General features: G+C 44.7%; 4 protein-coding genes across 4 annotated transcripts; 2 read left to right on the plus strand and 2 right to left on the minus strand.

The window, feature by feature from the left end:
• Window positions 1-2,852: 2,852 nt before the first annotated feature.
• On the plus strand, window positions 2,853-8,880 carry xkr8.3 (XK, Kell blood group complex subunit-related family, member 8, tandem duplicate 3). The gene is made up of 3 exons (XM_038966750.1): window positions 2,853-3,175; window positions 4,432-4,619; window positions 8,023-8,880. Exons 1-3 carry the CDS (start codon window positions 2,853-2,855, stop codon window positions 8,769-8,771), a joined length of 1,260 nt encoding a protein of 419 aa, XP_038822678.1. The 3' UTR covers window positions 8,772-8,880.
• A 5,453-nt stretch (window positions 8,881-14,333) lies between these two features.
• LOC120022539 (XK-related protein 8-like) lies at window positions 14,334-31,758 on the plus strand. Its single transcript, XM_038966488.1, has 3 exons — window positions 14,334-14,767; window positions 28,231-28,421; window positions 30,409-31,758. Exons 1-3 carry the CDS (start codon window positions 14,448-14,450, stop codon window positions 31,137-31,139), a joined length of 1,242 nt encoding a protein of 413 aa, XP_038822416.1. The 5' UTR covers window positions 14,334-14,447; the 3' UTR covers window positions 31,140-31,758.
• A 1,844-nt stretch (window positions 31,759-33,602) lies between these two features.
• On the minus strand, window positions 33,603-63,472 carry LOC120022598 (eyes absent homolog 3-like). Its single transcript, XM_038966570.1, has 18 exons — window positions 63,378-63,472; window positions 52,285-52,377; window positions 51,348-51,397; window positions 49,881-49,975; window positions 49,072-49,138; window positions 48,318-48,514; window positions 46,140-46,286; window positions 45,793-45,863; window positions 44,642-44,828; window positions 43,648-43,817; window positions 43,329-43,412; window positions 41,873-41,962; window positions 41,566-41,624; window positions 41,202-41,353; window positions 39,317-39,431; window positions 39,049-39,170; window positions 38,580-38,680; window positions 33,603-37,248 (listed from the first exon to the last, which is right to left on the minus strand). The coding sequence occupies exons 2-18, from the start codon at window positions 52,342-52,344 to the stop codon at window positions 37,168-37,170; spliced, it is 1,848 nt and encodes a 615-aa protein (XP_038822498.1). The 5' UTR covers window positions 52,345-52,377; window positions 63,378-63,472; the 3' UTR covers window positions 33,603-37,167.
• Window positions 63,473-64,395: 923 nt separating this feature from the next.
• On the minus strand, window positions 64,396-79,926 carry LOC120022563 (serine/threonine-protein kinase Sgk1-like). The gene is made up of 9 exons (XM_038966523.1): window positions 79,857-79,926; window positions 77,909-77,984; window positions 71,448-71,523; window positions 71,011-71,196; window positions 70,595-70,839; window positions 67,553-67,772; window positions 67,060-67,215; window positions 66,620-66,709; window positions 64,396-66,393 (listed from the first exon to the last, which is right to left on the minus strand). The coding sequence occupies exons 1-9, from the start codon at window positions 79,924-79,926 to the stop codon at window positions 66,232-66,234; spliced, it is 1,281 nt and encodes a 426-aa protein (XP_038822451.1). The 3' UTR covers window positions 64,396-66,231.
• Window positions 79,927-144,179: the final 64,253 nt, after the last annotated feature.

Here is a 144,179-nt window from a genome sequence, read left to right on the forward strand (position 1 = left end):
ATCTTTATACTGCTGTTCAAATGTAGCAAGTTTGCAATTACAATTGGTTATGTTTTGTGTGTGCCCTGTTAGTTCATTCACTTTCCAATGTTCATTCCATATATAACAGCATTACATCTTTTTTTTATAGGCCAGATTGATTGCCATTGGGTCTTTTGTATGTCAATGGTCTCTACACGAATCCCAGTTTAATTCCAGAATGACCTTAAAATGTAAATGCAATAACTGTGTGAATAAACAAGGTGAAGTTGACTTGTCTACCTAGTAGTATCAATGATTTATATATAATTGAGTAGTATAGAAGATTATACAGTGGCTTGCAAAAGTATTAACCCTCTTGGCATTTTTCCTATTTTGTTGCCTTACAACCTGGAATATAAATGGATTTTGGGGGGTTTGTGTCATTTGATTTATACAACATGCCTACCACTTTGAAGATGCTAAATATTTTTTCTTGTGAAACAAATAAGACAAAAAAACAGAACTTGAGCGTGCAAAACTATTCATCCCCCAAAATCAATACTTTGGAGAGGCACCTTTTGCAGCAATTACAGCTGTAAGTCTCTTGGGGTATGTCTCTATGAACTTGGCACATCTAGCCACTGGGATTTTTCAAGGCAAAACTGCTCCAGCTCCTTCAAGTTGGTTGGGTTCCGCTGGTGTACAGCAATCTTTAAGTTATACCACAGATTCTCAATTGGATTGAGTTCTGGGCTTTTACTAGGCCATTCCAAGACATTTAAATGTTTCCCCTTAAACCCCTCGAGTGTTGCTTTAGCAGTATGCTTAGGGTCATTGTCCTGCTGGAAGGTGAACCTCCGTCCCAGTCTCAAATCTCTGGAAGACTGAATTTCCCTGTATTTAGCGCCATCCATCATTCCTTCAATTTTTACCAGTTTCCCAGTCCCTGCCGATGAAAAACATCCCCACAGCATGATGCTGCCACCACCATGCTTCACTGTGGGGATAGTGTTCTCGAGGTGTTGGGTTTGCGCCAGACATAGCGTTTTCCTTGATGGCCAAAAAGCACAATTTTAGTCTCATCTGATCATAGTACCTTCTTCCATATGTTTGGGGAGTCTCCCACATGCCTTTTGGCAAACACCAAACGTGTTTGCTTATTTTTTTCTTTAAGCAATGGCTTTTATCTGGCCTCTCTTCCATGAATCCCAGCTCTGTGGAGTGTACGGCTTAAAGTGGTCCTATGGAGAGATACTCCAATCTCCTCTATGGAGCTTTGCAGCTCCTTCAGGGTTATCTTTGGTCTCTTTGTTTCCTCTGATTAATGCCCTCCTTGCCTGGTCTGTGAGTTTTGGTGGGCGGCCCTCTCTTGGCAGGTTTGTTGTGGTGCCATATTCTTTCCATTTTTTTAATAATGGATTTAATGGTGCTCCGTGGGATGTTCAAAGTTTCTGATATTTTTTTATAACCCAACCCTGATCTGTACTTCTCCACAACTTTGTCCCTGACCTGTTTGGAGAGCTCCTTGGTTTTCATGGTGCCACTTGCTTGGTGGTGCCACTTGCTTGGTGGTGCCACTTGCTTGGTGGTGCCACTTGCTTGGTGGTGCCACTTGCTTGGTGGTGCCACTTGCTTGGTGGTGCCACTTGCTTGGTGGTGTTGCAGACTCTGGGGCCTTTCAGAACAGGTGTATATATATATATACTGAGATCATGTGACAGATCATGTCCACACAGGTGGACTTTATTTGACTAATTATGTGACTTCTGAAGGTAATTGGTTGCACCAGATCTTCTTTAGGGGCTTCATAGCAAAGGGGGTGAATACATATGTACGCACCACTTTTCTGTCAAATTTTTTGTTGTTGAATTTTTTGAAACAAGGTATTTTTTACATTTCACTTCACCAATTTGGACTATTTTGTGTATGTCCATTACATGAAATCCAAATAAAAATCCATTTAAATTACAGGTTGTAATGCAACAAAATAGGAAAAAGCCAAGGGGGATGAATACTTTTGCAAGGCACTGTATATGTTTGCTTAATGCATAGTTGTGTATGTATATTTGATCATAGCACATGGGAATAATCTGATATGGGATGGTCAATGCAAAGATGGTTTTCTTTCATTTGTACCCATAAAGTCATCCATCTTCTTTGACCACTAACTGGCCACCCGATTAGACTACAATCACCATTGTTGTCTAATCGGGTTGCACAGGCACTCCGGATGTTTCCTACGTGTTGTTGTGGGAGGGGCTTCTATACATTTGGATGCTGATCGTTGTGGGGACACACCACACTGTCGTCAATTCAAACTGGGCTGCGTTCAGTACGAACATTCAACATTCAATTAAACGGAAACGGTGCTGTTCAGAACGAACATTTCAAAAATGGGGAATGGCTGAATTGTGGGTTGGGGAACACTGTCAGCATGGCCGCTGCCCTTAAAATACGTCACGCTTTGCTTCAAGCCACACCTCGCCACACCCACCAACCGGAACAAACGTACCTCCAAGTCTGTTCAAGAACTTTGAACCTTTTGGGGAAATTTGTCGTTCAGTACAAACCGTTAAGCAACGTAGCAAACGTTCAATCCAACTGAACGCACCTCTTGAGATCAACTTTACAATGGAGATGTGATCGCTAGCTACAATGCCTGTCCTCGCTTTATTGTTGCATTCAAATGTAACTACAAGTTGTGTTCCATGTTTACTTTTCCTAACAGATGCATTGGACAACATGCGAGAGCTGTCATTATTCTTTAGACTTGTAAAATTCGATAGCTCATGATAGCGGATAGCTTTCGCTAAAGATGGTACAACAAATGCATGAAGCAGGACAGCTAACTGAAAAACTTTAGAGAGCGGCGGGACAGGGGGTATTTAGCTATGGATAGCCCAATGTTTTCCAAGTACTCATGGCTTGATTTTCTTTTCTCGGTAGTCGGTGTGTGTACCTTCTTGTTTGACGTGGGATCCGACATTTGGGTCGCTACGGAGTTCTACTCGCGTGGGGATTTCTTCTGGTTCGGAGTGTTGATCGGCCTTATGGTCCTGTCTTCGGTAGTGGTCCAGATGTTTAGCTGGTTCTGGTTCAAATACGACCGCGAACTGGAGGGCTTCGATGAGCAAACTGCCAAGAATGTCCTCTTTGGAGGCTGCGTCAAACTTTCATTCCTGCTACATGTACTTCAGCTCGGATTCTTTTGCAGGTACTGTAGCTAGCTTTTTAGTTTGACACTTGATTGCATGCACGTAATTCTCATGTGGACCATCTTTGTTAACTACACCTTGTTTTTCACAGTGTACTAGACACAGTAGTCTAAAAATACATAATCTACATAATCCACATATTTATTCTATGGCTACAGTGTAGTGCATAATTTTTTGGGCCCCATGAAACTATGCATTGTATAATATTTGTATTATTTGGTCATATAATAATTTGGTCATATTATAATAATATATATAATTTCCTCAGAAGTTTTTTAATGTAACTTAGCCTATGAAATTGATTTCCTAAGCCATCACTCCAAATAAGATAAATACTTGTCAGAGAGTCCACAGGAAGATATGATGTGCTGCAGGCTATTTGTGAAATGTATAATTTCCTTTGTCTTGTTAATACCGAGAGGTTCACAGAGCAGCTCATGTACAGCTAATAACATTAGATTTATGTAGAAACCATCAAGTTACCCAACTCACAGGTGTGTCAGCGAGAAAAGCCAGTCATTTGGGATGGACATACAATGTAATAAGTGCATAATAACACACATGATAGTTAATTGGGAATTCAAACTATTTGGGCAAAGTACAGGAATGATCCTACAGCTCACGATGCATATGTTTGTATACTTTTCTCATTGTGGTGTGAATACTGAGGCTCACAGAGCAGCTCATGCACAACTAATAACATGTGACTTGTGTAGAAACCAATCAAGTTACCACTCCGGTGTGTCAGGTATGTAACCATAGCCAGTAGGCTCTGTCTTGACAACCTCACTCCCCACCTACACAGATGTTAAGTTGCTAAGTGGAAGACATTGTTTTGAATGACATAAATAGGCCTATGTCTATTCACGTGCTTCTACACCTGCATTGCTTGCTGTTTGGGGTTTTAGGCTGGGTTTCTGTACAGCACTTCGAGATATTAGCTGATGTACGAAGGGCTATATAAAATAAACTTGATTTGATTTGATGTCTGCGTCCTGTTCTCTGACAATGATAGGTGTCTTCTGGTTTATTGCCGCTTAGTAACACACAAGATGGCAATTTAAACAATTTAGGTGGTATAAGGACCCTACAGCTCATGATGGTGCTCTGTTTTGTCAATTTACTCCCCACCTACACAGATGATAAGTTAGCTAAGTGGAAGACATTTTTAGAATGATGCCCATGTTCTATTGTCCCTGGCAGGTGTTTCTGTTGGTTGTTGCTGCTCATACTAACAGACAGTGTTTGTTCACAGACACATCTCAGCCATATGGCAGGGCTTCCGTGTGTGGTGGCGACAGGAGCAGGGCTCGGGGTACGCCGTGTACCTGACCCACGACCTGAGCATGCTACGCCTCATCGAGACCTTCTGTGAGAGCGCCCCGCAGCTCACCCTCATGACCCACATCATGCTGCACAACAACAAGGCCAGGACGGTACAGTGTGAGTCACCTCTACACAGTACACACTAGAGGTCGACCGATTATGATTTTTCAACACCGATACCGATTATTGGAGGACCAAAAAAAGCCGATACCGATTAATCGGCCGATTTGTAAAATGTATTTGTAATAATGACAATTACAACAATACTGAATGAACACTTATTTTAACTTAATATAATACATCAATAAAAATCAATTTAGCCTCAAATAAATAATGAAACATGTTCAATTTGGTTTAAATAATGCAAAAACAAAGTGTTGGAGAAGAAAGTAAAAGTGCAATATGTGTCATGTAAGAAAGCTAACGTTTAAGTTCCTTGCTCAGAACATGAGAACATATGAAAGCTGGTGGTTCCTTTTAACATGAGACTTCAATATTCCAAGGTGAGAGGTTTTAGGTTGTAGTTAATATAGTATTTATAGGACTATTTCTCTCTATACCATTTGTATCTCATTAACCTTTGACTATTGGATGTTCTTATAGGCACTTTAGTATTGCCAGTGTAACAGTATAGCTTCCGTCCCTCTCCTCGCCCCTACCTGGGCTCGAACCAGGAACACATCGACAACAGCCACCCTCGAAGCAGCGTTACCCATCGCTCCACAAAAGCCGCGGCCCTTGCAGAGCAAGGGGAACAACTACTCCAAGTCTCAGTGCGAGTGACGTTTGAAACGCTATTAGCGCGCACCCCGCTAACTAGCTAGCCATTTCACATCGGTTACACCAGCCTAATCTCGGGAGTTGATAGGCTTGAAGTCATAAACAGCGCAATGCTTGAAGCACAGCGACGAGCTGCTGGCAAAACGCACGAAAGTGCTGTTTGAATGAATGCTTACGAGCCTGCTGGTGCCTACCATCGCTCAGTCAGACTGCTCTATCAAATCATAGACTTAGTTATAACATAATAACACACAGAAATACGAGCCTTAGGTCATTAATATGGTCGAATCCGGAAACTGTCATCTCGAAAACAAGACGTTTATTCTTTCAGTGAATTACGGAACCGTTCCGTATTTTATCTAACGGGTGGCATCCATATGTCTAAATATTCCTGTTACATTGCACAACCTTCAATGTTATGTCATAATTACGTAAAATTCTGGCAACTTAGGCGGCCCAAACTGTTGCATATACACTGACTCTGCGTGTAATGAACGCAAGAGAAGTGACACAATTTCACCTGGTTAATATTGCCTGCTAACCTGGATTTCTTTTAGCAAAATATGCAGGTTTAAAAATATATACTTCTGTGTATTGATTTTAAGAAAGGCATTGATGTTTATGGTTAGGTACAGTTGTGCAACGATTGTGCTTTTTTCGCAAATGCACTTTTGTTAAATCATCCCCCGTTTGGCGAAGTTGGATGTCTTTGTTAGGAAGGAATAGTCTTCACAGAGTTCGCAACGAGCCAGGTTAGCAGGCAATTTTAACTATATATGCAAGTTTAAAAATATATACTTGTGTATTGATTTTAAGAAAGGCATTGATGTTTATGGTTAGGTACACATTGGAGCAAGACAGTCCTTTTTTGCGAATATGCACCGCATCGATTATATGCAACGCAGGACACGCTAAATAAACTAGTAATACCATCAACCATGTGTAGTTAACTAGTGATTATGATTGATTGATTGTTTTTATAAGATAAGTTTAATGCTAGCTAGCAACTTACCTTGGCTTCTTACCGCATTTGCGCAACAGGCAGTCTCCTCGTGGAGTGCAATGTAATCAGTTGGTTAGAGCGTTGGACTAGTTAACTGTAAGGTTGCAAGATTGAATCCCTGAGCTGACAAGGTAAAAATCTGTAATTCTGCCTCTGAACAAGGCAGTAACCCACCGTTCCTAGGCCGTCATTGAAAATAAGAATGTGTTCTTAATTAACTGACTTGCCTAGTTAAATAAAGGATAAATAAAGGTGTAAAAAAAGGTCTCCAAAAATACCGATTTCCGAATTTTATGAAGACTTGAAATCAGCCCTAATTAATCGGCCATTCCGATTAATCGGTCGACCTCTACTTCCTACAGATGGTTCTACATGGAACCCAAAAGGGTTCTACCTGGAACCAAATAGGATTCTCCTATGGCGACAACCAAAGAACCCTTTTGGAACCCTTTTTTCTAAGAGTGTATTCCATTATTGTGCACTACATTTGAGCAGGGCCCATAGAGCTCTGGTGGAAAGTAGTGGACTAAATAGGGAATAGCGTGCCATTTGGGATACATCCCTGTTATTCTGGACACCAGACTGGAGTAGAAATCACCACTGATGCTGTAGGTCAGGGGTCCCCAGTTACATTCAGCGGATGGTTGAAGGTCAGAAAATAGTTGTAATTAATTTGTACACAGCAAAATGACGACAAGAAGCCCAAACAGATAGGGAAATACAATCACACAGTATGGCATAATCACATACTACGCCTCTCTATGTATGTGTGGGAATACTTGGGAACATATTTCCTAAATTAAAATAACTTTAGATGATTATCTGGTGATTTTACAGTCTTTTATGCACCCCCCCCCCCAAATAATAATAATAATAACCTATTTGCTCAGAATTTTTTTTGTGTGTGGGGGGGGGGGGGGTTCGGCCAATAAAATCACCCGTGAGCCGAATTATGCACGCAGGTCACCTATTGGCTAACACTGCTGTAGGCTATTGAGAACAATCTGAATTCAAGGGCAACACGTAGGTTTGGGATTCTTTACTATACTGTAGTCCTACTGTATCAATCACTTAGATCATGTAGAGACACGGAGACTGAGAGAATAGAGAACCGCGATCGAGAGGGATAGAAAACTGTTGCTTCGTGAGCCTGAAAGTACATGATCTAAGTGATTGATATTTGGTATTCAGCAGTTATTATAGTATGCCTTATTTACTTTGAAGAACTACTAAAATAGTGATTTTGTCAGACAGCATAGGCAGCAGTTCTATAGAGATGAGATGATGACATGGAATGAAATAATAAAGTCATCAAATAAAACAAATATTTTATTAGTAAAGTTTTTATTTTTTTAAATTTAACCTTTATTTAACTAGGGAAGTCAGTTAAGAACAAATTCTTATTTACAATGACGGCCTACCAAAAGGCCTCCTGCGAGGACAAAGTATTGTGATTAAGTGATGGTTATTAAGCGATAAGTACTAAGGGGCATTCACTACCATCGTGGGACTTATATTAATTGTTTTATTCTGTGTTGTTACAGTGTTCAACCCACATAATGCATAGTGCATTTAATGTATTTAAAAATAATAAAAAATCTAAACCAAAATCGCATAACCGTGATTATTTTTGAATAATCAAATCAGTAACAAACCAAACTCAAAAAGCATCGCCCAGCACTACTATGTAGTAAACTTCCTCTTGTCATTTTTCTGATAGTTTTACATCTCTTGTAGGTGTGAGTGTCGTGGCGTCAACTACTTCCATAGCCTGGATGGTGGTGGACTACCACCGCTCCCTGCGTTCCTTCCTCCCAGACAAGGCCAAGCAGGGCTGGGGCTCCGCCTTGGTCTACTTCCTGTGGAACCTGCTTCTCATCGCACCGCGAGTGGCAGCGGTCGCCCTCTTCGCCACAATTCTGCCCTCCTACCTGGCTGCCCACTTCCTGCTTATCTGGCCAGTGCTGGTGTTCTGGGTATGGCGGCAGGAGACAGACTTCATGGACAGCGCAGGCGGAGAATGGCTCTACCGGGCCACCGTAGGTCTCATCTGGTACTTCAGCTGGTTCAACGTGGCGGAGGGAGGGACCAGAAGGAGGAGCATCATCTATCACTCCTTCATGGCTACGGACGGAGGGATTCTGCTAGTCTCATGGTGGTTCTACAGAGACCCGGTCCTGACACAGTCCTACGCCCCCATCCTGCTGGCCACTCTGCCCCTCACCTACCTGATGGGGGTCCTGTTTAAAACACTCTACTACTACTGTTTCCACCCAACGCTGTGGATGCCCCCCGTCAGGGAGACAGGGTTAGAAGAGGAGCTGCCTGATGGTCAGGAGATGGTGTTCAGATCCATCGCCCCCCAAACTGGTTCTCCCCGGCTCCGTAACAAGAGGATGGCAAGCCATGCCACTCACTTCTACTCCGAGGAGGAAGCCAGGAAGCCCATTAAGATAAACGGGCGCGAGGCCAACACTGTTGTCTGACTGGATGTGCTTGATCTAGACTCTTATTTACATGCAATGATGGAGTGATGATGGAATGTCTGGTGTCTTTTTCTAGAATATTCTGTTTTTCATGCTGTATTTTTGTATAAATAAGGTGCTGCACATCTTATTGTAAATTAGACTTTATGTTTAAATTAGCATATTCAGTGAAACAGTGATAAGGTCACTGAAGTTTCATCCCAAATGGCACCCTTGTATAGTGCTATATGGTGCACTACTTGTGGCCAGGGCCCATAGGGATATGGTCAAAAGTAGTGCACTATGTAGAGACTAGGGTGCCATTTGGGATACAGGCTGAGCAGGTTCCATTGATCAATATTGGAGTTGTAGGAGAGAGCTATTGGGTTATTCCAGGAAATTAGTCCTTTTTGGGTTCTGTAACTTAGTGAGAGAAAAAAACAATGTTTAATTTCACCTAATTGTAACATTCTGTCACAAAGAGCACATGTTCAACTTAGTAAAAAACATATTTTCCCATCTCAAAAAAACAACTATATTAAGTGGCAAATAAAGTAACATGGTTGACGACTTTATATTAAATCAGAGAGAATTCCCCTTGTGACAGGTGGAATGGAAGCTTGTGTGCAACAGGGAGAGGCAATTGAATGCAAGCTTCACAAAACAATTGAAAATGTAAACATTTCTAGCCTGTCTATCAACAGGGGTAACAGGGTTGACGTCTTATCCTCGAACCGCTCAGTTTTCCACCACAAAACACCAGAAAATGGCCAAAACAAGTAGATTCAGCTCACCTGCTCTTACACTATGATTTTTTACTCTTAGATGTTCAATGTAAAAAAAAAAATATATATATATATGTTTTCATCATATTAAAACGAGAGTTCAGATCACGTTACAGTATTAACCTTAAAATGAGGGACAGGGTGAATCTCTCACTAATTAACACCCATCTTCAGAAATTAATTTTTCAAGCACCAGAATAACTAAGGTTTTGCAATGATGGTGAAATGGTAGCCTTACGTCACAGAGGGAATGTCAAAATGCTTTGGTACTTTCACAAGTCTTCATTTATATTAAAGCTCAGAGTTGCTAGAATTTTCTATTTGGTCAATATTAAAGGGATACTTTGGGATATTGGCAATGAGGCCCTTTATCTACTTCCCCAGACTTAGATGTGTATACAATTTTTATGTCTCTACGTCCAGTATGAAGGAAGTTAGATGTAGTGTCGCCAACCAATGCTAACTAGCGTTAGTGCAATGAATGGAAGTCTATGGGTATCTTAGTTAGCATTTGCACTAGAGCTAGTTAGCAACTTCCTTTAAACTGCACACAGAGACAGAAAAATGGTATCCCACGAGTTCATCTGACTCTGGAGAAGTAGCTAAAGAGCCTCATTGCCAAAATCTTGAAGTATCCCTTTAAAGGACACTTAATGTAATATAACAGGCTTGTAAAATTCTATATTGGTGCACAGTTTCTACTTAAAATCTCAAAATAACTAATTGCGTGAAACGACCACGCCGTTCATGATGCCAAAGGTAATTAGAAGAATAAGTAATGGTACATTTTTATCCGTTTTTATTATTGTGTGAAAAGTTAGTATTTTTATCTGGGTGATTGTTACCCGTCTACAACGTTCTGAAAGTTATTTGACATTTTGTTTGCTATTTTTGGATGTACAATGAATGTACGATGAACTATCACGTTCCTCGCTTTGCTGTTGTAACTGTTGTGTTATTTTTAATTCTCTGTATCTATGCCGACAGTGCATCCACTAATGTCTGTGACGGTCACTCGTCCACCAGCTTCATTAGTCTTTTTTCTATATACAGCATCAAATCTATGTAGGCCACACCGTATGTACAGATGGATGGAACGTCAATACAGTTTGATTAAGAGTCCCAAATGGCACCCTATTCCTGCTATAGTGCACTACTTTTGACATTATGTTGTGGACAATGTTCTGGATGTTCCGGCTCCCGAGTGGCACAGCGGTTTAAGGCACTGCGTCTCAGTACTAGAGGCGTCACTACATACCCTGGTTCGATTCCAGGCTGTATCACAACCGGCCGTGATTGGGAATCCCATAGGGCGGCGAACAGTTGGCCCAGCGTCGTCCGGGTTAGGGTTTGGCCCGATGTAGACCGTCATTGTAAATAAGAATTTGTTCTTAACTGACATGCCTAGTTAAATAAAACATGTATAGCAATACCTGTGGCCTTGTGAAGGTATGTTCCTAGAATGTTAAGATTTCTGTGTGAAACATTATTGGATACTGCAGAATAGAACCAAATATTCCATATTTTAACTGTCATCTCATTCGTTCTGCACATGATTGTTATTACACAGTGTGTTTTGTGAACCTATTCCCCTGAAGGTCAACAATTCAACCTGTCTCTTACCTCATCATTTAAAGGGCATCTAATGCTGGGCTATTAAAATCATAAGACAATCACAAAGTTATGTAGTTTTATGCCTTTTCTTTTGTGTCGTTTATGTCTGTGGTTTCAATGTTCTTTTCTTAAAAGTTCCTCAAGTGTTCTTCCAAGGCTTCACCTATTGACATCGTCAATACATGAGTATAATATAATCTCATATGAGTAATGCTCACACATATCTGTCTTCAAACATGATATAAGTTGAAGTGTACTAGCTAGTATTGCATTGTTGTACTTTAACTTTTTCTACCTGACATCACCATAGTGATGTCAGTAACTTTTTCTACCTGAGGACCCATAGTGATGTCAGTAACTTTTTCTACCTGAGGACCCATAGTGATGTCAGTAACTTTTTATACCTGAGGACCCATAGTGATGTCAGTAACTTTTTCTACCTGAGGACCCATAGTGATGTCAGTACTTTTTATACCTGAGGACCCATAGTGATGTCAGTAACTTTTTCTACCTGAGGACCCATAGTGATGTCAGTAACTTTTTCTACCTGAGGACCCATAGTGATGTCAGTAACTTTTTCTACCTGAGGACCCATAGTGATGTCAGTACTTTTTATACCTGAGGACCCATAGTGATGTCAGTAACTTTTTCTACCTGAGGACCCATAGTGATGTCAGTAACTTTTTCTACCTGAGGACCCATAGTGATGTCAGTAACTTTTTCTACCTGACGACCCAGTGATGTCAGTAACTTTTTCTACCTGAGGACCCATAGTGATGTCAGTAACTTTTTCTACCTGAGGACCCATAGTGATGTCAGTAACTTTTTCTACCTGAGGACCCATAGTGATGTCAGTAACTTTTTCTACCTGAGGACCCATAGTGATGTCAGTACTTTTTATACCTGAGGACCCATAGTGATGTCAGTAACTTTTTCTACCTGAGGACCCATAGTGATGTCAGTAACTTTTTCTACCTGAGGACCCATAGTGATGTCAGTAACTTTTTCTACCTGACGACCCAGTGATGTCAGTAACTTTTTCTACCTGAGGACCCATAGTGATGTCAGTAACTTTTTCTACCTGAGGACCCATAGTGATGTCAGTAACTTTTTCTACCTGAGGACCCATAGTGATGTCAGTAACTTTTTCTACCTGAGGACCCATAGTGATGTCAGTACTTTTTCTACCTGAGGACCCATAGTGATGTTAGTAACTTTTTCTACCTGAGGACCCATAGTGATGTCAGTAACTTTTTCTACCTGAGGACCCAGTGATGTCAGTAACTTTTTCTACCTGACGACCCAGTGATGTCAGTAACTTTTTCTACCTGACGACCCAGTGATGTCAGTAACTTTTTCTACCTGAGGACCCAGTGATGTCAGTAACTTTTTCTACCTGAGGACCCATAGTGATCAAATTGTACTTGTCACATGCGCCGAATACAACAGTGAAACAGTGAACACCTTACAGTGAAATGCTTACTTACAAGCCCTTAGCCAACAATGCAGTTTTAAGAAAAATACATATTTTTATTTGTTTAACACTTTTTTAGTTAATACATGATTTCATATGTGTTATTTCATAGTTTTGATGTTTTCACTATTATTCTACAAAAATAAAGAAAAACCTTGAATGAGTAGGTATTCTAAACCGGTAGTGTGTGTGTGTGTATATATATATATATATACAGTGCCATGAAAAAGTATTTGCTTCCTTTTCTCTACTTTTGCATATTTGTGATACGTACTGTTATCAGATCTTCAACCGAAACCTTTAATTTGATAAAGGGAACCTGAATTAACAAATAACACAACAATGACATACTTATTTCCTTCATTTCATAAACTAAGTTATTCAACACCCACAATGCCCCTGTGTAAAAAGTTATTGCCCCCTTCCACTCAATAACTGGTTGAGTCACCTTTAGCTGCTTCAACTCAGCAACGTTTATAGGTTTTCAAGCATGAACTGCTCATTTCAAGTCCTGCCACAACATCTCAATTGGGATTAGGTCTGGATTTTGACTAGGCCATTACAAAACTTCAAATGTGTTGCTTTTTAACCATTTTCATGTAGACTTGATTGTGGGTTTTGGATCATTGTCTTGCTGCATAACCCAGCTGCTCTTCAGTTTCCACTCCCTGGCTTATGGCCTGACATTCTCCTGTAGGATTCTCTGATACAGAGCAGAAATGATGGTTCCTTCTATTGAGGCAAGTTGTCCAGGTCCCGAGGCAGCAAAGCATCCCCAATCCATCACTCTACCACCACCATGCTTAACCGTTGGTATAAGGTTCTTACTGTGGAACGCAGTGTTTGGTTTTAGCCAGTCATAATGGGTCCCATGTCATCCAAAAAGTTACACTTTCAAATCATCTATCCATAGAACATTATTCCAAGAGTCTTGATGATCATCCAGGTGCTTTTTGGAAAACTTGAGTTAACTTTTTGGATGACATTTGTCCCATTAAAGCCCAATTTGACTCCAATGCTTCCCAAAGTTGTATCAAGTTGGCTGGATGTCCTTCGGAGGGTGGACCATTCTTGATACACAGGGGAAACTGTTGAGCGTGAATAACCCAGCAGTGTTGCAGTTCTTGACACAAACCGGTGCGCCTGGCAACTACTACCCTAACCTGTTCAAAGGCACTTAAATCTGTTGTATTGTCTATTCACCCTCTGAATGGCACACATACACAATCCATGTCTCAATTGTCAAGGCCTAAAAATCCTTCTTTAACCTGTCTCCTCCTCTTCATCTACACTGATTTAAGTGGATTTAACAAGTGACATCAATAAGGGATCATAGCTTTCACCTGGATTCACCTGGTCAGTTTATGTCATGGAAAGAGCAGGTGTTCTTAATGTTTTGTATACTCAGTTTATAATGGTGTGTATAGACATTATGGACAGTTTAAGACTAGAAAAGGTGTGTACAGCAGTAGTTATATAGAAAGAGCCATGACTAGAATACAGTATAAAGTATACTATACATATAAAGTGTGTAAAACAGTATGTTAAAATTATTTTACTATCTCATCATGTTGCCTACAACTTGAAATACTCTGTTATATGCAAAAGTCATATTTCTCTTGGCCCTCCCCCAAAGCATTTTGGAGGCGGGAGGAATGAAAGCCTGCTGTACTTCTGCCTTTGCTTACTTTCAGTTTCACAGTACAAGGGTTTCTCCACAGTGAGGGGACGTCATAAGTAATGCATTCTTTCTCTCTCTCTCTTTCATTGAGTTGATAAGTGCTAGAAGAGCCAACGCAAACGTGTGCATTTTCAGTTTACACCATGGAGGAGGACGCGGGACAGTCTATCCCATTCAAGTACCCCGCCTCTGACTTCTTGTTGACTGTCGGAGGTATGTTTCTTTTCCTCCTGGATGTGGTGCTAGACGTGTGGGCGGTGGTGACGTTTTATCAACAAGAGGCTTACGTGTTCATGGGACTGCTGGTGTTCCTACTAATGGGCTCCTCAGCCCTGGTCCAGGCTTTCAGCTGGCTGTGGTACCACTATGACAAGGACGGGACTGAGACCAGGACAGAGAGCCTTGTGAAGAGCCTTCACTCACTCAAGATCCTTCATGTGTTCCAGATGGGCGTCTACCTCAGGTTCAGTTAAACTTTGTTGACTAAACTTGATGTTGAACTGGGAACAGAAACACGGACTGTGTTGATATCCTAAGGAACTTGTATCACCAGTGGTGGAAAAGATACCCAATTGTCATCCTTGAGTAAAAGTAAAGATACATTATTAATAGAAAATGACTAAAATGACTAAGTAAAAGTGAAAGTCACCCAGTAAAATACTACTTGAGTAAAAGTCTAAAAGTATTTGGTTTTATAGATACTTAAGTATCAAAAGTAAATGTAATTGCAAAATATACTTAAATATCAATAGTAAAAGTATAAGGACCATTCTGCCGAATCGGTGCCTTTTCTGTCCCCAGGACATTACATGCATGAAAAGTATCTGTATAATACATTACATTATCAAGCAAAGTGTCTTGCACTTTGTCCTAATTGCAATTTGAAGATACATCATGTAAAACCTTAATAAAAACCACCTAGAACACTGAAAAAAGTTGATTTTAGCCCGTCCCCACTCTATAACACTACACTTCACCATGAAATAAAGGATTAGAATCCTTCAGAAATCATTTTTTTTTAAAGGTATTATTGTGTGACTCTATTTCCAATTTAGGCATAAAATACATTTTCTCATCGGAAATTCATAATATGTTAGTTAAAATACACATTTTAGTTGTGTCCCCAGGATTTCAGTCAGTCCTGTTACCCTGACACATCCCCCCCCCCCTAAAAATTCTAAAAAAGTCACATGATCAACAGGAAGTAGCATAATTTGAGTCTCCTGAAGGCCATGGGGAGACCAATTCTGCGGTCCAAACACTTAAAAGACACACCCTATCCCCTCAGCCCTCAAATTAAGTGTGCACTTTTGATGACGTATCATCACGTCTGACAAGTATAAACTTGCAGGGCGAGGAAGGAATGATTTTTAAAATGGACCACCCTTGGCCGGAAATTCGTCACTCGTTCACCCCGCGATGATTGTGTTTTCAGCCACCGGTAGCTTGTGGTTGCTTTATATGCGCTTCAGTCAAATATGAGTATATATATATATATATATATATATCATTATTAATATATGCCTACTGTATGATAGCTAGCAAATTAATTAGCTAACTAACATTAGCCTGCCTAGCTGAAACTTCTGAAGAATATATTTTTTTCCTTCTACAATTTACAAAAGCTAACCAAATAAAATATTGACTTTTCATGAGACGTGTTTGTGCCGTCATGTGCATTAGTAGCACGTGTAACTTATTTCCATTCGTTTTTACTTCCACTTGTATTTTGACTTCTCCATTGATGTTGTTTAAGTTTTCGCTGACTTTTCTTAGCGGATGTACAATCGTCGCGAATTGAATTATGGGGGAGTTTCAGGTCTCTGAGGGAAAATAATTGTACACTCGCAAAGCCGACTAAAAACGAGGGCTGAGGGGCTTACGTTGCAAACTTCCTTTGTTACACGGAACCCAAACCGGCTGCACGCGTGCGCTATCATGCGCTATCGTGCATAAATGTATTTTGTCCCCCTACACCAAACGCGATCACGACACGCAGGTTAAAATGTCAAAACAAAATCTGAACCAATGACATTAATTTGGGGACAGGTCGAAAAGCATTAAACATGTATGGCAATTTCGCTAGCTAGCTTGCACTTGCTAGCTAACGTTAATTTGTCCTATTTAGCTAGCTTGCTGTTGCTAGCTAATTTGTCCTGGGATATAAACATTGAGATGTTATTTTACCTGAAATGCACAAAGACCTCTACTCCGACAATTAATCCACACATAAAACGGCCAACCGAATCGTTTCTAGTTATCTCTCCTCCTTCCAGGCTTTTTCACCTTTGAACTTATATGGTGATCACATCTAAACTTTCATACTATTACCACGACAACCGGCAACAAAGTTTGTCTTTCAATCACTCACGTGGGTATAACCAATGAGGAGATGGCACGTGGGTACCTGCTTCTATAAACCAATGAGGAGATGACTTTCAGCGCGATCTGCGTCAGAAATAGGAACGACTTCTATTTTAGCCCTTGGTGTTGCAGACGCTCGTTGGCGCGTGCGAGCAGTGTGGGTGCAATAATTGAATAACATGGATTTCAAAATTTATTTTGCGACGCTCGCGCACGCGACGTGTCTGGTCTGGTCAGCATGTTAGGCTAATCATTTGGACCACCTTCCAAGATGGCAACAGGGATTCCCCCAAGGGCATAAGGCGAGGGTAAGTGGATGAGGGTGTGTCTTAAGTGTTTGGACCGCATCCAAAAAAGTACATTCTCACTCTTTTCTGTATGACCAAGAAAGTCAATCTCAATGTACAGTCAGTCCTGTTACCTAAATTATTTCTTAGATGTTATTCTTGTTTTTTTTAAAGATAGTTTGGAAAAAAACACTTGAAGCTGCTAAGTGTTCTCATGCTATTAGCATTGATGCCATGTGGCTACATTTAACGTATTTGCTAATGCTAAGCTAAAAACTCAGTCCTGTTACTCATATGAAGGGTAACAGGACTGAATAAGAGTAACAGGAGTGAGAAGTTTGAATGAAATAGCCATTTTTAAATGTGTATGTAGGGTAACAGGACTGAATAAGAGTAACAGGAGTGAGAAGTTTGAATGAAATAGCCATTTTTAAATGTGTATGTAACCGGTTCTGTACCGGTACCTTTCTGCATTGTGTTCTGGTAAGGTGTAGGTGGAAGATAAGGCTCTGGACACAATTCTGCCGGTTGTCTCTCTTTTAATGACTGCATGGAATGGATACAAATACAAGGCAAAAGTTACTGCTGCCGTCTGGACTCCATGTGCCTCTCCTCATAACGCGCTGAGCAAACTCAGTAGTAAAAACATCAACAACAAAAAATACATTGTACAAATTGTACATGTTCCTATTTTCAAAAGACTCATTTCGTTTTATAAATGTTGTACACCAATACAATAATAATTTGCTAATAAGTGCTAAATATTTCTTAGAGTGTACTATTGTACCATTATACCGGAGGCATACTAATGAAGCAACAACGCCATTTTTTACATGCAAAAAAGCAAAATGAATGACAGCTAACTAGGCACATTAAACATGAAATACAAAATCGTCACATTTCACAACATACCTGCATGGAATGGATACAAACACAAGGCAAAAGTTACTGCTGCCGTCTGGACTCCATACAAGTATATTTGCCTGATAAAAGACAGTGCAGAAAACCCGTGAGAAAATAATTTTAAAAAACTCACGATGTAACAAAGCTAACGGTAGTTGGGCTAGCTTTGCAAAGTTGCACTCGAAAATTCAAATCAAAATCAAATTTATTTATTACAGAAACCCAGCCTAAAACCCCAAACAGCAAGCAATGTAGGTGTAATAAGCACGGTGACTAGGAACAACTCCAGAGAAAGGCCAAAACCTAGGAAGAAACCTAGAGAGGAACCAGGCTATGAGGGGTGGCCAGTCCTCTTCTGGCTGTGCCAGGTGGAGATTATAACAGAACATGGCCAAAATTTTCAAATGTTCATAAATGACCAGCATGGTCAAATAATAATTATCACAGTAGTTGTCGAGGGTGCAACAGGTCAGCACCTCAGGAGTAAATGTCAGTTGGCTTTTCATAGCTGATCATTGAGAGTATCTCTACCACTCTTGCTGTCTCTAGAGAGTTGAAAACAGCAGGTCTGGGACAGGTAGCACGTCCGGTGAACAGGTCAGGGTTCCATAGCCGCAGGCAGAACAGTTGAAACTGGAGCAGCAGCACGGCCAGGTGGACTGTGGACAGCAAGGAGTCATCATGTCAGGTAGTCCTGAGGCATGGTCCAAGGGCTCAGGTCCTCCAAGAGAAAGAAAGAGAGAAAGAGAGAATTAGAGAGAGCATACTTAAATTCACACAGGACACCGGATAAGACAGGAGAAATACTCCAGATATAACAGACCCCCGACACAAACTACTGCAGCATAAATACTGGAGGCTGAGACAGGAGGGTTCAGGAGACACTGTGGCCCCATCCGATGATACCCCCGGACAGGGCCAAACAGGCAGGATATAACCCCACCAACTTTTCCAAAGCACAGCCCCCAAACAACTAGAGGGATATCTTCAACCACCAACTTACCATCCTGAGACAAGGTTGAGTATAGCCCACAAAGATCTCCGCCACGGCACAACCCAAGAGGGGGCACCAACCCAGACAGGAAGACCACGTCAGTGACTCAACCCACTCAAGTAATGCACCCCACCTAGGGACGGCATGGAAGAGCACCAGTAAGCCAGTGACTATCTTCCCTCCTCATGAGATATGGGGACTTTCACTATCCTCCCTCCTCATGAGATATGGGGACTTTCACTATCCTCCCTCCTCATGAGATATGGAGACTTTCACTATCTTCCCTCCTCATGAGATATGGGGACGGCATGGAAGAGCACCAGTAAGCCAGTGACTCCCAGTGGAGAGAGGGGAACCGGCCAGGCAGAGACAGCAAGGGTGGTTCGTTGCTCCAGTGCCTTTCCGTTCACCTTCACACTCCTGGGCCAGACGACACTCAATCATAGGACCTACTGAAGAGATGAGTCTTCAATAAAGACTTAACGGTTGAGACCGAGTCTGCGTCTCTCACATGGGTAGGCAGACCATTCCATAAAAATGGAGCTCTATAGGAGAAAGCCCTGCCTCCAGCTGTTTGCTTAGAAATTCTAGGGACAATTAGGAGGCCTGAAAGTAGAGCATTGCAGTAGTCTAACCTAGAAGTGACAAAAGCATGGATACATTTTCTGCATCATTTTTGGACAGAACATTTCTGATTTTTGCAATGTTACATAGATGGAAAAAAGCTGTCCTTGAAAAAGTCTTGATATGTTCGTCAAAAGAGAGATCAGGGTCCAGAGTAACACAGAGGTCCTTCACAGTTTTATTTGAGACGACTGTACAACCATCAAGATTAATTGTCAGATTCAACAGAAGATCTCTTTGTTTCTTGGGACCTAGAACAAGCATCTCTGTTTTGTCCGAGTTTAAAATGAGAAAGTTTGCAGCCATCCACTTCCTTATGTCTGAAACACAGGCTTCCAGCGAGGGCAATTTTGGGGCTTCACCATGTTTCATTGAAATGTACAGCTGTGTGTCATCCGCATAGCAGTGAAAGTTAACATTATGTTTAAGAGGTAAAATATATAGTGAAAACAATAGTGGTCCCAAAACGGAACCTTGAGGAACACCGAAATTTACAGTTGATTTGTCAGAAGACAAAACATCCACAGAGACAAACTGATATCTTTCCGACAGATAAGATCTAAACCAGGCCAGAACCTGTCCGTGTAGACCAATTTGGGTTTCCAATCTCTCCAAAAGAATGTGGTGATCGATGGTATCAAAAGCAGCACTAAGGTCTAGTAGCACGAGGACAGATGCAGAGCCTCGGTCTGACGCCATTAAAAGGTCATTTACCACCTTCACAAGTGCAGTCTCAGTGCTATGATGGGGTCTAAAACCAGACTGAAGCATTTCGTATACATTGTTTGTCTTCAGGAAGGCAGTGAGCTGCTGCGCAACAACTTTTTCATTTTGTTTTTGAGATGGAATGGGAGATTCGATATAGGCCGATAGTTTTTTATATTTTCTGGGTCAAGGTTTGGCTTTTTCAAGAGAGGCTTTATTACTGCCACTTTTAGTGAGTTTGGTACACATCCGGTGGATAGAGAGCCGTTTATTATGTTCAACATAGGAGGGCCAAGCACAGGAAGCAGCTCTTTCAGTAGTTTAGTTGGAATAGGGTCCAGTATGCAGCTTGAAGGTTTAGAGGCCATGATTATTTTCATCATTGTGTCAAGAGATATAGTATTGAAAAACTTGAGTGTCTCCCTTGATCCTAGGTCCTGGCAGAGTTGTGCAGACTCAGAACAACTGAGCTTTGGAGGAATACGCAGATTTAAAGAGGAGTCCGTAATTTGCTTTCTAATGATCATGATCTTTTCCTCGAAGAAGTTCGTGAATTTATTACTGCTGAAGTGAAAGCCATCCTCTCTAGGGGAATGCTGCTTTTTAGTTAGCTTTGCGACAGTATCAAAAAGAAATTTAGGATTGTTCTTATTTTCCTCAATTAAGTTGGAAAAATAGGATGATCGAGCAGCAGTGAGGGCTCTTCGATACTGCACGGTACTGTCTTTCCAAGCTAGTTGGAAGACTTCCAGTTTGGTGTGGCGCCATTTCCGTTTCTAATTTTCCGGAAGGTTGCTTCAGAGCTCGGGTATTTTCTGTATACCAGGGAGCTAGTTTCTTATGACAAATGTTTTTAGTTTTTAGGGGTGCGACTGCATCTAGGGTATTGCGCAAGGTTAAATTGAGTTCCTCAGTTAGGTGGTTAACTGATTTTTGTCCTCTGACGTCCTTGGGTAGGCAGAGGGAGTCTGGAAGGGCATCATGGAATCTTTGGGTTGTCTGAGAATTTATAGCACGACTTTTGATGATCCTTGGTTGGGGTATGAGCAGATTATTTGTTGTGATTGCAAGCGTAATAAAATGGTGGTCCGATAGTCCAGGATTAAGAGGAAAAACATTAAGATCCACAACATTTATTCCATGGGACAAAACTAGGTCCAGAGTATGACTGTGGCAGTGAGTAGGTCCGGAGACATGTTGGACAAAACCCACTGAGTCGATGATGGCTCCAAAAGCCTTTTGGAGTGGGTCTGTGGACTTTTCCATGTGAATATTAAAATCACCAAAAATTTGAATATTATCTGCTATGACTACAAGGTCCGATAGGAATTCAGGGAACTCAGTGAGGAACGCTGTATATGGCCCAGGAGGCCTGTAAACAGTAGCTATAAAAAGTTATTGAGTAGGCTGCATAGATTTCATGACTAGAAGCTCAAAAGATGAAAACGTCTTTTTTTTTTTTTGTAAATTGAAATTTGCTGTCGTAAATGTTAGCAACACCTCCGCCTTTGCTGGAAACGTGGGGGATATGGCCACTAGTGTAACCAGTAGGTGAGGCCTCATTTAACACAGTAAATTCATCAGGCTTAAGCCATGTTTCAGTCAGGCCAATCACATCAAGATTATGATCAGTGATTAGTTCATTGACTATAACTGCCTTGGAAGTGAGGGATCTAACATTAAGTAGCCCTATTTTGAGATGTGAGGTATCACAATCTCTTTCAATAATGGCAGGAATGGAGGTCTTTATTCCAGTGAGATTGCTAAGGCGAACACCGCCATGTTTAATTTTGCCCAACCTAGGTCGAGGCACAGACACGGTCTCAGTGGGGATAGCTGAGCTGACTACACTGACTGTGCTAGTGGCAGACTCCACTAAACTGGCAGGCTGGCTAACAGCCTGCTGCCTGGCCTGCACCCTATTTCATTGTGGAGCTAGGGGAGTTAGAGCACAGTCTATGTTCGTAAATAAGATGAGAGCACCCCTCCAGCTAGGATGGAGTCCGTCACTCCTCAACAGGCCAGTTATCTACAAATTCTATCTTTTGGGAGGGGCAGAAAACAACCAGCGATTGAGTTGTGAGACTCTGCTGTAGAGCTCGTCACTCCCCCTAACTGGGAGGGGGCCAGAGACAATTACTCGATGCCGACATCTTTCTAGCTGATTTACACGCTGAAGCTATGTTGCGCTTGGTGACCTCTGACTGTTTCATCCTAACATCGTTGGTGCCGACGTGGATAACAATATCTCTATACTCTCTACACTCGCCAGTTTTAGCTTTAGCCAGCACCATCTTCAGATTAGCCTTAACGTCGGGAGCCCTGCCCCCTGGTAAACAGTGTATGATCGCTGGATGATTAGTTTTAAGTCTAATACTGCAGGTAATGGGAGTCGCCAATGACTAGGGTTTTCAATTTGTCAGAGCTAATGGTGGGAGGCTTCGGCGTCTCAGACCTCGTAACAGGAGGAATAGAGACCAGAGAAGGCTCGGCCTCTGACTCGCTGCTTAATGGGGAGAACCGGTTGAACGTTTCTGTTGGCTGAATGAGCGACACCGGTTGAGCATTCCTACAGGATTTCCCTCCAGAAGCCATGCGAAAGTTGTCCGTCTGCGGGGACCATGCGAGGGGATTTATACTACTATCTGTACTTACTGGTGGCACAGACGCTGTTTCATCCTTCCCTACACTGAAATTACCCTTTCCTATCGATTGCGTCTGAAGCTGGGCTTGCTGTACAGCTATCCTTGCCATAAGTTGATCGGTCTCCTGTATATTACGAGTACAGCGACTGCAATTAGAAGGCATCATGTTAATGTTACTACTTAGCTTCGGCTGGTGAAGGTCCTGACGAACCACGTCCAGATAAAGCGTCCGGAGTGAAAAAAGTTGAATGAAAAAAAAGTTGAGTAAGGGAAAAACTAAAAATATAAACAGCAATTAAAAAGTAAAAACCGTAAAGTTGTCAGGTAGCAAAGTAAGGTTGGCAACAAAACGCACAGCAGCACGTAAACAAGTCTGCGTTTTGCTTGGCGGATCTTGGTGGCCTGCCTCAAAGTAAGAGTAAGGGGAAACACTTCCAGTAGAAAGTAGTTCAGAAACTCTAATCAAGAGACTAACCACTAGAGTATTTTCTAGTATGTAATATGGTGGATGACTACCAGGAACTAGTTTAGAGAACTGAAATTGGGACTTGGAACATTGGCTCCTACAGCACAGGTGAGCATCTAATAGACACGGCCACAAAAGACAGCTCTGTGCAGAACCATACATGTAAAAACATCCTTGTGCATCCAGAGATCAGAGCTGCAATAGGGAGTGCCACAAAAAGCCGTTATCCCCATTCACATGAATATATAGTCCTTTAAACAGTAATGCAACACTAAATCAGTGACAATATAACTTTTGCTTGTCTTTTCTTGTGAACATGTGCATACATAACACCTAGTTCTCATCACGCTCTGAGCAAACTTAGGAGTAAAAGCATGGCTAGTGTAACGGATGTGAAATGGCTAGCTAGTTAGCGGGTACGCGCTAGTAGTGTTTCAATCAGTTACGTCACTTGCTCTGAAACCTAGATGTAGTGTTGCCCCTTGCTCTGCAAGGGCCGTGGCTTTTGTGGAGCGATGGGTAACGACGCTTCGTGGGCGACCGTTGTTGATGTGTGCAGAAGGTCCCTGGTTCGCGCCCGTGTCGGGGCGAGGGGACGGTTTAAAGTTATACTGTTACACTAGCATGGATACTACACTTTTTATGAAAGATGCTAACCAAATTCCCATATCGATCAATGTGATACAATCATTTTCCAAAGCGTCTGGTCTATATCTTAACATTAATAAATGTGAACTTGTGGCTGTCAAAGATTGTGTGACACCTTCATATTATGGTATTCCAGTAAAAGAATAACTTACATATTTAGACATAACCATTACAAAGGATCAGAAGTCTAGAGGCTTACTACATTTTAACCCTCTTATAAAAACATAAGAAGCTAAATCAATGGCTACAGAGGGACTTATCTTTAAAAGGAAGAGTCCTAATAACCAAGGCCGAAGGTATCTCTAGACTAACATATGTCGCTCTATCTTGACAGTAAAATAAGCAAGGAGATAGACCAGATGCTTTTCAACTTTCTGTGGAGAAACCGTACCCATTACATTAGGAAAACTGTTGTAATAAACACTTATGAGAATGGTGGCCTCAATTTTCTGGACTTTACTACCTTAAATAATACTTTTAAGATCAGTTGGATAAAACAATTCCTAAGAAGACCCACTTCTATATGGAATTTTATTCCTCATCATGTCTTCTCAACTTTTTGGTGGCCTTAACTTCATTATGGTTTGCAATTATAATATTGACAAAGTTCCAGTGAAACTTTCTGCTTTTCATCGGCAGGTTTTCTTGTCATGGTCCTTAATTTATAAGCATCATTTTTCTCCACACAGATATTATATATGGAATATTCGGGATATATGGTATAAAAATACTTCTTTGTTTTTAGAATATTGGTTCCGAAATAATATCCTATTGGTGAGCCAACTGGTTAATGCAGAGGGTCTTTTACTCAGTTATAAGGAATTCTTATCACTTTACAAGGTCCCTGTAACACCTAAAGATTTTGCAATTGTTTTAGATGCCATTCCCTCAGGAGTTGCTTTATTATTCAGGAACGTGTCAAGACCCTCAGAGCCTTCTCTTTTCGTCCATCCAACAACAGAGCGATACGAACCTTGTTTCAGCAGGATGTATGACTTTATGTCATGCCTTATTGGAATGGATTTATTGATAATATCTGTTGGAAAAAAGTTTGGATGTTGCCACACACATACCTACTTGTTAACAACATTAAGGAAATTTCCTTTAAAATTATTCATAAATATTATCCTGCCAACCACTATATGGAGAAGTTTAAGGAAAACATCAACTCAAATTGCTCCTTTTGTAATGACCACCCAGAAACAGTGTTGCATCTTTTTTGACATTGTATTCATGTAAGAAAACTGTGGCAAGACATCAGTAGATTTATGATTGAACACATTTATGAAGATTTTACACTATTGTGGAGAGATGTACTGCTTGGATTCTTTACCTACGATAGAAATGAGCTGAAACTTTGTCATTAATTTCATTGTTCTTTTGACCAAATTTCCTATTCACAAATGTAAATTTACAAACAAAAAAACACATTTTCTTACCTTACAAAAAGAAATTGAACTGTATTTTAAGACAATTAAATACTCTACTAACAAAAAAGCTGTTAGAATTATGTGTCTGTATGTCCCTTAAGGTCCTTGTGTAATATGATTATTGTACCCCTTAGCCCCGCCCCCAGCCCCTATCCCCCCTAGCCCAATTGTCCTTTGTATATTATTCATATATACTTGTGTTCCCACATGTACTTCCTGTATTGATTTGTAAATACAATTTATTTTTAAAGCATGGTTCCCGTTGATGACATCACAACATTAACATTTTGAAAATAAATACAATAAAATGATTCACTCTTGAAAGTAATGTAATACATCTTAAAATAACCTTTAAAATAATAAAATAAAATAAATGAGGGATTTTCAGTGAAATACATAAAGTATATTTTACACCTGTTACATGTATCTGGTATATACATTGATTAATTATAATACTAAGGTGTTTTCAGTTGAACCTTTTGGACGACATTATGCCTGGCTAAAACCAAACACTGCATTCCACAGTAAGAACCTTATACCAACGGTTCAAGCATGGTGGTGGTAGAGTGATAGATTGGGGTAAGCTTTGCTGCCTCGGGACCTGGACAACTTGCCTCAATAGAAGGAACCATCATTTCTGCTCTGTATCAGAGAATTCTACAGGAGAATGTCAGCCCATTAGCCAGGGAGCGGAAGCTGAAGAGCAGCTGGGTCACACAGCAAGACAATGATTCAAAACCCACAATCAAGTCTACATGAAAATGGTTAAAAAGCAACACATTTGAAGTTTTGTAATGGTCTAGTCAAAATCCAGACCTAATCCCAATTGAGATGTTGTGGCAGGACTTGAAAAGAGCAGTTCATGCTTGAAAACCTACAAATGTCACTGAGTTAAAGCAGTTCTGCATGGAAGAGTGGACTAAAATTCCTCCACAGCGATGTGAGAGACTGATCAACAACTACAGGAAGTGTTTGGTTGGAGTCATTGCAGCTGAAGGTGGCACAACCAGTTATTGAGTGTAAAGGGGGCAATTACTTTTCGCACAGGGGCATTGTGGGTGTTGCATAACTTAGTTTATGAAATGAAGGAAGTAAGTAGGTCATTGTTGTGTTATTTGTTAATTCAGGTTCCCTTTATCAAATAAAAGGTTTCGGTTGAAGATCTGATAACAGTACGTATCACAAATATGCAAAAGTAGAGAAAATGACAATACCAGTCAAAAGTTTGGACACACCTACTCATTCCAGGGTTTTTCTTTATTTGTACTATTTTCTACATTGTAGAATAATAGTGAAGACATCACAACTATGAAATAACACATATGGAATCATACTTTTTAAGAAGTAAGAAGAAGAGATTTGCTTGGGCCAAGAAACATGAGCAATGAACATTAGACCGGTGGAAATCTGTCCTTTGGTCTGAGTCCAAATGTGAGATTTTTGGTTCCAACCGCCGTGTCTTTGTGAGACACTGGTGACACTCTCTGTGATTTATTTACAATTAAAGGCATACTTAACCAGCATGGCTACCACAGAATTCTGCAGCGATACGACATCCCATCTGTTTTGCGCTTAGTGGGACTATCATTTGCTTTTCAACTGGATAATGACCCAAAACACACCTCCAGGCTGTGTAAGGGGTATTTGACCAAGAAGGGGAGTGATGGAGTGCTGCATCAGATGACCTGGCCTCCACAATCACCCAACCTCAACCCAATTTAGATAGTTTGGGATGAGTTGGCTGCGGTCCAACAAGTGCTCAGCATATGTGGGAACTCCTTCAAGACTGTTGGAAAAGCATTCCTCATTCCTAACAACCCAATGTTTATATCCCCGGACAAATTAGCTAGCAACAGTAAGCTAGCCAAATTACCATAAATATTTAATGCTTTTCGACCTGTGCCCAAATTAATGTAGCTGGTTCAGAGTTCGTTTTGTTTTGATATTTCCACCTGCGTGTCCTGATCATGTCTGGTGTGGGTAGACAAAATCAACAAGCGCGCGAGCGGTCTGGTCAGCATGTTAGGCACTGCATCGCAGTGCTAGAGGTGTCACTACAGATCCGGGTATGATCCCGGGTTGTGTCGCAGACGGCGCACAATTGGCCCAGCGTCGTCCGGGTTAGGGAAGGGTTTGGGATGTCCTTGTCCCATCGCGCTGTGGCGGGCCTGGCGCAGCGCACGCTGACACGGTTGCCAGGTGGACGGTGTTTCTTCTAACACATTGTCCGGCTGGCTTCCGGGTTATGCGGTCAGTGTTTGAAGAAGCAGTGCGGCTTGGCAGGGTCGTGTTTTGGAGGACGCATGGCTCTCGAGCTTTGCCTCTCCCGAGTCCGTACGGGAGTTGCAGCGATGGGACAAGGCTATAACTACCAATTGGATATCACAAAAAAAGGGGTAAAAAATATATAATTTACAAATGAAGCATGTGTTTATTGAATCTGCCAGATCAGAGGCAGTAGGGATGAGCAGGGATGGAAAAGGGGGATACCTAGTCAGTTGTCCAACTAAATGTATTCAACTGAAATGTGTCTTCCGCATTTAATCCAACCCCTCTGAATCAGAGAGGTGCGGGGGGCTGCCTTAATCGACACGATGTCTTCGGCGCCCGGGGAACTGCCTTGCTCAGGGGCAGAATGATACATGTTTACCTTGTCAGCTCGGGGATTCGATCCAGCAACCTTCCGGTTACTGGCCCAACGCTCTAACCACTAGATAAGTGTGTGAATTGGACCATTTTTCTTGCTAACAAGTAGTTTTGGGTGTCAGGGAAAATGGATGTAGTGGAGTGAAAGTTGTCAAATAGAAATAGTGAAGTACAGTACACAATAATAACTATGTATATGTGGCTGTCATTTTAGATATGCTGGTCTGGTGAGGATCTCTATATGTGGCTTCTGCTGTAGAAAGCGTTACATGGAGGGCAACGCCGTGTATTTGACACATGACCTTAGCCTGCTGCGCCTCATCGAGACCTTCTCTGAGAGCGCGCCACAGCTTGTCCTCATGATTACCATCATCATCCAGAGGGGAGAGGTGGAGCCCATTACAAGTACGTAAAAGCAAACATAGAATTACTTAGAACACAAAGACCTAGAGGTACATTTGAAGTCGGAAGTTTACATACACTTAGGTTGGAGTCATTAAAACTCGTTTTTCAACCACTCCACAAATTTCTTGTTAACAAACTATAGTTTTGGCAAGTTGGTTAGGACATCTACCTTGTGCATGACGCAAGTAATTTTTTCAACAATTGTTTACAGACAGATTATTTCACTGTATCACAATTCCAGTGGGTCAGAAGTTTACATACACTAAGTTGACTGCGCCTTTAAACAGTTTGGAAAATTCCAGAAAATGATGTCATGGCTTTCGAAGCTTCTGATACGCTAATTGACATAATTTGAGTCAATTGGAGGTGTACCTGTGGATGTATTTCAAGGCCTACCTTCAAACTCAGTGCCTCTTTGCTTGACATCATGGGAAAATCAAAAGAAATCAGCCAAGACCTCAGAAAATAAATTGTAGACCTCCAAGTCTGGATCATCCTTGGGAGCAATTTCCAAACGCCTGAAGGTACCACGTTTATCTGTACAAACAATAGTACACAAGTATAAACACCATGGGACCACGCAGCCATCACACCGCTCAGGAAGGAGACACGTTCTGTCTCCTAGAGATTAACGTACTTTGGTGCAAAAAGTGCAAATCAATCCCAGAACAACAGCAAAGAACCTTGTGAAGATGCTGGAGGAAACAGGTACGAAAGTATCTATATCCACAGTAAAACGAGTCCTATATCGACATAACCTGAAAGGCCGCTCAGCAAGGAAGAAGCCACTGCTCCAAAACCACCATAAAAAAGCCAGACTACGGTTTGCAACTGCACATGGGGACAAAGATCGTACTTTTTGGAGAAATGTCCTCTGGTCTGATGAAACAAAAATAGAATTGTTTGGCCATAATGACCATTATGTTTGGAGGAAAAAGGGGGATGCTTGCAAGCCAAAGAACACCAACCCAACCGTGAAGCACGGTGGTAGCAGCATCATGTTGTGGGGGTGCTTCACTGCAGGAGGGACTGGTGCACTTCACAAAATAGATCGCATCATGAGGAATTAAAATTATGTGGATATATTGAAGCAACATCTCAAGACATCAGTCAGGAAGTTAAAGCTTGGTCGCAAATAGGTCTTCCAAATGGACAATGACCCCAAGCATTCTTCCAAAGTTGTGGCAAAATGGGTTAAGGACAACAAAGTCAAGGTATTGGAGTGGCCATCACAAAGCCCTGACCTCAATCCCATAGAAAATTTGTGGGCAGAACTGAAAAAGCGTGTGCGAGCAAGGAGGCCTACAAACCTGACTTAGTTACACCGGCTCTGTCAGGAGGAATGGGCCAAAATACACCAACTTATTGTGGGGAGCTTGTGGAAGGCTACCCAAAACGTTTGACCCAAGTTAAACAATTTAAAGGCAATGCTACCAAATACTAATTGAGTGTATGTAAACTTCTGACCCACTGGGAATGTGATGAAAGAAATAAAAGCTGAAATAAATAATTCTCTCTACTATTATTCTGACACTTCACATTCTTAAAATAAAAAGTGGTGATCTTAAATGACCTAAGACAGGGACTTTTTACGAGGATTAAATGTCAGGAATTGTGAAGAACTGAGTTTAAATGTATTTGGCTGAGGTGTATGTAAACTTCTGACTTCAACTGTAGATCTGGATATAAGTTTTATATAGCTTGTAACTAGGCCCCAGAATTGATGGTCTGGCCCTACTCATAATTTAAGAGGTGACTGACTCCAGACCTGATGATACATTTTTACAATTCCTTTCATTGACAGTTTACTTGATAGGATGTTATTTAACATCCTGAGTTCATTGACAGTTTACTTGATAGGATGTTAAATAACAGACTGAGTTCATTGACAGTTTACTTGATAGGATGTTATTTAACATCCTGAGTTCATTGACAGTTTACTTGATATAACATCCTGAATGTATGTTTTTTTTTTTATCTCCCTCAGTCTTGAAGGCGCTTGGTTCAGTGTCTGCCATCGCCGTCAGCGTGACCATGTATCACCGCTCCCTGCGTTCCTTTCTCCCAGACAAGACCAAGCAGGGCTGGAGCTCCTCAGTGGTCTACTTCATGTGGAACCTGCTCCTGATTGGTCCACGTGTGGCAGCAGTCGCCCTCTTCACCTCGGTCTTCCCCTGCTTCATCGCTGCCCACTTCCTGTCTTCCTGGATGGTTCTATTTTTCGTCGCCTGGCAACTGAAGACAGACTTCATGGACAGCGGCGGTGGAGAATGGCTCTACCGGGCCACCGTAGGTCTCATCTGGTACTTCAGCTGGTTCAACATAGTGGAGGGGCACACCAGGCAGCGGAGCATCATCTACCACACCTGGATAGGAGTGGATATTGGGATGCTTTGTGGTTTTTGGGTGTGGCAGATGATAAAGAACCCTCCATATTTTGAACTGCCATTAGATTCCTATGTCATCTTTGTCATTATGATCTCACTCTACATAGCTGGGCTCTGTCTCAAGGTGATATACTACAAGTTCTGTCACCCAAAGATTACAAAGCTGGGAGAAGTTGAGTGTCGCCTCGAGCCGATGTCGGAGTCGGTGGGGCTCCCCCCATATGGGTTAGATGTTGTTGACTCTAGGTTAATGGGTCATACAGAGCGTCCGGAACCGTCCGTCAGGGTCAATAAAAGGATGAGGAATTTAGCTGATAACTTTTACTCTTAATCCGGATTATCAGATGCCTCCTACACATTAAGACTGTATGGGCTTGTTCAACATTGCAGCCGACAACCCAGCCTGGCAACTGCCAACTGACTGATCTACAAATTACCTTGGATCATAAATAACTACTCATTATTTGTAGATCAGTCACAATTGAAACACACAATGTTTAAATTAAACACACCTTGTACTTGTTTGATGAATTAAGGTCAGTAATTAGTAAGGATCTCCCCTCACCTGGTTGTCTAGGTCTTAATTGAAAGGACCCACACTCGACCCTCCGTGGAATGAGTTTTACACCCCTGCCCTACTTAAATGAACTATAGCTTGACGAGCTTGAGAAATGTTGACGCTTTCATTAAAATGACTGGAATGATTTGTTCTATGAACGACAAGGATGGCGATACTAGACAGTTCTGTTTGGCACAGTGCATTTCTAATAGGTAAGGTAAACATTACAGTAGTGTTTATAGTGGTCATGGACTTGTCTTATTAATGTGATCTCGTGAGTACAGCTAATCGGGGTTACTTATTGACAGTGGTGGAAAAAGTACTAAATTGTCATACTTTAGTAAACGTAAAGATACCTTAATAGAAAATGACTCAAGTAAAAGTGAGTCAGTAAAATACTACTTCAGTAACTCTAGAAGTATTTGGTTTGAAATATACTTAAAATGTCAAAAGTAAAAGTATAAATAATTTCTAAATCATTAAAGCAAACAATGTTTTTATTTATTTATAGATAGCCAGGGGCACACCAACACTGTTTAGTGAGTCCGCCAGATCAGGTAGTAGGGATGACCACGGATGTTCTCTTGATAAGTGTGTGAATTGGATCATTTTCCTGTCAAAATGTAACGAGTACTTTTGGGTGTCAGGGAAAACGAATGGAATAAAAATAGGCAAAAAGATACCACAAAACACAACTTAAGTACTTTACACCACTGCTTCCTGAACTGTTAGCAGGGTGTGGACTGTCAGGACTAGATGGTAAAAACCTTGAGGGGATTTTACGTAATTCAGAACATAATTTTAACAGTTGGTGGCCATTTCTGAGTGAAAGTACCAATGTCCTCCGTCTTTGTGTGCTGGACTGTCTCCGTCTTTGTGTGCTGGACTGTCTGGTTTCATGTGTGTGATGTGAATGTGATCCTTTTTGTACAGTGATGCCAAAGGCAAAAAAAAATAAAAAAAATTCCAAACAGGTGATGGCAAGGTCTGAAGCACTTTGTGAGATGACGTATAGTCTTATTGTTAATTTACAGCAGAGTATATGCAATTGCAAAAAACACTGACAATGAAACCAGGCACCTTCAAAGTACTTTTATTTGTATTTACACTACCATCAGTGTTCTTAATGTACACAGGACAACCTTAATTGGGCCTTCAACAGTGTTCCGGTCCCATACAAAAAAAAGTGGGGTGGGAAAACACATACACTATATGACCAAAAGTATGTGGACACCTGCTCAAACAACTCATTCCAAAATCATGATTAAAATGGAGTTGGTTCCCCCCTTTGCTGCCAGAACAACCTCCACTCTTCTGGGAAGGCTTTCCACCTGATGTTGGAACATTGCTGCGGGGACTTGCTTCCACTCAGCCACAAGCATTAGTGAGGTCGGACACTGAAGATTAGGCCTGGCTCGCAGTCGACGTTTCAATTCATCCCAAAGGTGTTCGATGGGGTTGAGGTCAGGGCTCTGTGCAAGGCAGTCAAATTCTGCCACACCGATCGACAAACCATTTCTGTATGGACCTTGTCATGCTGAAACAGGAAAGGGCCTTCCTCAAAAACTGTTGCCACAAAGCACAGAATCATCTAGAATGTCATTGTATGCTGTAGTGTTAAGATTTCCCTTCACCGGAACTAAGGGGCCCGAACCATGAAAAACAGCCCCATTATTCTTCCCCCACAACTTTACAGTTGGCACTAATCATTCGGGCAGGTAGCGTTCTCCTGGCATCCGCCATACCCAGATTTGTCTGTTGGACTGCCAGATGGTGAAGTGTGATTCACTCTGGAGGTTGCTCCAGAAGCCAATGGCAGCGAGCTTCACACCACTCTAGACGACGCTTGGCATTGCGCATGGTGATCTTAGGCTTGTGTGAGGCCATGGAAAACTCTCATGAAGCTCCCGACAAACAGTTATTGTACTGACATTGCTTCCAGAGGCAGTTTGGAACTTGGAAATGGGTATTACAACCAAGGACAGACGATTTTTACGCGCTACATGCTTCAGCACAGCGGTCCTGTTCTGTGACCGGTTGAGCCGTTGTTGCTCCTAGACGTTTCCACTTCACAATAACAGCCCTTACAGTTGACCGCTGCAGCTCTAGCAGGGCAGAAATTTGACAAACTGACGTGTTGGAAAGGTGGCATCCTATGACGGTGCCACGTTGAAAATCACTGAATTCTTCAGTAAGGCCATTCTACTGCCAATGTTTTTCTATGGAGATCGCATGGCTGTGTGCTCGATTTTATACACCGGTCAGCAACGGGTGTGGCTGAAATAGCCAAATCCACTCATTTGAAGGGGAGTCGACATACACTATATATACAAGTATGTTTCATCATCTTGAGTAGAGCCAGAGGTATCCCTACAAAGCATGATCAAGTTGAGCCAGAGGTATCCCTACAAAGCTATGTAACGTCATAGCTCATTGCATTCGACAGTTGAAATAGTTAAAAAAAAAAAAATTCTATGACAGCCAACACAGACTGGTCAAAATGCACTTCAACAAAAAGGTTGGTTAGAGTATATAAATGATACATAGTTCTTGGCCTTTTAACACACATCGAAGGGATACATTAAAACAGTCCCCCTGACTAAGTAAACAAAAAGTACAGAATCACACTTCTTGTTAGCAACAGAGTACTTTAAAAAACAGAAACCATCACTGATAGAAAAACTGTAAACATCTGACTACAAAAATAACTAAATGATTCCAACCACAAGGTGACAAGCAACATTAGAGATGTGATCTGCACAACAATGACAATCAGCAATAACAGTATAAATGTTTTTGGTTGGGGGTTGATTGATTTCCATGATGTTAGATATTGAAGATGTGGGTCAGAGGATCAGGCTTGTCTGATCTTATATTCACATCTCTGGAGGGAAAAAAACCAACTTGTAGAAACAGATCGTAATATGAATGTGCCGTCAGCCAAGTAAAGACACTGGTCTGTCTTGTCAACTTCACAAAATTCCATGTCCAGAATACCCCTTCCATTCCAAAGAATCTAATTCATCATTTCACAATGCTTACTATTTCTCTCATCTCCCTTAGTGGTACTGTTACACACTACTGTATATGTTTCACCAGGTGAATGGTGGATCTGGACACCACTCAAAGTACCACGTGATTTGAGATGTGATTGTCTAAGCAGTGAAAGCAAGACACAATGTCAAAAAAACAAACCAAAAAAAAGTAAAATAAACTAAAAGAAAGCAGGTTTCAACATGGAAATGGATGCTCTGACTTTGTGGACAAGGGTGTGACTCGTCTTGAGAGCAGAGCATTTCAGCTGTAACATTTATGTAAAATCGGCAGCACAATCAAAACAAGAAATTAAAAAAAACTTAAACTGTAAAAGGGAGAGAGAAAAAAGATCACACAGTAACCATTTCTGTGTTGCTGACGGTTAAAAATAAAGATTCAGCAGATTAATGACCGTGTAGAAAAAGTAGGTGTAGTAAAATAAAAACACTCCAACTAAAATGTGTAACAACCATGTTTGATCATGTGTTTAACACATCTGAAGTATTTCCTGTAGAGATGACGCGTGTATATATATATATATATATAATATAGAGGGTTGAAAAAGGGCACAGTATGCATATATACAGACACACAGAAATATACAAGGAAAACATTCTTACTGGTCAAGCCGTAAGTATCAAAAATGATCGTCATCATCGGGCTCAGTATTGTTCAGTCGTAATCTCACATGGACCAGGGATTCATAATATCAAACCTCTAACCACCTCTCAACCAGCTACATGCTGAAAATACAGGCTAGTTAACAGGCATACCCCCCCCCAAAGCAGAAATGTATTGAACAATCATTCCTGGTGTTTTTCCCAATATGTATAATGACAAGGGTAGACTGACTACACTGCACACAGTGGCAGTAGGCCTATGTTTTTTGGGCAGCCGGTCCCGTACAATCAATAGCACATTTAGAGGTGATTTCCCAATACACCGCCACTATGGTAACCACCACTATGAAATAATGGGGTTGTGTGTGACCCTCACGATTCAAAATGGAAGAAAATCAACTAGAGATTGATTCTACAACAGAGACAAAGAAACAATTCCATTTATCAATGACAACACTTGATCTTTGTGATGCAAATTATCTGTCATGTTGTGAAATCTGGATCACCTTGGCCAGACAAACCTCCTGTGACTTCTCGGTCTAACGATTTCCACTATTGAACAATAACAATATAATATGTGATTGCATTGTGTGATTTGCCATCCCTTCCAGCCAACTGCTTTTAAAAATACTCATTGTCAAGTTAAGTCTCTTTGCAGGAATTCAAAGACGAGTAGGGCTGTGCTCTGAGGAACAGTTACCCCAAGGGGAGGTTTCTTCAACAGGTTATGTAGACACGTACACATCAGCGTCACGCTGAAGAAGATGCACATTGTTTTGAAGGCCCATCCTTGGTTTCTTAGATGTAAATGTACAGAAAGGCCTGGTTTGGCTGTTCTCACAGAAAGGCCTGGTTTGGCTGTTCTCACAGAAAGGCCTGGTTTGGCTGTTCTCACAGAAAGGCCTGGTTTGGCTGTTCTCACAGAAAGGCCTGGTTTGGCTGTTCTCACAGAAAGGCCTGGTTTGGCTGTTCTCACAGAAAGGCCTGGTTTGGCTGTTCTCACAGAAAGGCCTGGTTTGGCTGTTCTCATGATTAACTACATAGTAACCTGGCGTCCTTGATACCATGCAGTGGAATACAGGTTAGTTAGGGTCTTCATTGAGTCCTTCTGACCACACATCAGTTTGTTATGTAAAAAGACCACAGAAGTCGGTTAGGCTGTTGAAGTCTGTGACACAGTGGAGAGGTCAGGACAGCGGAGGTCTCTATGGAGAACACGTCAGTACTGTTAGTGAACTAGTGGAAAGGTTACATCCAGAAGGTCAATTGAAGGTCATTCCTAAGTAGCCATCTAATCATATGCTTTGAAAAGACTAAAATGATTACCAACCCTCATAAATGATACCTCAGTCATTTGGAATGAGTGCAAAACAACCTTTCAAAAATACAAATTATAAAACATTCGAAGTGACATTATCCTTTCACGAATAGCTACCCTACAGAAAGAGAAATAGGAAAATTAGGAAAGGTGTAAGCTCTAAACAATCAGAAGTGTCCATCCGGGATGCCAGACAGGGCTGCAGACCTTTGCTTTAGTCGATCCACTAACAAGAGGCCACATCCCAAATGGCAACCTTTTCCCTATGTAGTGCACCCTTTTTGACGAGAGCACTAGGCTCTATCAAACGTAGTGCACTACATAGGGAATAGGGTGCCATTTGGGATGCAACCCAGAGAGAGAACAGAGGAAAACAGCCTGTGGGTTGTGGAGCCAGAGACTACAGACACTTCGGAGAGAGAGAGATATGGAATGGTCTTCTTAACTTTAGTCATGTCCTGCCTGACGGTGTCTGTCGGTCGCTGCTGCTATGCCCTAGTGATCAGGCTCAGTCTTTAGAGAGGATAGCTGCCATATGGAGAGTGTTTCTGGGCAGGAGCTCTTACATCAGAGAGTAGGTCTGACTGTCCAGTCTGCTTCCCAGCCACTGCCACCCCAAAGTCCACCTCAGATCAGTCCACGGCCATCACACGGGGAAAAGAGCGACACACTAGAGCCATCAGGTGCGTGAAGGGTGTGTGTGTTTGAGGGCTGGTGTGGAGCTGAGGACATAATAATGTCACTCCACAAGTGAACAGAAGGGTTGGGGGGGGGGGGGGTGGACTGACCAAGTTTCCCTTTGTGTCTAACCTCCATTCCTTCCGCTCTAGAGGAAGTCTAGTTCCAGGGCTTGATGGAGGGATACCAGGTCCCCGTGGGTGGTGATACGCCAGAAAGGCATGTTGTGCTGCAAAGAGAGCAGAGAGACGGCATGAGAAACCACCAGTACTACCAGAAACCATCAATACTGCAAGACTTATTTAGTGCAGTGCTGAGTGTAAGTGGTGAATAGCCCTGATAGGCCCTGATTCCCAGCCCGAATTAAGCACATAAAAGGAACACAATTCCTTTTTTTAATGCACATTCTGACCTTGAATTTAAGATTGAGACTAGCATGCTATTCACCCGCTATTCGTTCAGGGTGCAGATCTAAGAAATTAAAAAGGTGTGTCTACAGATGTACTGTATTCTGACCTCGACTTCATTTCAGTATAAATTCCACCGCCTTCATGCGCGAGGAAACCATCAATAAGGTTGAGCGAACCTACCGGCTCCAAGTGGAAAAAGAATCTACTATGTTTTTGCGATAAAAAATAACAGCATTCTCCATGCACGGTAATGTATAATAGATAAGAGCTATTGATAAGACCTAGGTAAATGAGTAATCCATTTGGAGAAGGGGATTGTAAATACACAAAGCAATTGTTTTAGATGATTTGTCCTGATGATCCCCGGAGATGAATGTGAAACCATTTATATGGAAGCAAACTGAAAATCATATCAACACGACGTGTATTGCGGATCCTTTTCCACAGTGAAATAGGCTATAAAATAGCTGTGCTTTTACTCAGAATTTTAATTGTGTGCCCTCATAATTTGCGTGGATTAAATTTGGACACCCAAACTATAAGCTTCTGTAGGGATGAACCTGCTGAGTTGATGTATACGCATTACAATGTTTTAATTATGCCCTCAGTTTTATTTGACAATTTGTATCATGTTAAATATTAGCCACTATTGGGAGCCACCATCAGTAATACCCACATACATTTATAACTGCCACTTTACATTACATTTAGCATCATTCCATTCTGTTGACCTTTCCTTCCTCTATGTAGTTGTTCCTGAGGGTCGCTAGCATGACTGGATCATATTAGATCATGTTGTGCAATCATTTGGGACATGTAGCCTATTGGAATCAGTATGGAACTGAGACCACATGTAACAGTTTAAACCTGGAATCAGGGCCTTGGTGAACAGCAGAAGTATTTAGTGGATAGCAGAAGTACTTGGTGAACAGCAGAAGTACTTGGTGAACAGCAGAAGTACTTGGTGAACAGCAGAAGTACTTGAACAGCAGAAGTACTTGAACAGCAGAAGTATTTCACATACTGTATGCAACAAAGAATAACTGATTCCCAGCTGTTTCTTCAGTTTTAATAAACTTGCCAAAATGCTTTTATCGCACCCTGAGAATAAACAGTCCTGAAAGCGGGTCCTCGAATGCACTAAGCCTACCTGTTTTGCTGCGAATTCCTCATCACGGCCGTCTCCAATCACCACATAGGTCACATTCTTCCCAAAGCGAGAGACGATGCGCTCAAAACAGCTTTCTTTCCCTACGGAAAGACCACAGGAAAAGGAACTGGAGTTAATATATTTCATCCAATTTGGATCAAATACTAATATTTCAAAAAGGTATACTTTGGGATTTTGGCAATGGGGTCCTGTATCTACTTCCCCAGAGTCAGATGAACTCTTGGATACCATTTTTAAGTCTCTTGTGTCCAGTATGAAGGAAGTTAGAGGTAGTTTCACGAGCCAATGCTAACTAGTGTTAGCGCAATGACTGGAAGTCTATGGTATCTGCTAGCGTGCTAGTAGATAAAGGGCCACATTGTGATTTTGGCAAAGTATCCATTTAAACCCAACAGCTAAGTTAAACATCTGTTAAGGTCAGTGTGTGCTCGCGTGTGTGTTGGTTTACCTATCTTGGTAGCGCTGTAGATGTTCTCTATGGGAAAGACGTCCCCAAGGCCATAGAGCAGCACCTTGGCCAGAGCAGGCACCAGCTGGGTGGTCGTCACCAGGACATTCATACACTTACCCCTGTGGACACACACACGGACACGTGAGAGAAGAGGAAGGACACCAAAAAAAAAAACTCTATACACGGTCTGACATAAATAAAAATATCAAGTTAAAAACTGGAAGATGAGAATAAACTCTCTAAATGTCAAACTCACTGTGCTGACCTGGACTGGATAAGCAGCAAGGATTTGAGTGCTGTGCTGAGCCAGGCGTCCGTCATATTCTCCATCTCAGACTGGAGCCGGAGGAGCAGCTCCCTCTTCATGGGACTCAGCAGGCCTGGAGGAGAGAGGTTAGAGGCGTTTCTACCACAGCAGGCCTGGAGGAGAGAGGTGAGCACGACGCAACGCGGAGTGCCTGGTTACAGCCCTTAGCCGTGGTACACTATATTTACAAAAGTATGTGGACACCCCTTCAAATTAGTGGATTCTTCTATTTCAGCCACACCCTTTGCTGACAGGTGTATAAAATCAAGAACACAGCCATCCAATTTCCATAGAGAAGCATTGGCAGTAAAATGGCCTTACTGAAGAGCTCAGTGATTTTCAGCATGGCACTGTCATTGGATGCCAACTTTCTAACAAGTCAGTTTGTCATATTTCTGCCTTGCTAGAGCTGCCCCGCTCAACTGTAAGTGCTGTTATTGTGAAGTGGAAAAGTCTAGGAGCAACAAGAGTTCAGTCCCAAAGTGGTAGGCCACACAAGTTCACAGAACGGGATCACCGAGTGCTGAAGGGCGTAAAAAATCGTCTGTCCTCGGTTGCAACACTCACTACAGAGTTCCAAACTGCATCTGGAAGCAACGTCAGCCCAATAACTGTTCGTCTGGAGCTTCATGAAATAGGTTTCCAGCCGCACACAATCCTAAGGTAACCATACGCAATGCCAAGTGGTGGTATAAAAGCTTGCTGCCATTGGACTCTGGAGCAGTGGAAACACGTTCTCTGGAGTGATGAATCACGCTTCACCATCTGGCAGTTCGACGGACAAATCTGGGTTTGGCAGATGCCAGAAGAACACCTCGAATGCCTAGTGCCAGCTATAACGTTTGGTGGAGGAGGAATAATGGTCTTGGCCTGTTTTTAATGGTTTGGGCTAGGCCCCTTAGTTCCAGTGAGGGGGAATCTTAACACTACAGCATACAATGACATTCTGGAACAATTCTGTGCTTCCAACTTTGTGGGAAGGCCCTTTCCTGTTTTACCACAAACTCCAGAGGTGCCTTATTACTTTTATAAACTGTTTACCAACGTAATTAGAACAGTAAAAATAAATGTTTCGTCATACCCTTTCAGCCAATCAAAATTCAGAGCTTGAAACACCCAGTTTATAATTGTTTTTACTACCCCTGGATGGGAGACCAGACCAGAAGTGGTGTTGACGGGCTATAAATATATAAATCCCAATTCCCCAGGGCAGTGATTGGGGACATTGCCCTGTATAGGGTGCTGTCTTTCGGATGGGATGTTAAATCGGGTGTCCTGACTCTCTGTGGTCACTAAAGATCCCATGACACTTATTGTAAGAGTTGGGGTGTTAACCACTGGTGTCCTGGCTAAATTCCCAATCTGACCCTCATACCATCATGGTTACCTAATCATCCCCAGCTTCCAATAGCCTCATTCATCCCCCCTCCTCTCCCCTGTAACTATTCCCCAGGTCATTGCTGTAAATGAGTGTTCAGTCAATTTACCGGGTTAAATAAAATAAAAAATAATCAGGATTTGATAGATTACTAGATAAATGTCTGGATAGATTCTAGATTCCAGTATGCAACTAATACAAGTATGTTATTCCTTCAAAAACATGAATACTCTTCCAGGAAATATGATGACAGACAAAAGCACACAGAGGCACATGTTTTTATTTGAACACATAATTTGCTAACTAACATCTCAAATAGTCACAAAGTAGATTTAACATTGTAGCGACTATTTAAAATGTAACTCGTGAGGACTGTGGACATCTTGCCATAAGGGTTTCCCAGCAAGTCCCAGTCAGGTGATTATTTTCGAATTTGAACACAAATACAGTTGACACGCATCTCACCTCCCACGTTCCCTTTGTATCCGTTGTAGATCTCCCTCAGGCGACGATAACGGAAGGCCAGTTTCCTCATCCACTCCACCCCGCCCTGGACTCCTGTGGTGGCACCTCCACCACTGGGGCCGTGGAAACCATCCGCCAGGAAGTTGTAGGCGCTGATAAGAGGAATGAGAGAGAGATGTGGCTAGTTAGGAGAGATAGATGTTTTGTATGTTGCTAGTTTCGTAAAGTAGGGACTCTGCTGGTGGACATAAAAGCATTATTACATTGGACTATCATCATCATACAGAGAGGTTTGTATGTGACCTCTGAACAAAAGGAGGGTATCTGAATGTCTTGGTTGTTGACAGTAGCGTCACAGACACACCTCAGATCCTGTCCGTTGTCATCAGAGGCTACGTCTTCAACATGGACCTGATCACACTCCTAAGAAGAGAAAAGGAAAGGGGGGGGGGGGTCAACCGTTTAGTCAAAAATCGTCCCCATTCTGTCATTCTGTGACACAGTCACTAGCTCACCCCAACAACAGCTAATCTAACTGCAACAGCTTTAGAACTTAATTCAACACATAACGTTGCTAGCTGCCACATGCTTAGCCTCTTCTGACTGTTAAGCTCTTTGGGAAAGACAGTGAGTCGTCAGGGACAGAGAAGACTATCACTGTAGGTTCCTACCTCCAGGTCATTGAAGAAGAGGTGTGTGTCTGCCAGCTCAAAGATCAGCTCCTCCATCTGAAGGCCCAGGTTCAGCACAGTGTCGGAGTCCTACACAACCAACATTTATCTCTATTATACAGATGTCAGTACAGAGGCTGGGTCCTGCACAACCCCAAATACAGAGGAGAGACAGAGGTTAGCAAGAACGGAAAGCCATCTGATCATCTTTAAACTACAAATGAATCTTAATAAAATACAGAGCCTTCCGGGAATTATTCAGACCCATTGACTGGTTCCACATTTTGTTACGTTTACAGACTTATTCTAAAAAATGTCCCTCATCAATGACAAAGCGGAAACAGGTTTTTAGATTTGGAGAAGGGTACAAAAACATTTCTGCAGCATTGAAGGTTGCCAAGAACACAATGGCCTACATAATTCTTAAATTGAAGAAGTTTGGAACTACCAAGACTCTTCCAAGAGCTGAGCAATCAGGGGAGAAGGGACTTGGTCAGGGAGGTGACCAAGAACCCGATGGTCACTCTGACAGAGCTCCAGAGTTCCTCTGTTCAGATGGGAGAACCTTCCAGAAGGACAACCATCTCTGCAGCACTCCACCAATCAGGCCTTTATGTTAGAGTGGCCAGACGGAAGCCAATCCTCAGTAAAAGGCACATCACAGCTCGCTTGGAGATTGCAAAAAGGCATGTAAAGGACTCTCAGGCCATGAGAAACAAGATTCTCTGGTCTGATGAAACCAAGATTCAACTCTATGGCCTGGATGCCAAGCGTCACGTCTGGAAGAAACCTGGCACCATCCCTAAGGTGAAGCGTGGTGGTGGCAGCATCATGCTGTGGGGATGTTTTTCAGTGGCAGGGACTGGGAGACAAGTCAGGATCGAGGCAAAGATGAACGGCGCAAAGTACAGAGTGATCCTTGATGAAAACCTGCTCCAGAGCGCTCAGGACCTCAGACTGGGGCGACGGTTCAACTTCCAACAGGACAATGACCCTAAGCACACAGCCAAGTCAACACAAGAGTGGCTTCGGGACAAGTCTCTGAATGTCCTTGAGTGGCACAGCCAGAGCCCGGACTTGAACCCGAACTAACATCTCTGCAGAGACCTGAAAATAGCTGTGCAGCAACGCTCCCCATCCAACCTGACAGAGCTTAAGAGGATCTGCAAAGAAGAATGGGAGTAACTCACAAAATACAAGTGTGCCAAGCTTGTAGCATCATACCCAAGAAGGTGCTTCAATAAAGTACTGAGTAAAGGGTCTGAATACTAATGTAAATGTGATATTTTAGTTTTTGTGTGTAGATTGATGAGGGGGAAAATAACTATTGAATCCTTTTTAGATTTAAGGCTGTAACGTAACAAAATGTGGAAAAGGTCAGAATACCTTCCGAATGCACTGTACTGCCTTGAAAAACACAATGGCTCAAAATATGACCCAGATGATTTTGATATACCTTGCCAAACTTCTGAGAGAAGGACCCAGTGAGCAGAGAGTGGAAAATGATGATAGTTTCATCCAGATCCCACAGAAAGATTCGCTGAAAGAGAGGGGAAGAGGACAAATGGGTCAATAACTAAGGAATTAATCAGAAATACATTTTCATGATTCCAGGATCTTAAAAAAATAACATGAAATATATTAAAACAAGAACACATTTTAGTAGAGCAGAGACCTAAAGAGAATCACCGGAGTAGCTGATTAATGTGTTAGTCTGGAGCTATATGAATGAATGAATGGTTGTATGTCTGTGTTCATGTGGGCCTTATATTTACCTCCAGGTCAGCGTCAGTAGGCTGGTTGCTGTCTGATTTCTTGGTCTTCCCCTTGGCCTTCCCAGCAGGGTTCCTCCTCCCCGCCTCCTCCTGGTCCAGGGCCCCCATGGGGAGGGCCACACCTGTAGGCAGGGCTACCCCGGTCGGGAGGTTCTCACGCGGGCATGCATCTGAGGTAGAGGGCACAGACATGTTGAAGACTGACAGTTGACACACTGCGTTAAACTCTCCATGTTTCTGAAAGTTAAACACCTCAGCCTATATATGGCCTAACAAGCCCATAATCAAGGCAATGTAGAGAACCGAAAACAATTTTAACTTCCTACTTGATCCCACAGTGCTATCCATCCAGGTATATGTACACATGCAATGAATATGGAACTGGCATTCATACAGTAAGACAGAGTGATACCTATAACGGGAGGTATCAGAAGTACCTGGATGGTCCTAAGGTAAGACGATACTAGTAGCTATGGTAACTGGTACCACAGGTAGCTAGTAGCTATGGTAACTGGTACCCCAGGTAACTAGTAGCTATGGTAACTGGTACCCCAGGTAACTAGTAGCTATGGTAACTGGTACCAACAGTAACTAGTAGCTATGGTATCTGGTACCAACAGTAACTAGTAGCTATGGTATCTGGTACCAACAGTAACTAGTAGCTATGGTATCTGGTACCAACAGTAACTAGTAGCTATGGTATCTGGTACCAACAGTAGCTAGTAGCTATGGTATCTGGTACCAACAGTAACTAGTAGCTATGGTATCTGGTACCAACAGTAACTAGTAGCTATGGTATCTGGTACCAACAGTAACTAGTAGCTATGGTATCTGGTACCAACAGTAACTAGTAGCTATGGTATCTGGTACCAACAGTAACTAGTAGCTATGGTAACTGGTACCATAGGTAGCTAGTAGCTATGATAACTGGTACCAATGGTAACTGGTACCAACGGTAACTAGTAGCTATTGTTATGAGGAACGGCTGAAGTACCTGTAGTGCTGGGCAGTCCAGCCATGGCACTGCCCTCCGTCTTTATAGCTGGATACCCGGCCACACCCATACTGGATCCATTCTCTTCGCTATTGGGCAGCCCGGCGGGGACGTAGCTAAGGGGCGGGGCGTAGTACTGAGGGAACTGGGTCTGGCCCAGAGAGTTGACATTATAGCTGCTGAACTCCTGCAACAGGACAAACACACAGAGACATGAAGATCAGTGTGAAACAACAAGGCTGCATCCCAAATGAGAAACCTATTCCCTCTACACTGAGTGGACAAAACATTAAGAACACCTGCTCTTTCCATGACACAGACTGACCAGGTGAAAGCTATGATCCCTTATCTATGTCACTTGTTAAATCCACTTCAATCTGTGTAGATGAAGGGAAGGAGACAGGTTAAATAAGGATTTTTAATCCTTGAGACAATCGAGACATGGATTATGTGTGTGTGCCATTCAGAGGGTGAATTGGTAAAACAGAAGATTTAAGTGCCTTTGAACGGGGTATGATAGTAGGTGACAGGTGCACCGGTTTGTGTCAAGAACTGCAACGCTGCTGAGTTTTTCACACTCAACAGTCTCCTGTGTGTACGTTTTCAAGTATTCTATTCCCTGACGAATTGCTGCTGTTCTGAGGGCAAAAGAGGGTGGTGGGGGGGGCTACTACAGGGCTCTGGTCAAAAGTAGTGCACTATGTAGGGAATAGGGTGCCATTTGGGACGCAAGCCCACTCCACTAGCCTAGGCCCGCTCCACTAGCCTAGGCCCGCTCCACTAGCCTAGGCCCGCTCCACTAGCCTAGGCCCGCTCCACTAGCCTAGGCCCGCTCCACTAGCCTAGGCCCGCTCCACTAGCCTAGGCCCGCTCCACTAGCCTAGGCCCGCTCCACTAGCCTAGGCCCGCTCCACTAGCCTAGGCCCGCTCCACTAGCCTAGGCCCGCTCCACTAGACTAGGCCCGCTCCACTAGACTAGGCCCGCTGCTCCCTTAGACACGCTCCCTACGTAACAGTATAGTGACTTCACCGCGCGGGAAGGCTCTGTATAGAGATTTTTGTGCATGCCTTAAGACAGTTCACTTCACATAGGCTCCGGTGACATTTTTTGCTCTGATTTCCCTGTTCCAAGCCAGCCGTCCAGTCCTTACCTGGTGAGCCTCTGTAGCTGCGGAAGCAGTAGGGATGTTAGTGTACACACTGGATGTAGTGAAACTGGAGCCTGGCGGAGAAAAACCAGACACGTCAAAACATTGGAGAACAAAAAGAATAAATCAAACACAGACTGGAATCAATACTTCAACTCATTCTGACTATTCAAGATCCCTCAAGGGTCCGTAGTAACGTCAGTAGTGAAAAGTACAAGAACACATCTGTTTAAATTCTAGCCCCCTGATAGTTGTGTCCAGTAAACTGCCTGGTTCACACTATGGGACCGATCAGGAATGTGCTGGCACCGATAAGTCTTTTCCAGCACGTAGTGAGATAGATGGCTTGCCTTGGCTGGGGTATGAGCAGTGCACATGGCCTGGGTCTGGCTGGGTTGAGGTATATGCTGATCTGAAGCTGAGGAACCCAGGCTGGCCAACAGAGGGTGCTGCATCAGGCAGCCCCGTCTCTGACTTAATACCTGGCCACATAGCACCTGAGGGAGAGAGGGAGGGGAGGGAGGGAGCGAGCAAAAGGAGGTAGAACGGGAAAGAAGAAGAGAGATGTGGAGAAGGAAACAAGTTAGAAATAAATACTTTTCAGTCAAGAAAGTTGAAACTTATTTGTTGCAAGACGTTGCTGTCTAGCTTCAAGTGTAATAAACAAACCAAAGCGTGGTGTTGGGTTATTATGCAAGAGATGTTAGGAAGCTCTGCAGTGAAGCTTCCCCCGTAGGTACAGATCTAGGATCAGCTTCCCCCGTAGGTACAGATCTAGGATCAGCTTCCCCCGTAGGTACAGATCTAGGATCAGCTTCCCCCGTAGGTACAGATCTAGGATCAGCTTCCCCCGTAGGTACAGATCTAGGATCAGCTTCCCCCGTAGGTACAGATCTAGGATCAGCTTCCCCCGTAGGTACAGATCTAGGATCAGCTTCCCCCGTAGGTACAGATCTAGGATCAGCTTCCCCCGTAGGTACAGATCTAGGATCAGCTTCCCCCGTAGGTACAGATCTAGGATCAGCTTCCCCCGTAGGTACAGATCTAGGATCAGCTTCCCCCGTAGGTACAGATCTAGGATCAGCTTCCCCCGTAGGTACAGATCTAGGATCAGCTTCCCCCGTAGGTACAGATCTAGGATCAGCTTCCCCCGTAGGTACAGATCTAGGATCAGCTTCCCCCGTAGGTACAGATCTAGGATCAGCTTCCCCCGTAGGTACAGATCTAGGATCAGCTTCCCCCGTAGGTACAGATCTAGGATCAGCTTCCCCCGTAGGTACAGATCTAGGATCAGCTTCCCCCGTAGGTACAGATCTAGGATCAGCTTCCCCCGTAGGTACAGATCTAGGATCAGCTTCCCCCGTAGGTACAGATCTAGGATCAGCTTCCCCCGTAGGTACAGATCTAGGATCAGCTTCCCCCGTAGGTACAGATCTAGGATCAGCTTCCCCCGTAGGTACAGATCTAGGATCAGCTTCCCCCGTAGGTACAGATCTAGGATCAGCTTCCCCCGTAGGTACAGATCTAGGATCAGCTTCCCCCGTAGGTACAGATCTAGGATCAGCTTCCCCCGTAGGTACAGATCTAGGATCAGCTTCCCCCGTAGGTACAGATCTAGGATCAGCTTCCCCCGTAGGTACAGATCTAGGATCAGCTTCCCCCGTAGGTACAGATCTAGGATCAGCTTCCCCCTAGGTACAGATCTAGGATCAGCTTCCCCCTAGGTACAGATCTAGGATCAGCTTCCCCTCGGTACAGATCTAGGATCAGCTTCCCCTCGGTACAGATCTAGGATCAGCTTCCCCAAACCCAACCATTAGTGGGGAAAATGCAACAAGAGTCCAGCGGCAACTTCACTATACACCACAGATGGGCATCTTTGATGGGGGGGGGGGGGGGGGGGTTAGTGCACAATCTGGGGGGCCACAATTTGAACTGTGAGCAACACATTTTAGCAGCCTCCCCCTTGACAGCAGAGAGAAAAAAAAATATACGTTTTAGAGTTCATTTCCTGCAATTCTACACATTTTGCCATGGGGTGGAGACAGATTCTACACATTTTGCCATGGGGTGGAGACAGATTCTACACATTTTGCCATGGGGTGGAGACAGATTCTACACATTTTGCCATGGGGTGGAGACAGATTCTACACATTTTGCCATGGGGCGGAGAGAAGATTTTGCGATTTTATAAAGAATTTTCTGCAATTCTACACATTTTACTATAAAGCGGAGAGAAATGTTTACAGTTTTTAAATACGATATGAGTGAGAGTGACTAACTGGCTAGACTAACTTAGCAATAAAAAATGTTTTAGCTGACATGGGCTAATTGAGTGTGTCAGTGACTAACATAAAATGCACAACCATGTTTCCATATTGCACCATGTGTATTCTACTATTCTAACTCAACAGTAAGACCCCGACTGAGCTCCTAAATCTGCAGGCCTATAAAAAAGGGCCCCCCCCCATTGCCCATTCCTGCTTTACACTATATTAGAAGACGTAGAGCAGCGTGGAGGGACTGACCAAATGGTGGGAGGCCGTAGGTCTGTCCTGCTTGGGGGAAGGCGGTGTAGACAGTGGCCTGGGTCTGTTCTGCCTGGGGGAAGGCGGTGTAGACTGTGGCCTGGGTCTGTTCTGCCTGGGGGAAGGCGGTGTAGACTGTGGCCTGGGCCAGAGGAGGAAAGGCACCCTGGCTGGTGGCGTAGGATGTGACTGCTGGTCTGTAGGATAGACGAGGAGAGATAGACAAAATTCTGGAAACTTTCCAAATGTTTTTTATTTTTATTTTTTAAAGAAATTCCGGTTGAATGTTTCACAGATCTCCTGCTTATTCCTTCCTGAATCTTCCAACAGGGATTTTTTTAAATAATTATTTTGTTGTTGACATTTTGGGAAATGTGGGTCCTGAACAGATATGCTCAATAAAAAAGGTCTCTACAGACTTTCCACAGATACAGTCCTGTTAGCATTTATACAGTAGAACTAGAAATCATCATAACACTGATTACATCTGGCTGCACCATGCATTTCCCTGCGGGAACAATAAAGTTTTAATTGAACAGGCATGCAAGTCCCAACATACATGTAACCCAGTGTTTCACCAATCCTGGTCCTGGGGGCACATTTTGGTTTTTGTCTTAGCACTATCACACTTGATTCAACAAAACAACTCATCATCACGCCTTAGATTTTCAGGTGTGTTAGTGATATTACAAACTTCTTTGGCTCTGCAGGACCAGGAAACACTGAATAACCAATCACAGCAGAGGATATTCACCTGCTTCCTTGGTAGATGTGGGAGTTATATTCAGAGGCTGTTGTGGTGAGCGCTCTGCTGGCCACCGCTGGGGAAAAAAGAACAACGGTAGCTAAGCTCAATTTAATGTTTTTGTTACAAAACATGCTCTCATTATGACAAATGAAACGGGAGTGTAGACCCAAGGAGTGGGTTGCTCGTACTGGTGTGTGTGTGTGTGTGTATAGGGTGTGGTGTTCGTACCGGTGTGTGTGTGTAGCTCATACCGGTGTGTGTGTGTGTGTGTGTATGTAGGGTGTGTTGCTCGTACCGGTGTGTGTGTGTGTGTGTGTGATGGGTGTGTAGCTCGTACCGGTGTGTGTGTGTGTGTGTAGCTCGTACCGGTGTGTGTGTGTGTGTAGGTTGTGTAGCTCGTACCGGTATGTGTGTGTGTGTGTAGCTCGTACCGGTGTGTGTGTGTGTGTGTGTAGGTTGTGTTGCTCGTACCGGTGTGTGTAGGGTGTGTTGCTCATACCGGTGTGTGTGTGTGTGTGTAGGATGTGTTGCTCGTACCGGTGTGTGTGTGTAGGGTGTGTTGCTCGTACCGGTGTGTGTGTGTAGGGTGTGTTGCTCGTACCAGTGTGTGTGTGTGTGTGTGTGTGTGTGTGTGAGAGAGTTATGGACTCGTCACAAGCCCAAGGCCTCACTTCTCCTCTGTCTGAACCAACAGTCAACCATCTGTACCAATGAACCACCACTGATGTTGTCTATTCAACAGACAGTCTGATTCCATCTGTTCTTCATACCCACACACCCCAATAGACAGACATCTTCTCTTAGAAGCCACTCACCTCCATCAAGCTGGGCATTAGACAACGTAGAGTATGAATTGTCCTGATCTCCTGAGCCCAAGAGAGTAGGAGGGATCTGGTCATCACGTAGTCCCCTAAAAACACACATCGACATCCATGTACCAAATATCACAGCCTATTTCCTACCCACAGCACAGTCAGCACCAGAGTATGTGAGCGTCCTTTTCAACTGCTCCGCTAAAAAAACTGCTCCGGAGAAGAAAAAGAAAAAAAACTGCCGCTCCAAATTCACTCCATACGTTATAAATCACTATTTAACAAACATGCATCTATTTTTTGTGACTACCTGGACCTACCATTTGCTTTTGAAGTATTGAAAACAAACCATATGATTTGAATTAAAAGTATTTGTAATAAACATGAAAAAGGTGAATGTAAGAAGCGCTCACCATTTTAAAATAGGCTACATGTTATATTAAACAGCATATAAACACTCTAAATAGGTCAGGAGCCAGACAGGGAGACTAAGAAGGAACTACAATTGATTATTTATGCTGTAATTTCAAGGCTATAGCCTACAAAGAAATACATTGTGAAGCATTTGTGAGTGCAACATAATAGGCTGGTAGGGACATAAAGCACTCAGCACTTAAAACCTTTAATTTTAGTCTATAAATTGCGTATACGTTTGGACACCTACTCATTTCAGGGTTTTTCTTTATTTTTACTATTTTCTACATTGTAGAATAATAGTGAAGACATCAAAACTATAAAATAACACACATGGAATCATGTAGTAACCAAATAAGTGTCATAGTTTTGATGTCTTCACAATTATTCTACAATGTAGAAAATAGTAAAAATAAATTAAAACCCATGAATGAGTAGGTGTCCAAACTTTTGACTGGTAGTGTAGGCTGAATTAAATACAAATTACATGGGGGAAAAAATAATCTTATTTGGCTCAGTCTACAGTGCCTTTGAATTCATTTCTAGAAACACGAGTTTGTCCAGTCTGTGGCTTCAGGCTCATGCGATTGTGCCTGGAGTCAGGACAGCAGTGGAGAATGGCCTGCGCGCTTGCAGTCACTGGGGATGCTCAACACCCTTTTGGCCACTCTTGCCAGGCTGGGCAGAAATGCAGAGGTTTTCATGCAAAATACCCCTATTATAACAGAAAGCACTTTAAAAAGTTGGAATATGCCAGGCCTATTGTATATAGATAGTAAAACAAAAATTATGAGATCTGATTTTTTTGTTTATAAATACTTTGCTACAATGACACACTTAATTATCTACCCCTCTCATTCCTTTCTTTTAGCATGTGCACGTAGTAAGTAAACCATCATGCTTTGGGGATATGCGTCTTTTCAGATTCCACAATGATTATTTAGTTGTGGACACTACATCACCACACTCCCTCTCTTGCTCTTGGTCCTCATCTTTGTAAGTCAACCTTGATTTAAAAAAACATTGAAGGTTAGAAAATAAACAATTAAAACTGACCTTGGCTCTTGGTCCAGTCCAACATCCAGCTCATGTCTGGCCTTCTTGGTCTGTAAAAGTGAAACACATAGGCTACATCAATGACGTCAGCTCTTCTTCTCGTCTCCAAACACTTACACGTATCATTCCACCAAATAGGTGCCTTTCGAGCAGGTAATTTAGTGAATTTTTATTTCACCTAATTTTAATATTCTGTCAAAGAGCATATTCAACTTAATAAAAAATGTTTTCCCATCTCAAGAGGTAATTTTTTTGTTGTTGTTGAAATACTATAGTAACTGGTGAGAGGAGGAGAGTGTGTAGCTGCGAGAAGGAATTACACAACGAGCAAAATGAAAATACTGTTTGCATGTGGCTGCTATGACAGTTGTATCACAGGCTGTATCACAACTGGCCGGGATTGGGAGTCCCATAGGGCGGCACAATTGGCCCAGCGTCGTCCGGGTTTGGCTGGTGTAGGCCGTCATTGTAAATAAGAATTTGTTCTTAACTGACTTGCCTAGTTAAATAAAAGGTAAAAAAAAAAAAAAAAAAATGCAAATAGAGTGAACTGTGTTTGCATGTGATCAGGGGTGTAGTCATTCTGCCAAATCTGTTGAAAAACTATTCTTAAACTGAAGCAAATGAAAACGGGGATAAACATACCTGAATTTGTCCAATAGAAACTCTAATTTTGCAACTGTTGGACTAATGATTACACCCTAGATCAGCTAGATGCAGGCAAGAGTGTGCAAGGCGGTACTGAATGTGTCACTGTGTCACCTTGATTACTCTATAATTTCTGTCGAACCTGTGTGCACCTACGTTGCAAACGCTCATTCATACGCTAGGTTGTAGCATCCTCATGATGGGTACAGGGATAATTAGAGTATCATGCAGTAGTCTAAACCTATCGCTGTTACACTGAACTGGGTGAATGGGTGAAGTGTGAACTCACCGGCAATTCAGGCAGGTCCTGCGAGTCGTCCATGTCCGCTGAGCCACTTCCTCCTGACATGTCTCTCTACTTCTTGGGGAGGCTGTCTGGACACTGCTTCACACAAACGCATACAGACAGACAAAAACACACAGTATGTACAGAGTGAGTGGACAGGACCAGTGCTTTAAGTAGCCTCCCTTTTGACCAGCCGTGATCCCTTCCCCCATCCTCCCCTGACACATCGCCGGTTCAACCCCCGCCCTCCTTACTATCGTAGGATTTGATCAACAGAGGCGCGATATCGCCCCACGGGGGGGGGAGGATGTGGGGCACAGTTTGTCTAATCACCCGCACGGGAGGGCAGGCGAGACAGGTGAGACACGTGCAACACTGACGTTGCACCGTGACCCCACCACTCCAATGTTTACAGTTAAGTGGATTAAGGGGAGCGTGCCTCCTTACATGTGACCTAGCCTACATTTAGGGAAATGTATTCTCTGTGGATTATATCAGAGGCATTAGGTGTTCAGGTGCAAGCTGTCGTATCAATAGGTGGTCTGCTGGATAAGATCTAACCTCATTTTCAGCCACCAACCGTACGTTTACAGTGCATTCGGGAAAGTATTCAGACACCTTGACTTCCCCCCCCCACATATTATTAAGCTACAGCCTTATTCTAATATGTATTAAATAATTGTTTTCCCTCAATCTACATACAATACCCCATTATGACATAGCGAAAACAGGTTAAAGATGTTAGCAAATGTAATAAAAATCAGAAATACCTTATTTACATAAGTATTCAGAACCTATGAGACTCGAAATTGAGCTCAGGCGCATCCTGTTTCCATTGATCATCCTTGAGATGTTTCTACAACTTGATTGGGAGTCCACCTGTGGTAAATTCAATTGATTGGATATGATTTGGAAAGGCACACACCTGTCTATATAAGGTCCCACAGTTGATAATGCATATCAGAGCAAAAAACCAAGCCATGAGGTCAAAGGAATTGTCCATAGAGCTCAGAGACAGGATTGTGCCGAGGCACAGATCTGGGGAAGGGTACCGAAACATTTCCGCAGCGTTGAAGGTCCCCAAGAACACAGTGGCCTCCATCATTCTTAAATAGGAAGAGTTTGGAACCATCAAGATTCTTTAATTAAAAAATATATATAATAATTCACCTTTATTTAACCAGGTAGGCCAGTTGAGAATAATTTCTCATTTGCAACTGCGACCTGGCCAAGATAAAGCAAAGCACTGCGACAAAAACAACAACAGAGTTACACATGGAATAAACAAAAGTACAGTCAATAACACAATAGAAAAATCTATGTACAGTGTGTGCAAATGTAGTAAGATTAGGGAGGTAAGGCAATAAATAGGCCACAGAGGCGAAATAATTACAATTTAGCATTAACACTGGAGTGCTAGATGGGCAGATGATGATGTGCAGGTAGAGATACTGGGGTGCAAAAGAGCAAAAAATTATAATGATAATAACAATATGGGGATGAGGTAGTTGGGTGTGCTATTTACAGATGGGCTATGTACAGGTACAGTGATAGGTAAGCTGCTCTGACAGCTTCAAGTTAGCGAGGGAGATAAGTCTCCAGCTTCAGTGATTTTTGCAATTCGTTCCAGTCATTGGCAGCAGGTAACTGGAAGGAAAGGCGGTCAAGGGAGGTGTTGGCTTTGGGGATGACAGTGAGATATACCTGCTGGAGCATGTGCTACGGGTGGGTGTTGCTATGGTGACCAGTGAGCTGAGATAAGGCGAGGCGTTACCTAGCAAAAACGTATAGATGACTTGGAGCCAGTGGGTTTGGCGACGAATATGTAGCGAGGGCCAGCCAACGAGAGCATACAGTGGTGGGTAGAATAATGGGGCTTTGGTGACAAAACGGATGGCACTGTAATTTGCTGAGTAGAGTGTTGGAGGCTATTTTGTAAATTACATCGCCAAAGTCAAGGATCTGTAGGGTAGTCAGTTTTACGAGGGTATGTTTGGCAGCATGAGTGAAGGAGTGGTTTTTTTTCACCTTTATTTAACCAGGTAGGCCAGTTGAGAATAAGTTCTCATTTACAACTGCGACCTGGCCAAGATAAAACATAGCAGTGTGAACAGACAACAACACAGAGTTACACATGGAGTAAACAATAAACAAGTCAATAACATGGTAGAATAAAAAGAGAATCTATATACAATGTGTGCAAAAGGCATGAGGAGGTAGGCAATAAATCGAATAATTACAATTTAGCAGATTAACACTGGAGTGATAAATCATCAGATGATCATGTGCAAGTAGAGATACTGGTGTGCAAAAGAGCAGAAAAGTAAATAAATAAAAGCAGTATGGGGGTGAGGTAGGTAAATTGGGTGGGCTATATACCGATGGACTATGTACAGCTGCAGCGATCGGTTAGCTGCTCAGATAGCAGATGTTTAAAGTTGTTGAGGGAAATAAGTCTCCAACTTCAGAGATTTTTGCAATTCGTTCCAGTCACAGGCAGCAGAGAACTGGAAGGAAAGGCGGCCAAATTAGGTTTTGGCTTTAGGGATGATCAGTGAGATACACCTGCTGGAGCGCGTGCTACGGGTGGGTGTAGCCATCGTGACCAGTGAACTGAGATAAGGCGGCACTTTACCTAGCATAGCCTTGTAGATGACCTGGAGCCAGTGGGTCTGACGACGAACATGTAGCGAGGGCCAGCCGACTAGGGCATACAGGTCGCAGTGGTGGGTCGTATAAGGTGCTTTAGTAACAAAACGGATGGCACTGTGATAAACTGCATCCAGTTTGCTGAGTAGAGTATTGGAAGCTATTTTGTAGATGACATCGCCGAAGTCGAGGATCGGTAGGATAGTCAGTTTTACTAGGGTAAGTTTGGCGGCGTGAGTGAAGGAGGCTTTGTTGCGAAATAGAAAGCCGACTCTAGATTTGATTTTGGATTGGAGATGCTTAATGTGAGGTGCTCTCCCTAGATCTGGCCTCACGGCCAAACTGAGCATTCTAAAATATATTTTGATTTGATTTGTTTTTGGTTACTATATGATTCCATGTGTTAATTCATAGTTTTGATGTCTTCACTATTTTCTATCTTGTAGAATAAAGAAAAACCCTGGAATAAGTAGGTGTTCTAAACCTTTTGACCGGTACTGTATATATACAGTTGAAGTCAGAAGTTTACATACACTTAGGTTGGAGTCATTAAGACTCGTTTTTCAACCACTCCACAAATTCCTTGTTAACAAACTATAGTTTTGGCAAGTCGATTAGGACAGCTACTGTGTGCATGACAAGTAATTTTTCCAACAATTGTTTACAGACAGATTATTTCACTTATAATTCACTGTATCACAATTCCAGAGTGTCAGAAGTTTACATACACTTAGTTGACTGTGTGCCTTTAAACAGCGTGGAAAATTCCAGAAAATGATTTCATGGCTTTAGAAGCTTCTGATAGGCTAATTGACATCATTTGAGTCAATTGGAGGTGTACCTGTGGATGTATTTCAAGGCCTACCTTCAAACTCAGTGCATCTTTGCTTGACATCATGGGAAAATCAAAAGAAATCAGCCAAGACCTCAGAAAAGATATTGTAGACCTCCACAAGTCTGATTCATCCTTGGGAGCAATTTCCAAATGCCTGAAGGTACCACGTTCATCTGTACAAACAATAGTACGCAAGTATAAACTAGAGGTCGACCGATTATGATTTTACAATGCAGATACCGATTATTGGAGGACCAAAAAATCCGATACCGATTAATTAATTAATTTGTAATAATGACAATTACAACAATACTGAATGAACACTTTTATTTTAACTTAATATAATACATCAATCAAATCAATTTAGCCTCAAATAATGAAACATGTTCAATTTGGTTTAAATTATGCAAAAACAAAGTGTTGGAGAAGAAAGTAGAAGTGCAATACGTGCCATGTAAAAAAGCTAACGTTTAAGTTCCTTGCTCAGAACATATGAAAGCTGGTGGTTCCTTTTAACATGAATCTTCAATATTCCCAGGTAAGAAGTTTTAGGATGAGGTTATTATAGGAATTATAGGACTATTTCTCTCTATACCATTTGTATTTCATATACCTTTGACTATTGGATGTTCTTATAGGCACTATAATATTGCCTGTGTAACAGTATAGCTTCCGTCCCTCTCCTCGGCCCTACCTGGGCTCGAACCAGGAACACATCGACAACAGCCAGCCTCAAAGCATCGTTACCTATCGCTCCACAAAAGCCGCGGCCCTTGCAGAGCAAGGGGAACAACTACTCCAAGTCTCAGAGCGAGTGACGTTTGAAACGCTATTAGCGCGCACCCCGCTAACTAGCTAACCATTTCACATCAGTTACACCAGCCTAATCTCGGGAGTTGATAGGCTTGAAGTCATAAACAGCGCAATGCTTGAAGCACAGCGAAGAGCTGCTGGCAAAACGCACCAAAGTGCTGTTTGAATGAATGCTTACGAGCATGCTGCTGCCTACCATCGCTCAGTCAGACTGCTCTATCAAATATCAAATCATAGACTTAATTATAACATAATAACACAGAAATACGAGCCTTAGGTCATTAATATGGTCAAATCCGGAAACTATCATTTGGAAAACAAAACGTTTATTCTTTCAGTGAAATACGGAACCGTTCCGTATTTTATCTAACGGGTGGCATCCATAAGTCTAAATATTCCTGTTACATTGCACAACCTTCAATGTTATGTCATAATTAGGTAAAATTCTGGCAAATTATTTCGCAATGAGCCAGGCAGCCCAAACTGTTGCATATACTCTGACTCTGCGTGCAATGAACGCAAGAGAAGTGACACAATTTCCCTAGTTTAATATTGCCTGCTAACATGATTTCTTAATATGCAGGTAAAAAAAAATATACTTCTGTGTATTGATTTTAAGAAAGGCATTGATGTTTATGGTTAGGTACATTCGCGCAACGATTGTGCTTTTGTTAAATCATCCCCCGTTTGGCGAAGTAGGCTGTCTTTGTTAGGAAGAAATAGTCTTCACAGTTTGCAACGAGCCAGACGGCCCAAACTGCTGCATATACCCTGACTCTGTTGCACAGAACGCAAGAGAAGTGACACAATTTCCCTAGTTAAAATAAATTCATGTTAGCAGGCAAAATTAACTAAATATGCAGGTTTAAAAATATATACTTGTGTATTGATTTTAAGAAAGGCGCTTTTTTCACAAATGCGCTTGTTAAATCACCCGTTTGGGTGATCACCCGTCGAAGTAGGCTATGATTCAATGATAAATTAACAGGCACCGCATCGATTATATGCAACGAAGGACAACCTAGATAAACTAGTAATATCATCAACCATGTGTAGTTAACTAGTGATTATGTTAAGATTGATTGTTTTTTATAAGATAAGTTTAATGCTAGCTAGCACCTTACCGTGGCTCCTTGCTGCACTCGCAAAACAGGTAGTCAGCCTGCCACGCAGTCTCCTCGTGGAGTGCAATGTAATCGGCCATGATCGGTGTCCAAAAATGCCTATCACCGATTGTTATGAAAACTTGAAATCGGCCCTAATTAAATCGGCCATTCCGATTAATCGGTCGACCTCTAGTATAAACACAATGGGACCACGCAGCCGCCATACTGCTCAGGAAGGAGATGCGTTCTGTCTCCTAGAGATGAACGTACTTTGGTGCGAAAAGTGCAAATCAATCCCAGAACAGCAGCAAAGGACCTTGTGAAGATACTGGGGGGGGAAAAAGGTACAAAAGTATCTATATCCACAGTAAAATGGTTCCTATATCGATATAACCTGAAAGGCCGCTCAGCAAGGAAGAAGCCACTGCTCCAAAACCGCCATAAAAAAGCCAGACAATAGGTTGCAACTGCACATGGGGACAAAGATCATACTTTTTGGAGAAATGTCCTCTGGTCTGAAGAAACAAAAATACAACTGTTATCCATAATGACCATTGTTATGTTTGGAGGAAAAAGGGGGAGGCTTGCAAGCCGAAGAACACCATCCCAACCGTGAAGCACAGGAGTGGCAGCATCATGTTGTGGGGGTGCTTTGCTGCAGGAGGGACTGGTGCACTTCACAAAATAGATGGGATCATGAGGAATGAAACTTATGTGGATATATTGAAGCAACATCTCAAGACATCAGTCAGGAAGTTAAAGCTTGGTTGCAAATGGGTCTTCCAAATTGACAATGACCCCAAGCATACTTCCAAAGTTGAGGCAAAAGGGCTTAAGGACAACAAAGTCAAGGTACTGGAGTGGCCATCAAAGCCCTGACCTCAATCCCATAGAAAATGTGTGGGCAGAACTGAAAGAGCGTGTACGAGCAAGGAGGCCTACAAACCTGACTCAGTTACACCAGCTCTGTCGGGAGGAATGGGACAAAATTCACCCAACTTATTGTGGGAAGCTTGGGGAAGGCTACCCGAAACATTTGACCCAAGTTAAACAATTTAAAGGCAAAGCTACCAAATACTAATTGAGTGTATGTAAACTTCTGACCCACTGGGAATGTGATGAAAGGAATAAAAGCTGAAATAAATCATTATCTCTACTATTATTCTGACATTTCACATTCTTACCTTAAAGTGGTGATCCTAACTGAAATAAGACAGGTAATATTTACTAGGATTAAATGTCAGAAATGGTGAAAAACTTAGTTCAAATGTATTTGGCTGAGGTGTATGTAAACATACACATATATATATATATATATATATATAGTTATTTCTGAAGTTTACATACACCTCAGCCAAATACATTTGAACTAAAAGGAAACACCCTATTAGATACTATGCCTTCTGCAAATGTTTTAAAAACATTCCAATGACAACAAAAGTGTTGCGATGTAACATCCATAATGCCTCCTATGTCTCCAACATGCCAATATTTAGAAGCCCCCCCCCCCCCCCCCATATGGGTACTACTAGACAGATTAAAAGATTAATTCTCTGAAAAAGGTCCATTCTCTGAGACACTCAAAGTTGTGATTTGTGCCTGCACATATAATGTTCATAACGCTGGAATCGCCCAGTAGTACCAGCAGGCAAGACCAAAAAGCAAAGCTGAAGAAACAAATGAGGGCACTTATAACACAATTAAAAGTATGAAAAACATTCCCGTCATCTGCAGTGCAGTGTAACACTGATAGATTTGTTTTCATAGGAATTTAAAGTAAGATGGTTTAAAGGTTTGCAAATAGACCTGACCTGGGTATTTTCTATTGAATTTAGGCCTATTGTTAATCTGGCCTCTAGCCTAATACGCCGTTAAGATCTGGCTCGTGAGACTATTGTGAATCCAATACTATCTCGGTCTTGAAAACCATACGTAAGCTCGACCTAATCCCGGCACCTGCTGTTATGTAGGTAACCTGGAACTTGCTGTGCTCAGTGATTGCCTGATATTACCCTATGGTGTAGCCAGTTCTCAGAACCTTCACTAGAGAAATTCCTAACGTCAAAAAAAACAAAATAGCCTGTGTCGTTTTGTGGACAACAGGGGTAGAAGGTACTATTTAATTGCTTTACTATTTTCTACATTGTAAAATAATATTGAAGACAACAAAACTATGAAATAACACACATGGAATCATGCAGTAACCAAAGAAGTGTTAAAAAAAATCTAAAATATATTATATATTTGAGATTCTTCAAATAGCCACCCTTTGCCTTGATGACAGCTTTGCACACTTGTCATTCTCTCAACCAGCTTCACCTGGAATATTTTTCCAACAGTCTTGAAGGAGTTCCCACACATGCTGAGCACTTGTTCACTCTGCGGTCCGACTCATCCCAAACCATCTCAATTTGGTTGAAATCAGGGGATTGTGGAGACCAGGTCATCTGATGCAGCACTCCATCACTCTCCTTCTTGGTAAAATAGCCCTTACACAGCCTGGAGGTGTGTTGGGTCATTGTCCTGTTGAAAAACAAATGATAGTTCCACTAAGCGCAAACCAGATGGGATGGCGTATCGCTGCAGAATGCTGTGGTAGCCATGCTGGTTAAGTGTGCCTTGAATTCTAAACAAATCACAGACACTGTCACCAGCAAAGCATCTCCACACAATAACACCTCCTCCTCCATGCTTTACGGTGGCAAATACGCATACGGCGATCATCCGTTCAACCACACAGCGTCGCTCACATGACGATTGGAACCAAAAATCTCCAATTTGGACTCCAGACCAAAGGACAAATTTACATTGCTCGTTTCTTGGCGTAAGCAAGTCTCTTCTTCTTATCGGTGTCCTTTAGTAGTGGTTTCTTTGTAGGAATTAGACCACGAAGGCCTGATTAAAGCAGTCTCCTCTGAACAGTTCATGCTGAGATGTGTCTGTTACTTGAACTCTGAAGCATTTATTTGGGCTGCAATTTCTGAGGCTGGTAACTCTAATGAACTTATCCTCTGCAGCAGAGGAAACTCTGGGTCTTCCATTCCTGTGGCGGTCCTCATGAGAGCCAGTTTCATCATAGCGCTTGATGGTTTTTGCAACTGTACTTGAAGAAACTTTTAACGTTCTTAATTTTCCGTATTGACTGACCTTCATATCTTAAAAAAGTAATGGACTGTCATTTCTCTTTGCTTATTTTAGCTGTTCTTGCCCTAATATAGGCTTGGTCTTTTACCAAATAGGGCTGTGTCTGTATACCAGCCCTACCTTGTCACAACACAACTGATTGGCTCAAACGCATTAAGAAGGAAAGCTGAACCTCAAGCTGAACCTCGGCAAGACGGAGCTGCTCTTCCTCCCGGGGAAGGACTGCCCGTTCCATGATCTCGCCATCACGGTTGACAACTCCATTGTGTCCTCCTCCCAGAGCGCTAAGAACCTTGGCGTGATCCTGGACAACACCCTGTCATTCTCAACTAACATCAAGGCGGTGGCCCGTTCCTGTAGGTTCAAGCTCTACAACATTCGCAGAGTACGACCCTGCCTCACACAGGAAGCGGCGCAGGTCCTAATCCAGGCACTTGTCATCTCCCGTCTGGATTACTGCAACTCGCTGTTGGCTGGGCTCCCTGCCTGTGCCATTAAACCCCTACAACTCATCCAGAACGCCGCAGCCCGTCTGGTGTTCAACCTTCCCAAGTTCTCTCACGTCACCCCGCTCCTCCGCTCTCTCCACTGGCTTCCAGTTGAAGCTCGCATCCGCTACAAGACCATGGTGCTTGCCTACGGAGCTGTGAGGGGAACGGCACCTCCGTACCTTCAGGCTCTGATCAGGCCCTACACCCAAACAAGGGCACTGCGTTCATCCACCTCTGGCCTGCTCGCCTCCCTATCTCTGAGTAAGTACAGTTCCCGCTCAGCCCAGTCAAAACTGTTCGCTGCTCTGGCACCCCAATGGTGGAACAAACTCCCTCACGACGCCAGGTCAGCGGAGTCAATCACCACCTTCCGGAGACACCTGAAACCCCACCTCTTTAAGGAATACCTAGGATAGGATAAAGTAATCCTTCTAACCCCCCCCCCCCTTAAAAGATTTAGATGCACTATTGTAAAGTGGTTGTTCCACTGGATATCATAAGGTGAATGCACCAATTTGTAAGTCGCTCTGGATAAGAGCATCTGCTAAATGACTTAAATGTAAATGTAAGGAAAGAAATTCCACAAATCATCTTAAGGCACACCTGTTAATTGAAATGCATTCCAGGTGACTACCTCATGAAGCCGGTTGAGAGAATGCCAATGCCAATGCAAAGCTGTCATCAAGGTAGAGGGTGGCTACTTTGAAAAATATAAAATATTTTTTATTGAACTCTTTTTGGGTTACTACATGATTCCATGTGTTATTTCATAGTTTCGATGTCTTCACAATTATTCTACAATGTAGAAAATAGTAAAAATAAAGAAACCCTGGAAAGAGTAGGTGTGTCAACTTGACTGGTCCATAATATATATATATATATATATATATATATATATATATATATATATATATGGATAGGCCAATGAGTGATACTGTATGTTTCATTAAGGTTGGCTTCTTAGCATTCATAGCAATGGTTATCAACTGCACCGCAGAGATGGAACATTAGTCACAGAAATAGATGTGGGGGTACGAGATTTGACTTCAGAATAGTTAAAGGGTGTGTTAAGTGGTAGTGTCCCGTCCTCTCAGGTCGTTGGGGTAAAATTCGACTGGGTTAAAGTAGTGGAATAAATGTGTGGGTACTAACCGTACACTCATTGGCCTACCCTTATATTCACGGGGATCCTCTCAGAATCCTTCACTCTTGATCCACCCTATGCCTCAGCATCCTGTACATATTCTGCACTACTCTGACCATCTCAACCTGCCTCTCTCGCACCGGACACCTCCGATTCCCAGCTAAATGGGCAACCCTACAGTTGACAACTTTTTCCACCGAAACTACACATTGCTCTGTCCCATGTCCTCCTGCACACTTGGAATCTCTCCTACACACCGCTGCGACATGCCCATAAAAGTGACACACAACACAGCAAATCCTTGCCTTGCCTGGTTAAAAAAAAAGAAGCAAATCCAAATTCCATTCTATAACAATTAGCCGCGGGACTTTGACATAGATAATTTATCACGCATGCCCAAAACAGAAGTGTGTGTGCTAAGTTAGCTAACGTTACACACATTAGCAACAACACTGAATTTAACATAATCAGGTTCCACAAGGCTAACATTTATTTTCCTGAAATAAAAGGTGTTAGCGATGTCACGCTTACTAGAACATGCTAAGTTTTGCAGAGTAAACGTCAGCTTCTGAAGGTGACGTCCAGTTAGCAAATAAGAGACAAATTACTATTTAGTTACGTTAGGTGGCTTCTCGTTTAGCTAACTGAAAACAAAGAGGCATTGAAACGCTATAAATATAGTTGGAGATATTTAAATCTGCATTTAATTTCAATAACCCAGGTAAGTTTCCGGGGCCATTGCTAGGAGTTGGTTAGAAAGTGTTAGCCCGTTCGCGTATTGTTTTTAGCTACGTTAGCTGGCTAGCTAGCCAACTGAGTGTTGGAACTTCACTTCCAAAGTTTCGAAAATTCACCAACATGGATGTAGACTATATAGCTAGGTATATGATTAGAGTTAGTCAAATGTACCTTACCATTTGGGTAATGTGTTTTATTTTTTAGTTGAATGGCTTCGTATTGATTCCACACCGCTTTGTCTGTTGTTAGGGACCACTATTTGGCAGGAAGCTTTTATGGTACGCCGTACGCACGCGTGTGGTTAACCCTGAGAATTCAGTCCAGACCAGGGCCCGGGTTCCCAAAATGAACTTGCCTGGCTGGCCTTAAGATGCTTTTGGGAGAATCGGATTTATACATTTCTCTGGTCTAGACTACATTCTAAAATGTAACAGCAATTTGGGAGTCGTGTAAAGGAAAGTTTGGGAACCTCTGAAGTAGAGGCTCTGTTGTGATTTTGAATAATGATCGATTTGATGCGGTTGTCCTGGTTTTTACCACTAAACTTGTTTCTACATTAAAACATGTTTATGAAATTATATGGAATATAATAATTGAATGTACGGTAGCCTATTTTTCCAAAAGAGCAGCACCAAAAAAACAAAATGTACCAGACCATTTAAAAAAAAAAATGTTCCTAAGAATGGTACTTAGTCAGGTAAAATGGACTACTATTTTAGCCTACTACTTACCAAGGCTCATCATTTCACACATTTTCTAAATATATCTTCTTGTAACTCCTTGATTCAATATCAAACTGGCCTCCAGAAAAACATTCGGTTGATACATTCCATTTGAATTTGGTCAATACATTTTATTTACAATTTTGAAAAGAGATTACAATTCATTATTTAAATGATCCATTCTACGAATTTTGTCCTCTGGTCTTTAAACATACAGTACATTATGTGTCATGACATATACATGGAGAAAGCCTGTGATGTTTATTACACTATTCATGGCCATCAGTAAATGAATGGCTGTAGCACTATCTACAAAGAGTAATTTCTCTCATCATTGCAGCGGCACAACTTATCAGGTTGTTGTCTAGAGCAGTGTTTCCCAAACTCAGTCCTGCCCCCCCATCGGGGTGCACGCTTTGGTTTTTGCCCTAGCACTACACAGCGGATTCAAATAATCAAAGCTTGATGAGTTGGTTATTTTAACTCAGCTGTGTAGTTCTAACGCAAAAACCAAAACGTGCACCGGGGTGGGGGGGGCTCAGGACTGAGTTTGGGAAACACTGCTCTATACCATGAGGATAACAGGGAAGAAATAGATACCACACACACATACATATGGACCAGGACTTCCTATCCTAACACGACTGAGACAGACAGGCACACTTTACAAAATGAAAACCATTCACAGTACCTTTCTATCAATCTAGCTGGAGTTCTGTACACGACACAAATGGTTATACATAACAATCTAATGGATTCTCTAGTGTTTTGCCAGCAAAACAGCAATCACTTTCACTCACAAGAATAACAATGATTGATATGTGCTATTACAGCAGAAGACCTAATATTGATTACCCCATCTTCTGTATTTATGACAAAAATATATTAAGTCTACAAACAGCTTGTCAACACAGTCTTAGGTGGGTAAATGTGTAAAAGTGCAGGCATTAGAAGAACAAAGGTTAGAAAATAAATTTTTCCCCACTTAGGGAGTACATTTCTGTTTAGATGTATAAATAGTTTTACATATTTAGAGCTTGGTAATATATTTATATTTGCTTTCTGTTTTAAGGAGTTAAGTGAAAAAGTTTGTTTTTAAAAGACTACTTTGTAATTACTCGGGACTGAAATATAGTCGTAAGATGAACAGTACCTGGAAATGGAAACGCAAATGGATTGTTTTGGTCAGATACAGTTAATATAACATTAAATTATATTGCAGATTTCTTGTAAAATACAATATTTTGTGTCTGCTTTCTATACATTGTAATTTTTTGGCTCCAACATTTTCTGCATGTGGAGAAAATGTGGTGACCAGTAGAATTAAGTTCAGATGGTACGACGCTACCTTATTTGAAACGTATTTCATGTTGATCATTTCTGGTGTTTTCCTACTTGTTTAGCTAATTTATTTTGAGGGTGAACAGATCAATAGAATGATTTTGAGGGTGAACAGATCAATAGTATGATTTTGAGGGTGAACAGATCAATAGTATGATTTTGAGGGTGAACAGATTAATAGTATGATTTTGAGGGTGAACAGATCAATAGAATGATTTTGAGGGTGAACAGATCAATAGAATGATTTTGAGGGTGAACAGATCAATAGTATGATTTTGAGGGTGAACAGATCAATAGTATGATTTTGAGGGTGAACAGATTAATAGTATGATTTTGAGGGTGAACAGATCAATAGTATGATTTTAAGGGGGGAACAGATATGCAGCTCAACATGAGACAGAGTGGATGCTTAAACAATGCAATCACCCTCAATGCCTCAAGTGCAATCCAGCATTCACATAACAATTGACAACAAATGCATTGTGACATGTAAGTCATCAATATATATATACAGAATGATCAGGAAGGCAGGGCCCTCTACAGTCTGTGTTTGATGTAGCCTAGCCGCGTCGGCGCAGTACTGCTCTCGGGTTTCCGCTGCCGTGAAACTTCAGCCACTTCACTCTTCTTTCCGACAGTGGTCGTGGTCCACAGCGATTAGAGAGAAACGTCCTTTCTCCCTGTAGTACAAAACAACATCCCACCTTGGCACACTTTGCATCAGGTAAGTAGGGTCATTGGTATTGAAGATTGGAGTCCCATGCGATGTACATGCAACAATCCCAGGAGATCTGGAGTTCTAGACCCCCCTTGTTTTCCTCTCAGGCATGTTCAGGAGCCTTCTTAACAGACCATGAACACCTCCCACACCACTCATACAGTACATGGTGCATGTCTCTGCCTGTGTCTCTATTTGTTCCCATCCCCCTCTCATCATCAATAGAGGTGATGAGGATAGAGGAGTCCCTCACATGAAGCCGTCAGTGGGTCCATAGGAGAAGCCTGGGAAGGCTCCAGCTGCCTCCTTGATGCTACTGGTCACCAGCAGACCGTCCGTGTTGCACAGCGACGAGGTCACAGGGAGGTGGGTGAACTCTGGGTCAAAGTGCCTGAGATCCGTGGGCCCGCTCTGTGAAAGCCAACCAACCAGAGTAGTGTATTAGAGACGGGCTCCGAAACACAAATCATCAAATTCACATTTCACACATTATAAGGTAATTGTCAATGTCTCCTTTCTCCTGAAGTGTGCACTTGTTCACTACTTCCCACAAACGAAAAGCATTGGATTGGGGGAGGTGTGGGCTAAAGGGAGTTTCCCTATCTACAGTATAAAGTCTTCTGATAAATGTACGTACCACAGAGGGAATGTAGGGTGGTGTGATCTTCCTGGCCATCAGGTCATCCCAGTTGATGGGTGAGAAGAAGGTGTGGCACTTCAGCTCCATCTACAGGTAAATAGAAACACTACATCAACCCACTGGTACAGTACAGTAGTACTCGTACAGAACAACCTTACTGACACCTTGCTAGTATTGTTTTATGTCTTGTATAGTACATTGATTCTATATTAGGCTGCTGAGGGGAAGCAGGCTCATAATAATGTCTGGAACGGAGCAAATGGAATGTCATGAAACCATGGAAACCATGTGTTTGATGTATTTGATACCATTCCACCTATTTCGCTCCAGCCATTACAGCAATTACCACGAGCCGGTCCTCCCCAATTAAGGTGGCACCAACCTCCTGTGATATTATATATATATATATATATATATATATATATATATATACTTACAAAATCATCTTTCACTCCCAGCCTCTTGGTGCGGTCCTTTTGCAGGAGCCCCTCCAACAGTTCCCTGCCTGAGTTGGACACGTTGGGCTTCAGTATCAGAGGCTTGTTCAGGATGTTGTCGTACATCTCTGCTGTGTTACGACTGTAGAAGGGTGGCTATGGAGGGAGACCAAGAGCAAACATGTGTACATGCTACTTAGTCAAACTCCTAACACACCAGGCACCATGATTGTCAGTGTACTTGTGATTTATAATTACATTCTCTATATTGAACTGACATAGTGTCAAAGTATGTATCCCAAATGGCACCCTATTCCCTTTATAGTGCCCTACTTTTGACCAGGGTCCATATGGCTCTAGTCAAGAGAAGTGCACTACATAGGGAATAGGGTGCCATTTGGGATGTATCCATTATTGAATAACACATTTAGATGCATTGTGAAAACTGAAAGATGACGAAAAAAAGCTGGAAAAAAGCATATGGATGACTCACCAGTCCGTAGAGCATCTCGTACAGCACCGATCCCAGGCACCACCAGTCCACTGTGCGGTCGTACGCCTGCTTCTGCAGCACCTCGGGGGCCAAGTACTCTGGCGTTCCACAGAAGGTTGTGGTGGTTCCAGTGGGTGCCAGGCCCTCTTTGCAGAGGCCAAAGTCTGTCAGGACAATGTGTCCCGTAGAGGCTAGCAGGATATTCTCAGGCTTCAGATCTCTGTGATGGGGAAGAGAGGGAGAGGGTTATGAAACAGGCACCCAGATAAATACAACATTTATTTTTCTTGTCACATTAATTTCCTAGTATCCCTTAGGATTCAGTCGTTTTATCACTAGCTAGGTTTCCATCCAATTGGAGACAGATTTTCACGTGAATATTCTCCAATCTTCAAAAAGAAAATATGTGCATTCTCCCACCAGCGGTGTTCCCACCAAACAGAATCGATGCAGATAAAAATCAGTGCGTGATGACGTAGTGCACACATAATGTACTTTTTCCACTTAAGTTTTCATGTACTGAATAGAAATCTAAAGATCAGTGTATCGTTAAATAGCAAATGTGTCACGACTTCCGCCGAAGTCGGCCCTTCTCCTTGTTCGGGTGGTGTTCGGCGGTCGACGTCACCGGCTTTCTAGTCACCACCGATCCATGTTTCAGTTTCGTTTTGTTTTGTCTGTATTACACACACCTGGTTTCAATCCCCCTATCATGTTCCCTATTTAACCCTCTGGCATACAGTTCTGTTCTGTCCGTGATTGTTTGTGTCGTTATGTGCTAGTATGTTTGTTATTATTCCTATGTGGTATTTTGAGTAAACTCCGTTGTGTTGCTCAACACCTGTGTCCTGCGCTTGACTCCGCTACATATCTGCACACAATCGCTGACAAAATGTGTCTACTCTTGGCACTATGCTCTAGCCAACAGCTGGCATAGATACAGTTCAGGTAGGTGAGTCTACATGATTATTATGGATAAGAGCATTGCTTCATTTTAGCCAGATCCTGCCGGAATAGAATCCGGCACCTCTCCGTTTTGGACTGTTTCGTTCCGGAATTTATTTGACCGGATGCGGTACCTGTTGTGGGATGAAAATTTGTAACTTTTTTGCAATGTAAAAGTTATAATAAACGCAATCAATGTTCATTCGAGTTGTGTCTTCGTTAATTCTCCACACGCTTCATAATGTATTTTCTTATATATCCGCGCAAGGGTTCTGGACGAGCTACAACACGCCTGATGAATTGAAATACATTTTCCAAAGTGCCAGAATTGCTGCTGTCTGTTCAGAAAGAAATGAAATAATTCAGAATATCCTACAACACCAAAGGAAAGCCAAACATGTTACCACAGAGGATAAATAGCTTATTTTAAAAATAGCCTAGCTGTGGAGTATAGCCCAATAACAAGGCATGTCATACAGTCAGGAACGCGCGGCAGATCTGTCAGCTGTAGGATACCAAAATACTTAATCAACATCCAAATATTGTTTTACAAATTAAAACGAGAGAGAGGCTTTGGCACGAGCGCATAACGCCATCACCAGCAAGCTGCATGCTCATCATTGGGTGTGTCAGTAAAACTGGAAAGCATTTTTAGGACTATAATTTCCTCATACTGTAGCATAAAATAAGTCTGCACACGCCTAGGCTATTGATGGATTCAAGACAAGGTAGTTTTCATTGATCTCAGTTTGTCAGTGTCAAAGTAGCCACTCAATTCGACCAAGTGTGTTGTATTATGGATACGAGGTCGAATCATGACGTCAGTGATCTTCAGGTCGGAAAGTCGGAGCTCTAGATAGAGGTCAGAGTTCCCCACTAGGAATTCCGAGTTGGATGACAGTTCAAAACCAAATTTCCAATGCGGAGCACATTTTTTTTCTCCCGATTTCCCAGTTGTCTGGAACGCTCGGAAGTCGGCTATTTCCCAGCTCCCAGTTCCCAGTTTTGAATGCGGCATTAAAAAAAAGATTACTCCTAAATCTCGTCATGTAAAATGACGTAGAATTGCATGAAATGCGTTTATAAAAGGACAAAAATGTCCCATGTGTGCAACTTGTGTAAGTGTCTCTTCTCTACTGCTCTATGTCACTACGCAAATGTGATGATAAGCATTAAATTACTTATTATAAAGGTGATTTGTTTTTCTTCTCATGCGTTCCGGTACCTCCGTTTCCTAGGCCACCCCCCTCTCCCGCTCCCTTTTTGTTCCGACTCTTCCCGATTTTACAAATTAAGCACTGGATAAGACTGAAAATATTTGTCAAACAGCAGCAAAGCATCGATCATCATGTTACCAGAATAATTCCCTCGATATGTATTGGAAAGGAGCATCAAGATCACCGTGCACTTTCACCTGGTGAAGTTCATCTCAATTTATTTAATCTAGCCTAATAAACGGCATGGTTTCCCGGACGTAGTGGAACTAGGACCACACACCATGTCGATATGATGCATGTTATATCAATATTTGCGCATTAAGGCGTTTCCACATCCATTTCTCGCATAATTCATTTTACAGACACAAAAAGATCCCACCATGTCGAAATGATCTTTCGGCATTTATTAAATTGTACCGAAACTTCTTGTTTCCGTCACATCTGCTGTCCTGATAAAAATGTTTTTATTTATTTCATTTTTTATACAGAAGGACTTTACTCAAATAAAAAATGTGGATGGGAAACGTGGTTAGTGATGTAATGGTTTAAAAAAAAAGGTGGGTAAACGATGATCGCCGTTCGTGGTGAGTAAAGTAACGCTTTCTATACTTTCGATGCATTTTTGCACAAAAGGTGAGTAAACGCTCAAGCAAAATAAAAAAATAAAAGTGGGTAAACGGTGTTTACCTTCCACTACGCCACTGGTCCTTATTCACTAGACCTAGACCATGGTTTCCCAAACTCGGTCCTGGGAATCCTCTTGGGAACCCTCTTTTATGGCAAAAACCAGACTACATACTATGAGTGGTATTTTCCCGGCCATGTGCTATTACATATGGCCACCACCAGGGGTGGTGTAGGATAGGATCTTAGTTTGTACCTGTAAACAATATGCAAGGAGTGGAGGTATCCCAGAGCACTGGCGATCTCTGCAGCGTAGAACCTGGCTCTGGGTTCTAGGAACACCCTCTCTCTCTGTAGATGGTAGAACAACTCTCCTCCATTCACGTAGTCGAGGACAAAGTAGAGTTTGTCAGTAGTCTGGAAGGAATAGTGAAGCCCCACCAGGAAAGGATGTTTGATATTCTTCATCAGGACACTTCGTTCCGCCATGATATGCTTTTGCTGGATGAGGGAGGAGGAGGAAGAGAGCATACCATTCACGATGACAGTAGTCCAAAAGACACCTCAGGCCAACTGAGCAAGCAGCTGAGTGGTTGTATGTATTTGTGGCTATTGCAGTTTGCTTGAAGTACTGATTGTGTGTTTTAATAGCGAAGACCAGTAAAGATTCACCTCTTTCTTCTTCAAGATGATTTTCTTCTGTAGAACCTTGACGGCGTAATACTCGTTGCTGTCCCGGTGACGAGCCAGCAGGACTTTCCCAAAGCTCCCTTTGCCAATGATTTTCAAGTAGTCAAAATCACTTGGTTTGATCGCCAACTCCTCAGCTAGAGAGCTTCTGGGGAACGTCAGGCACATCTGGGAAAAAGGAACGGAGAGGAGAGAGGTAAGAACAACCATCTTGGCTCTGGATTAAATGATCTATTCACACCCATGTGAATCTTACAGTATATGTCCTAAATGGCACCCTACTCCCTATATAGTGCACTACTTTTGACCTGAACCCTATGAGCTGTGGTCAAAAGCAGTGCACTATGGGGGGCATATGGTGCCATTTGGGTGGAACTCTTTCTGTCTGCCCCAAAGGCCAAGCCAAGTGTTGTGCTCACCGGATTCAGAAGTTCATCATCATCATCCAGCTCTTCATTCTGGTTCTCATCGATCTTGAGGAAGTCAACTTCAGAGCTGAGGAACGAACAGAGAGAATGTTAACTTTAGGACGTTAAAATGGAATCCTTCGCCACTGATGATTCTCTGACGTTATTTTGACTGATACATTCATTTGCAACTTTTAGGGATGACATGAGATTTTCTAGAGTGTATAAATTATAATAGTAATACTTGGCTTGGCATTGAAAGCCAGTATTTCAATTACTATGATTGGTACCCACTTTGGAAGCTGGACATTGCGATGCCTGTGACTGTTGGTATTTCAGGTGAACAAGGCTGAGTTTTACAGTGATTACAATTAGCAAATAGAGAAGGTTCTATCTGTCATTTAAGTTCATCTGACCAATAAGGACAAGCAAGCTAAGCCTTTCAATAAGGGTCTTTACTAACTCATAGAGACAATAAGGGTCTCCACTAACTCCTCATAGACAATAAGGGTCTCCACTAACTCCTCATAGACAATAAGGGTCTCTACTAACTCCTCATAGACAATAAGGGTCTCTACTAACTCCTCATAGACAATAAGGGTCTCTACTAACTCCTCATAGAGACAATAAGGGTCTCTACTAACTCCTCATAGACAATAAGGGTCTCTACTAACTCCTCATAGACAATAAGGGTCTCTACTAACTCCTCATAGACAATAAGGGTCTCCACTAACTCCTCATAGACAATAAGGGTCTCTACTAACTCCTCATAGACAATAAGGGTCTCTACTAACTCCTCATAGACAATAAGGGTCTCTACTAACTCCTCATAGACAATAAGGGTCTCTACTAACTCCTGATAGACAATAAGGGTCTCTACTAACTCCTCATAGACAATAAGGGTCTCTACTAACTCCTGATAGACAATAAGGGTCTCTAACTCCTCATAGACAATAAGGGTCTCCACTAACTCCTCATAGACAATAAGGGTCTCTACTAACTCCTCATAGACAATAAGGGTCTCTACTAACTCCTCATAGACAATAAGGGTCTTTACTAACTCCTCATAGACAATAAGGGTCTTTACTAACTCCTCATAGACAAAAAGGGTCTCTACTAACTCCTCATAGAGACAAAAAGGGTCTCTACTAACTCCTCATAGAGACAATAAGGGTCTCTACTAACTCCTCATAGACAATAAGGGTCTCCACTAACTCATCATAGACAATAAGGGTCTCTACTAACTCCTCATAGACAATAAGGGTCTCTACTAACTCCTCATAGACAATAAGGGTCTTTACTAACTTCTCATAGACAATAAGGGTCTCTACTAACTCCTCATAGACAATAAGGGTCTCTTCTAACTCCTCATAGACAATAAGGGTCTCTACTAACTCCTCATAGACAATAAGGGTCTCTAACTCCTCATAGACAAAAAGGGTCTCTACTAACTCCTCAAAGAGACAATAAGGGTCTCTACTAACTCCTCATAGACAATAAGGGTCTTTACTAACTTCTCATAGACAATAAGGGTCTCTACTAACTCCTCATAGACAATAAGGGTCTCTACTAACTCCTCATAGAGACAATAAGGGTCTCTACTAACTCCTCATAGACAATAAGGGTCTCTACTAACTCCTCATAGAGACAATAAGGGTCTCTACTAACTCCTCATAGACAATAAGGGTCTCTACTAACTCCTCATAGAGACAATAAGGGTGTCTACTAACTCCTCATAGACAATAAGGGTCTCTACTAACTCCTCATAGACAATAAGGGTCTCTACTAACTCCTCAGAGACAATACGGGTCTCTACTAACTCCTCATAGAGACAATAAGGGTCTCTACTAACTCCTCATAGACAATAAGGGTATCTACTAACTCCTCATAGAGACAATAAGGGTATCTACTAACTCCTCATAGAGACAATAAGGGTCTCGACTAACTCCTCATAGACAATAAGGGTCTCTAACTCCTCATAGACAATAAGGGTCTTTACTAACTCCTCATAGACAATAAGGGTCTCTAACTCCTCATAGACAATAAGGGTCTCTAACTCCTCATAGACAAAAAGGGTCTCTACTAACTCCTCATAGACAATAAGGGTCTCTACTAACTCCTCATAGACAATAAGGGTCTCTAACTCCTCATAGACAATAAGGGTCTCTACTAACTCCTCATAGACAATAAGGGTCTCTTCTAACTCCTCATAGACAATAAGGGTCTCTACTAACTCCTCATAGACAATAAGGGTCTCTAACTCCTCATAGACAAAAAGGGTCTCTACTAACTCCTCAAAGAGACAATAAGGGTCTCTACTAACTCCTCATAGACAATAAGGGTCTCGACTAACTTCTCATAGACAATAAGGGTCTCTACTAACTCCTCATAGACAATAACGGTCTCTAATAACTTCTCATAGACAATAAGGGTCTCTACTAACTCCTCATAGACAATAAGGGTCTCTAACTCCTCATAGACAATAAGGGTCTCTACTAACTCCTCATAGACAATAAGGGTCTCTACTAACTCCTCATAGACAATAAGGGTCTCTACTAACTCCTCATAGAGACAATAAGGGTCTCTACTAACTCCTCATAGACAATAAGGGTCTCTAACTCCTCATAGACAATAAGGGTCTCTACTAACTCCTCATAGACAATAAGGGTCTCTACTAACTCCTCAGAGACAATAGGGGTCTCTACTAACTCCTCATAGACAATAAGGGTCTCTACTAACTCCTCATAGACAATAAGGGTCTCTACTAACTCCTCATAGACAATAAGGGTCTCTACTAAGTCCTCATAGAGACAATAAGGGTCTCTACTAACTCCTCATAGACAATAGGGGTCTCTACTAACTCCTCATAGAGACAATAAGGGTCTTTACTAACTCCTCATAGACAATAAGGGTCTCTACTAACTCCTCATAGACAATAAGGGTCTCTACTAACTCCTCATAGAGACAATAAGGGTCTCTACTAACTCCTCATAGACAATAAGGGTCTCTAACTCCTCATAGACAATAAGGGTCTCTACTAACTCCTCATAGACAATAAGGGTCTCTACTAACTCCTCATAGACAATAAGGGTATCTACTAACTCCTCATAGACAATAAGGGTCTCTACTAACTCCTCATAGACAATAAGGGTCTCTACTAACTCCTCATAGAGACAATAGGGGTCTCTACTAACTCATCATAGACAATAAGGGTCTCTACTAACTCCTCATAGACAATAAGGGTCTCTACTAACTCCTCAAAGAGACAATAAGGGTCTCTACTAACTCCTCATAGACAATAAGGGTCTCGACTAACTTCTCATAGACAATAAGGGTCTCTACTAACTCCTCATAGACAATAAGGGTCTCTACTAACTCCTCATAGACAATAAGGGTCTCTACTAACTCCTCATAGACAATAAGGGTCTCTAACTCCTCATAGACAATAAGGGTCTCTACTAACTCCTCATAGACAATAAGGGTCTCTACTAACTCCTCATAGACAATAAGGGTCTCTACTAACTCCTCATAGAGACAATAAGGGTCTCTACTAACTCCTCATAGACAATAAGGGTCTCTAACTCCTCATAGACAATAAGGGTCTCTACTAACTCCTCATAGACAATAAGGGTCTCTACTAACTCCTCATAGAGACAATAGGGGTCTCTACTAACTCCTCATAGACAATAAGGGTCTCTACTAACTCCTCATAGACAATAAGGGTCTCTACTAACTCCTCATAGACAATAAGGGTCTCTACTAAGTCCTCATAGAGACAATAAGGGTCTCTACTAACTCCTCATAGACAATAAGGGTCTCTAACTCCTCATAGACAATAAGGGTCTCTACTAACTCCTCATAGACAATAAGGGTCTCTACTAACTCCTCATAGACAATAAGGGTATCTACTAACTCCTCATAGACAATAAGGGTCTCTACTAACTCCTCATAGACAATAAGGGTCTCTACTAACTCCTCATAGAGACAATAGGGGTCTCTACTAACTCATCATAGACAATAAGGGTCTCTACTAACTCCTCATAGACAATAAGGGTCTCTACTAACTCCTCATAGACAATAAGGGTCTCTACTAACTCCTCATAGAGACAATAAGGGTCTCTACTAACTCCTCATAGACAATAAGGGTCTCTACTAACTCCTGATAGACAATAAGGGTCTCTACTAACTCCTCATAGAGACAATAAGGGTCTCTACTAACTCCTCATAGACAATAAGGGTCTCTACTAACTCCTCATAGAGACAATAAGGGTCTCTACTAACTCCTCATAGACAATAAGGGTCTCTACTAACTCCTCATAGACAATAAGGGTCTCTAACTCCTCATAGACAATAAGGGTCTCTTCTAACTCCTCATAGACAATAAGGGTCTCTAACTCCTCATAGAACTCCTCTAACTCCTCATAGACAATAAGGGTATCTTTTCTAACAGAGATAATGAAGTAGCTGTTGACCCACTAAATACAGCATGCACATTTTAGTATTTTAGCAGTTGCTCTTATCCAGAGCGATTACAGAAGCAATTAGGGTTAAGTGTCTTGCTCAAAGGTACATCAGCAGATTGTTTACAAAGTCGGCTCTGGGATTGTGACCGTTCGGTTACTGGCCCAATGCTCTTTACAGCTAGGCTACCTGCAGGCCTATCAACTTCCATTGCAACATGACAATAATATGACGAAAAAACAGCAGTGAAAGTATAAATATGTATCAAATAGTCCTGGATATCTTTTTGACAAGTTTGCAAACATTAAGCCTCTCTGTGTGTCATTTCATCTGCTTCCCATGGATCAGACTTGTCTATAGCATGAACAGCCCAGATTCAGACTGCTGTAAGCATCTAGCATCTGGAGAGGGTAACCCATTCAAATAGACGGTAACAGACTAACATTTCATGTTATATTATCTATTCACAAAGCTGTCTGCTGCCTGAGGGGATTTCACAGACACTCTGACACAGCCCTAATGCTTTGTCTAAACGCAAATATGCCACGCACGCGAATGTAACTTTCATATAGGCGAGAACACATTTTTCTAATACAAAATATAGACTTACTTGTACACAGTTTAGGAAAATTGCACCCGGCTGTATTTTGAGAAACACAGGAAATGTGGAATAGAATGGTCCAATGGAATTCCGAGCGCAAGGTGAGAAAATGTGTTGTAGCCGAGGAAACGGGTGAAAACAGCCGGGTGCAACTTTGCTCAACTGCACACAGTAAGTGTATCTTTTCTATTTGAAAGATTATTTTTTGCTTATATAAAAGTTAATTTACAAAGGTTTCCAAAACCGTATCGCAACTGAGGCTTATTTGTGTTTACACAGAACGTTGGGATTAAACAGAACGTCGTGATTGTAGTAGTTCATGAGGGAGCCAGCTGTTATCAGTACCATCAGCTGAGAATCCTAAGAGGGGTCGGCTGTAAGCTGGGTATACCCCACTTGGGTTCTTGAGAGCGACTGAAGAGGGTAGACAAGGTGCTTGGGAATTTTCCACTGAGCCAGACCCCCACCTGGCCGCTTGCCAGGCTGTTGAGAACAAACCATATTATGTGGTGAGTGCTTAATTGTATTAGCCAGCATCCCCGTCTAGGGGACACTGGGGATTTGCAGAAAAGGTGCTTAGGCAGCGGAGAGGCCATGGCAGGAACACACTTGACATGGAATAACTATTCTTACGCTGGCTTTGCCTGCTTGGCCCCAGATTACTGCTTTGATTTAGAACGCACGGCCAGAACATTCATGATAGTTATGTCACGTGAGGCTTATTGGATTGGAAATGTACAGTACACTGACTAACCTGTGGGTAAACCTATACAATTATAAATAAACACATTGGCCTAATGTAATGCTGTGGGAAGTGGAGGAACTGACGCACAGAGAGGCCTAATGTAATGCAGTGGGAAGTGAATGAACTGACGCACAGAGAGGCCTAATGTAATGCAGTGGGAAGTGGATGAACTGACACACAGAGAGGCCTAATGTAATGGTGTGGGAAGTGGAGGAACTGACGCACAGAGAGGCCTAATGTAATGCAGTGGGAAGTGGATGAACTGACGCACAGAGAGGCCTAATGTAATGCAGTGGGAAGTGGAAGAACTGACACACAGAGAGGCCTAATGTAATGCAGTGGGAAGTGGATGAACTGACGCACAGAGAGGCCTAATGTAATGGTGTGGGAAGTGGATGAACTGACGCACAGAGAGGCCTAATGTAATGCAGTGGGAAGTGGAGGAACTGACGCACAGAGAGGCCTAATGTAATGGTGTGGGAAGTGGAGGAACTGACACACAGAGAGGCCTAATGTAATGCAGTGCAGATATTGACTATTTGATAAATATTTATATTTTCCCAAAAAGTTTTTTGTCATATTATTGTCATGTTGCGATGGAAGTTGGCCTATATAATATCCAAACATCTAATTTTTGGACATACAAGTGTGCCACATAATACTTACTGATGACAGGTATGTGGGTTTGACACCAGCTTCGAGATTAAGTCATTCAGACCCATTTTCCTCTCCTTGATAAAAGCTGCAATACAAAAAGAGGCATTTACTTCAGCTGGGTGCCCAGAGAATACAACGTCACTGATCAGATTGAACATTGCATTTCAATATACACTACATGTGTATGTGGACACCTGCTTGTCGAACATCTCATTCCAAAATCATGAGCATTAATATGGAGTTGGTCCCCCCTTTGCTGCTATAACAGCCACCACTCTTCTGGGAAGGTTTTCCACTAGATGTTGGAACATTGCTGCGGGGACTTGCTTCCATTCAGCCATGAGCATTAGTGAGGTTGGGCACTGATGTTGGGCGATTATGCTTGGCTCGCAGTCGGTGTTCCAATTCATCCCAAAGGTGGGGTTGAGGTCAGGGCTTTGTGCAGGCCAGTCAAGTTCCTCCACACCAATCTCAACAAACCATTTCTGTATGGACCTCACTTTGTACACGGGGGAATTGTCATGCTGAAACAGGAAAGGGTCTTCCCCAAACTGTTGCCACAAAGTTGGAAGCACAGAACTGTCTAGAATGTCATTGCATGATGTAGCGTTAAGATTTCCCTTCACTGGAACTAAGGGGCCCGAACCATGAAAAACAGCCCCAGACCAGTATCCCTCCTCCACCTAACTTCACAGTTGGCACTATGCATTGGGGCAGGTAGCGTTCTCCTGGTATCCGCCAAACCCAGATTCGTCGGTCGGACTGCCAGATGGTAAAGCGTGATTCATCACTCAAGAGAATGCATTTCCACTGCTCCAGAGTCCAATGTCGGCAAGCTTTACATCACTCCAGCCAACGCTTGGCATTGCACATGGTGATCTTAGGCTTGTGTGTGGCTGCTCGGCCATGGAAACCCATTTCATGAAGTTCCCGACGAACAGTTATTGTGCTGACGTTGCTTCCAGAGGCAGTTTGGAACTCGGTAGTGAGTGTTGCAACCGAGGACAGACAGTTTTTACACGCTACGCGCTTCAGCAATCTGCGGTCCCATTCTGTGAGCTTGTGTGGCCTACCACTTCGCGGCTGAGCCGTTGTTGCTCCTAAATGTTTCCACTTCACAATAACAGCACTTACAGTTGACCGCGCAGCTTTAGCAGGGCAGAAATTTGATGAACTGACTTGTTGGAATGGTGGCATCCTATGACAGTGCCACGTTGAAAGTCACTAAGTCTACTGGCAATGTTTGTCTGTGGAGATTGCATGGCTGTGTGCTCGATTTTCTACACCTGTCAACAACGGTGAAATAGCCAAATCCACTCATTTGAAAGGGTGTCCACATACTTTTGTATATCTAGTGTACCTATAGGCTATACCATTGCAAAACTGGGACAATGATACCTGGGAAACCATAGCCTACATTTCGTCACACAGGTCAACATAAATATCTAGCCAGACTAAAACTGTGCAAAATTATCATGTCTTTTTTCGGAGCTGCAAAATGATGCTGGAAAAGATTCCGTTATAACGCATTATTTGCATAATCTTATCGTTACGCAACACAATATTACTGTGTATAGCCTACCCCTTTAGGCGACCGCCGCGTCGCATAGTGAAATATATCGCTCAAATCCTATATCAACATAGGCCTAAATAGTGCTACAAGTGAACCATATATAGGGACAGCTTATTATCAATTGAGATATGTGCGCAATTCAATGTTTAATTTGGTGCATGCACTCCCATTGCCAGTTAAGCAAGTTTTAGATCGAAGGCATTGTCTCGTGTATGCGGTAGGCTACAATAACAACCCTCGAAAGAATATACACCAATAGACTATTCATCAAAAACTCTCGATCCAAAGCATACCGATGCATAATTCCATTCAACAGCACAATGCAAGCCTAGAACCTAAATCAAAACATTGAACTCAGAATAACAGTAAAAAAAAAATGCCTACCAGTGAGAACTGACACAATTCCCCTCATCTTACAATAAGACAAGTCGCATGGAGCCTCGGTAACAGCCATAGTGAACAAAAATATAAATCCACTTGGGAAAAAACTGTTGAAATAAAGAGCTCCGTTATGGAGAAGACACGCTGGTTGCCCTAGAACCAAGTTATCCACTTCATGCGTACAGAGAGAGCCCTGCCCGCGAAAACGATCCGTCTTAAACACCTACCCGGTGCGCTGAGCAGCCAGTTATTATGTACGGAACACGTGGTTTGTGGAGGAGAGGCACACTGACATCACTTGGTTACCAAGCAACTGTCAGCGTCAGTGATGTAACTGGATCGCGCAGCTCCATATCTTGCCTGCAGGAGGCGAGGGATGACGAGAGGTGTGTTGCGCTCCATAGGTGGTGAGCAATGACTGTACCGTGGAGCGGAACACCCCACTGCTAAATCCTATCTTTTTTTTTATTCATGGAAAGATACTGCTGGCCATAATCTCCCCAGAACCTATAGGATTACTGGCACTCCGGATCGGTTTATAATGACAATGGATATAATCACAAGTAGCCTGCATAGACCCACTAGTGCTGAGCAATTAACCGAAATTTCGGTTTATTTTTCGTTTTTTTTTTTTTAACTCATTGACCGACGTTGGTTCAATAATTTGAATAATTGAATTCCATTTCGTTCGTTTTTTTTCGGTCAGCTGGATGTGCAGTTTCTGTAGATATAAATCAGATGAAGCCTTAATTGTGCGATGTAGGGGCGGCAGGTAGCCTAGAGTTTAGAGCGTTGGGCGGTTGCTGGCCCATTATAAATCCCGAGATGAGAAGGTAAAAATCTGTCGTTCTGCCCCTGAATAAAGCAGTTCACCCACTGTTCCTAAGCCGTCATTGTAAATAAGAATTTGTTTTTAACTGACTTGCCTGGTTAAAAAAAAAAGAAAAGTAGGCTCCAACAGGCCGATATTCTACATAGTTTAGCGCAGAAAACACGGTAATTAACTACAATGACCATAATCCATTGCGTTCCCGCTTAAACCTGTCCGGTCTAAGAACGAGCGATTGAGCGCGATAGAAAGGGGTTGCTTCGCGATCCTGAAAATACATATGTTATTGATTTATTGAAGTCATAAAATAACTACTAAAATATAGATTTTGTCAGACAGAATAGGCAGCAACTCTACAAAGATGATGACCTGGAATGAAATAATAAAATCAACAAATAAAACAAAGATTTTATTAAAGTAAGGTAATGTCATTAACTGATGGTTAATTAGTGATAAACAGTAATGGGCAGTCACTACCATCGTGAGACTTGTATTAATTGTTTTATTCAGTGTTGTTACAGCATCCAACCCACATAATGCATATTGCATTTAATGTCAAAATATATACATAGAAAACCGTGATTATTTATTAATAATCGAACCGAAACCGAACCGACATCAAAAATGTTTTAAAAAGTTATCATCGCTCAGCACTAGCCGTCACTGACTTCCGCTACCAGCTTCATACCATAATGACCTCAATACAGGCTACTTTCACCAACGCACAGTATTCCTTTATACTGTATTAGGATAGAGAAATGCATTTCATGATTAAAACATTTCAGTTTCTGCAGCCAATTCCCTGTTAGCATCATCAGCAAATATCCAATATGTTGGATGGAAGAAAGTCAATGTAGGAAAAATTCAAATGCAGGTAGAAAAATAAAAACTTATTTTCTATTACATTCTGCAAGCAATATCCCACTGGGCACAGATGTCAATTCAACATCTACTCCCAAATTGGGTTTAACGTAATTTAATTGAAATGACGTGAAAAAAACGTTGATTCAACCACTCGTGAGCATTTTAGAGCATTTTTTCTTGCTTCTTGCATTAAATTCAATAATACACCAACACATCTGAAAACAGATGTCTACAAAATGCCCTTAACCCCTATCCTGACATAAGTTGTGGACCTGTGCTTAAAGTGACTGTGCTGGTCAAGGTTGTGAAGTTGTGAGGTGACTTGGCCCAATGTATATTACACAAACTATATATTATGAAAGACATGATGATCTTTAAGCCCAGGGATCTATCCAGCAGAAGCCATAGATGTGGTCCACTAACCATGTATGTTATATAAGTGTGTCATAAAACTGCCAGTATCTCTCCTCTGCTCTGGTATGCTAGCTAAAGCCTGGGAGAAACAGCTGGCTCTATGGTGGAGCAACCCCTGCTAGCTAAAGCCTGGGAGAAACAGCTGGCTCTATGGTGGAGCAACCCCTGCTAGCTAAAGCCTGGGAGAAACAGCTGGCTCTATGGTGGAGCAACCCCTGCTAGCTAAAGCCTGGGACAGATAGTTGTCTCTATGGTGGAGCGACCCCTGCTAGCTAATGCCTGAGACAGACCAGACCGTTGGCTCTATGGTGGAGCGACCCCTGCTAGCTAAAGCCTGGGAAAGATAGTTGTCTCTATGGTGGAGTGACCCCTGCTAGCTAATGCCTGAGACAGACCAGACCGTTGGCTCTATGGTGGAGCGACCCCTGCTAGCTAAAGCCTGGGACAGATAGTTGTCTCTATGGTGGAGCGACCCCTGCTAGCTAAAGCCTGGGACAGATAGTTGTCTCTATGGTGGAGCGATCCCTGCTAGCTAAAGCCTGGGAAAGATAGTTGTCTCTATGGTGGAGCGATCCCCGCTAGCTAATGCCTGGGACAGATAGTTGTCTCTATGGTGAAGCGACCCCTGCTAGCTAAAGCCTGGGACAGATAGTTGTCTCTATGGTGGAGCGACCCCCGCTAGCTAAAGCCTGGGACAGATAGTTGTCTCTATGGTGGAGCGACCCCTGCTAGCTAAAGCCTGGGACAGATAGTTGGCTCTATGGTGGAGCGATCCCTGCTAGCTAAAGCCTGGGAAAGATAGTTGTCTCTATGGTGGAGCGACCCCCGCTAGCTAATGCCTGGGACAGATAGTTGTCTCTATGGTGGAGCGACCCCTGCTAGCTAATGCCTGAGACAGACCAGACCGTTGGCTCTATGGTGGAGCGACCCCTGCTAGCTAAAGCCTGGGACAGATAGTTGTCTCTATGGTGGAGCGACCCATGCTAGCTAAAGCCTGGGACAGATAGTTGTCTCTATGGTGTAGCGACCCCTGCTAGCTAAAGCCTGGGACAGATAGTTGTCTCTATGGTGGAGCGACCCCTGCTAGCTAAAGCCTGGGACAGATAGTTGTCTCTGTGGTGGAGCGACCCCTGCTAGCTAATGCCTGGGAAAGATAGTTGACTCTATGGTGGAGCAACCCCTGCTAGCTAAAGCCTGGGACAGATAGTTGTCTCTATGGTGGAGCGACCCCTGCTAGCTAAAGCCTGGGAAAGATAGTTGTCTCTATGGTGGAGCGATCCCCGCTAGCTAAAGCCTGGGACAGATAGTTGTCTCTATGGTGGAGCGACCCCTGCTAGCTAATGCCTGAGACAGACCAGACCGTTGGCTCTATGGTGGAGCGACCCCTGCTAACTAAAGCCTGGGACAGATAGTTGTCTCTATGGTGGAGCAACCCCTGCTAGCTAATGCCTGAGACAGACCAGACCGTTGGCTCTATGGTGGAGCGACCCCTGCTAGCTAATGCCTGGGACAGACCGTTGTCTCTATGGTGGAGCGACCCCTGCTAGCTAAAGCCTGGGACAGATAGTTGTCTCTATGGTGGAGCGACCCCTGCTAGCTAATGCCTGAGACAGACCAGACCGTTGGCTCTATGGTGGAGCGACCCCTGCTAGCTAAAGCCTGGGACAGATAGTTGTCTCTATGGTGGAGCGACCCCTGCTAGCTAATGCCTGAGACAGACCAGTCCGTTGGCTCTATGGTGGAGCAACCCCTGCTAGCTAAAGCCTGGGACAGATAGTTGGCTCTATGGTGGAACGACGATTGCTAGCTAATGCCTGGGAGAAACAGTGGCTCTATCGTGGAGTGACCTCTGCTAGCTAATGCCTGGGACAGATAGTTGGCTCTATGGTGGAGCGACCCCTGCTAGCTAATGCCTGAGACAGACCAGACCGTTGGCTCTATGGTGGAGCGACCCCTGCTAGCTAAAGCCTGGGACAGATAGTTGTCTCTATGGTGGAGCGACCCCCGCTAGCTAAAGCCTGGGACAGATAGTTGTCTCTATGGTGGAGCGACCCCTGCTAGCTAAAGCCTGGGACAGATAGTTGGCTCTATGGTGGAGCGATCCCTGCTAGCTAAAGCCTGGGAAAGATAGTTGTCTCTATGGTGGAGCGACCCCCGCTAGCTAATGCCTGGGACAGATAGTTGTCTCTATGTTGGAGCGACCCCTGCTAGCTAATGCCTGAGACAGACCAGACCGTTGGCTCTATGGTGGAGCGACCCCTGCTAACTAAAGCCTGGGACAGATAGTTGTCTTTATGGTGGAGCGACCCCTGCTAGCTAATGCCTGAGACAGACCAGACCGTTGGCTCTATGGTGGAGCGACCCCTGCTAGCTAATGCCTGGGACAGATAGTTGTCTCTATGGTGGAGCGACCCCTGCTAGCTAATGCCTGAGACAGACCAGACCGTTGGCTCTATGTTGGAGCGACCCCTGCTAGCTAAAGCCTGGGACAGATAGTTGTCTCTATGGTGGAGCGACCCCTGCTAGCTAAAGCCTGGGACAGATAGTTGTCTCTATGGTGGAGTGACCCCTACTAGCTAATGCCTGAGACAGACCAGTCCGTTGGCTCTATGGTGGAGCAACCCCTGCTAGCTAAAGCCTGGGACAGATAGTTGTCTCTATGGTGGAACGACGATTGCTAGCTAATGCCTGGGAGAAACAGCTGGCTCTATCGTGGAGCGACCTCTGATAGCTAATGCCTGGGACAGACAGTTGGCTCTATGGTGGAGTGATGTCTGCTAGCTAATGCCTGGGACAGATAGTTGTCTCTATGGTGGAGCGACCCCTGCTAGCTAATGCCTGGGACAGATAGTTGTCTCTATGGTGGAGCGACCCCTGCTAGCTAAAGCCTGGGACAGATAGTTGTCTCTATGGTGGAGCGACCCCTGCTAGCTAATGTCTGGGACAGACAGTTGGCTCTATGGTGGAGTGATGTCTGCTAGTTATCCCTTATTGATGCCACTTGTTAAAACCACTTCAATTAATGTAAATGAAGGGAAATAGACAGGTTAAAGAAGGATTTTTAAGCTTTGAGACAATTGAGACATGGATTGTGTATGTGTGCCATTTAGAGGGTGAATTGGCAAGACACAAAAATGGAAGTGCCTTTGAACGGGGTATGTTAGTAGGTGCCAGGAGCACCGGTTTGTGGAAAGGTGCCAGGAGCACCGGTTGTGGAAAGGTGCCAGGAGCCCCGGTTGTGGAAAGGTGCCAGGAGCCCCGGTTGTGGAAAGCATTGGAGTCAACTGTTTGAAGCATTAGAGTCAACATGAGCCTGCATCCGTGTGGAACTCTTTCGACCACTCCGCCAAATTTAGGCTCTTCTGATGGCAAAAGGGGGGTGTACCGATACAGGGTTCAGAACAACCACTCAGAGTTTAACAGGTTAATAACTGTTTTTTTTAAATGTACTAGACCTGTCATCACATCACATTCTTTAGCTCAGGGCCCTGGGTCTGAACTCCTCCATGTGCAACTGGATCCTGGACTTCGTGACTGGCCAACCCCAGGTGGTAGGCAGCAACACCTCCACCACGCTGATTCTCAACACGGGGGCCCTACAGTGGTGTGTGCTCAGCCCCTCCTGTACTACCTGTTCATCCACGACTGGGTAACTAAATCAGTAATTACCTGCTGCTATATCATTACCACTACTGCTAGCTACATAGCTAGCTACTGCTACTACTATTACTTTTAAGTAAAGATTTACTAATGATAACAATCCTTTTTGTTACGGCGTAAAGCCAAATTCAATCATGAGACTGTTCTCCGAAACGGCACGCTATTCCCTAGATGGATCCTAGCTCTCTCATCCAAAGTTACCATACAACTCATGTTTGCAAGCATCACTGAATGAATCAATGAATCACCTGTCCCCTATTCAACCCCCCCCTCACCTGTCCCCTATTCAACCCCCCCTCACCTGTCCCCTACTCAACCCCCATACCTGTCACCTATTCAACCCCCCCCTCACCTGTCCACTATTCAACCCCCTCACCTGTCCCCTATTCAACCCCCCCCTCACCTGTCCCCTATTCAACCCCCGCTCTCCTGTCCCCTATTCAACCCCCTCACCTGTCCCCTATTCAACCCCTCACCTGTCCCCTACTCAACCCCCCCCACCTGTCCCCTATTCAACCCCTCACCTGTCCCCTATTCAACCCCTCACCTGTCCCCTACTCAACCCCACCAGTCCCCTACTCACCCCCCACCTGTCCCCTACTCAACCCCCCTTACCTGTCCCCTACTCAACCCCCCTTACCTGTCCCCTACTCAACCCCCCTTACCTGTCCCCTATTCAACCCCGCCCACCTGTCCCCTATTCAACCCCCCACCTGTCCCCTACTCAACCCCCCCTCATCTGTCCCCTATTCAACCCTCCCTCACCTGTCCCCTACTCAACCCCTCACCTGTCCCCTACTCAACCCCCCTTACCTGTCCCCTACTCAACCCCCACACCTGTCCCCTACTCAACCCTCCCTCTCCTGTCCCCTATTCAACCCCCCACCTGTCCCCTACTCAACCCCCCCTCATCTGTCCCCTATTCAACCCTCCCTCACCTGTCCCCTACTCAACCCCCCACCTGTCCCCTACTCAACCCCCACACCTGTCCCCTACTCAACCCTCCCTCTCCTGTCCCCTATTCAACCCCCCACCTGTCCCCTACTCAACCCCCTCTCACCTGTCCCCTACTCAAACCCCCCTCACCTGTCCCCTATTCAACCCCCCTTACCTGTTCCTTTATCTAGCTGAGTGCCACAAACAAAACACTAGCAGGTGTCAGGTTCCGGTGAGTATGGGAGTTTATCCCGAGGGAACCTAGTTTGCATCTGAAATGGCGCCCTATTTCTTACATAGTGCACTATTTTATACCAGATCCATATGGGCCCTGGTCAAAAGTAGTGCACTATGTAGGCAATAGGGTGTCATTTGGGACACAGTCCTAGGCTCTATGACACCAGAGCACACCTGAGTCACCTGAGAAGCACAACACTAGAGCACCAGGTTTTTAAATACATTGTTAATTGGTGGATATTGCTCTAATGATGGTGATGATGCTGTTTCCATTCCCCTGTAGTACAGTATCTTTATTTAAAGTCTCTGAAGAACCCAGGAAGTAAAGTGATCTAGTTAGGAACTTAACACTAACGGGTCTGGTAGCTTTTACGCCCTGGGGTCGTAGGTGAAAATCTACAGATACAACAGATACAGTAGGACAATGATGTTATTCAGGAAACAAGGTCTGCATCGCCAAACTATAAAGGGAATTAGGGTGCCATTTGGGACTGGCCCTAGGTCTGTGGGCACACCTGTCTGCCGTTCGCTGTTAGATGGAGAGTTCTATGCAACTAGGTCATTGATGTGGCAAGGCCTTATTCCTATTCAATGATGAAAGCCCATGTCACGCCCTGGCCTTAGTATTCTTTGTTTTCTTTAATATGTTAGTTAGGTCAGGGTGTGACATGGGGAATGTATGTGTTGTTTGTAGTGTCTAGGGTGGTTGTAAGGTTTAGGGGGTTTATTAGAGTAGTTGGGTTTATGTTTGGTATAGTAGTCTAGCTGTGTCTATGGTTGAGTGTATGTTTCTAGGTATGTCTATGGTTGCCTGAGTGGCTCTCAATCAGAGACAGATGTCTTTCATTTGTCTCTGATTGGGAGCCATATTTTAGGCAGCCATGGGCATCATGCATTTGTGGGTAATTGTCTATGTCGATGTTCTATGTTGCATGTATGCACTAGTTCATGCTTAGCTTCACGTTCGTCAGTTTTGTTATTTTGTTAGTTTGTAAAGTGGTTTCGTTTTGTGTTTGTTCTCTTCTAAATAAAAGAAGATGTTCTTTTCACGCGCTGCGCCTTGGTCCTCACTCTCTACCTTTGACGATCGTGACAGAATTACCCACCAATCTACGACCAAGCGGCGTGTCAAGCGGCAACAGGATCCACCTACACAGGATTCATGGACATGGGAGGATCCCTCGTGAAGAGCTGGAGGCAGCTAAAGCCGAGAGGAGGCGATATGAGGAGGCAGCACGGAAGCAAGGCTGGAAGCCCGTGAGTACAACCCAAAAATTTCTTGGGGGGGGGGCCTTAAAGGGAGTGTGGCGAAGTCAGGTAGGAGACCTGCGCCTACTCCCTGTACTTACCGTGGAGAGCGAGAGTACGGGCAGACACCGTGTTACGCAGTAGAGCGCATGGTGTCTCCTGTACGCGTGCATAGCCCGGTTCGGTACATTCCAGCTCCACGTATCGGCCGGGCTAGATTGAGCGTTGAGCCGGATGTCATGAAGCCGGTCGGGCCGGCGTACATGGCACCAGCCTTACGCATGGTGTCCCCGGTTCGCCTACATAGCCCGGTGCGGGTTATTCCACCTCCCCGCACTGGTCGGGCGACGGGGAGCATACAACCAGGTAAGGTTGGGCAGGCTCAGTGCTCAAGGGAGCCAGTACGCATGCACGGTCCGGTATTTCCGGCGCCACCTCCCCGCCCCGACCCAGTACCACCAGTGCCTCCTCCACGCACTAGCCCTATGGTGCGTGTCTCCAGCCCTTTGCCACCGGTGCCTAAACCACGCACCAAGCCTCCTGTGTGTCCCCAGAGTCCTGTGCGTCCTGTTGCTGCTCCCCGCACTAGCCCTGAGATGCGTGTCCCCAGTCCGGTACCACCAGTTCCGGCACCACGCACTAGGCCTAATGTGCGCTCCCAGGGTCCAGTATGCTCTGTTCCTTCTCCCCGCACTAGCCTGAAGGTGCGTGTCCTTAGCCCGGTGCCTCCAGTTCCGGCACCACGCACCAGGCCTACAGTGCGCCTCAGCCGGCCAGAGTCTGCCGTCTGCACAGCGGTGCCTGAACTGCCCGTCTGCCAAGCGCCATCTGAGCCATCCGTCTACCCAGCGCCATCTGAGCCATCCGTCTACCCAGCGCCATCTGAGCCATCCGTCTGCCCCGAGCCGTCAGAGCCGTTCGTCAGTCAGGAGCCGCTAGAGCCATTCGTCAGACAGGATCTGCCAGAGCCGCCAACCAGACAGGATCTGCCAGAGCCGCCAACCAGACAGGATCTGCCAGAGCCGCCAACCAGACAGGATCAGCCAGAGCCGCCAACCAGACAGGATCAGCCAGAGCCGCCAGCCAGCCATGAGCAGCCAGATCCGTCAGCCAGCCATGAGCAGCCAGATCCGTCAGCCAGCCATGAGCAGCCAGATCCGTCAGCCAGCCATGAGCAGCCAGATCCGTCAGCCAGCCATGAGCAGCCAGATCCGTCAGCCAGCCATGAGCAGCCAGATCCGTCAGTCAGCCATGAGCAGCCAGATCCGTCAGCCAGCCATGAGCAGCCAGATCCGTCAGCCAACCATGAGCCGTCCAGCCAGGATCCGCCAGAGCCGTCCAGCCAGGATCCGCCAGAGCCGTCATCCAGCCAGGATCCGTCCCTCAGTCCGGAGCTGCCGTCCCTCAGTCCGGAGCTGCCCCTTATCCTGGGGCTGCCCCTTATCCTGGGGCTGCCCCTTATCCTGGGGCTGCCCCTTAGTCCGGTGCTGCCCCTTAGTCCGGTGCTGCCCCTTAGTCCGGTGCTGCCCCTTAGTCCGGTGCTGCCCCTTAGTCCGGTGCTGCCCCTTAGTCCGGTGCTGCCCCTTAGTCCGGTGCTGCCCCTTAGTCCGGTGCTGCCCCTTAGTCCGGTGCTGCCCCTTAGTCCGGTGCTGCCCCTTAGTCCGGTGCTGCCCCTTAGTCCGGTGCTGCCCCTTAATCCAGTGGGGTTAATGTGGAGGGTGGCCATTTGGAGGAGGCTACGGAGGCGGGTAGTGACTGTGGTGGGGTGGGGACCACGACCAGTGCCGGAGCCGCCGCCGTGGACGGACGCCCACCCAGACCCTCCCCTAGACTTTGTGCTGGTGCGCCCGGAGTTCGCACCTTAAGGGGGGGGTTATGTCACGCCCTGGCCTTAGTATTCTTTGTTTTCTTTAATATGTTAGTTAGGTCAGGGTGTGACATGGGGAATGTATGTGTTGTTTGTAGTGTCTAGGGTGGTTGTAAGGTTTAGGGGGTTTATTAGAGTAGTTGGGTTTATGTTTAGTATAGTAGTCTAGCTGTGTCTATGGTTGAGTGTATGTTTCTAGGTATGTCTATGGTTGCCTGAGTGGCTCTCAATCAGAGACAGATGTCTTTCATTTGTCTCTGATTGGGAGCCATATTTTAGGCAGCCATGGGCATCATGCATTTGTGGGTAATTGTCTATGTCGATGTTCTATGTTGCATGTATGCACTAGTTCATGCTTAGCTTCACGTTCGTCAGTTTTGTTATTTTGTTAGTTTGTAAAGTGGTTTCGTTTTGTGTTTGTTCTCTTCTAAATAAAAGAAGATGTTCTTTTCACGCGCTGCGCCTTGGTCCTCACTCTCTACCTTTGACGATCGTGACAGCCCAACATGTTTCCAAGACACTGCCTCAGGTTCATGACTGAAGTGAAATGGTTGTAAACATGATGTGAAACGTTACGTACACGTCTTAGCATTATTATTTATTTAACTGACTTGCCTAGTTAAATAAAGGTTAAATAAAACAATAAAAAATTGAGTGTACTGTAGTATTTGACCACGGTGGACAGCTTTGTTTAATAGGCTCTTGTTGTAACAGAACATACCCCTACCACTCAAAAGTTCTGGTCTAAACCTCAGACAGAATAATAAATAACAACTAAATAACATACATGTATGTTGCTGACTTTAAAAGTCTCTGTTCACCAGGTTGTCTGTTAAACTAGTGTCTCTGTTCACCAGGTTGTCTGTTAAACCAGTGTCTCTCTGTTCACCAGGTTGTCTGTTAAACCAGTGTCTCTGTTCACCAGGTTGTCTGTTAAACTAGTGTCTCTGTTCACCAGGTTGTCTGTTAAACCAGTGTCTCTCTGTTCCCCAGATCGTCTGTTAAACCAGTGTCTGTCTGGGCCTTTTGGACTTTTGTGCACTATTGATTTGCCTTCCACTTCGCAATTGAGAGTTAAAGCTTCCTGACCGTTGATAATGTATAGATTTCTCATCCACTTTGTGAAATATAATCTAAATGCAAACTACTACTATAACCCTGGAAAGAGAAGCATCCGTATCCCAGGGACGGACATGGTAACCATGGAAAGAGAGAAGCATCCGTATCCCAGGGACGGACATGGTAACCATGGAAAGAGAGAAGCATCCGTATCCCAGGGACGGACATGGTAACCCTGGAGAGAGAAGCATCCATATCCCAGGGACGGACATGGTAACCCTGGAAAGAGAAGCATCCGTATCCCAGGGACGGACATGGTAACCCTGGAAAGAGAAGCATCCGTATCCCAGGGACGGACATGGTAACCCTGGAAAGAGAGAGCATCCGTATCCCAGGGACGGACATGGTAACCATGGAAAGAGAAGCATCCGTATCCCAGGGACGGACATGGTAACCATGGAAAGAGAAGCATCCGTATGCCAGGGACGGACATGGTAACCCTGGAAAGAGAGAGCATCCGTATGCCAGGGACGGACATGGTAACCCTGGAAAGAGAGAGCATCCGTATCCCAGGGACGGACATGGTAACCCTGGAAAGAGAAGCATCCGTATCCCAGGGACGGACATGGTAACCCTGGAAAGAGAGAGCATCCGTATCCCAGGGACGGACATGGTACCCATGGAAAGAGAAGCATCCGTATCCCAGGGACGGACATGGTAACCCTGGAAAGAGAAGCATCCGTATCCCAGGGACGGACATGGTAACCATGGAAAGAGAGAGCATCCGTATCCCAGGGACGGACATGGTAACCCTGGAAAGAGAAGCATCCGTATCCCAGGGACGGACATGGTAACCCTGGAAAGAGAGAGCATCCGTATCCCAGGGACGGACATGGTAACCCTGGAAAGAGAAGCATCCGTATCCCAGGACGGACATGGTAACCATGGAAAGAGAGAAGCATCCGTATCCCAGGGACGGACATGGTAACCCTGGAAAGAGAAGCATCCGTATCCCAGGGACGGACATGGTAACCATGGAAAGAGAAGCATCCGTATCCCAGGGACGGACATGGTAACCATGGAAAGAGAGAGCATCCGTATCCCAGGGACGGACATGGTAACCCTGGAAAGAGAAGCATCCGTATCCCAGGGACGGACATGGTAACCCTGGAAAGAGAGAGCATCCGTATCCCAGGGACGGACATGGTAACCCTGGAAAGAGAGAAGCATCCGTATCCCAGGGACGGACATGGTAACCATGGAAAGAGAAGCATCCGTATCCCAGGGACGGACATGGTAACCCTGGAAAGAGAAGCATCCGTATCCCAGGGACGGACATGGTAACCCTGGAAACAGAGAAGCATCCGTATCCCAGGGACGGACATGGTAACCCTGGAAAGAGAAGCATTCGTATCCCAGGGACGGACATGGTAACCCTGGAAAGAGAAGCATCCGTATCCCAGGGACGGACATGGTAACCCTGGAAAGAGAGAGCATCCGTATCCCAGGGACGGACATGGTGCCCCTGGAAAGAGAGAGCATCCGTATCCCAGGGACGGACATGGTAACCCTGGAAAGAGATAGCATCCGTATCCCAGGGACGGACATGGTAACCCTGGAAAGAGAGAGCATCCGTATCCCAGGGACGGACACGTTAACCCTGGAAAGAGAGAAGCATCCGTATCCCAGGGACGGACACGGTAACCCTGGAAAGAGAGAAGCATCCGTATCCCAGGGACGGACACGGTAACCCTGGAAAGAGAGAAGCATCCGTATCCCAGGGACGGACACGGTAACCCTGGAAAGAGAGAAGCATCCGTATCCCAGGGACGGACACGGTAACCCTGGAAAGAGAAGCATCCGTATCCCAGGGACGGACATGGTAACCCTGGAAAGAGAAGCATCCGTATCCCAGGGACGGACATGGTAACCATGGAAAGAGAGAAGCATCCGTATCCCAGGGACGGACATGGTAACCCTGGAAAGAGAAGCATCCGTATCCCAGGGACGGACATGGTAACCCTGGAAAGAGAAGCATCCGTATCCCAGGGACGGACATGGTAACCCTGGAAAGAGAGAGCATCCGTATCCCAGGGACGGACATGGTAACCATGGAAAGAGAAGCATCCGTATCCCAGGGACGGACATGGTAACCATGGAAAGAGAAGCATCCGTATCCCAGGGACGGACATGGTAACCCTGGAAAGAGAAGCATCCGTATCCCAGGGACGGACATGGTAACCCTGGAAACAGAGAAGCATCCGTATCCCAGGGACGGACATGGTAACCCTGAAAAGAGAAGCATCCGTATCCCAGGGACGGACATGGTAACCCTGGAAAGAGAAGCATCAGTATCCCAGGGACGGACATGGTAACCCTGGAAAGAGAGAGCATCCGTATCCCAGGGACGGACATGGTGACCCTGGAAAGAGAGAGCATCCGTATCCCAGGGACGGACATGGTAACCCTGGAAAGAGAGAAGCATCCGTATCCCAGGGACGGACATGGTAACCATGGAAAGAGAAGCATCCGTATCCCAGGGGACGGACATGGTAACCCTGGAAAGAGAAGCATCCGTATCCCAGGGACGGACATGGTAACCCTGGAAACAGAGAAGCATCCGTATCCCAGGGACGGACATGGTAACCCTGAAAAGAGAAGCATCCGTATCCCAGGGACGGACATGGTAACCCTGGAAAGAGAAGCATCCGTATCCCAGGGACGGACATGGTAACCCTGGAAAGAGAGAGCATCCGTATCCCAGGGACGGACATGGTGACCCTGGAAAGAGAGAGCATCCGTATCCCAGGGACGGACACGGTAACCCTGGAAAGAGAAGCATCCGTATCCCAGGGACGGACATGGTAACCCTGGAAAGAGAGAGCATCCGTATCCCAGGGCCGGACATGTTTTTGTTTAAATTGCCTTTCTGTGAAATAGACCTATTTTTACGTCCCAAATGGCACCCTATTCCAATATGGCTCTGGTCAAAAGTAGTGCACTATATAGTGAATAGGGTGTCATTTGGGATGTAGACCCATTCTTAGTCTACAGGCTCTGGAAATGAGATGTGCTATTCCATGCAGAAAAACATCCTGGCTGCCTCTGCTAACTCAGTGATAAAACAGTGCTTAATGACTCAGAGTAAAACGGTGGACTTGCTGTGGCTGTTAGATCCACACGTTCTAATGCTTCTGTCCAGTGCCACTTCACGACTTCGGCAGCCCATTTTTTCATCCTACCTCTGTATTGATATTGAGGCAAAAGTAAAATGTGTCCCAAATGGCACCCTATTCCCTATTTAGTGCACTACTTTTGACCAGGGCCCATAGGGTAGTAGTGCACTACATAGGGAATAGTGGCGCTATATAGGGAATAGGGTGCCATTTGGGATGAAGCCCAGTATAACATTGCAGCGGATGCGGTATATCTTATTTGCACTGGCGTTGAACCCAGGAATTTGAACAAAAAGCCAACGCTCACAAGATGTTTGAAATTGTATTTATGGAAGAATGCAGATCTTTGGAGGTTCGTATGACTTGTTACACTTTTGTATCTTTTACCACAGTATCACTCGTTTCATGGAAATTGTGCTTTTTCTTGAAAGTTTTACAGTGTTTTGATGAGTGAGTCATCTGATATCTTGAGCACGATGTTCTTTTCATGTTTTTCCATTACACCGAACAGACTAAAGTAAACATGTCACAGGGAAAGCGAACAGAGATTCCATCGAACTTGATAACTGGGCCTATATTCACGAAAGCTGCTCTACGATCAGGTTCTGCTTGTCTATACAGTCGTATTTCATCTGATTTAGGAGGCTAATCTGATTGTAGACTGCATCGGCATTCCTACTCTGACTCTGGATGGATATGGACCCTGATGAGTGTAGTGAGAATAGGGGGGGGGGGGGGGGGGGGGGGGGGGAACACAACAAACATAGAAATTAAGCACAACGTGTCAAGCTCCATCTTTCAAAGGTTTTGACTAAACAGATTTGATTGGAGTGTTATGTACACAGCAAAGGGGGAAAGTGTGTCACGGACCATCTTTGTAAGGTTTTGACTAAGCAGATTTGAATGTTATGTATGACATGAGGGGAAAGTGTGTCAAGCATCATCTTTGAAAGGATTTGAACAGATTTGCGGAGAAGGAGAGAGGAGTAGGGAAAGGGTTTGTCTCATTCTCACCACTATTCTTTTACAGTCATCACCAAGCATTGGGAAAACATGAAGATGACTGGATGTGTTAAAATGTTGACACTTGTACCACACATTGAATCAAATTAGATTTTTGCCGTGAAATGGCTGCCTCAGCTGGTCACAGCTGGTCTCATCTGTCATGGTGTTAGTTCCTCAGCTGGTCTCATCAGTCATGATGTTAGTCTCTCAGCTGGTCACAGCTGGTGTCATCTGTCATGATGTTAGTCCCTCAGCTGGTCTCATCTGTCATGCTGTTAGTCCCTCAGCTGGTCACAGCTGGTCTCATCTGTCATGGTGTTAGTCTCTCAGCTGGTCACAGCTGGTCTCATCCGTCATGCTGTAAGTCCCTCAGCTGGTCTCATTCGTCATGGTGTTAGTCCCTCAGCTGGTCTCGTCAGTCATGATGTTAGTCCCTCAGCTGGTCACAACTGGTCTCATCCGTCATGCTGTAAGTCCCTCAGCTGGTCTCATCTGTCATGGTGTTAGTCCCTCAGCTGGTCTCGTCAGTCATGATGTTAGTCCCTCAGCTGGTCACAACTGGTCTCATCCGTCATGCTGTAAGTCCCTCAGCTGGTCTCATCTGTCATGCTGTTAGTCCCTCAGCTGGTCACAGCTGGTCTCATCTGTGATGGTGTAAGTCCCTCAGCTGGTCACAACTGGTCTCATCAGTCATGGTGTTAGTCCCTCAGCCGGTCTCATCAGTCATGGTGTTAGTCCCTCAGCTGGTCTCATCAGTCATGGTGTTAGTCCCTCAGCTGGTCTCATCAGTCATGGTGTTAGTCCCTCAGCTGGTCTCATCCGTCATGGTGTTAGTCCCTCAGCCGGTCTCATCTGTTTTGATGTAAGTCCCACAGCTGGTCTCATCCGTCATGGTGTTAGTCCCTCAGCTGGTCACAACTGGTTTCATCTGTCATGACGTTAGTCCCACAGCTGGTCACATCTGTCATGCTGTAAGTCCCTCAGCTGGTCACAACTGGTCTCATCTGTCATGATGTTAGTCCCTCAGCTGGTTTCATCTGTCATGATGTTAGTCCCTCAGCTGGTTTCATCTGTCATGATGTTAGTCCCTCAGCTGGTCTCATCTGTCATGGTGTTAGTCCCTCAGCTGGTCACAGCTGGTCTCATCTGTCATGGTGTTAGTCCCTCAGCTGGTCACAGCTGGTCTCATCAGTCATGGTGTTAGTCCCTCAGCCGGTCTCATCCGTCATGGTGTTAGTCCCTCAGCCGGTCTCATCCGTCATGGTGTTAGTCCCTCAGCCGGTCTCATCCGTCATGGTGTTAGTCCCTCAGCTGGTCACAGCTGGTCTCATCAGTCATGGTGTAAGTCCCTCAGCTGGTCTCATCCGTCATGGTGTTAGTCCTCCAGCTGGTCACATCTGTTTTGATGTTAATCCCTCAGCTGGTCACAGCTGGTCTCATCCGTCATGATGTAAGTCCCTCAGCTGGTCACATCTGTTTTGATGTTAGTCCCTCAGCTGGTCACAGCTGGTCTCATCCGTCATGACGTTAGTCCCTCGGCTGGTCACAGCTGGTCTCATCCATCATGGTGTCAGTCCCTCAGCTGGTCTCATCCGTCATGGTGTTAGTCCTCCAGCTGGTCACATCTGTTTTGATGTTAATCCCTCAGCTGGTCTCATCCGTCATGATGTAAGTCCCTCAGCTGGTCACATCTGTTTTGATGTAAGTCCCTCAGCTGGTCTCATCTGTTTTGATGTAAGTCCCTCAGCTGGTCTCATCTGTTTTGATGTAAGTCCCTCAGCTGGTCTCATCCGTTTTGATGTAAGTCCCACAGCTGGTCTCATCCGTCATGGTGTTAGTCCCTCAGCCGGTCTCATCCGTAATGGTGTTAGTCCCTCAGCTGGTCACATCAGTCATGGTGTAAGTCCCACAGCTGGTCTCATCCGTCATGGTGTTAGTCCCTCAGCTGGTCTCATCTGTTTTGATGTTAGTCCCTCAGCTGGTCTCATCCGTCATGGTGTTAGTCCCTCAGCTGGTCACAACTGGTTTCATCTGTCATGACGTTAGTCCCACAGCTGGTCACATCTGTCATGCTGTAAGTCCCTCAGCTGGTCACAACTGGTCTCATCTGTCATGATGTTAGTCCCTCAGCTGGTTTCATCTGTCATGATGTTAGTCCCTCAGCTGGTCTCATCTGTCATGGTGTTAGTCCCTCAGCTGGTCTCATCTGTCATGGTGTTAGTCCCTCAGCTGGTCACAGCTGGTCTCATCAGTCATGGTGTTAGTCCCTCAGCCGGTCTCATCCGTCATGGTGTTAGTCCCTCAGCCGGTCTCATCCGTCATGGTGTTAGTCCCTCAGCCGGTCTCATCCGTCATGGTGTTAGTCCCTCAGCTGGTCACAGCTGGTCTCATCAGTCATGGTGTAAGTCCCTCAGCTGGTCACAGCTGGTCACATCAGTCATGGTGTAAGTCCCACAACTGGTCTCATCCGTCATGGTGTTAGTCCCTCAGCCGGTCTCATCTGTTTTGATATAAGTCCCACAGCTGGTCTCATCCGTCATGGTGTTAGTCCCTCAGCCGGTCTCATCCGTCATGGTGTTAGTCCCTCAGCCGGTCTCATCTGTTTTGATGTTAGTCCCTCAGCCGGTCTCATCTGTTTTGATGTTAGTCCCTCAGCTGGTCACAACTGGTCACATCAGTCATGATGTTAGTCCCACAGCTGGTCTCATCCGTCATGGTGTTGGTCCCTCAGCCGGTCTCATCCGTCATGGTGTTAGTCCCTCAGCCGGTCACATCTGTTTTGATGTTAGTCCTTCAGCTGGTCTCATCCGTCATGGTGTTAGTCCCTCAGCCGGTCTCATCTGTTTTGATGTAAGTCCCACAGCTGGTCTCATCCGTCATGGTGTCAGTCCCTCAGCCGGTCTCATCTGTTTTGATGTTAGTCCCTCAGCTGGTCTCATCCATCATGGCGTAAGTCCCTCAGCTGGTCTCATCCGTCATGATGTAAGTCCCTCAGCTGGTCTCATCCGTCATGATGTAAGTCCCTCAGCTGGTCACATCTGTTTTGATGTTAGTCCCTCAGCTGGTCACAGCTGGTCTCATCCGTCATGACGTTAGTCCCTCGGCTGGTCACAGCTGGTCTCATCCATCATGGTGTCAGTCCCTCAGCTGGTCTCATCCGTCATGGTGTTAGTCCTCCAGCTGGTCACATCTGTTTTGATGTTAATCCCTCAGCTGGTCTCATCCGTCATGATGTAAGTCCCTCAGCTGGTCACATCTGTTTTGATGTAAGTCCCTCAGCTGGTCTCATCTGTTTTGATGTAAGTCCCTCAGCTGGTCTCATCTGTTTTGATGTAAGTCCCTCAGCTGGTCTCATCCGTCATGATGTAAGTCCCTCAGCTGGTCACATCTGTCATGATGTTAGTCCCTCAGCTGGTCACATCTGTCATGATGTTAGTCCCTCAGCTGGTCACATCTGTTTTGATGTTAGTCCCTCAGCTGGTCTCATCCGTCATGACGTTAGTCCCTCGGCTGGTCACAGCTGGTCTCATCCATCATGGTGTCAGTCCCTCGGCTGGTCACAGCTGGTCTCATCCATCATGGTGTCAGTCCCTCAGCTGGTCTCATCCGTCATGGTGTTAGTCCTCCAGCTGGTGTCATCCGTCAAGATGTTAGTTCCTCAGCTGGTCTCATCCGTCATGGTGTTAGTCCCTCAATCAATCAAATGTATTTATAAAGCCCTTCTACATCAGCCGATGTCACAAATTTCTATAAAGAAACCCAGCCTATAATCCCAAACAGCAAGCAATGCAGATGTAGACAAACTCCCTAGAAAGGCAGGAACCTAGGAAGAAATCCAGAGAGGAATCAGGCTATGAGGGGTGGCCAGTCCTCTTCTGGCTGTGCCGGATGGAGATTATAAGAGTACATGGCCAAGATGTTCAAATGTTCATAGATGACTAGCAGGGTCAAATAATAATAATCACAGTGGTTGTAGAGGGTTGCAACAGGTCAGCAACTCAGGTGTAAATGTCAGTTGGCTTTTCATAGCTGGTCTCATCCGTCATGTGGTAAGTCCCTCAGCTGGTCTCATCCGCCATCAAGTTAAGGTTTCTCTCAGAAAGTAGTAGAGAAACAACAATGATAACCACAATGGAGAAAAACTATTCAAAAGACAATTGAGTATTTCACCTATTTACTGAAGGCACAAATTCTACCCGACTGAATAGTTGTTATGTTATTGCTACTAATATACAGTCTGTTTTATGGTTAATAACAAGTCACATATATATTTGCCCTTGACCATAATGTGTTAGCTCCAGGTACTTTGAAAAGAGCACCACAATCATGCATCTTTCATCAAACACATTTTGTTTTGGCGAAATGTCTTGAGTTTTTAATGGGCACCCACCTACAGCATAATAGTCATTCACTGGTTTCTACTAAACAACAGTTCAACCGTTTCTATGGGGACATGAACCTTATCTCTTTTGTTTTCTGTCTAGCTGAGCACAGACCAATAGATACAAGTAAATGTCAATGCTGTACTGGGTATCCCATAATCTCAAGTGTGCACTTGATAAGCAGGCCAGATCACAGTATGAAGTGGAAAGTGATTGTATTAGTAAAAGGCCAGAACTGTCCTCCGTAACACATGACTATCGGTAAAACTAAATTAGTCATACACCCTAGAAATCATGGCACCTGACCAAATAAATGGTTTAGGGATGTTGTAATTGTTTTATTTGTGGAGGTATAGGTTACGTTTCCAAATGGCATCCTAATCCCTACATAGTACCCTACGTTTGACCAGAGCCCTATGGGATGATGTGCACTACATTGGAAATAGTGTGCGATTTAGGATATAACCATAGTCTCTCGTGACAGCCTTTAAGTTAAAATGTTAAACATTAATGTAATAGCTCAGATTTGTTTCTGGGTGCCAAGATTAGATTAAACTCTTTATGTAAAAAGAAAAACATTCAGACAAAAGTGTATGACGAAGGGAAACATGAAACTGCAAATTCATTCCTCTCTTATCTTGACGCTGTAGAGAGTTAATTAGGAAGGGGAACTCTGGGCGGCCGACTCAGGGGAGGAAGGAGTGGGAGGACAGGTGATGGATTGAGTTTATGGATGCTGTCGGTACGGTAACACACCCTCTAAATATCCCTGCCTGTTACCAACTATAGACTGATTAGCTGGTCACATGGGGGAGGATCGTGAGATCTATTTAAATCAGGACCTGTGGGCTGACTCACTACCTGGACGGCTGCTAACCTTGGACCAAGACATCTACAAGGCTATTTCCACTCTCCACCTGTCGAGAAAGTCTCCGGTGTGTCTTTTTGATAGTGTGTGACGTTCCAATTGAAAGCAAATTCATCAAGCAGAATTACATATATTTTTTAAACCTCCCCACCCTAATACTTGGCAATCAAACTTGACATAGTATTGGTATATTGTTAATAAGGCATTTATAGGTAATTAGCTGCAACAGTGGGCTGTGCCCAAAGTGTTAGCGACTTAAATCGATCCCTGGCTTTCAATAGTGACTCAACACTTCACCTTTAGGATAACAGGTTCTAAACACCTCAGTAGGCTATTTATACCTTCTGTCATAAGCTGAGCTCTCCAATGTCTAGAGTGCAAAGACACTCACCAGCACCTCAGCACACTCCTCTTAGTCCATCTCAACTACTTAGCGACCCAATGTCTTGGAGCCACTAGCTCCCCAATTTCTAGAGTGTTAAAGACACCAGTCAGCACCTATCCTCTCAGTCCATCTGAACTACTTAGTCACTGGCCCAGCAGGGATCTAACAGGGATGGGATGACGACTTAGTCACTGGCCCAGCGGGGATCTAACAGGGATGGGATGACGACTTAGTCACTGGCCCAGCGGGGATCTAACAGGGATGGGATTTATACTTAGTCACTGGCCTTGCAAGGATCTAACAGGAATGGGATGTCTTGGTGAGAGAGAACACAAGACAGGTATGTCAGCTCACAGGGTTGTGTTCAGGCTAGCACAGCTAGAGTTGAGAAAGCTAAATTCTCCAATGTCTTGGCTGTAGAGTGCAAAGACACAGCCTGCACCTCTTCCCTCTCAATCCAACTGAACTGCTCAGTGACCCAATGTCTTGGTGGTACCAGGTGGTTACATGCACCGCAGCCTATAGGGACGGGATCATCACCTAGATTCAGCCATGGGCCGATTTGTTTCTTAAGCGGATGGTCAAAGGGCCCGGAATATAATTACTAATCATTTGTAGACTGCAAACTGACCTACAAGCCCAAACAGATATAATATTTCACTGAAATGTAATAATTTCAAACCTTGCTTACATTTGTATATGTTTGGGGGGTTTTTTTGCTCAGAAAACTGGGCCAGTTAGGAAAGCCTCCTTTCAGGGCCTGTCTGCTCAGAAAACTGGGCCAGTTAGGAAAGCCTCCTTTCAGGGCCTGTCTGCTCAGAAAACTGGGCCAGTTAGGAAAGCCTCCTTTCAGGGCCTGTCTGCTCAGAAAACTGGGCCAGTTAGGAAAGCCTCCTTCCAGGGCCTGTCTGCTCAGAAAACTGGGCCAGTTAGGAAAGCCTCCTTTCAGGGCCTGTCTGCTCAGAAAACCGGGCCAGTTAGGAAAGCCTCCTTTCAGGGCCTGTCTGCTCAGAAAACTGGGCCAGTCAGGGAAGCCTCCTTTCAGGGCCTGTCTGCTCAGAAAACACAAGACCAGGTCAGCACAGCCAAGGTTGAAAAAGCTACATTCTCTTATGTCTAGAGTGTAAAGACACTGACTTCTCAATCTAGCTGAACTACTCAGTGACCCAATGTCTTGGGTGGTCACAAGCACATGCACTGCACTTAGAATACACAGTACAGGTATGTCATCAGTGTTGTTGTCAGAGCAGCACAGTCAGGGGTCACAAGCCTAAGTCTCCAAACTGGACATTAAAGTATGGAAGAAAGCAGTGGAGGACATACTGTATACAAACTATTGTGCAGATCACTATCATCAAATGGTTGTCTCTGTGTATTCTTTTAAAACACTCGTTTTTAATAGTTGCGTAGTAGTTTAACACACACACACACACACACACACACACACACACACACACACACACACACACACACACACACACTCTATCACTCTAACACAGAAACACCAAGTGGGACCCGACCGAGATAAGTCCGATCTCAAATCCCTTAGTCATTAGTGTTGTGTAAGAGCCTTCCTTATTGGGACAAACACCTGACACTCAGTGTAGGTCCTAAATGACACCCTATCCTCTATATAGTGCACTACTTTTGACCAGGGCCCATAAGGCTGCCATTTTGGAACGAAGCCTCAGAAAAGAGATCATTTTGACGAGATGGGAAACTCCATTGGAATTGTATTAACACCCATTGTGTACATTTACCCATGCGTCGACAATGGGCCGTGCGGTGCATTCTGGGTGATTCTGGGATAAGGAGAGCTCTCTTGACTGGGAGTCTATTTGGCGCTAGCTCAAAACCCAACAGCATGAATTTCGTCATCAAGAAAGTACAACATTGCAAATATTTTCTGAGATGTGAGATAATCAACTTGTTCGCTGTAATATTGTATAGCTTTGGAATCGTGACGTTACGTACTTTTGAGGAAAATAAGACGTTTTCTCGACTAATACCCTGACTTTGAAAAGGGATTACATGACGATTAGTTTAGGAAGCGCGTCACGTGAACACAGCATGACAACGTGAACCCGATTGGTCAACAGTCTGATGGGCGAGGCGTTATATGTTGTCCAATGAGATCCCTATCTCCGCCTTTCTTTAATATCTCTGCTCAGAGTCAGGGGAGTTCTATCCTCATCTCCAGGCTAATTGCTATGTAGACAGGTTTGACAGAGGAAGAACCAGCTGATAGACAATCCCTAATCTCACTTCATTTGCACACACTTTATATAGACCTTTCTATTGTGTTATTGACTGTACGTTTGTTTATTCCATGTGTAACTCTGTGTTGTTGTTTGTGTCGCACTGCTTTGCTTTATCTTGGCCAGGTCGCAGTTGTAAATGAGAACTTGTCCTACCTGGTTTTAAATACAGGTGAAATAAAAAAAATATAAAAAAACAAACAAGATTAGGTCAATTCCAGATGAAGAATGCTTTGGGTCAACTGACAGTATGAGTATTGAGATGGACCTTTACAGCATTCTGGATATAAGAAGAGGCCACAGGCAAGCTACAGTTTCTACCTCCCCCTGCTTACCATCAGGCCCAACAGCAGCCCTGATCTGTGTGTTATTCACAATATACCATATAACTTTCCCACCATATCACACCTCCTGCAGCTTTACTGTCGGTAACAAGGACACTGGGATGAGTAGTGAGTAGAGTAGAGGAGTAGGGTATCTGGCTGAAGGACATAACAGAGCTGCATGGAAAATATGGATTTAAAAATAGACACCCTAAAGCATCTCTGTCAAAACCTGTGTCAGCAATTCTCCGATAACTTGTTCTTAGATAATAGCATAGTACAATCCAATAACAGCATGAACGTTACATGGAGAACGATGGCCATGACGATGATGTCATTGGCCTAGCTATCCCATATGAAATAACACAGATTTGGGATTTAGATAATAGTTAGATAATTCAGATGATAGTGTAATTTGTCAGATAAATTCCATCGTTGACGTTTAATCTATCGCTACTTTTAGGAGAGGGTGTGTGTGTGAATGGTCGGTGTATGTCCGACACTGTGTGTGTACGTGAGTGTTAATGTGGATAATGTGGACTTTGAGGAATACAAGGTTACACTATAGTCATCCTGCTCTCTCTCCTCTCCTCTCCCGCCTTCTTTCTCTCCTCTCCTCTCCTCTCCTCTCCTCTCCTCTCCTCTCCTCTCCTCTCCTCTCCTCTCCTCTCCTCTCCTCTCCTCTCCTCTCCTCTCCCGCCTTCTATCTCTCCTCTCCTCTCCTATCTCTCCTCTCCTCTCCCCTTCTTTCTCTCCTCTACTCTCCTCTCCTCTCCTCTCCTCTCCTCTCCTCTCCTCTCCCGCCTTCTATCTCTCCTCTCCTATCTCTCCTCTCCTATCTCTCCTCTCCTCTCCCACCTTCTTTCCCTCCTCTCCTCTCTTCTCTGTGCTCTCTACAAAACATTAGGAACACCTGCTCTTTCCATGACATAGACTGATCAGGAGAATCCAGGTGAAAGCTATGATCCCTTATTGATGTCACTTGTTAAATCCACTTCAATAAGTGTAAACGAAGGGGAGGAGACAGATTAAAGGAGGATGTTTAAGCCTTGAGACAATTGAGACATGGGTTGTGTATGTGTGCCGTTCAGAGGGTGAATGGGCAAGACAAAAGATTTAAGTGCCTTCGAACGGTACGGTAGTCGGTACCAGGCGCAACGGTTTGAGTGTGTCAAGAACTGCAACGTGCTGGGTTTTTCACGCTCAACAGTTTCCCATGTGAATCAAGAACGGTCCACCTCCCAAAGGACATCCAGCCAACTTTTAATTTTTTACTAATCCAATCTGTAAGGGGTTGGACACATTGCACCCGTTACTGAGATGAATGTTCCAGTTTAGATGGTTTAGGTAGTCTTGTTGGTCAAGTCCTTCACCATAGAAGTCATTCTGAATGCAGGTCATGGGTGCTAAAATATTCAAATTATTTGATATCCGCCCTCTTTCTGGATTCCGATATAGGAATTACTAAACACTTCACAAACCAGGCGTATTGTGACTTGCAGGTCTCACATTGTTGAGGACTGAAAACGAATGAATGCAACAACCATGTCTCTGTCACTAACAAACAGTCATATGGGTGGGTATCTCTCACATTCACTCAAAAGGAATGCTGGGAAATATGCAAATAAGACTTTACACCCCACAGTGTTAAAATAACACCCCACAATATTGTAACGCTACATGTGTTATTCTCTAACACCGAGAAAGTGTAATGGCCTCATCTCTATAAAGTGTTAATTTAAATCAGAATTTGCAACACTCTACTGGTGTTAGCGACCCAACACTCTACTGGTGTTAGCGACCCAACAACCTATGGTGTTAGCGACCCAACAACCTATGGTGTTAGCGACCCAACAACCTATGGTGTTAGCGACCCAACAACCTATGGTGTTAGCGACCCAACAACCTATGGTGTTAGCGACCCAACAACCTATGGTGTTAGCGACCCAACAACCTACTGGTGTTAGCGACCCAACACTCTACTGGTGTTAGCGACCCAACACTCTACTGGTGTTAGCGACACCCAACACTCTACTGGTGTTAGCGACCCAACACTCTACTGGTGTTACCGACCCAACACTCTACTGGTGTTAGCGACCCAACACTCTACTGGTGTTAGCGACCCAACAACCTACTGGTGTTAGCGACCCAACACTCTACTGGTGTTACCGACCCAACACTCTACTGGTGTTACCGACCCAACACTCTACTGGTGTTACCGACCCAACACTCTACTGGTGTTAGTGACCCAACACTCTACTGGTGTTAGCGACCCAACACTCTACTGGTGTCAGCGACCCAACACTCTACTGGTGTTAGCGACATCCAACACTCTACTGGTGTTAGCGACCCAACACTCTACTGGTGTTAGCGACCCAACACTCTACTGGTGTTAGCGACCCAACACTCTACTGGTGTTAGTGACCCAACACTCTACTGGTGTTAGCGACATCCAACACTCTACTGGTGTTAGCGACCCAACACTCTACTGGTGTTAGCGACCCAACACTCTACTGGTGTTAGTGACCCAACACTCTACTGGTGTTAGCGACCCAACACTCTACTGGTGTTAGCGACATCCAACACTCTACTGGTGTTAGCGACCCAACAACCTACTGGTGTCAGCGACCCAACACTCTACTGGTGTTAGCGACCCAACACTCTACTGGTGTTAGTGACCCAACACTCTACTGGTGTTAGCGACCCAACACTCTACTGGTGTTAGCGACCCAACACTCTACTGGTGTTAGCGACACCCAACACTCTACTGGTGTTAGCGACCCAACACTCTACTGGTGTTAGCGACCCAACACTCTACTGGTGTTAGCGACCCAACACTCTACTGGTGTTAGCGACCCAACACTCTACTGGTGTTAGCGACCCAACACTCTACTGGTGTTAGCGACCCAACACTCTACTGGTGTTAGTGTTGATAAATCGTTATTGGAGACAGGAGATCAAGTTGAGACATAGGACGAGGTGTATATTGTATAATAAGGCAGTTTATTCAAAGGTAAAGATATCTGGCAAATCGTGCAGCACGGCCCCGTTCTGTCTGACTCGTATGGAATCGTCGTAAGAGAGGCCCTAAACATATTGTGCTGATTATATATGCAACAAAATGAAGTAGGTTGATCTGGTAGTCTGGCCTTCTGATTGGTCGCTCTGGGTCGTGGGTAGTCCTGTTCGGGCCTGGTGTCGACGTTCCATTGGCTCTTAACATGGTTCTTTGTCTTAGAGTCCCAACCTTGAGCAGAATGCGTGTGCGTTTTGTTTTAGCAGGGGCCTGTTCATGGGGAAGGGGAGTGTGTGTGGGTCTGTGGTTATTATCATTAAGGGTACGAAGTGTGGGGGTAAAGAGGGGGATGGGTGCATGTTGTGTCAAGTATAGCTTGTGCTGAGAAGTGGTTTTAAAACAAGTTTCCAGTATCTAATACAATTTCTTACAAATCCCCCTCTTCACGTCTTATAGACGTGAATAAACTAGTTAAAATTTGTCAGAAGACACATTTTTGATTCCCCCTCTTCACGTCTCACAAGAGACGTGACAGAAAAGTAAAAAGACAAAGCTATGGGATAAAATTTGTCAGAAGACAAATTTTTAATTCCCCCTCTTCACATCTCACAAGAGACGTGACATAAAAGTTTCTTAGTCCTCAAATAGATAAACAGGTCCAGCTTCCCCATCATCAAGCAATGGGAACATTTGGGCTCTTTCCTGATTAGGGTCTATGGCGGCAGTGATAACACGGCTAGCAAGCGTGCGCGCACATGGAATGCAACAGCATCCACAAAGTACAAGAATGCCCGCAAAAACGGAAATAGATACTAGGATAGAGGAAACCAGCGTCTTATATTTACCAAAAGCATCCATCCATGAGTCCCACATAGAAGTGTCCACTCCAGAATGCTGTTTCATCTTACCATTAAGGGTACGAAGTCCCTCCAATGCTACAGTCAGACTCCCATCCGTAGCTGTGTTATTGGGAATGAAAGTACAACACTGCTCACCAAACATGTCACAGACCCCCCCCCGTTCAGCCAACAACATATCAACCGCGATTTTATTTTGAAATGCCATCAGGGAGGTAGCTGCCAATTGGCCATGGACCGCCTCGAAGCCTTGTTGAGTCCAATTGCCCAGTTTCTGAACATTAAAATGAATGTAATTGATTCAGCCCACATTTTTATTAACTGTGCACCACCAACAAACAGAAGATTCAAACCCAGCTGCCACTTGGTCCACCAGTTTATATATTCATCTGGCACCCCCTAGGGACACCAATAGCATCAATGTAAGTTGGGTCGTAAATGAGCAAGGACCAAAAAGGAGACCACTCCAATAACTACACCTGGAGTGGCCAATCACACATTAGTAACCAAAAAACGAGAATATGTTAAACCCTTAGGTCCATCCCTCTATACAACCTGTACCAGGTGGGCTCGTCGCCACCCGGGAACTTCAAACCTTCACAACAGGGAGGACAAACATCACTTTTTATTCATTCGCCAACATCAACTACAGCAAACCAAGGGTCCTCCTCTGTCAGGCCCACTCTCCTGCGGAAGCTTGATTTCGTATCAGCCTCTCCAACTGGAGCATCAAGCAACGGCATCATACCAGAGGCCCTTGCCACATCTGTAACAGATTTCTTCAAATAAGGCATGACACAGGCAGCACAGAAATGAAAAACAACAACTAGTGTCAGAAATCCAGTAATCATCATTGCAGTGTACTTACCAAACCAAACACCCAGCCAAGGGACCAGTCCACTCTCCTCCACACCTGCAAGACCCTTCATCTCCACTGATAACCTTGCCAACCTACTCAGAGCTTTTGAAATGCTCCCATCCGGACTAGTATTGTTAGGGACAAACGTGCAACACTGTTCTCCAAACATTTTACATACACCTCCCTGGTTGGCCAGAATCATGTCCAGTGTTAGTCTATTGTGTCTACTGGTTTGAGAGGTAGCATCCAATTGTTCAGCCATCCCTGTAAGTGCTGTGTGGGTGTATTTAACAAATCATTATTAATTATAGTAGATATAATTGATCCAGACATTTTGTTTTAGCATCAACAATAGCTGGGCCAATGATGGGCATCAGATGCCTCAGGCCATCTTTCCTGTTTAATGTCTGGAATTCGTGGGGGACCCCTATTGGGACCCCCAACAGGTTGGTGTGAATGTTATCTGTACCCTCGGACCAAGGAGCGTCACGTTTCTGCCGTCTCCTGGGTTGGTCCCAAGCCTCTGTGTCATGTGCGGCTCCCAGAAGTTGGTTAGCTGTAACCTCAATAATAGGCAATGGTGTTTATCAGACTGGCCAAAGCACATGTGTCCTGACAATCTCCTTTCAAAATGGGGTCAACCGCCTGGCAGGTCCACACATCCACCATACATCAGCAACACCTCTAGTTAATAGTGACATTAGTGATGCAGGCAGTAGTAGGGAGCCTCCCATAGTCTATACCTCTACCTGTACCAGTGATACAGCTGTAATATCCCCCATATGCCTTAACTCCCCACGGTGCCTTCTGGGGAGGGACTTCTGGGAGCACAAGACTCAGAGTCTTACACAGGGTTGAATTTGGCTTAAACTTTCCAATATGCACATCCAACCTTCCCCATTACTTAGGACAAATGGGTGAGCAGCCAGAATAGGTCTGGCATGTCCACATACGACACAGTCCTTTCTATTAAGTGTTTTGTAGGCCAACCACATATTCTCCCTTCCCTCATAACCAGTTTCAGTCCCCAATTGGTCACTATCTGAGATGTCTTTTACATTTATTACCTGTACCAGATTGGAGAGCTTAGGTGATGGCGTGGGACTTGGTCTTGAAGTGGTGGAGGAGGCCGGCTGAACCCTGGTCCGTTGGAACTGGTGGTGGCTCTGGCAGTACTGTGATGGTAACATCCCCATCGTATCCTAAACAGACAGTTCAGGACTACAAGCAGTCCTGTAAAGCCCCATCCTCTCCCAGAGAACACATCACCAGCCAGAGATCAAGCAACACTTTCACTTCTATGAACGTACACAGTGAGGAAAGGTCGGGGGCAGGGAATTCTTCATTAAGGAGTTGATCCCCGAACTCTATTAGTAACGGTTCTTCTCCTTAACTCTGTGATCATTCGACAGTGTCAGTGTGTCTCACCCTCCAAATGCGATATGCCCCCAGATCGAGTGAATCACCTTCTCCTTTAATTCACCTGTAATGCATAAAATCTTGGACATACAGGTTTGGTTAACAAACAGTTTCTCATTTGTTCTATCTGATTATATATTTAACTTCTATGCCTATTTTTTAGCTAGAAATTTTTAGTTTTAAATTAGTTTATTATCCAATAGGCCCCATCCTATCCTAAACCACAATGTACCCCTCCCCCGTTTGATACCTGGCTCTGGCCAGGTATCAACCTTACCTACTCTAAATAATGACTTAGTACATTATAATATAGGAACGTCCCTTTCATTTTCCACATGTCCAATTGTCCCTTGGGTTTGGGTGTCCATTCATATCTATCCTTTACCAATTATCTGTCAAGTGACTTATCTACTTTAAAATGTATCTGTGCTGCTTATATGTGTTAACCCCCTTCTGTCCTATCTTATTTCACAGCCTACCTTGCTCATTTCATGGTACCCCCTCCCCACTCTGCTCTCAAACCTTCAAAGTCTCAACAGTGCGGGTTAGACCCATCTGTCTGCCTTTTTCTAATAATAGTCAATAACAACTATGTGTTCCTTTGCAATATTAACTAAGTGTCTCACTGTTTTGACTTTATCCCAAATGACCACAATTTAATTATTCTCACTACATCCCCCCGTGAGTGATCAAGTCACAGGAAAATGCAATGAAAATAGGTCAAAAAGTTACACCTCCCCCTTACATTCGTGTTCCATACCATATCTAGACATATCAAAAGAACCCTTTATCTTAAAAAAAAAATCCCTTGTCTAAATAAAACTCAGAAAGTAAAACTCCTAATATTATCTTGTCTCTCGGAACACGGAAAACCCCTTAACCCAAAACGTTTACCACAAAAACAAAACCTAATAATTATGATAATACTCTCAAATCATTCGTTTTAAATTTCCCCGATGTTTCATGTACTAATCATACAACTGTGATAAACGTGTACTTGTCCCTTTAAAAACTCCCAGATCGCCATTCCACTCTGCGGGCCGGTCATTGTTCCCCGTAATGAAAACAGATCACGTTTAGAATACGTTTACTTATTGTTCGAATTCTCTGGTGTTACCTAAACAAAAACCAATAACTTTTAGCAACTTTTGAAAAGTAACTCAAAGCTATAATGTACACATTTTCCCTCTAAATGACACAACCAATTTTCTCTAGCATGCATAGATTGGAGTTTCCCCCATGTAGCGGTTCCCCCGCTAAAGTAACCTGCTTGTGTCCATTTTAGTTTTATCCCTAGCCTTGCCCAGGGAGGGAGAAATGTCCCTTTAACTGGGCGAGGTTCCTTTTTCAGGGGAGGCGAAGTTTAATGCCGCATCCCCCTCTTGGACCTTGCGAACCTGGGTAGAGAGTGCTACAGAGAGTTCCGTCAGTAGTTTCACATAATTACATCAAGAGCGGGCATATGACCTCCCTCTCTTGGTGGACCAGGCATGACTCTTCCAGTCATTATCTCATGAGGAGAGAGATGGGTGCCTGCCCCTGGAGAGGCTCTCATGGCCATCAACGCCAGAGGCAGGGCTTCAACCCATGTCAACTTCGAACCTGCACATACCTTGGCTATCTTAGCCTTCAAAGTTTGATTGGCGCGTTCCACGAGGCCTTGAGATCGGATTTGTCGTGGGATACCATACCTAGGTATGAGTTCTGTTTGTAGCCACTTAATGACTGATTTAGCATCTTCCCCCGCCGTTGGTACTGCCCCAACCCATGATTCTTTGGTCTAAAAATTCATTAAACTTAAGTTTTGTGACGGTGGTGGTGGCCATTTTATCAGTTAGGTTATATCTGGGGTTTTACTATCTTGGTGCACTTAGCCCGTCACTGGCTGAAATCAGCAATGTATCCTTGGTGCCCCACCCTCGTACACAAAGAATTTTATTACCGTACATTCAATGAATTATTTTACTACTTTCCAAAAATATTTCAGCGAAATCCTTTTGGAACAATATATCAGTAAATTCAAACGCTCCTACAATAATTATCAAAATGATTTTAGGACTTATTTTCTCAAAGTATTTTATTAGTATATGTTTAACGAATTAATTAAATACTTTCCTAAAGTATTTCAAATGTGTCCTTTTGGGACAATATATTAATAAATTCAAGCGCTTCTATAACAATTGTCAGATTAATTCTAGCCTCTAAGGAAATACCAACATCACAAGAGGGAAAAAATGCTAAAGTCATTCGCCCAGCACGGCGGCTGCAAAACGGCCCAGACTTTTGACTCGGCGGTCACTCGCAACACAGCCTTAATTTAGAATATCAGTCTCGTGAAACGGTCAATCTGTTACATTTATTATTAATACTGAAATGACAAGTTCAGACTTCTGCTAGTGGGGTGCCATACCCGCTAGGCCTCAGTTCAACTTGTACATACAATATCACATTAGATTCCTCACGGTAACACCTAGCTGATCAACTATTGCCCGACTATATGAACCTTATTTTTATTTTTATTTTATGGGTCCTCACGGTAACACCTAATTGATCACATCAACTATTGCCCGACTATACGGACCTTTTCTTTTAATTATGAATTCCTCACGGTAACCCCTAGCTGATCAAATCCACTATGGCCCGACTATATGAATCCTTATAAAGCTTATTCCTCACTGTACATCTAGTCAATCAAATCGACTAGTGCCAGATTATTTGAACAAGTCTTGACCTATTATTACTCAGATATCCTTACACAATGCCTTCGGTTACGGACAGTTTTCACATAAAATTTAACAGTAATCCATACTCACCCTCAGAAAGACTGATCTTAATTTGGGTATTGTCTATAATATAATATGCAGATTTTGATTTAACAGGTTCTGCTTACCTTCACAATTGTCGAGCTCTTTGATCAGTCCCCTGAGGCGAGTTGAATCACCGATTTCTTCCTGATTACAGGTCACCCCTCCCTCTGGAATCTGTCTCCAACTTTTCTCCTCTCTTATCAACTTTCTATGGACCGAATTCAAAGGTTTTAACAAACCATCCTCTGCTACCAATTTGTTGATAAATCGTTATTGGAGACAGGAGATCAAGTTGAGACATAGGACGAGGTGTATATTGTATAATAAGGCAGTTTATTCAAAGGTAAAGATATCTGGCAAATCGTGCTGCACGGCCCCGTTCTGTCTGACTCGTATGGAATCGTCGGAAAAGAGAGCGCTAAACATATTGTGCAGATTATATATGCAGTAAAAAATGTAGGTTGATCTGGTAGTCTGGCCTTCTGATTGGTCGCTCTGGGTCGTGGGTAGTCCTGTTCGGGCCTGGTGTCGACGTTCCATTGGCTCTTAACATGGTTCTTTGTCTTAGAGTCCCAACCTTGAGCAGAATGCGTGTGCGTTTTGTTTTAGCAGGGGCCTGTTCATGGGGAAGGGGAGTGTGTGTGGGTCTGTGGTTATTATCATTAAGGGTACGAAGTGTGGGGGTAAAGAGGGGGATGGGTGCATGTTGTGTCAAGTATAGCTTGTGTTGAGAAGTTGATAACCCTCCCGTTGTCTCGGCGGGTCAGAGCGACCCCGGGCAGTTCCGAGTTGATTGCCCGTGTCTGTGTGTGGGTCAGAGTGACCCCGGCAGCGTTAGCAAGGTGTATGTTGTAACCCTCCTGCCCCTGTGTGGGCGGGGTCATAGTGACGTCAGAGGGGTCAGAGTGACCCCGGCGGCGTTAGCAAGGTGTATGTTGTAACCCTCCTGCCCCTGCCCCTGTGTGGGCGGGGTCATAGTGACGTCAGAGGGGTCAGAGTGACCCTCGGCAGCGTTACCAGTCGCTTCCCCCGTGTCTGTGTGGGTCAGAGAGACCCTGGCAGGCCGGGGTCACAGTGACCCAACACCACCACCTGCTGGATACTAGTAAAAGGTCCTGCCCCAAAATTGACACTCTCAACATTCCGGGCAAGGGCCTGTGTCGAATACGGCGTGTCTGCCCAAACCAACGGGCCCTTGGGCCCCGTGTGAGTTTGGATATCGAATCTAAAAACGCCCCCCTACAAACTACTTTCCCTTGGTTGTGGAAAATGTGTCTTTCGGGTATGGCTGTTGTTAGACAACCTTCCCCTTGCCTCGGCGGGACAGAGTGACCACCGGCCAGCGTTACGAGTCGATTCCCAGTGTCTGTGTGGGTTAGAGAGACCCCGGCAGCGTTTAGCAAGGTGTATGTTGTAACCCTCCTACCCCTGTCTGGGCCGGGTCACAGTGACCCGAGCCCTGTTGTAAGCCCTGCGTTATGAGTTGTTCCCCTCTGTTCCGGGGGCCTGGGGTCAGAGTGACCCCTGCGGCGTTAGCAAGGTGTATGTTGTAAGCCCTCCCCTCCTACCCCTGTCTGAGCCGGGTCGGAGTGACCCGGGGCCTGTGTTAGGAGTTGTTCCCCTCTGTCTGGGCCGGGTCGGAGTGACCCCGGCAGGGACCAGTTGTCCCCATCAACTCTGTGCACGACCTCGGTGCTATCACGCGGGTAGGCCAGCCGAGCGTCCCGGATGGGACCGAAGGGGCCAAGGGGCCGAAGGGCCGAAGGGCCGAAGGGCCGAAGGAGCAGGCAGGGCCGACCACGCGCCTCGTCCATTCGCGTGCCTCGTCCCATTCACGTGGCCACCGTAAGCAGGGCGTAGAGAGGCTACTAATATTGTCAGGAAGAAGAAGAAGAAGAAGAAGAGGACGACGACGAGGACGACGACGAGGAGGAATACGACCCCGCCGAGCGTGAGCCCTCCGCCTACGACAGTAAGCAGGGCGTAGAGAGCCTACTAATATTGTCAGGAAGAAGAAGAAGAAGAAGAAGAAGAACAACAACAACAACAAGAACAAGAACAACAACAACAACAACAAGAAGAACAAGATGAGGACGATGATGAGGACGACGACGAGGACGACGGCGACGAGGAATACGACCCCGTCGAGCGTGTTGCCTCCGCCTACGACGCCTCGCAGTCCCGGTTTCAGCGCGGCTCAGGTCCTGGAACAGATATCCTCCAGCGTCGACCAAGAAGACGAAGAAGACTACTGCGATTCCGAAGAGGAGGACGTTTCGGAAGATGAAGACGGTGAGGAATACAACCCCGAGCGCGACGCGGACGACTACGGAGACGACTCGGCCTCGCGGTCGTGCTCCTCTTCGGAGGAAGAGCCGGAGGAAGAGCCGGAGGAAGAGCCGGAGGGAGACGCGGCCGCTGCCCGAGAGCGAGACAGAGAGCCAGACAGAGCCAGAGAGCCAGAGCCAGAAAGGGAGACGTTGCTGTCAAAAAACGGCAAAATCAAATGGTCCTCCGTGGCCTATCGCGGCCCGGACCGGCCCCGCGCCATCCGCCCGCCCTGCCCCGCCGTGACGCCGGGCCCCACGGCCTACGCCGCGTCGCGAGCGCTCGACATCGCGTCCGCCTTCCGTCTGTTTGTCACACCGGCGATAGAAAGGATCATCGTGGACATGACGAATCTGCAGGGGGTGAGAAAATACGGCGACGGCTGGCGACCCATGGACTCCACCGACCTGCGCGCCTACGTAGGGCTGCTGATCCTAGCCGGCGTCTACAGGTCCCGAGGCGAGGCCGCGGCCAGCCTGTGGGACGCCGAGAGCGGCAGGACCGTGTTCCGCGCCACCATGCCGCTCAAGGCGTTTCACAAGTACTCGAGGCTGCTGCGATTCGACGACCGCCAGTCGAGACCCGCGAGACTCGCCACCGACAGACTGGCGGCCGTGAGAGAGGTGTGGGACCTGTGGGAGGAGCGGCTGCAGGCCCTCTACAACCCGGGGCCCGAAGTGACGGTGGACGAACAACTGGTCCCGTTCAGAGGTACCGTCTATGCATCTGTGTACGTACGCGTAGCGTAGAGAGCACGGGCAGTCTATGTATCTGTGTTTGTACGTGTAGCGTAGAGAGCACGGGCAGTCTATGTATCTGTGTTTGTACGTGTAGCGTAGAGCACGGGCAGTCAATGTATCTGTCTATGTACGTGTAGCATAGAGAGCACGGGCAGTAGTAGCACGGGCAGTAGTAGCAATCGGCAAGAGTAGCAACGTGGAGCACGGGCAGTAGTAGCACGGGCAGTAGTAGCACGGGCAGTAGTAGCAATCGGCAGTAGTAGCAATCGGCAGTAGCACGGGCGGCGGAGGCGGCTGCGTGTAACGTAAACGCAGTGCGCCCCGATGGTGAGCCGGTAACGATGACGCTGGTATCTGTGTTTGTACGTGTAGCGTAGAGAGCACGGGCAGTCTATGTATCTGTGTATGACTCTGCTAATCTCCTCTCCCTCTCCTCTCCCTCCCCTCTCCCTCGCCGAAAGGACGCTGTCCTTTCCGACAGTACATTCCCAGCAAGCCGGCCAAATACGGCATCAAGTCGTGGGTGGCCTGCGACGCCAAGTCCAGCTACGCTTGGAAGATGCAAGTGTACACCGGCAAGGCGGCCGGCGGAGGCCCCGAGAAGAACCAGGGCGCGCGCGTCGTCCTCGATCTGACCGAGGGACTGCCGGGCGGTCACAACGTCACGTGTGACAATTTCTTCACCTCCTACGAACTCGGGCAGCGGCTCCTCGAGAGGAACCTCACCATGGTGGGCACGGTGCGAAAGAACAAGCCCGAGCTCCCTCCCGCGCTGCTCCAGTCCAAGGACAGACAGGTCTCGTCCTCCAGGTTCGCCTTCACGCCCACCGCCACTCTAGTGTCCTACCTGGCAAAGAGAAATAAGAACGTGCTGCTTCTGAGCACGCGGCACGCGGAGCCCGACGTTAGCGATCGCCGAGACCGGAAGCCGGCCCTCATCCTAGACTACAACTGCAACAAGGGCGGCGTGGACAACCTAGACAAGGTGGTCGGCACCTACAGCTGCAGACGGATGACCGCCCGCTGGCCCCTGGTCATCTTCCACAACATCCTCGACGTGTCCTCCTACAACGCCTTTGTCATATGGCGAGAGATCAACCCCGACTGGATGCCCGGGAAGCGGAACAAGAGGAGGGTGTTCCTGGAGCAGCTCGGAAAGGCGCTCGTGAAGCCCTTGATCCAAAGAAGGCAGCGTCTCCCCCGCACCGAAGCCGCCTCAGCACTTGTCAAAGTCATACGGGGCGAGCGTGTATCCGCCGAGGCTCGTCCGCAAGCCCTTGAGCGAGCCGTCGGGAATGTAATAACCCTCCCGTTGTCTCGGCGGGTCAGAGCGACCCCGGGCAGTTCCGAGTTGATTGCCCGTGTCTGTGTGTGGGTCAGAGTGACCCCGGCAGCGTTAGCAAGGTGTATGTTGTAACCCTCCTGCCCCTGTGTGGGCGGGGTCATAGTGACGTCAGAGGGGTCAGAGTGACCCCGGCGGCGTTAGCAAGGTGTATGTTGTAACCCTCCTGCCCCTGCCCCTGTGTGGGCGGGGTCATAGTGACGTCAGAGGGGTCAGAGTGACCCTCGGCAGCGTTACCAGTCGCTTCCCCCGTGTCTGTGTGGGTCAGAGAGACCCTGGCAGGCCGGGGTCACAGTGACCCAACACCACCACCTGCTGGATACTAGTAAAAGGTCCTGCCCCAAAATTGACACTCTCAACATTCCGGGCAAGGGCCTGTGTCGAATACGGCGTGTCTGCCCCCCAACGGGCCCTTGGGCCCCGTGTGAGTTTGGATATCGAATCTAAAAACGCCCCCCTACAAACTACTTTCCCTTGGTTGTGGAAAATGTGTCTTTCGGGTATGGCTGTTGTTAGACAACCTTCCCCTTGCCTCGGCGGGACAGAGTGACCACCGGCCAGCGTTACGAGTCGATTCCCAGTGTCTGTGTGGGTTAGAGAGACCCCGGCAGCGTTTAGCAAGGTGTATGTTGTAACCCTCCTACCCCTGTCTGGGCCGGGTCACAGTGACCCGAGCCCTGTTGTAAGCCCTGCGTTATGAGTTGTTCCCCTCTGTTCCGGGGGCCTGGGGTCAGAGTGACCCCTGCGGCGTTAGCAAGGTGTATGTTGTAAGCCCTCCCCTCCTACCCCTGTCTGAGCCGGGTCGGAGTGACCCGGGGCCTGTGTTAGGAGTTGTTCCCCTCTGTCTGGGCCGGGTCGGAGTGACCCCGGCAGGGACCAGTTGTCCCCATCAACTCTGTGCACGACCTCGGTGCTATCACGCGGGTAGGCCAGCCGAGCGTCCCGGATGGGACCGAAGGGGCCAAGGGGCCGAAGGGCCGAAGGGCCGAAGGGCCGAAGGAGCAGGCAGGGCCGACCACGCGCCTCGTCCATTCGCGTGCCTCGTCCCATTCACGTGGCCACCGTAAGCAGGGCGTAGAGAGGCTACTAATATTGTCAGGAAGAAGAAGAAGAAGAAGAAGAGGACGACGACGAGGACGACGACGAGGAGGAATACGACCCCGCCGAGCGTGAGCCCTCCGCCTACGACAGTAAGCAGGGCGTAGAGAGCCTACTAATATTGTCAGGAAGAAGAAGAAGAAGAAGAAGAAGAACAACAACAACAACAAGAACAAGAACAACAACAACAACAACAAGAAGAACAAGATGAGGACGATGATGAGGACGACGACGAGGACGACGGCGACGAGGAATACGACCCCGTCGAGCGTGTTGCCTCCGCCTACGACGCCTCGCAGTCCCGGTTTCAGCGCGGCTCAGGTCCTGGAACAGATATCCTCCAGCGTCGACCAAGAAGACGAAGAAGACTACTGCGATTCCGAAGAGGAGGACGTTTCGGAAGATGAAGACGGTGAGGAATACAACCCCGAGCGCGACGCGGACGACTACGGAGACGACTCGGCCTCGCGGTCGTGCTCCTCTTCGGAGGAAGAGCCGGAGGAAGAGCCGGAGGAAGAGCCGGAGGGAGACGCGGCCGCTGCCCGAGAGCGAGACAGAGAGCCAGACAGAGCCAGAGAGCCAGAGCCAGAAAGGGAGACGTTGCTGTCAAAAAACGGCAAAATCAAATGGTCCTCCGTGGCCTATCGCGGCCCGGACCGGCCCCGCGCCATCCGCCCGCCCTGCCCCGCCGTGACGCCGGGCCCCACGGCCTACGCCGCGTCGCGAGCGCTCGACATCGCGTCCGCCTTCCGTCTGTTTGTCACACCGGCGATAGAAAGGATCATCGTGGACATGACGAATCTGCAGGGGGTGAGAAAATACGGCGACGGCTGGCGACCCATGGACTCCACCGACCTGCGCGCCTACGTAGGGCTGCTGATCCTAGCCGGCGTCTACAGGTCCCGAGGCGAGGCCGCGGCCAGCCTGTGGGACGCCGAGAGCGGCAGGACCGTGTTCCGCGCCACCATGCCGCTCAAGGCGTTTCACAAGTACTCGAGGCTGCTGCGATTCGACGACCGCCAGTCGAGACCCGCGAGACTCGCCACCGACAGACTGGCGGCCGTGAGAGAGGTGTGGGACCTGTGGGAGGAGCGGCTGCAGGCCCTCTACAACCCGGGGCCCGAAGTGACGGTGGACGAACAACTGGTCCCGTTCAGAGGTACCGTCTATGCATCTGTGTACGTACGCGTAGCGTAGAGAGCACGGGCAGTCTATGTATCTGTGTTTGTACGTGTAGCGTAGAGAGCACGGGCAGTCTATGTATCTGTGTTTGTACGTGTAGCGTAGAGCACGGGCAGTCAATGTATCTGTCTATGTACGTGTAGCATAGAGAGCACGGGCAGTAGTAGCACGGGCAGTAGTAGCAATCGGCAAGAGTAGCAACGTGGAGCACGGGCAGTAGTAGCACGGGCAGTAGTAGCACGGGCAGTAGTAGCAATCGGCAGTAGTAGCAATCGGCAGTAGCACGGGCGGCGGAGGCGGCTGCGTGTAACGTAAACGCAGTGCGCCCCGATGGTGAGCCGGTAACGATGACGCTGGTATCTGTGTTTGTACGTGTAGCGTAGAGAGCACGGGCAGTCTATGTATCTGTGTATGACTCTGCTAATCTCCTCTCCCTCTCCTCTCCCTCCCCTCTCCCTCGCCGAAAGGACGCTGTCCTTTCCGACAGTACATTCCCAGCAAGCCGGCCAAATACGGCATCAAGTCGTGGGTGGCCTGCGACGCCAAGTCCAGCTACGCTTGGAAGATGCAAGTGTACACCGGCAAGGCGGCCGGCGGAGGCCCCGAGAAGAACCAGGGCGCGCGCGTCGTCCTCGATCTGACCGAGGGACTGCCGGGCGGTCACAACGTCACGTGTGACAATTTCTTCACCTCCTACGAACTCGGGCAGCGGCTCCTCGAGAGGAACCTCACCATGGTGGGCACGGTGCGAAAGAACAAGCCCGAGCTCCCTCCCGCGCTGCTCCAGTCCAAGGACAGACAGGTCTCGTCCTCCAGGTTCGCCTTCACGCCCACCGCCACTCTAGTGTCCTACCTGGCAAAGAGAAATAAGAACGTGCTGCTTCTGAGCACGCGGCACGCGGAGCCCGACGTTAGCGATCGCCGAGACCGGAAGCCGGCCCTCATCCTAGACTACAACTGCAACAAGGGCGGCGTGGACAACCTAGACAAGGTGGTCGGCACCTACAGCTGCAGACGGATGACCGCCCGCTGGCCCCTGGTCATCTTCCACAACATCCTCGACGTGTCCTCCTACAACGCCTTTGTCATATGGCGAGAGATCAACCCCGACTGGATGCCCGGGAAGCGGAACAAGAGGAGGGTGTTCCTGGAGCAGCTCGGAAAGGCGCTCGTGAAGCCCTTGATCCAAAGAAGGCAGCGTCTCCCCCGCACCGAAGCCGCCTCAGCACTTGTCAAAGTCATACGGGGCGAGCGTGTATCCGCCGAGGCTCGTCCGCAAGCCCTTGAGCGAGCCGTCGGCCCGGCCGCCGCCTCCGACCCAGCCCCGGCTGCCCGGCTGGAGGCGAGTAAGAGGAAGAGGTGTCAGCTCTGCCCACCCAAGAAGGACGCCAAGACACACACCGCGTGCTGCAGGTGTAAGAAATACATCTGCAAAGGCTGTTCACACCCATACTGTCACACTTGTGCCCACTGGGCCTTTAGCCAAGACGGGACAGGGTGACCCGGGGGGGACACTGTGTGCTAGGCATAATAGGAGGACAACGGGAGGGTTAAAACAAGTTTCCAGTATCTATTACAATTTCTTACATTAGCGACATCCAACACTCTACTGGTGTTAGCGACCCAACACTCTACTGGTGTTAGCGACACCCAACACTCTACTGGTGTTAGCGACCCAACACTCTACTGGTGTTAGCGACCCAACAACCTACTGGTGTTAGCGACCCAACACTCTACTGGTGTTAGCGACCCAACACTCTACTGGTGTTAGCGACCCAACACTCTACTGGTGTTAGCGACCCAACACTCTACTGGTGTTAGCGACCCAACACTCTACTGGTGTTAGCGACATCCAACACTCTATTGGTGTTAGCGACCCAACACTCTACTGGTGTTAGCGACCCAAAACTCTACTGGTGTTAGCGACCCAACACTCTACTGGTGTTAGCGACCCAACACTCTACTGGTGTTAGCGACCCAACACTCTACTGGTGTTAGCGACATCCAACACTCTACTGGTGTTAGCGACCCAACACTCTACTGGTGTTAGCGACCCAACACTCTACTGGTGTTAGCGACACCCAACACTCTACTGGTGTTAGCGACCCAACACTCTACTGGTGTTAGCGACCCAACACTCTACTGGTGTTAGCGACCCAACACTCTACTGGTGTTAGTGACCCAACACTCTACTGGTGTTAGCGACCCAACACTCTACTGGTGTTAGCGACCCAACACTCTACTGGTGTCAGCGACCCAACAACCTATGGTGTTAGCGACCCAACACTCTACTGGTGTTAGCGACCCAACACTCTACTGGTGTTAGCGACCCAACACTCTACTGGTGTTAGCGACCCAACACTCTACTGGTGTTAGCGACCCAACACTCTACTGGTGTTAGCGACCCAACAACCTACTGGTGTTACCGACCCAACACTCTATTGGTGTTAGCGACCCAACACTCTACTGGTGTTAGTGACCCAACACTCTATTGGTGTTAGCGACCCAACACTCTACTGGTGTTAGTGACCCAACACTCTATTGGTGTTAGCGACATCCAACACTCTACTGGTGTTAGCGACATCCAACACTCTACTGGTGTTAGCGACCCAACACTCTACTGGTGTTAGCGACCCAACACTCTACTGGTGTTAGTGACCCAACACTCTACTGGTGTTAGCGACCCAACACTCTACTGGTGTTAGCGACCCAACACTCTACTGGTGTTAGCGACCCAACACTCTACTGGTGTTAGCGACCCAACACTCTACTGGTGTTAGCGACCCAACACTCTACTGGTGTTAGCGACCCAACACTCTACTGGTGTTAGCGACCCAACACTCTACTGGTGTTAGTGACCCAACACTCTACTGGTGTTAGTGACCCAACACTCTACTGGTGTTAGCGACCCAACACTCTACTGGTGTTAGCGACCCAACACTCTACTGGTGTTAGCGACATCCAACACTCTACTGGTGTTAGCGACCCAACACTCTACTGGTGTTACCGACCCAACACTCTACTGGTGTTAGCGACCCAACACTCTACTGGTGTTAGCGACCCAACACTCTACTGGTGTTAGCGACCCAACACTCTACTGGTGTCAGCGACCCAACAACCTATGGTGTTAGCGACCCAACACTCTACTGGTGTTAGCGACCCAACACTCTACTGGTGTTAGCGACCCAACACTCTACTGGTGTTAGCGACCCAACACTCTACTGGTGTTAGCGACCCAACACTCTACTGGTGTTAGCGACCCAACACTCTACTGGTCTTAGCGACCCAACACTCTACTGGTGTTAGCGACCCAACACTCTATTGGTGTTAGTTTGTCTACACTTTGAAAAGTGTCAGTTTAACACTATTTTAGTGGGTCAAATATACAGTGTGTTCGGAAAGTATCCAGACCCCTTGACTTTTTCCACATTTTGATACGTTACAGCCTTATACTAAAATGTTTTTTTTCCCTCATCAATCTACACACATAATAATAATAATAATAATGATAATAATAATAATAATAATGATAATAATGATAATAATAATAATGATAATAATAATAATAATAATAATAATAATAATAATAATGAAAAGCCAAAACTGGTTATTTGATTTTTTTGTGCAAATTTATTACAAATACAAAACTGAAATATCACGTTTACATAAATATTCCGATCCTTTACTCAGTACTTTATTGAAGCACATTTGGCAGCGATGACACCCTCGAGTCTTCTTTGGTATGACGCTACAAGCTTGGCACACCTGTATTTGGGGAGTTTCTCCCATTCTTCTCTCCGATCCTCTCAAGCTCTGTGAGGTTGGATGGGGAGCGTTGCTGCACAGCTATTTTCAAGTCTCTCCAGAGATGTTCGATCGGGTTCAAGTCCGGGCTCTGGCTGGGCAACTCAAGGACATTCAGAGACTTGTCCCGAAGCCACTCCTGCATTGTCTTGTCTGTGTGCTTAGGGTCGTTGTCCTGTTGAAATGTGAACCTTCGCCCCAGTCTGACGTCCTTAGCACTCTGGAGCGACCACCATGCTTCACCGTAGGGATGGTGCCAGGTTTCCTCCAGACGTGACTCTTGGCATTCAGGCCAAAGAATTCAATCTTGGTTTCATCAGACCGGAGAATCTAGTTTCTCATGATCTGAGCATCCTTATAGATGCCACCCAAAGGGTTTTGGTTTAAGTGATGTGGGAGTTTGACCACCCAAAGGGTTTTGAGTGATTCATAATCAGAGTATTAGGGAATTAAGAAGCAATGCATCATCATACAGAACTCTCTAAGTAAAGAGATAGGGTTCATCCCAAACTACATAGGGAACAGGGTGACATTTTTGGGACACAGACATATTGTACATGGCAACCGGGCAGCAGGGGGGGGGGTAGATGACGTCATTATCGCAGATATAAACATTATCATCATGATCTGTTTGAATGAGAGTTGATCAAGTAAGATTACATCACTGCTGTAATCCTTTTATTGATGTTCTGGTGGAGGGATATGGAGAAATGACCGCATTGGGCTGAAAAATAGAATCCATCTTTGGGATCAAATTTGAGTCTGTGGAGAATACCAGGTGTTGGTCGCAGGTGCAGGTACAGGGCCAGGACTAGTACATGTGCTATTGTAACAGGTTAGCTTCCGTCCCTCTCCTCGCCCCTACCTGGGCTCGAACCAGGGACCGTCTGCACACAGACAACAGTCACCCTCGAAGCATTGTTACCCATCGCGCCGCAAAAGCCGCGGCCCTTGCAGAGCAAGGGGAAACCACTACTTCAAGGTCTCAGAGCGAGTGACATCACCGATTGAAACGCGAGGAGCAGTTGTTGTTGGGGATTAACTGCTCTATTCAAGTGCAGAACGGCAGATTTTTCCATCTTGACAGCTTGGGAATTCAAACCAGCAACCTTTCAGTTACCGGCCCAACGCTCTTAATCGCCAGGCTCCCTGCCGCCCCAAGAGAGAGGAAGTGAGAAAGAGGGAAGAAGAGGACAGTTTTGTAGCGCAGTAGGATGTCTAATGACTTTATAATTAAAGAGAAGGAAGAAGAGAGGAAGATATATATATATGAGAGAGAGAGAGAGAGAGAGAGAGAGACAGAGAGAGGGACAGAGAGAGACAGACAGACAGACAGACATTTTCTTGCAGATTTGCACAAGTTCCTGCTGCAGACACAGGATACGTCCCAAATGGCACCATATTCCCTATATAGTGCACTACTTTTGACCAGGCCCCATAGGGAATAGGGCACCATTTGGGACGAAGAAAGTCTTTCTGGGACATCCTCTTGATTTTTTCATCCACTCCCCTCTCACTTCTGATCTGATTCAAACTGACTAACAGAAAACTCTTAAAAAGCTCAGTCAAACTGACTGTCAAGGTTGTGCGCTACTGGTACGAAGTCAGGTGCAGGAGAGCAGTGAGTTGTGATCAGGCGCACTTTATTTGGCAGAGGCACAAAAGACAGACGCAACTGCATCCAAAAACCTCCAGCCACAGGTAAAAGTAAACAAGCGCGAAAACACTCACAAATATACAAATGTATGACAAATACAACGGGTCAAAATACGATACCCGGGGGAAAACCAGTCTAGCGCATCACACTAAACACAAAACAAAACAATTCCACACAAAGACATGGGGGGGGACAGAGGAATAAATACATGCAGTGTGATTAGGGAATGTAAACCAGGTGTGCAGGGAACAAGACAAAACAAATGGAACAATGAAAAAGTGGAGCGGCGATGGCTAGAAAGCCGGTGACGTCGACCGCCGCCCGAACAAGGAGAAGAGTTGACTTCGGTAGAAGTCGTGCCACTGAAAACCCAGACCTCTTTTAAACAGCTCTTCATCAAACTGACTAACAGAAAACCCAGACCTCTTTTAAAGAGCTCTTCAGCTTGATCAGTTTGATCAAGAGCTTTTTAAAAAGAGGACTAGCTTTTTTGTTAGTCAGTTTGATGATGAGCCCTTTAAAAGAGGCCTAGCTAGTAAATAAATAATTAATCAAATTTGTGTAGTACTGAATAATGAGCTAGGCTGGGTTTTCTGCAGATCCAACAAGGTTACTACTGTTCAGAACGATAATATAATACGAGGTAATGATTAATAAGATGACTGTTTATCGATGTAATAGATATGTACCTTATAGAGTTTAATTCAGAAGATGTTAACTCTATAAACAACCTCTTCCGTGGTGCCACAAGTCCTGGTGAGTTTATTGTTACATGATTAATGTAACAATTAAACATAGTTAGTTGATTAAATAAATAACAGTCATCAGAAAGTAAAGTCACGACACTCCACTACTGTCTCCTGAGATTATCTTCCTCTGCTGTCTCCTGGGATTATCTTCCTCTGCTGTCTCTTGGCATTATCCTCATCTGCTGTCTCCTGGGATTATCCTTACTTTACTGTCTCCTGGGATTATCTTTCTCTACTGTCTCCTGGGATTATACTTACTTTACTGTCTCCTGGGATTATCTTTCTCTACTGTCTCCTGGGATTATCCTTACTTTACTGTCTCCTGGGATTATCCTCCTCTACTGTCTCCTGGGATTATCCTTACTTTACTGTCTCCTGGGACACACCTGAAACCTCACACTCAATTTCAATTCAATTTTTAATGTAAGGGCTTTTCCTCTCACATGGTGTAAAGCTTGGGTTTGGGGAATTAGTCATTGTAGGGAACACGGTATCTTGAATGCCATGTGCTGTGTGAGGAAAGTATGCTCTACTCTGTCCACATGTGCACAGTGCTATGCATGCGCTCCTAAACCAGTCACGAGAATGGGCCTTTTGTTTGCATCCTATCATCATTTGAATCCCATGACACGATACAGTAGTCAGTCAGGGTTTGACAACGTACCAAAGGCCCTCTGTCTCCTCTCAGGTCATACAGAAAGGTTAATCGTTCCCTGAGGGACTGAAAGACAGGGAAGGGCACTTGAAGGATAACAAGGGAACGTTTGTTTCCAAGAGGCTCCATCTGCCGAAGGTCGAAGTATCCCTTCTCAGGAGAGAGAGAGAGAGCACTTTTCACAAATGAAGGAACAATGGAATTGGTCTGATCCCTGGTATTGCTATAGTTTCACACCTTGGGTTCTGGTCAAAAGTAGTGCCTTATATAGGGGAAAGGCAGCCATTTGGAACATAACCAGTAAATAGAGATTGTACACATGTTAATCATGAACAAACTCAGGGAAAAAATGTATCAGATTAACTTTCAAAACATACCCTCTACCCATATCCCCTTTACTTATGATGTAATACCCATTTAGTGCTGCTAAACCCATCCAGTAAGTCCACTGGTGTAAAACTGAAGTGCACATGGTCTGTCCCAACGGAAGAACAACATTTCTGCTGATCTCAGTGAAGTCCACATGTTAATCATGAACAGACTAAGAAAAAACCAGATTCACTTGCAAAACATACCAACTGCCCCCATCCCTCTTAATAGCCGTTTACTGCTTTACTGCAGCCCATGACTTTAACAGGATATTAGCAAACAAATCAGGTTCGGCATGCAATACAGGTAGGTAGTAATAGATCATGACTCACCACCGAGGGAAGGGACACATAACCTTGAAATACACAGAGACATTTGAATATATTTAGAAAATAGTTCCATGGAGAGAGGCACAGTAGAGAATATTAACCGACATGAGGTTCAATACCGACATGACAGCGCAACATGACAGCAATGTCACTGGGCGCTACACCTCGTCTGACCCTCCTGGCCAGTCTGTCTGTCTGCACTTCTCGCTCCCCCCACCACCGCATTCTGCCAGGGGAACAGGACAGGAGCGGGCAACTGTGGCAGGTGGCTTTGTAAACCTTGAGGACCATGAATTAACAACGCTGTATACATCAAGTAGAGATGAGAACAGAGCAGAGCTCAGCGGTGAACAAGAGAGAAAGATGGATGGAGGAGTAGAGGAGGGAACACGACTAACCTAGGATTAGTTCTCTTCCCCCAAATAGGCCTTGATGGATGGCTGGATGGAGGAGTAGAGGAGGGAACACGGCTAACCTAGGATTAGTTCTCTTCCCCCAAATAGGCCTTGATGGATGGCTGGATGGTGGATGGCTGGATGGAGGGGAAGAGGGAGGGATGGAGGGGAAGAGGGAGGGATGGAGGGGAAGAGGGAGGGATGGAGGGGGAGAGGGAGGGATGGAGGGGAAGGAATGACAAAGAGGGAATAGTGAGAATAGAGATAAAGGTGCAAAGGGAAGGGAATCACTGCCGCTGCCTCGCTCTCCAACCAAGGTGCCTCGAATTGAGGAGCAAACTGAAGTAGAGAAGAGAGTCAGCAACTCTTGGGGGACAACGGAAGTGAATAAAAAGTTATTTATTGTTAAAAGAGAATAGAAAGAGAGGGAGGGGACAGGGATAAACTATGATGAGTTAGTTATTCTGTCCCAAACCAGTCCATAATAGGTGTCAGGATCACTTGGGTCAGGATATAGACTGCTGGACAGAGGACTGGTTTCTAGGGCCGGATATAGACTAATGTACATTAGTCTATATCCGGCCCTAGAAACCAGTCCTCTTTCCAGCAGTCTATATCTGTCCCTAGAAACAAGTCCTCTGTACATATCTGGCCCTAGTGGCTTGCGCTGCAGTCATCTGTCAACTTCCTGTAAATAGACAGTGGGTAGCGTCCCAAATGGCACACTATCCCCTTTTTTTTGTGAAAACTACTTTTGACCAGAGCCCTTTGGACCCTGGTAAAAACTAGTGCACTATATATATGGAAAATAGTGCCATTTGGGACACAGAGAGTAAATAGAGATTGGACACATGTTAATCATGGACAGACTCCGAAAGAAATCATCAGATTAACTTTCAAAACACACCCTCTACCCATATCCCCTTTACTTATGATTTAATACCCATTTAGTGCTGCTAGACCAGTCTAGTCAATCCACTGGTGTAAAATGGAAATGCATGGTCTGTCCCAACAGGAAAAAGAGCATTTCTACTGATCTGAGTAAAGTTACAGCTGATTGCTGTGGATGCAGTTGACATGGAAAAATTGTACGTAAATTCCTGGAATTCGTTAATCTATTCCATTTGAAGAAAAAAAAGTGTCTGTGTGTAAAGTGAATGGCCACACAGCTGGATTCACAGTAAACCACAGGCTTTGTAATCCCACAGTGTCATATTGTGAGCGGTGGAATGATCTGAACCACGGCAGATTCAACGATCAGAAGACTATCGTGTTCTTCAGATCAGATGACATCACCTTTGCCCGCTTGACATCCCACACTGCCGATGAACGCAATCAAATATTGTGTTGTTGACTGGTGCATTTTAAACTATTTAATCGAGTAGACTTTTTGTCTATGTAATGGGGCCACTGAGATTGGAAGTGAAGAGGTTCAATTGTCTCCTTGAACTAATTTGCCGTATAATACTAGTTTTATTCTGTTGTAGTGTTTGGGTTTTTCTGATCCATTTAATACTGTACTAATTAAACCCCTCTACTCTAACCAGGCTGTACTACTGCTGTACTAATTAAACCCCTCTAACCAGGCTGTACTACTGCAGTACTAATTAAACCCCTCTACTCTAACCAGGCTGTACTACTGTTGTACTAATTAAACCCCTCTACTCTAACCAGGCTGTACTACTGCTGTACTAATTAAACCCCTCTACTCTAACCAGGCTGTACTACTGCTGTACTAATTAAACCCTCTAACCAGGCTGTACTACTGCAGTACTAATTAAACCCCTCTACTCTAACCAGGCTGTACTACTGCTGTACTAATTAAACCCTCTAACCAGGATGTACTACTGCAGTACTAATTAAACCCCTCTACTCTAACCAGGCTGTACTACTGCTGTACTAATTAAACCCCTCTACTCTAACCAGGCTGTACTACTACTGGCTGTTCTTTGAATCATCCAGATTATTGAATCATCTCTCTCTCTCTCTCTCTCTCTCTCTCTCTCTCTCTCTCTCTCTCTCTCTCTCTCTCTCTCTCTCTCTCTCTCTCTCTCTCTCTCTCTAAGGGGAGTTTTTGGGAAATATATGTTAACATTGACAAAGCAAGTGAAATGGATAAACAAAAGTGAAATAAACAATAAAAAGTGAACAGTAAATATTACACTCTCACAATTTCCAAAATAATAGAGACATTTCAAATGTCATATTATGTCTATATACAGTGTTGTAACGATGTGCAAATAGTTAAAGTACAAAAGACTGTTATATTTACAATGGTGTTTGTTCTTCACTGGTTGAACTTTTCTTGTGGCAACAGGTCACAAATCTTGCTTTTTGGTTTTTCACCTAATAGATATGGGAGTTTATCAAAATTGGATTTGTTTTTTCGAATTCTTTGTGGGTCTGTGTAATCTTTTTCTCTCTCTCTCTCCCCCCCTCTCTCTCTCTCGCTCTGTCTCTCAATTAAATTCAATTTTCTACATTGGCATGACGTAACAGTGTACATATTGCCAAAGCTTACTTTGGAGATTTCCAATATTAACATCATTAAAATAATAATAATCATTATTGTCAACGGGACAAGAGTAACAACAATAATCAAGGGTCAAAATAACCATACATTGAACAATAACAATAAGAATACAGTAGAGGACATGTGCAGGTTGATTGGTCTGTCAGACACTGTCACTCAACTTATGGCAGGCAGCAATGTAGTGCGCTGCCAACCCACAGCTCTCTGCGTCCTCCCCCAACAGGACAGGTAGCCTATCCTCATCAGAGAGGTCTTTGAAACCTTGAATAAGGATTTCAAATTTATGGAAATGACACTCTCTAATATTTTTGACGTTGTGAAAGGAAGTTAAGCTCCGTCTCAGGTTCTGCTGTGGTGCAGTGGTTACACAGCCTTTCCTCTACAGGGAGCCAGGTTTTTCCTGTGTCTACCCTTCTCAATGGCAAGGCTGTGCTCACTGAGCCTGTACTTTGTCAAGGTTTTTCGAAAGGTTTTGATCAGAAACTATGGTCAAATAGTTTGCCACTGTGTACTGTCGATTTAGCCAGATAGCATGGAACTTTCCTTTGTGCTTGTGCTCGTGTTTTCCAATATGTAATGTGGTTTTGTTTTGGCTGTGATGTAATGTGGTTTATTCTGATTGATTGGATGTTCTGGTCCTGAGGCTTCAGTCTGGAACAGGTTTGTGAACTCCCCTGAACCAGATAGACTCTTTTCTTTGCTCAGCTCTTGGCATTGCAGGCCTTGGTAATGATATGAGAGGGGGGTCATTGTATTTTAAATGTTTCCAAAACGTAATTGCTATTTTGTTTTGTTTTTATTATTAGTGGATATTGGCCTAAGTCTGCCCTGCATGCATTGTTTGTTTATTGTAAAATGTATTACATTCATATTTTCCCTCATCAATCTACACACAGTATCCAATAATGACAAAGCAAAAAACTGTGATTTTTTTTATTTTAGCAAATTCATATAAAAAAAAAACAGAATTATTTTGACAAGTATTCAGACCCTTTGCTATGAGACTCGAAATTGAGCTCAGGCGCATCCTGTTTCCATTGATCATCCTTGAGATGTTTCTACAACTTGATTGGAGTCCACCTGTGGTAAATTCAAATTATTGGACATGATTTGGAAAGGCACACACCTGTCTATATAAGGTCCCACAGTTGACAGTGCATGTCAGAGCAAAAACCAAGCCAGGAGGTCGAAGGAATTGTCCGTAGAGCTCCGAGACAGGATTGTGTTGAGGCACAGATCTGGGGAAGGGTACCAAAACATTTCTGCAGCATTGAAGGTCCCCAAGAAGACTGTGGCCTCCATCATTCTTAAATGGAAGAAGTTTGGAAAGACTCTTCCCAGAGCTGGCCGCCCGGCCAAACTGAGCAATTGGGGGAGAAGGGCAATGGTCACTCTGACAGAGCTCCAGAGTTCCTCTGTGAGATGGGAGAACCTTCCAGAAGGACAACAATCTCTGCAGCACTCCAACAATCAGGCCTTTATGGTAGAGTGGCCAGACGGAAGCCACTCCTCAGTAAAAGGCACATGACAGCCCGCTTGGAGTTTGACAAAAGGCACCTAAAGGACTCAGACCATGAGAAACAAGATTCTCTGGTCTGATGTAACCAAGATTCAACTCTTTGGCCTGAATGCCAAGCATCACGTCTGGAGGAAACCAGGCACCATCCCTACGGTGAAGCATGGTGGTGGCAGCATCATGCTGTGGGGATGTTTTTCAGCTGCAGACTAGTCAGGATCTAGGAAAGATGAACGGAGTAAAGTACAGAGAGAGATCCTTGATGAAAACCTGCTCCAGAGCGCTCGGGACCTCAGACTGAGGCGAAGGTTCACTTTCCAACAGGACAACAACCCTAAGCACACAGCCAAGACAAAGCAGATGTGGCTTCTGGACAAATCTCTAAATGTCCTTGAGTGGCCCAGTCAGAACCCGGACTTAAACCCGATCGAACATCTCTGGAGAATAGCTGTGCAGCGACGCTCCCCATCCAACCTGACAAAGCTTGAGAGGATCTGCAGAGAAGAATGGGAGAAACTCGCCAAATACAGGTGTGCCAAACTTGTAGAGTCATACCCAAGAAGACTCAAGGCTGTAATCGCTGCCAAAGTGCTTCAACAAAGTATTGAGTAAAGGGTCTGAATATTTATGTAAATGTGATATTTAAGTAATTTTTTTATAGCAATTTGCGAAAATGTCTAAAACCCTTTTTTTTTGCTTTGTCATCATGGGGTATATTGTGTGTAAAAAAACAACAACAATTGAATCCATTTTAGAATAAGCCTGGAAAAAGTCAACAGGTCAGAATATTTTCCGAATGCACTAACTTACCTCGTACCCCTGCACATCGACTCGGTACTACTTCTCCCTGTGTTAATTTGATGTGAAATGGGACCCTATCCCCTACAATAGTGCACTACTTTTCCCATTTGGGACGCACCCTCTTGTTTAATAACCTTCTAATCCTCCCGTCCCGTCGCTGACCTCATTTTGACTGATTGCGACTCTTGCTCTTACATAAACCTCGAGGCGGAAAAACACAAGACGTAATGAAAGAAGATGAAAAATACATTTAGCCTCTTTCAATGCCACTCAAGTATGGGTGCTTGCTCGAAACTCTGAGACGTTGTGGTGCACTGGCCGTGAACTCAGTATCGACCAATGGAAAGCCTCCGCTCTTAGTTCTTTCTTCCTATATTCCTTTTCTTCTTCTCTCATTTCCGTCTCCTTTCCTTTTCTTCTTCTCTCATTTCCTTCTTCTTTCCTTTTCTTCTTCTCTCCTTTCCTTCTTCTTTCCTTTTCTTCTTCTCTCCTTTCCTTCTTCTTTCCCTTTCTTCTTCTCTCCTATTGTCCTCCATTGGCCTTTTAGTCTCTCATTACCTCTCTCTCTCTCTGGCCCTTGTAGGATGGGCTCCAGGGGCCTGTGGTGATTCTAGCTTTTCCATGAAATTGACCCTGGTCTGCTGTACTCTGTCTATGGTTAGTGCTGTGGCTTGGTAGAGGGTTTAAAACAGCATAGTGGGCACAGTTGAGCCCTGGAATACATCCCAAATGTCACCCTATTCCCTATATAGTGCACTACTTTTGACCAGGACCAGAATAGGGGACCATTTGGGAAACAGAGGATGTTATATAGTAATCAAAGTAATCAATCAAGTCGGGGGGGGGGGCAAATCAACACTGTGGCTTTGTCCCAAATGGCAACCTATTCCCTATATGGACCCTGGTCAAAAGTAGTGCACTACATAGGGAATATGGTGCCATTTGGGATGGCCATCAATCAGATAGGGGGTCAGGTCTTCACTGTGTACCCTATCACTACTCTCTTACCGCTATTGGAAAATAGACCAAAATAGATCAGAGGATGTTCATTTATACGTGACACTGTCCTGTTGGCACAGTTACTACAGAGTGGAGCCAGTCAGGGGAGTTTAGTGTACCAACCCTCTCTCTGTCGGGGGTGTCAAGGTCGACCACATGGCACAGACCCACTCAATCAACAACAGAAACTATCTAGCGGCACGGCAATGGAAAATAGAACCGGACCCACCAATGGGTATTGGCATTGTTATCCGAGCTAATGATAGATCACATCGATTGACTTTCATATAGCAGTTGAGTTGAGATTATGTTTGATTTACTTGTACTGTTTATTTTTTTATCTTTATTTAACTAGGCAAGTCAGTTAAGAACAAATTCTTATTTACAATGACGGCCTACCAAAAGGCAAAAGGCCTCCTGCGGGGATAGGGGCTGGGATAAAAAAAAAATATATAGGACAAAACACACGTTACGACAAGAGAGACCTAAGACAACAACACGGTAGCTCCACAACATGGCAGCAGCACAACATGGCAGCAGCACAACATGGCAGCTCCACAACATGGCAGCAGCACAACATGGCAGCAGCACAACATGGCAGCAGCACAACATGGCAGCTCCACAACATGGCAGCAGCACAACATGGCAGCAGCACAACATGGCAGCAGCACAACATGGCAGCAGCACAACATGGCAGCAGCACAACATGGCAGCAGCACAACATGGTAGCAGCACAACATGGCAGCAGCACAACATGGCAGCTCCACAACATGGCAGCAGCACAACATGGCAGCAGCACAACATGGTAGCAGCACAAAACATGGTAGCAGCACAACATGGCAGCAGCACAACATGGCAGCAGCACAACATGGCAGCAGCACAACATGGTAGCAGCACAACATGGCAGCAGCACAACATGGTAGCAGCACAACATGGCAGCAGCACAACATGGCAGCTCCACAACATGGCAGCAGCACAACATGGCAGCAGCACAACATGGCAGCAGCACAACATGGTAGCAGCACAACATGGCAGCAGCACAACATGGCAGCTCCACAACATGGCAGCAGCACAACATGGCAGCAGCACAACATGGTAGCAGCACAACATGGCAGCAGCACAACATGGCAGCTCCACAACATGGCAGCAGCACAACATGGCAGCTCCACAACATGGCAGCAGCACAACATGGCAGCAGCACAACATGGTAGCAGCACAAAACATGGTACAAACATTATTGGGCACAGACAACAGCACAAAGGGCAAGAAGGTAGAGACAACAATACATCACACGAAGCTGCCACAAGTGTCAGTAAGAGTGTCCATAATTGAGACTTTGAATGAAGAGATGGAGATTAAACTGTCCAGTTTGAGTGTTTTTTGCAGCTCGTTCCAGTCGCGAGCTGCAGCGAACTGAAAAGAGGAGCGACCCAGGGATGTGTGTGCTTTGGGGACCGTTAAAAGAATGTGACTGGCAGAACGGGTGTTGTATGTGGAGGATGACGGCTGCAGTAGGTATCTCAGATGGGGGGAGTGAGGCCTAAGAGGGTTTTATAAATAAGCATCAACCAGTGGGTTTTGCGATGGGTATACAGAGATGGCCAGTTTACAGAGGAGTATAGAGTGCAGTGATGTGTCCTATAAGGAGCATTGGTGGCAAATCTGATGGCCGAATGGTAAAGAACATCAAGCCACTCGAGAGCACCCTTACCTAACGCTCTATAAATTATGTCTCCGTAATCTAGCATGGGTAGGATGGTCATCTGAATCAGGATTAGTTTGGCAGCTAGGGTGAAAGAGGAGCGATTACGGTAGAGGAAACCAAGTCTAGATTTGACCTTAGCCTGCAGCTTGGATATGTGTTTAGAGAAGGACAGTGTACCATCTAGCAATACTCCCAAGTACTTGTATGAGGTGACTACCTCCAGCTCTAAACCCTCAGAGGTAGTAGTCACACCGGTGGGGGGAGGGGCATTCTACTTACTGAACCACATGACCTTTGTTTTGGAGGTGTTCAGAACAAGATTAAGGGCAGAGAAATCTTGATGCATATAAATGGATGAGAGAGCTTCCTACTGCCTGTACTATGTTGTGATGTAAATTAGAAGAGCGTGGGGCATAGGATCGAGCCTTGGGATACACCCTTGGTGACAGGCAGTGGCTGAGACAGCAGATGTTCTGACTTTACACGCTGCGTTCTTTGAGAGGGGTAGTTAGCAAGGGGAAAAAGAGGGAGGAGCATCGAGGCCAGTGGCATTAGAAGGGGTGGGAGATGAGGAAATGTTGGACGGGCAATGAGGCATGGCTGAGTCTAATAGGAATCCTGACTTAATGAAGTGGTGATTAAAGAGCTCAGCCATGTGCTTCTTGTCAGTAACAACCACATCATCAACATTAAGGGACATGGGCAGCTGTGAGGAGGAGGGTTTATTCTCCAGGTCTTTAACCGTTTTCCAGAACATCTTCGGTTTAGACCCACAGAGAGAGAACTTCTGTAGTTGCTGGAATTGTTGCTTTAGCAGTAATAGCAATAGTAGTTTTAGCAGTAGTAGTAATAGTAGTTTTAGCAGTAATAGTAATAGTAGTTTTAGCAGTAGTAGTAATAGTAGTTTTAGCAGTAGTAGTAATAGTAGTTTTAGCAGTAGTAGTAATAGTAGTTTTAGCAGTAGTAGTAATAGTAGTTTTAGCAGTAGTAGTAATAGTAGTTTTAGCAGTAGTAGTAATAGTAGTTTTAGCAGTAATAGCAATATTAGTTTTAGCAGTAGTAGTAATAGTAGTTTTAGCAGTAGTAGTAATAGTAGTTTTAGCAGTAGTAGTAATAGTAGTTTTAGCAGTAGTAGTAATAGTAGTTTTAGCAGTAGTAGTAATAGTAGTTTTAGCAGTAGTAGTAATAGTAGTTTTAGCAGTAATAGCAATAGTAATTTTAGCAGTAGTAGCAATAGTAGTTTTAGCAGTAGTAGTAATAGTAGTTTTAGCAGTAGTAGTAATAGTAGTTTTAGCAGTAGTAGTAATAGTAGTTTTAGCAGTAGTAGTAATAGTAGTTTTAGCAGTAATAGTAATAGTAGTTTTAGCAGTAGTAGTAATAGTAGTTTTAGCAGTAGTAGTAATAGTAGTTTTAGCAGTAGTAGTAATAGTAGTTTTAGCAGTAGTGGTAATAGTAGTTTTAGCAGTAGTGGTAATAGTAGTTTTAGCAGTAGTAGTAATAGTAGTTTTAGCAGTAGTAGTAATAGTAGTTTTAGCAGTAGTAGTAATAGTAGTTTCAGCAGTAATAGTAATAGTAGTTTTAGCAGTAGTAGTAATAGTAGTTTTAGCAGTAATAGTAATAGTAGTTTTAGCAGTAGTAGTAATAGTAGTTTTAGCAGTGGTAGTAATAGTAGTTTTAGCAGTGGTAGTAATAGTAGTTTTAGCAGTAATAGTAATAGTAGTTTTAGCAGTAGTAGTAATAGTAGTTTTAGCAGTAGTAGTAATAGTAGTTTTAGCAGTAGTAGTAATAGTAGTTTTAGCAGTAGTAGTAATAGTAGTTTTAGCAGTGGTAGTAATAGTAGTTTTAGCAGTGGTAGTAATAGTAGTTTTAGCAGTAGTAGTAATAGTAGTTTTAGCAGTAGTAGTAATAGTAGTTTTAGCAATAGTAGTAATAGTAGTTTTAGCAGTAGTAGTAATAGTAGTTTTAGCAGTAGTAGTAATAGTAGTTTTAGCAATAGTAGTAATAGTAGTTTTAGCAATAGTAGTAATAGTAGTTTTAGCAGTAGTAGTAATAGTAGTTTTAGCAGTAGTAGTAATAGTAGTTTTAGCAATAGTAGTAATAGTAGTTTTAGCAATAGTAGTAATAGTAGTTTTAGCAGTAGTAGTAATAGTAGTTTTAGCAGTAGTAGTAATAGTAGTTTTAGCAATAGTAGTAATAGTAGTTTTAGCAATAGTAGTAATAGTAGTTTTAGCAATAGTAGTAATAGTAGTTTTAGCAATAGTAGTAATAGTAGTTTTAGCAGTAGTAGTAATAGTAGTTTTAGCAGTAGTAGTAATAGTAGTTTTAGCAATAGTAGTAATAGTAGTTTTAGCAATAGTAGTAATAGTAGTTTTAGCAGTAGTAGTAATAGTAGTTTTAGCAATAGTAGTAATAGTAGTTTTAGCAGTAGTAGTAATAGTAGTTTTAGCAGTAGTAGTAATAGTAGTTTTAGCAATAGTAGTAATAGTAGTTTTAGCAATAGTAGTAATAGTAGTTTTAGCAATAGTAGTAATAGTAGTTTTAGCAATAGTAGTAATAGTAGTTTTAGCAGTAGTAGTAATATTAGTTTTAGCAATAGTAGTAATAGTAGTGCTGCTATTAGATATGATATACTACACCAGAGGAGGCTGGTGGGAGGAGCTATAGGAGGACGGGCTCATTGTAATGGCGGGAATGAAATGAATGGAACGGAGTCAAAATGGTGGTTTCCACATGGTTCATGTGTTTGATACATTACAATTATTCAATTCCAGCCATTACAATGTAGAGCTCGGCACAGGCATGAATTTTAAGCCCGAGCCCTACCCATGCACGCAACGTTCAGGCCCTACCCTAATCAGGCCCGATTGCTTCTGCCAAATTTAAAGTCCGGCCCGGCCCCGCCCAATATCAAAAATCTGAAATAACTTCTTCCATTAGTAAATCCATTAGCTGCTCCTCTCTGTCTGTCACTCTGTGTATCCATGGCAATGGCTCTGCTTGGGCAGCTCTGCCAGAGATATTAGAGAAAGGAGGAGATAGGAATCCATTTGGGCAATGAATGGTGGAACGTATAGCGCCTCACCCAGCAGACTGTCGACCAATCGCATTCACGTTGTCATGCTGCGTCACGTGGATGTTAAGCTAACTGTCATGCAATCCCTTCTCAAAGTCAGGGTATGAGTCAAGAAACCTGCCTATTTTCCTCGAAAGTACATAATGTCATGATTCCAAAGCTATACAAATTTACTGATAGAAAATTAATTATCTCACATCTCAGAAAATATGTGTAATGTTATACTTCTTGTTGACAAAATTCATGCTAATGTTTGGTTTTTGAGCTAGCGCCCAATTCACTCGCATTCTGGCCACTCCCCGGATTTTGGGTTAAATGCCCTACAACAAAGCTTTCTTAGTGTCCAACAAGCTTTCTCTGCCCTTAACCTTGATCTAAACACCTCCAAAACAAAGGTCATGTGGTGTGGTAAGAAGAATGCCCCTCTCCCCACCGGTGTGATTACTACCTCTGAGGGTTTAGAGCTGGAGGTAGTCACCTCATATAAGTACTTGGTAGTATGGCTAGACGGTACACTGTCCTTCTCTCAGCACATATCCAAGCTGCAGGCTAAAGTTAAATCTAGACTTGATTTCCTCTATCGTAATCTGTCCTCTTTCATTCCAGCTGCCAAACTAACCCTGATTCAGATGACCATCCTACCCAAACTAACCCTGATTCAGATGACCATCCTACCCAAACTAACCCAGATGACCATCCTACCCAAACTAACCCAGATGACCATCCTACCCAAACTAACCCTGATTCAGATGACCATCCTACCCAAACTAACCCAGATGACCATCCTACCCAAACTAACCCAGATGACCATCCTACCCAAACTAACCCAGATGACCATCCTACCCAAACTAACCCAGATGACCATCCTACCCAAACTAACCCTGATTCAGATGACCATCCTACCCAAACTAACCCAGATGACCATCCTACCCATGCTAACCCAGATGACCATCCTACCCAAACTAACCCAGATGACCATCCTACCCAAACTAACCCAGATGACCATCCTACCCATGCTAGAATATGGAGACATAATTTATAGCGACTGGAACGAACACACTCAAACTGGACAGTTTTATCTCAATCTCTTCATTCAAAGACTCAATCATGGACACTCTTACTGACAGTTTTGGCTGCTTTACGTGATGTATTGTTGTCTCTACCTTGCTGCCCTTTGTGCTGTTGTCTGTGCCCAATAATGTTTGTACCATGTTTTGTGCTGCTACCATGTTGTGTTACTACTGCACCATGTTGTTGTCATGTTGTGTTGCTGCCTTACTATGTTGTTGTCTTTAGGTCTCTCTTTATGTAGTTTTGTCTCTCTTGTCGTGATGTGTGTTTTGTTCTATATTTATATATCTTTTTTATTTTTAATCCCAGACCCCGTCCCCACAGGAGGCCTGTTGCCTTTTGGTAGGCCGTCATTGTAAGTAAGAATTTGTTCTCAACTTACTTGCCTAGTTAAATAAAGGTAAAAAATCACTCCTTTGTAGGAGAGCTCTCCTTGTCTCAGAATCGCTCAGAATGCACCGCGCGGCGCATTGACGTAGCATGGGGAACGTACACAATGGGAATTAATACCATTCCAATTGAGTCTCCCATCTCCTCAAAAGTATCTTTGGTTTGCTCAACGAACAAAGATACATTGAGAGAGCAATTAGCTGTTAGCTACTTTTGGTCACTCTAAACTCCTACAAAACTCAAGGAACATTATACTTTTTTGTATATTTGTCTTATATTTGACAAGGTTGAAGCACTTCTGACACCATGTCATGACCTAAGTCAGCAATGACTGTACTGTGCAGCAAAGCACAAGCTAATGGCTCAACTTCAAAATGTTACTGATCAATTTAGTAATACCTGAGTCCTACCCGGACCCTAGTTATTGATGAGGCAACAGGACCTACCCAGCCCTAACCCGATGTATAACGTCAAGGCCTGTTGGGCTTGGGTCGGGTAGCAGAGCTCTATTATAATGAGCCCGTCCTCCTATAGCTCCTCTCACCAGCCTCCTCTGGTATACACACAGTGGTACGAGAATATCAAACCCATTTCAGCTGGATCCTGGCCAAATGGGACTCATGCACTTCCAAGTAATGTACATTTCTGTATACACAGAGTGGTATGAATATTAAACACAGAAATGCAGTACTCTTCCCTAAACCATGGTCTTTTTACATCTTTTTCTTTTTTTTACAGGATATGAGATTAGTGCCAAAGACTTTCCAACAGATAATGTGGGATTTTGACTTAGATTTTTTGCACATTCATTCAGATTAGAAAACAAACAAGTAAAACCATTTATCCAGGTCAGGGGACAGGGTCAGGGGACAGGATCAGGTGACAGGGTCAGGGGACAGGGTCAGGGGACAGGGTCAGGCGACAGGGTCAGGGGACAGGGTCAGGGGACAGGGTCAGGGGCCAGGGTCAGGCGACAGGGTCAGGCGACAGGGTCAGGGGACAGGGTCAGTGGACAGGGTCAGGCGACAGGGTCAGGGGTCAGGGGACAGGGTCAGTGGAACTGACCTGTAGATAGACTTGATGAACTCATGCACTTAGCTAACAGATATGGTGTCTGACCATCATCCACACATTCTTGTCATATAATTGTCATTATTTCAGTAGGTTACACAACATACCAGACACTTTTATTTGTATTCTTTGGAACTCTTTGTAGCATCACGAAGATATTAATTATATTCATATACTCATATCTCATAGGCTTAAAGACCTACAGGTAACTGCCAAAATAAAGGAAACACCAACGAAGTGTCTTAATAGGGCGGTGGTCCACCACGAGTCAGAACAGCTTCAATGCACCTTGGCATAGATTCTACAAGTGTCTGGAACTCTATTGGAGGTATGTGACACCATTCTTCCACGAGAAATTACACCATTTGGTGTTTTGTTGATGGTGGTGGAAATCTCTGTCTCAGGCGCTGCTCCAGAATCATCCATAAGTGTTCAATTGGGTTGAGATCTGGTGACTGAGACGGCCATGGCATATGATTTACATCGTTTTCATGCTCATCAAACCATTCAGTGACCACTTGAGCCCTGTGGATGGGGGAATTGCCATACTTTGGGGGCATAGCCATCGTAGCCAAAATAATGGGCTTTTTCATACATGACCCGAAGCATGTTAGGATGTTAAGTGCTTAATTAACTCAGGAACCACATTTTCAATGTACTTTGTATCCCTCATTCACTCAAGTGTTTCCTTTATTTTGTCAGTTACTGTCACACCCTGGCCTTAGTTATCTTTGTTTTCATTATTATTTTAGTTAGGTCAGGGTGTGACATGGTGAAGTATGTGTTTTGGTTTGTCTAGGGGTTTGTAGGTTTAATGGGGCAATGTCTTGTCTAGGTGTTTGTATGTCAATGGCTGCCTAGATTGGTTCTCAATTAGAGACAGCTGTGGTTTATTGTCTCTAATTGGGAGCCATATTTAAGGCAGCCATGGGCATCATGTGTTTGTGGGTAATTGTCTATGTTGAACGTTTGTTGCTTGTCTGTGCACTTACGTTATTTAGCTTCACGGTCGTTTGTTAGTTTGTGTATAGTGTTCGTTTTCGTGTTTTTCTCTCTTCCAAAATAAAGAGATGTATTTTGCACACGCTGCGCCTTGGTCCAATCTTTCTCAAGAAGACGATTGTGACAGTTACCTGTATATTCACACCTGGTAACCTAGTTCTTGTCCATTTGGATTCATGCACTAACTCAACAAAACAATAGCTAGTGTGTAAATAAATAAGAACATTGCTAACTCAAACATTTGCTCAGTCTTTTTAGGTGAGTTTTTTTTACCCAACCCTGGTGCCAGTCTTAATTAATTCAGGCCCTTCTCTTATATATAAGTAAAAAGTCTTGACCTGTGGTTGTCCCATCAACATGTGCCCAAAGACAGACCGACCTGAACAAAAGGAACACCTACGTGAGAATGCTATTCATTGACTACAGCTCAGTGTTCAACACCATAGTGCCCTCCAAGCTCATCACTAAGCTAAGGACCCTTGGACTAAACACCTCCCTTTGCAACTGGATCCTGGACTTCCTGATGGGCCGCCTCCAGGTGGTAAGGTAAGGCAGCATCACATCTGCCACGCTGATCCTCAACACTGGAGCCCCTGAGAGGTGCGTGCTCAGTCCCCTCCTGTACTTCCTGTTCACCCATGACTGCATGGCCAGGCACGACTCCAACACCATCATTAAGTTTGCAGACAACACAGTAGTGGTAGGCCTGATCACCGACAACAATCAGACAGCCTATAGGGAGGAGGTCAGAGACCTGGCCGGGTGGTGCCAGGACAACAACCTATTCCTCAATGTAACCAAGACTAAGGAGATGATTGTGGACTACAGGAAAAGGAGCACCGAACACGCCCCCATTCTCATCGACGGGGCTGTAGTGGAGCAGGTTGAGTGCTTCAAGTTCCTTTGTGTCCACATCACCAACAAACTAGAATGGTCCAAACACACCAAGACAGTCGTGAAGAGGGCACGACAAAGCCTATTCCCCCTCAGGAAACTAAAAAGATTTGGCATGGGTCCTCAGATCCTCAAAAGGTTCTACAGCTGCAACATTGAGAGCATCCTGACTGGTTGCATCACTGCCTGGTACGGCAATTGCTCGGCCTCCGACCACAAGGCACTACAGAGGGTAGTGTGTACGGCCCAGTACACCACTGCGGCTAAGCTGCCTGCCATCCAGGACCTCTACACCAGGCAGTGTCAGAGGAAGGCCCTAAAAATGGTCAAAGACCCCAGTCATAGACTGTTCTCTCTACTACCGCATGGCAAGCGGTACCGCAAGCGGTAGGCTTCTCAACAGTTTTTACCCCCAAGCCATAAGACTCCTGAACAGGTAATCAAATGGCTACTCGGACTATTTGCATTGTGTGCCCCCCCAACCCCTCTTTTACGCTTCTGCTACTCCCTGTCCATCATATAGCATAGTCACTTTAACCATATCTACATGTACATACTACCTCAATCAGCCCGACTAACCGGTGTGTGTATACAGCCTCGCTACTGTTATTTTTCACTGTCTTTTTACTGTTGTTTTTATTTCTTTACTTACCTATTGTTCACCTAATACCTTTTTTGCACTGTTGGTTAGAGCCTGTAAGTAAGCATTTTACTGTAAGGTTTGTTGTATTCGGCGCACGTGACAAATACACTTTGATTTGATTCAGCTGTGTGATTGAGATATCTGCCATCTCTCCCCTGCTAGGTCAGTCAGGTACCACAACGGAGAGAAGAACAGTGGTTTTTGTTTTGATTAATGGAAAGATGACATCACTAGGAGGGTGAGCTCCCTAACATCCTGAAGACCTGTTGTATATGTCCCAAATGGCACCCTATTCCCCATATTGTGCACTACTTTTGACTAGGGTCCATAGAGTTCTGGTCAAAAGTAGTGCACTAGAAAGTGAAACAAAAGTCTGGGCACTATGATGTTATGACAGGAGTTTAATAACGTATGTCTGCAGGGCTATCTAAAGGACTACTGCTGCCTACTGCTGCCTACTGCTGCCTACTGCTGCTATCTAAAGGACTACTGCTGCCTACTGCTGCCTACTGCTGCTATCTAAAGGACTACTGCTGCCTACTGCTGCTATCTAAAGGACTACTGCTGCTATCTAAAGGACTACTGCTGCTATCTAAAATACTACTGCTGCCTACTGTTTGTACAGGGTGAGAGAGGGAGGGGGAGGGAGGGAGAGTAGGAGTGAGAGTAGGAGAGAGGAAGAGAGAGGAAGAGAGAGAGAGAGAGAGAGAGAGAGAGAGAGAGAGAGAGAGAAATAAAGAGGGGGGGTGAGAGAGAGAGAAATAAAGAGGGGGGGAGAGAGAGAGAGAAATAAAGAGGGGGGGAGAGAGAGAGAGAAATAAAGAGGGGGAGAGAGAGACATAAATAAAGAGGGGGAGAGAGAGACATAAATAAAGAGGGGGAGAGAGAGAGGAAGAGAAACGTATTAATGGTCAGAGATGGTGAAGCTAGCCTGGGTATAGGAATGATTAAGGGTCAGAGATGGTGAAGCTAGCCTGGATGTAGGAATGATTAAGGGTCAGAGATGGTGAAGCTAGCCTGGATGTAGGAATGATTAAGGGTCAGAGATGGTGCAGCTAGCCTGGATGTAGGAATGATTAAGGGTCAGAGATGGTGCAGCTAGCCTGGTTATAGGAATGATTAAGGGTCAGAGATGGTGAAGCTAGCCTGGTTATAGGAATGATTAAGGTTCAGAGATGGTGAAGCTAGCCTGGTTATAGGAATGATTAAGAACAGAAAAGGCGATGTGTTACGGAACAGGGAACATCTGTTCCCCTGGGAACTGGGGCTGTGCCCTGCCCTGGGCTGATCCCACCTCAAATCCTCATTAATCTAACCCCTCTAACCCTGCTTCTCACACTACCAGACAGATACCACATCAGGAACCAGCAGCACTCCTCCCTGACCTGCAGTAACTAACGCTACTGCTGTGGATGGAGCTGCCTTCTCCTTATTAGAGAAATTATGAACTTAGAAGTTATATTTTTTAAGTGTCCATTTTGGTTGGTCAATTTAAACATATACACAGAATG

Source organism: Salvelinus namaycush, chromosome 27, assembly GCF_016432855.1.
Source record: "Salvelinus namaycush isolate Seneca chromosome 27, SaNama_1.0, whole genome shotgun sequence".
Taxonomy (NCBI): Eukaryota; Metazoa; Chordata; class Actinopteri; order Salmoniformes; family Salmonidae; genus Salvelinus; species Salvelinus namaycush.

Bases quoted from the DNA above. Each gene is read 5' to 3' on its own strand.
- LOC120022563 (XM_038966523.1), bottom strand. From the start codon at position 79,926: ATGGCTGTTACCGAGGCTCCATGCGACTTGTCTTATTGTAAGATGAGG. The intron at 71,524-77,908 runs GTAAGTATTATG...TTCGTTCCTCAG, and splicing joins AACCCACATACCTGTCATCA to CTCTGAAGTTGACTTCCTCA. The intron at 70,840-71,010 runs GTGAATCTTTAC...TCCCTCATCCAG, and splicing joins TCATCTTGAAGAAGAAAGAG to CAAAAGCATATCATGGCGGA.
- xkr8.3 (XM_038966750.1), top strand. From the start codon at position 2,853: ATGGATAGCCCAATGTTTTCCAAGTACTCATGGCTTGATTTTCTTTTC. The intron at 3,176-4,431 runs GTACTGTAGCTA...GTTTGTTCACAG, and splicing joins CAGCTCGGATTCTTTTGCAG to ACACATCTCAGCCATATGGC. The intron at 4,620-8,022 runs GTGAGTCACCTC...CATCTCTTGTAG, and splicing joins CAAGGCCAGGACGGTACAGT to GTGTGAGTGTCGTGGCGTCA.
- LOC120022598 (XM_038966570.1), bottom strand. From the start codon at position 52,344: ATGTCAGGAGGAAGTGGCTCAGCGGACATGGACGACTCGCAGGACCTG. The intron at 43,413-43,647 runs GTAAATATAAGG...CCTCTCTTTCAG, and splicing joins CTACTGACGCTGACCTGGAG to CGAATCTTTCTGTGGGATCT. The intron at 37,249-38,579 runs GTAGGCTTAGTG...CTCTCTTTGCAG, and splicing joins AGGAATTCGCAGCAAAACAG to CACAACATGCCTTTCTGGCG.
- LOC120022539 (XM_038966488.1), top strand. From the start codon at position 14,448: ATGGAGGAGGACGCGGGACAGTCTATCCCATTCAAGTACCCCGCCTCT. The intron at 14,768-28,230 runs GTTCAGTTAAAC...CTGTCATTTTAG, and splicing joins CAGATGGGCGTCTACCTCAG to ATATGCTGGTCTGGTGAGGA. The intron at 28,422-30,408 runs GTACGTAAAAGC...TATCTCCCTCAG, and splicing joins AGAGGTGGAGCCCATTACAA to TCTTGAAGGCGCTTGGTTCA.